General features: G+C 41.6%; 3 protein-coding genes across 12 annotated transcripts; 2 read left to right on the plus strand and 1 right to left on the minus strand.

Annotated features, from left to right (window-relative positions):
* Positions 1–3,146: 3,146 nt before the first annotated feature.
* PCF11 (PCF11 cleavage and polyadenylation factor subunit) lies at positions 3,147–23,707 on the plus strand. Of its 2 annotated transcripts, none has more exons than XM_051779194.1 (16): positions 3,147–3,368; positions 8,072–8,197; positions 10,453–10,641; positions 11,015–11,206; positions 12,368–13,476; positions 13,738–13,927; positions 14,003–14,636; positions 14,724–16,201; positions 17,559–17,646; positions 18,328–18,447; positions 18,979–19,087; positions 20,259–20,442; positions 20,846–21,001; positions 22,077–22,169; positions 22,729–22,764; positions 23,353–23,707. In XM_051779194.1, exons 1-16 carry the CDS (start codon positions 3,180–3,182, stop codon positions 23,560–23,562), a joined length of 5,103 nt encoding a protein of 1,700 aa, XP_051635154.1. In that variant the 5' UTR covers positions 3,147–3,179; the 3' UTR covers positions 23,563–23,707. The 2 variants fall into 2 exon arrangements, with proteins under 2 accessions (XP_051635154.1, XP_051635155.1); XM_051779195.1 differs by having other exon boundaries at positions 18,982–19,087.
* A 3,715-nt stretch (positions 23,708–27,422) lies between these two features.
* Positions 27,423–47,021, plus strand: ANKRD42 (ankyrin repeat domain 42). 6 transcript variants are annotated; one of them, XM_051779259.1, is made up of 13 exons: positions 27,423–27,560; positions 28,602–28,765; positions 30,331–30,438; positions 30,763–30,882; positions 31,485–31,620; positions 34,874–35,074; positions 36,042–36,167; positions 37,734–37,839; positions 38,458–38,633; positions 39,044–39,170; positions 41,821–41,965; positions 44,393–44,535; positions 46,898–47,021. In XM_051779259.1, the coding sequence occupies exons 1-12, from the start codon at positions 27,545–27,547 to the stop codon at positions 44,486–44,488; spliced, it is 1,521 nt and encodes a 506-aa protein (XP_051635219.1). In that variant the 5' UTR covers positions 27,423–27,544; the 3' UTR covers positions 44,489–44,535; positions 46,898–47,021. The 6 variants fall into 6 exon arrangements, with proteins under 6 accessions (XP_051635219.1, XP_051635217.1, XP_051635221.1 ...); XM_051779257.1 differs by lacking the exon at positions 46,898–47,021 and having other exon boundaries at positions 44,393–45,326; XM_051779261.1 differs by lacking the exons at positions 39,044–39,170; positions 44,393–44,535; positions 46,898–47,021 and having other exon boundaries at positions 41,821–41,933.
* On the minus strand, positions 45,452–56,487 carry CCDC90B (coiled-coil domain containing 90B). Of its 4 annotated transcripts, none has more exons than XM_051779283.1 (9): positions 56,345–56,487; positions 54,875–54,994; positions 52,115–52,218; positions 49,994–50,095; positions 49,305–49,346; positions 49,154–49,225; positions 49,018–49,071; positions 47,949–48,063; positions 45,452–46,824 (listed from the first exon to the last, which is right to left on the minus strand). In XM_051779283.1, the coding sequence occupies exons 1-9, from the start codon at positions 56,448–56,450 to the stop codon at positions 46,769–46,771; spliced, it is 771 nt and encodes a 256-aa protein (XP_051635243.1). In that variant the 5' UTR covers positions 56,451–56,487; the 3' UTR covers positions 45,452–46,768. The 4 variants fall into 4 exon arrangements, with proteins under 4 accessions (XP_051635243.1, XP_051635242.1, XP_051635245.1 ...); XM_051779282.1 differs by having other exon boundaries at positions 52,055–52,218; XM_051779285.1 differs by lacking the exons at positions 54,875–54,994; positions 56,345–56,487 and adding an exon at positions 52,316–54,864 and having other exon boundaries at positions 52,055–52,218.
* Between the last annotated feature and the right edge of the window lie 52,249 nt (positions 56,488–108,736).

Consider the following 108,736-nt stretch of genomic DNA (forward strand, 5'->3'; position numbering starts at 1 on the left):
TGAAGTGTGTGAGGCTGATGACAGTGGAGTTGCTTTGAAGGCTTGACGAGAGTATAAAGCTTTGCACCCCTTGGGAGGCCCACTGAGAAACACTGTCTACTTCCTTAAGAGAATCTTGGCTGGAGAACAAAGGACTTCAGCTCATATACAGAGGGGTAATTTACATCTCATTAAACCAATATTTAAAAATCTACACTGTGTTTGTTTCTTTAGTGTCTGTGTTTTCCTTTTCCTAACATGACAAAAAAGATGCATTTTCAATTAGGTTTTTTTTTTTTTATTTTTCCAGAATGAAAAGTAGCAAGAACATTTCTGGGTGCCTAGAGATCCTTTCCTTTTTCTATCCTTGGTTAGCTATAAAGCAGCTTAAAGTAATTTTATGAAAGTTCCCAAGAAAAATAATCTCAAGCATGAACAGAAGTATGAGTATTTTCAACTGCAGATGTTTTGGAATGTAATAAAACCTTGAAAGGTATCTTTCCTTGATATATTTTGTTATATAGTACTATAATTCCATGACTATTCAGCAAAACATCTTTAATTACCAATTGCTGGTGATGCTCAAGTCATGTGGGCTATATGTGGGTCTGGTCTGGAGGCTTTTTAGTGGGCTTTATACCAGCAAAACCCGTAGCTGCATCTATTAAAAAAAAAAAACCAACCCACAAACCAAAACCCAAATATCCAAACTTTATCTGACAGCTATGTCAGAAGCAATGGGACTGCTGTAAGAAGCTGTAAGAAGCAATGGGACACAGCTGTACCAGAAGCATTTCTAAGTGATGCTTTCAGCAAAGCTCTTCTTTTGCTAGGAGGTGGTTTCACATGTACGAGGCATGCTTACGCAGGCATAGATAAACTCACACTCTGCACACATTGCTGGTACAACACAAGTCCTGTAATAATAAACAACTTTTCATTAGAGTGCCCAAGGATAGACTCAATGGGCATTTCTGTACAACTCCTAATGAGTTGTTTCAAAAATTGCTTAGAGCACAGAGCATTCCCACAACTCATCAGCATGGAGACCTCACGGGCAACTTCTTGCTAACAACCTGTAGACCTTGCTGAGGTACCACTGGCTTCACATGAAGACTAGTAAAGACAAACTAATAATACACTAAAACACTAGATCTGCTCAGGGACACTGGGTGTACTCAGCCTCAGGAAGACTGTGTTCTGGAGGGTAGCAAACTGTTTTGCATCACATCAGTCCTTTCCTGATCGGTAAACAGCAAATCTGATTTTGAGGGTGGCCTTGGACCACATGACATCTTCATCAAGGCAGTTTTGCTTATATTGTTGGGTTTGCTCCTGTAATTAGTACAAACGAGCATTCTAACTTACAAACACAGTGGTTTGAGGAGGAGAAACAATTCCCCGCCCCCACGTTTTTCCCCTAGGAGCAGAACAGTATGTACTGTTTTTGCTAAATAAACTGGATGTACATAATTAATATTATTAATGGACAGGGGGTCTTCAAATAGCTGCTAATATTTATGCTGAGAAGAGGCCTTGCAGTTCCAGCTTTGGTCAGCCAGACACAGAAACTTCAGTTTTATTTTCTTATCTTGTGGTGACACACTGTAAAGGTGGTGTGTTCAAAGTACAGTGTTTCAAGGCTTACAGGAACAAACATGAATATGCAATTCAACAGGCAAATAAAAGCTGTTTTTGCATTTCATGTCCCCGCCTTCCCTGTTTCTCAGAAAGGGGATACAAACATGAAGACAGAAACTAAAATATATTTGCAGCTGGATAAAATTACAAACAGCAGCTTTTACCAGAAGCTGGTCAGGTTTTCGGTTTTGCTATCTTTCCACTACATTTGCAGAATATATATGAATATCCACATATATATGTAATTTACACTTTAACATAATCTCATCATGTGTTTTTTCAGTGTATTTTAATGAAGCATTCACCCACTGCCTGCTTTCAAATGCTGACAATTCCCCACAGTCACTAAGGAATATGCAACGGGGGGAGGAAGGAATGGCTATACCTGAAAACGCTTTGCAAGCAAGTTCACTTAAAAGAGATACCTTTGGGCAAATCTCATGACTAAGGAAGGGCAAGTTTTGTTACTTTTCTCTCTAGTTCTCCCCTATTAGTAGCTCACTCCTGTGGCTCCTGGCTCTGTTTAGACCTTGAAACACTGGTGCGAGGGGGGACTACTTAAAAGGTGGAAGACAGAAAGGGCATCAGAAAAACAGGGAGGGCCGGGACGCTTGCTGAGGCGGACGCATTACAGAAACAGAATAGTTCGGGTTGGAAAAGACCTCCGGAGATCATCTAGTCCAACACCTCTGCCAAGGCAGGGTCACCTAGAGCAGGTGACACAGAAAGTGTCCAGGTGGGTTTGGAATGTCTCCAGAGAGGGAGACTCCACGACCTCCATGGGCAGCCCAATGCTCTACCACCCTCAACGTGAAAAAGTTCCTCCTCATGTTGAGGTGAAACTCTCTGTGTTTTAGTTCACAGCCACTACTCCTAGTCCTGTCACTTCCCATCCAATAAACAAAACCTTGTCCCTGGAAGCGGCCGCTTGGGCGAGGAGAGCTTTACGGAGGCTGAGCCATCGGCGGGCGGGGCCGTGCCGGCCAGGGAGGCGGGACTGCGCCGGGAGCACCAAGCAGCTCTGAGGGCGGCACAGGAAGGCGGGAGGAAGAGGCAGGGCGGGACGGGAGCGGCGGGGCCGAGACGCGCCGCCAATGGCGAGTCGGGACGCGAGTGCGAGAGCGGGACCAGAGCGCAGGAGCCCGTCAGTGGGGAGGAAGGGCGGTGCCAGCCAATCGGAGACCGCTGTGCTGACGGGCGAGCCAATGGCGAGCCGCGCAGGCGGGGCGCTAGCCAATCAGGGCGCGACCGGCGAACAAAAGGGGCCCTCCAAGGCCCTGGCCCCTCTCCCGAGCACAATTTCACATGACGCAACGGCTGCGGGAAGCGGTTCGCGAGCCGTGCCCGCCGCCGCCATTTTGTGAGCGCCGAGACTGAGCCGGCGGCGGCCGGAGGAGCGGCGGCACCAGCAGCGCAGCCAGCGGGAGTCGCGGCGCGGAAGATGCGGTAGAGGAGCCCAGCGGCGGCAGCGGCGGGGGGGCGGCATCGGCATCGCTCGGCGGCGGGGAATCGCGGGGAGGGGGCTGTCGGTCGGTGGGTCGGGTCCTGGTCCGAGCAGCATGTCGGCCCCGGAGAGCAGCGCTGGCAGCAGCGAGGCCCGGGAGGACGCGTGCCGCGACTACCAGTCGTCGCTGGAGGACCTGACGTTCAACAGCAAGCCGCACATCAACATGCTGACCATCCTGGCCGAGGAGAACGTGCCCTTCGCCAAGGACATCGTCTCCCTGATCGAGGCGCAAATCGCCAAGGTTTTTATATTCCACCGACTACTACTCCTACCTATACTGCTGGGGGGACCGGCCGGGGCAGCGGGATAGGGCGGCCTAGGGGAGGTCAGCGGCAGAGGGGGGCGAGGAGGACAGGGGGACACAGCGGAGCCAGGGGTGGGCAAGAGGGCCCGAGGGCCGGGAAATGGAGCGAGAGAGAAAGGGAGAAGCTCGGTCGGAGGCCGGGCGGAGTGAGGAGGCCGGCGACGGGGTGGGTATGGCTGGGCTGGGGCGGCGCGGGGGGCTCAGAAGGTAGTGCCGGGGAGGGTCCTGGTAGTGAGGGGGCGAGTAGGGAGAGGATTTGGACAGAGCTGGAGGGTGTCGGGGGCTCCGATGGGTCCAGGAGGCAGGGGTCGCCGTGGGGGGAGCAGGCGGAAGAAGGAAGCCTCTCCCAGATGGGATCAGGGTGTACGGGGCGAGGCGGCCGGGAGCGGGGAGGGCTCCTTATTCCATGGCTAAACTTAAGGCTGCTGCTTCTACTGCCCCATTGCATAGGGAGCAGGGGACTCGAGGGAGGGGAGCAGCCCCCACACCACCCTTTGGGATTAGGGAGGGGTTTGGGACTCATCCTAGGAGAAGCTGCGAGATGAGGGGAGTGTGGCTCGCGGTGCGAGCCCCGTGTAAATAGCAGGCACAACATGGCGGCCCAGCAGTGACTGGGCAGCTGCACCTCCGCGCCCTTGGAGCTGGGCTTTCCCCCTATATGGAGTCAGGATTCGGGGTCCGAATCTGGTGTCTAAACCCTTGGATTTAGGCGATTTGGACAGTAGGTGAATGTTGCAATCATTAGAGAGGGCCTGAGTCGGGAGGTCTCGTGGAGGGTTGGGTTTTTCTTGGGGGGGTAGTTTAAAGGGAAATAATATTAAGTTTATAGAACGCAAATTGTCCGTTTCTGAAGGGCTAAATATAGTGACCTTTAAGTATCAGTTAAGGCCATTTACCCAGTGCGGTCCCTGTGAGAGATTAATTGGGGGGTGGGGGGCATCCTTATCGTATAGAAAAGTTTGTGGGCCATCTTCTCCGGATAGAGAAGTGGTGGTGGGGTTGTTTTGCTCTGACTGATTAGAGACAATTCTGAGGGCTTGGGATAGTCTCTTTGGCTTTCAGATGGTATGTGCCCCGAGTAACGTTAGTGTTGTGTGCATATTTAATATATTTTGGCTAGAGAAGTTTATTGGTTGAGGATGGGGAAGAAGAAATTGTCCCTGACTGTAGAAACTGCAGCAGCCTGTAGGATCCTAACATGGCGTCTGAAAGGCACATGATATAAAAAGGGAAAGAGGAGGCTCCCTCTGAGCCCAGCCCAGGCAGTTGCTGACATCAGTCAGCCACTACACATGGATAGGGGTTTACAGCACCTTTCTAATGAGCATTTTGTAAGAAAAGGGTTCTTCTTTCAATCCCCCATGGTGCCAGTCACCCCTCCCTCGTTGTTTCCCTTGCTCCCTCTGATCTCAGGTGTTAAAAGGCTTTTTTCCTTTGGCTTTAAATCGTGGTTTATAATGGTGAGAATTGTACTACCTAATGATGGGGGAGGGAAGGATCTCCTAAGTTACTTAATCTATCTTTCTATCAACGCAGGATGTCTTTTTAGTATGCCACAGACCTCTTCCAGTCTAGTTTTAAATGCTGCCAGTGGCTGAGTTTTGCCATTCCTTGGGGAGGTGACCTCATAATCTAATAGCTCTCACCATTATATCTCCTAAAGGGCAGTGGATGTGTATAAAATGATTTGTGGTGAATAACAATGCTGTCATTTTTTTTTTTTTATTTCTGGGTGATTTAGAACCTGCCCTGAAGTGTGGGGGTTTTTTAAAAAGATGTCTTAAAACCTGTATCAATGGTTAGTTTTGCCTAGTTACTGTTTGTGACTGTAGCTTATTCAAGGCAAGTTTTTAGTTGTTTCTGGGAAAGTGATCTCCTTTACTAAGCCACTTTTTAAAAAGTGTTGCCTGGAGACAGTTTGTTTAGTGTAAAACTTGAGTGGTCTGCTTTACAATTAAATAAATGGTTCTGAAATGTGTGACTGGTATTATAAAATTTGTAAATAAAAAGTGTGAAATATGCATTTGTCTTTTTATTTACCACTGTATAGTGCAGAATTTGTTTCCAAGACCCATTTTGTATACAAAGTTGTTTTTTTTTTTTTTTTTAAACAAATTTTTGCACAAGCTTGTGACTCGGGGTTCAATTGCCAGATATTATTTTAAACTTGAAATCTTTTAGGAAACTAATAAAAAAGAGCCACACATTTCCAACAATAGCTTTCCTACGTTATTTGAAGGGACAGTGGGAGTTTTATAATGAAGTCTTTAATATTATGCTGATGAGCTCAGAGTTAGTGTTCTTCTGTGTTCTGGTGATTATGCGGCACCTCCCTGCCTTTTGATTAGTGTCCTGTGGGATCTGTCTTGTTAGAGGGTATTGCATAGACCTCCTGAAAACAAAATGCTTTCCAGTCTGGGATTCCCTTTTGTAGCTGTTGAAATACATGCTAGATACCTTGACATAATAACCATTTCCAGAAGAGAAGACTTAAATATTCCAACCATATTTAAGTCACAGTTCTTATGATGTTGACGCCTGAATAGCTTACATTTGGAGCAGGGGACACTGCTAAGCTTTTAAATCTGCGCCATAGTTTGAAGTAGGCTTCCTTAGTAGATTATGGTGCTTCTGTGTATAATTGCTTTTAACTGTCTGAAGTAGGATGAAAGGGGCAGTTAAACTTTTTTATAGTGCTTTTGCTACTAATGGTTCCCCAGCATCTCAAACTTGGAGCTCAGCTGAGTACTATGAGCTACTCCCATACATGGGTGAAATGGAAGAATATAAAATACCGTGTGAGTAGCCATCAGGCATAGGTACTTCTGAAACAGCTCTTTGTGTCTCTAACATAGCTGACTAAAAGTCAGAAATGGTTCGCTGTCATTTTTTCATAAAGGAAGGCATTTGGAACTGGAGTAGTGTTTTTAATGTGCCATTGTGCAGACTACTTCAAAGAAGAAACCAGTATTCCACAGACATTTTAAATAGCTCCAGACCCACAGTCTTTGATTTCTGAGACTAGAGCAATGCCTTTTTTCTAACACTTGCATATTAGGTTGTTTACAGATCAGTATTATGTCATAATGTAAGATTGGCTTTCAATGTGCTGCACTTAGTTTTACCTAACTTTGCTGATTTTTCTGTTGTTATATGTATGAAAGGCACCACCTGCCTCTTTCTACCTTTTTTTCAATCTGCTCAAAGGTAGTGCACCCCCTCTGTCCCCCAATTAACAAGGAGTTCTGCCCTCTTCAATAATAAGTTTCAGGTTATGGTAAATAATACACCTCTAAGAGTGAGGAAACACTGTGATTTGCCCACGTAAAATCTTGTTGAGTGGGTACCCTTCTGTGAACCACGCAAAAGGGAAGGAATTAAATCTAAAATAGTGCTCTTCTACACAATTGTCTGGATAATGGGGCTGCGGAGTAAGGTGTTGTTAATTAACCTAGTAGCCTATCCTGTTTAAAATGAGCAGTATGTGAAGCTGTTCTGGTTTTATCCTTACTGGATGGTGAATGGGACTTAGAGAATTACAAGTGGATGCTCTTCTAAGGGGATCATGGTGAACACACACAGCTTGTGTTGTCCATGTTGTCCTCTTCAGCAAGCCTGCGTACTTACTGATGTTTTCTGGAACTTTGCTGTGCCTTCTGCATTGTGAAAGCCACTGGTAGGCATTAAAATCACTTTATTGGTCCAGTAGAGCTTTCTGTACATTAGAAGTGGCTGTAGCAGTCCAGGGTCACCACACTTCTATTGCACAAACTTGCTTTGAGTTTTGAAAAAGGATTTAAAAAAAACCCAACCAAACCCCAGCAACAAAAAGTGAGCCTCCTCTTGTAACAAAGACGTGTCCAGAGTTTGAAGACTCCCGTCTGTGGAAATGGTGATTGCAGTTCCAGACCTAGTCTGTGCACTTACCTGGTCGACTACATGATCGAGTTTTTCCTGGATTTTGAACTCTATTCTGAGTGCATCTTTGCATGCATTCTGGAAATCTGAACCGTCACCACCTGCAAGTGCCGAGAGAGAATGGGACTCCTTGCTCTGTCCATTTGGATTACAGTGAAATAGTTGCAACCTATTCTGCGTGTAGCTTAAGAAAAGGCTGTGATGCTCTACGTATACTCTACAGCTACAAAAGTTCACTAATTTGGGCTATTTGCCGGAAGTCTAATTTGTGTTCTTTGAAATCCAGAAAAACACATCCAGGAGGTTTTAATTAAAAACAATTTTTTAGAAGTTCCTTGAAGTGCATACGGTGGTTTCCTGCTTAGTTACTTTCTCAAGTGGAAGGTTACACTCGGTACAGTAGTGGCAATACTGTCTTGGGGGCTGCTTTTTTCCTCTATTTTTTTTCCTTTTTCCAAGGCTTTGTCATGCAAACAAAATAACCTAAGGTGTTCCTTTTTTTTTTTTTTTGTAATTGACCCACTGCATTATACTTTGAACTGAGTGTCCCTTTTTCAGATTAAATTTTTGTATAAACAAAAAATCCCACCAAATCCCTTGGTGTTTATAGTGGCAACCAGAAAGAGAGGTGTGTATTTCTGGGATTGGTAATCCCTTTATTTGAAAAGGTTAAAATATGTTTTTGTTGTACTAAACTTCTCAGTTTCTTCTTATTACTCCAGGCTCCTGCGTCAGAGAAGCTCCCCGTTATGTACCTTATGGATTCCATTGTCAAGAATGTGGGAAGAGAGTATCTCACTGCATTTACTAAAAACCTAGTTGCAACATTTATTTGTGTATTTGAAAAGGTATATACATTTTCAGAAAAGTACTGTATTCTAAGCAAAGCTTGTTCCTGGTAAAATAAATACATGCTTTCAGGTTTGGGTTTTCTTGGGTGGTAAACTAAATTTGATTGGTTTTTATAAATCTCAGTACTGTATACTATGAATGCTTCTTTTTGCTGTCAAGCATGTAAATTACACGTTAGCTGAAAGATGCAAAGTATTACTTAATTTGGTTTATAAACATCTGTAATTTTCCTATCCAGGCAAGATTTTACTAGCAGTATTTTGGTTATCAATTGCTTACCTGGATGGACTTTTTGTAATGTATAGACCAATTAATTATGAATTGTTGGTTTATTTTTAAGATAGTTAATAGTCTTTATGCCAGGAATAGACTGAGAATCAGTTTGTTGTGGATTTCTCAAAGCTTCTCTCTCCTATAGTTAGATTTGTCTGATTTACATAATTCACATTGTGCAGGATGAGTGCTTAAACTGAAGTAGTACTGACACCTGGTTCTTATTCGTCTGAAAAAAATGCTGGGAGTGTGGGGGGGAAAGGGTCTTAGAATGCATGACTATATTATATTATATTATAAATAGGTGTTTTAATTTCATTCAACACTGAAAGCTGCTGCCATATCTTTTAATTTTGGCTCTTAATCTCTAAACCCAGTGAAGTAATTGTGCGTATTCCTCTGTGAGAAACTCAAATCAAAGTCCAAATTTTGAAAGGCTGGACTTGAATGGGTTTAAGCTGGATCAGAAAATAAGGGCTGACTTCTGTGGTTTCTTGTATGTTATAAGAAAGTGGCATCTCATACGAGTGAGATGAATGGAGCTTTTGCATATTTATCGTTACATATCAGCAAGGATCTGAGATCCCAGTATGCTTTATATATGATTTTCAGATATAAAGTGCATGATAAAGTAAGGAATAGATTGTTGCCATTACTGTAGAAGACATATAAACTCCTTTGTTTAGAGTAGATAGGTAGATTTACTTGTTTTTTCAGTTAAATTGTAAATGCTCTTATCCTGAGTTGCGTTTAATGTTGCAGCTGAGTGACGCCCTGGATCATAACTAATCTTCAGAGTTTTATATGTTAACACTCTATTAAGCTAACTAGAGCTATTTAATGTGTACTAAATGAATGTGTAAAGTGGCAGTCATTTCTAATAGCTTAGTTGTTCGTTTTAAAAGGTGTGAGTAGAATTCCAGCACAGATATTTTTAGAAATTTCGTTTTATCAGTAAATGGTCACTAAGGTATCTTTAGACGCTTGACGAGGTCAGAAACTTTGTGCTCAGTCATTTCTGCACCTTTTTGCAGTGAACTTCGTACTCTTATTGATAATTGTATACAGGCATGCTTCAATTGCTAAGTATTAATTATTTTTATTGAAGTTCCTGCTCTTCCCCAGAAGAATCTCCAAACTTTCCAGACTATTCTACGTCTTGCTGTAACATCTTAAGAATAAAACTTCAGCAAAAATCACTTACATAGGCAATACTTAAATGATTGAATTGGGATTTTGACATTTGTCCTCTAATGTTTTTCATTTATTGTTTATTGAACTACTCAAGTTATGAGATTACCTAAATTTTGCTTTACTGTAAATTTGTCAATTAGCTGTCATGAGATGATCCAAACCTAGTTGTTTGTGAAGAGATAAAATGGGCCTCTGGTCCTACAAGTATGCTTCGTCTGTGACTCACAGATGGGTCTAATTTTGCAGTCGAACAGAAATAATAATTAACTTCATTTGAGCTAATACCCCTTTTATTGCATTTATTAAAAAAAATCCTTCAGTGACTAAACTGCTGAGTAAAACACCTTTTCTCTTCAGAGTTTGTTTTTTCTTGATTTGTTTGTCATTGTCATACTCCATTCAGCACAAACACTTGAATAATGTAATGTCTCAAAAGGCTATTGCCTTTCAATATTTTTGTTACTGTATTTTTTTTCCACAGAAATTGGGCCAGTAAAATGAGAATTTTGCTAATGGAAAAGAAAATTCTCAGAGAATGGTAATACAATAAAACCTTCAAATGGCCTTGAAACAACAATTCCACATTTGAGCGTCTGTTACTGATCCCATTGGTAGAGATGTATGATCTGCACTGATTATAAATTCTGTGTAGCAAGTTCAATATGTTAAAATGGCAAACTGCTGATAGAAATAGGAAATTAATGAAATCTTAAGTTCTACAGAAAAGTTAAAGAAATTGTTCTATATTAACTTAACAAGCCATAGAATTGTTTTATTGTTTTAGGTGGATGAAAATACTAGGAAAAGTTTATTTAAATTACGCTCCACATGGGATGATATTTTTCCTTTGAAGAAACTATATGCACTTGATGTCAGAGTCAACTCATTAGATCCTGCCTGGCCAATTAAACCTCTGCCCCCAAATGTGAATACTTCTAGCATCCATGTGAATCCTAAGTTTTTAAATAAATCGGTAAGTTTTTCTGCCTGCTGTAAGAACAGATGGTAATACATGTGGTTTTCATTGTTTGTATACTGCTTTTTGACAGTTTAGTATATTAAGAATTAAGTGTCTGGCCTTTGTAGACAGGTAAGAGAAATTTATGAATTCAGAATATTTGAAGGGTTTATTTTTTGTATTTCAAAATTGTATTCTAGGTTTTGGAACATTGATGAATTTATGTTAAGTGATGTACACCTGTCACAGCAGGCAAATTGTTGTGGGGCAAAAAACCGCGAATTATAACTGCTATACAAACTAAGTCCCAGATCATAACACTGAAAGAAGATGGGTTTAGTTGATTCCATCAGGGTTTTAAATGTAACTTTTTAAATTCTGTTTTTAGCCAGAGGAATCTACTGCACCTACCTCTGCTGTCACTTCTGGTGCCTCTACTCCTCCAGCTGTTCCTGAAATACAAAAGAATTTGACACAGGAGCAACTGATCAGGCAGCAATTGCTTGCAAAGCAAAAGCAGTTGTTAGAACTTCAGCAAAAAAAACTAGAGCTGGAGCTGGAACAGACTAAAGCACAGTTGGTGAGTAGGATAGTTGAAACTTTCATAGTTGGGTCTCAGTTTCTTTTGGACAGTACTTGGCTGTACTGTTAAGTACAGCATATTGTTTTTTCCTCATATTAGGCAAGTGTGGCTGTTTTGGGACTACTAAGAGCAGTGCAGGGGAATCTGGGGTTCCTGAACTGTTTTTGTTTCCTAAAACCCTTAAAAATTACAGGTAAAAAAAAAAGTGAAATTCCTCGTTTTGTTTTTAACTTCTCTTCAAAATGATGACTGTGGTCCTCATCTTCCACCTCTTCTTGTGTCTCACAGCAAGCCTGGCTTTCTCAAATATATTTATTCTTAAAGAACAAGAGAGCCTGTTGTAAATAAAGTCAGTTTCCTCACTATCTCAGGTTGGTTTGATGCTGCTGTATAGAGACAGTGGTTAAAGCTGTATTGTTTTACATTCTTAGTTGAAAGTCTTGCTATGTTGACAGTTGACAATACCAAAATAAAGCATGTTTGAAGTGTAGAAGTCTGAAAATAGGGATACTTGGCAGCTGAGTTGCCTAGAGCATGTGGTTTATATAGAAGAGCCAATGCTGTAATTAGAATGTGTGCCTAAGTTACATATTTTGCAATATTGATTTTGTAGTACTGATCTTGCATTATATTTGAATTTGATCTTTTGTAATGATACTGCATTATTTTAATGCTTTAATGCTTTCTCTTTGGCGCGATATCTTCACTCATGACCGGTGACAGGACTCAAGGAAATGGCATGAAGCTAACTTAGGGGAGTTTTAAGTTAGATATCGGGAACAGGTTTTTTTCACCAAAGGGTGCCTGAGCACTGGAACAGGCTCCACAGGGAAGTGGTCACAGCACCAAGCCTGTCTGAGTTTGAGAAGCGTTTGGACAACACTGAGGCACGTGGTGTGATTCTTGGGGTTTCCTTTGCAGGACCAGGAGCTGGATCCTGATGAGACCCTTTCAACTCGGCATATTCTATGACTGTGATTTAATGTAGAATAATAATGATCCATTAATTAGCAGTTAATGGGTCATTTTCAGTTAAATGGCTGGATCTCATAACTTTCAAGACTTTGCTATTGCAGTTTTGTATTTGAGGCAGAATATGAGCACCTCTGGGTAGGAGTTGTGGCATGCATATTAATGATGTATTTTTTCCAATTTCAGGCTGTATCTCTTAGTGTTCAGCAGGGATCATCTACTATAGCTTCAGTTCCAGCACCTTCCAAGCAACATATGTCTCCCACACCTCATATGACAGTTAAACCGCCTCATCAGACTGCTGTGCAATCTGAAAAAAACAAACCATCCCCAAGTCCTCCACTTCATGATATTAAAATAGTAAACAGGGATCCTCGACTTAATAGGATGGGTCAGCATTCTTCACATACTAAAGATCAATCTCATAGGAAAGAATTTTCACCGAATGTGACCAGCCAGTCTGATACCAAGGCAAACAAAACAACACAGGGTGAAAAACAGAACTCTACAAAGTCAGAAAAATCAAGAGCAAGTGAAAAAACACAGAAGAAAGAACTTGACCAGTCTAAAGCAAAATCTAAGTCACCATCCCCTTTGAAAAATAAGCTACCTGATACTAAAGACAGTAAAAGCCAGGAATGTGAAAGCAGTAAAGTGTCTGACATTAGTAAGCGGGATCCAAGACTGAAAAGACATCTTCAGGATAAGTCGGAGGGCAAAGAGGAGGAGGTCAAAGAAAAGAGGAGAAGTACAGAGAAAAAGGAAAAAGAGGAGCATAAAATATGTGAACATAGACCAGTGGGGAGCAGAAATAAAGTGATTAATGGTGCAGTTCAGAAACAAGACATAACTACAGAGGAGTCAGAAAAACAGGGTGGAAAACAGGGAAGATCAAGTAGTAGAAAACGGTCACGATCACGCTCCCCTAAGGCACGGTCACCATCTACACATTCTCCAAAAAGAAGAGAGAGGAGATCACCTAAAAGAAGACTTAGGAGTTTATCTCCTACTTCATCAACTCCTAAAATTGGCAAGATACGTCAGATAGGCACTAAGCAGTCTCATGTTGAAGAAGGCGCACAAGCAGCAAGAGATGAAAGAAGTTCTAATAAGAGAAATGTTAAACAAGAGGTGCGAGATCCAAGGAGAGTGAAGAAAGCCCAAGAGGAAAGACCCCAAGAAACAACCACCCAGCATTCTACAAAAGCTTCTCCAGATCCAAAGGAGAATGCAGAAAACTGGCAAGGATCCAAATCAGGCAAGAGGTGGAAATCTGGTTGGGAAGAAAATAAAAAGTAAGTTACTGTCTTTTAAACAACTTCTGTGTGAAGTCGGTGGAAATTCTCCCGTTGGCTTCAGTATAGTTGGCTTTGGGAGGCAGTGTTCAGATTGTTAAAATTGATAAGTTTAACTTGTTTCTGCTGGTGAAATCTGGAAATGATGCATACTTAGATTCTGAGGCCATAGTGATGTTTTGCCATGATCAGTTCTAGTAGGAATGTAACAGTTATGTTCTGAATAAAGACATAATCTGTATTTTGCATTCTTTTTTTCAGCTCACAGCAGAATGATGAACACCAAGCACTTGGTAAATCCCCTCACCAAAGACACAGGGAAAACTGGCCTGCTGCTAAAGGAATTTTATCACCCCGAGCACCAAAGCAGCAGCACCGTTTAAGTGTGGATGCCAATTTACAGATTCCGAAAGAATTGACATCTGCAAGCAAGAGAGAGTTACTTAAGAAGGTGCGTAGAAGTATCCCAAATATGGTTTTCTTTTCTTCTCTTTTTGGAAGTCTAAACTTTAACTTTATGTTATAGGCCAATGACAGCTTAACATCTGGTGAAATAACACAAGATGAGTTCCTCGTGGTAGCTCATCAGATTCGACAGCTGTTCCAATATCAGGAAGGAAAGCACAGATGTAATGTTTGGGATAGCCCTACAGAGGAAAAATGTGGTTTGAAAAAGAAACCTCTTCTATCAGATGCAGAATTAACATACTATGAACATAAAGCTAAACTAAAAAGGACACAAGTTCAGCATTCACTGTCAAGGCTTGATCTGTTGGATCCTGAAGATATTTTGGATTATCATGTACCTGATGCATTGCTTTCTGGAATAGAATGTGAGCAAGCAAAAGCCAAGCGTGGAGTACAGTTTGACAGAAAAGAACCATTTGCAGAACGATCAAGGAGACACTCTCCTGTAAGTGGCACTACGAGGCCTTTTGCTGATAACCTGTCACCACTTGAGAGTCGACGAAGACTTGAAGAACAGCGTGCTACTAAAGGAGCAAGAGGTTCCGATCCTTATGACAGCTGGGCAGAATCAGATGAATTTAGAGATGCTCTCAGGCAACAGGGGAAAGGCACAACAGAGTTCCAGAAAATTGATGGGGATGCACTCTGCAGGTTTGATAATCGTGAAGAAAGACAGCTTCTTGGGCAAGCTGGTATGTGATTTTGCTTTATTTTGTATTTGTTAAGTAATTGGCAACATTTTAGTGCGTGGCTATCTGACTTGTTCTGGGTTATTTTAGGTGTTCGAGAGGAACCAAGATCACCATTCAGTGAACGTTTCAAAAGAGCTAGGTATGAAGATCCAGAGAAAGCACCATTTCCAGACAGTCCAGGATCTAGATTTGGAGGTATTGAAGCAAAGCAAAGGATAAGTGCACTAATGGAAGACAGACCTCTGTTTGATGGCTCACCTAGACCAGCTGCTGCAAGGGTTGGAGTAGATGGACAAGGAAGTCCTTTTGTTGATGGTCCTGCTGCTGGTTCAGGTTCCAGAATTGATGGGCCACCTGGACAGGCTGCTATGAGATTTGAGGGGCCTTTGGTGGGGGCAGGTGCATCTCAGTTTGATGGACCACTGGCAGGAGCAGGAGGAGCTGGAGCCCTAAGATTTGATGGGCCACCGGGGCAGCTGGCAGGGGCCCTGAGGTTTGAAGGACCCCCAGGACAGGTTGGTGGAGGAGGTCCACTGAGGTTTGAGGGACCTCTTGGGCCTTTGCGGTTCGAGGGGCCTGCAGGGCAGCCTGTAGGTGGTCCTAGATTTGAAGGATCTGGAGTTGGTCTGAGGTTTGAGGGTCCCCGTGGTCAGCCTTCGGGTGGTCTCAGGTTTGAGGGACCTCATGGTCAACCTATGGGGCCTCGGGGTCAGCCAGGGGGTGCTCTCAGGTTTGAGGGACCCCATGGTCAGCCCTTGGGGCCTCATGGTCAACCAGGGGGTGGCCTCAGGTTTGATGGGCCACATTTGCAGCCATTGGGGCCCCATGGACAACCTGGAGGTGGCCTCAGATTTGAGGGTCCACATGGTCAGCCTATGGGGCCACATGGACCATCAGGTGGTGGGCTCAGATTTGAGGGGCCACATGGGCCATCAGGTGGTGGGCTGAGATTGGAAGGACCACATGGTCAGCCAGGTCTAGGTCCTAGGTTGATCGATGGACCGGTGCACCAGGGAGCTGGTGGACTTCGATTTGATGGTCCTCTGGGTCGGGCCGGTCCGAGATTTGATGGCTGTCATGCAGCTGGATTTGATGGTCAGCCTGGACAGCTGTCTCTACTACAAAGATTTGATGGAATTCATGGACAACCTGGTCCAAGATTGGGACCTGGTCAACAGGCACAAGCAAGATTTGAAACAGCCATACCTCAAAGATTTGATGGACCTCACCAGCCAGCCTCTAGATTTGACTTGCCCCTTGGCCTTCAAGGTGCACGTTTTGAAAATGTAGCCAACCATCCTGCCTCAAGACTAGAAATGTCACCATATGGACAAGGTGGTCCATTTGTTGAACATCCTGGCCAGGGCTACAATGGACCAACTCATGGAATGCAGTTCCAGAGACCTGATATATTTGATGGCTCACCTGGACCAAATTTCAATGGGCCAGCTGGCCCAGGAGCACAGAACTTCCCACTGAGAGCAGCTGGACATTACTTCGATGAAAAAGGTCTTCAAGGTCCTCAATATGGAAATTTCAATAATATGCCAATGGGAAGTAATCAGGTAAGAACTGATTGCATTAAATAGTTTGCTTGCAGAAGTACTTTTGTGTAGACAATTAGCAGTTTTTCTTCCTCTAAAAATTGGTTATTTTTCTGAAGAGCTGGCAGACTGGAAGCCATTATCAAGGTAAAAAAGTCATTAGATAATTTAAGAAGGACATGCATTGCTATGTTTTAAGAATATTTTTTTAAGAACTAAACAAAATAATGGATGTTTGCAATCACTTTGTAGTTCAGAATATGACAGTGAAATTATCATATTTCATTTTGACATGAAAACAAAACCAGGTAATTGGAGGCCTTTGGTGTTTTCATTAGACTTCAATAAAAGTGAATTCTATATAAAGCATGAAAGATAATGTTAGTGAATATACATGATTAATTTTTCTAAGAGGTGTGAAATCAGAATGGACCAAAATAATTCTGTTGTCTTTTTGCAGCTGTTAGTACTGTTGACAAGCCAGTTTATTAAATAAATACCTGTAATTTGGGAGAATTGAGAGAGATAAAGCCATTGTTGAACATTTTTGTTCAACTTCATTGTTGTCTTTTAAAATTATCTCAGTACCAGCTTGCTTCATCAGTTCAGTTGTCTTTGCTGTTGCCTGTTGGAAGTGCTCTCTTCAGGAGGGGAAAATGATACTTTACATTGGTGAACAGGATGTAATTTCTTTCAGTAGTGTAGAGATTTTAAAGAGGATTTTTTCATTTGGGGGATAAAAATTAAAGATGAAGAGTTAATTGATTGTACAAAAGCAGGTAATGTCCTGCAGAACTCTTAATGGGGTAAAATTCTAAACAGTTCATAAGTGGAGAAAACAGACAATTAGGGAAAAAAAACCCGAACGTTTTTATTACAAGTGTGTTATGAAAACTTTTTCTATCTAAAGTGTACTGTAGCTCATTTGCTGAAAAATCTTGCTTTCAAGATGTGTGTTTTTAGTGGATGCTGGTTCAGTTCTTAGATGAGAATTAATCATGGCATGTTATTAGACATATACTGGTTCCTTGAATTTCTTTGAGTTTTGGTGAAATGGAGCAGTTTAAAAGGAAATGCCATTTTTGAAAATGTGATCGAAGGCTCAGTAAGTAGAAGAAAAGGTGTGGGGGGGGTGGGGTTGCAATGTTAGGCAAAATGAGGAGAGGTTCTGAAATTTTCCTAGTGGAAAATGAAAATGTGGGAAATATTATGTAGTAGTTTGTGGACCTTTCAATACCAAACTGACACAGTTCACTCCTGAAGGAGTTTAATATATGTAAAATTATTGAGAAACATGTAGAAGCTAATAATAAAATGTAAAAAGTAAGGTTATAATTGCATTATTGTACAAAGAATACTTACATGTTTACTTTCACAGGTTTCTCTCATGTCTGCTCAACCAGGACCTTATGGCCAAGGTCAGCAGTATTTGCCAAATCCTGGAAGTTTTGTCCAGAATCCTGCAGGTGTGTAACTATAATTCCTTATATTTCTTTTGGATTGTTCTGTTTGGTGGTGTCCTGCTGTGCTAGGTCTGTGCGGGCTAAGAAAAACCTCCTCTTGGTGGCTGTAGGTGTGATTTCTGTAGCACCTTCATCTCTTAAGGGACTTCTCTCAAACATTGAAGGCTTTTGTTAGTTTTCATTAACCATGTGGTTTTGCTATATAGTTCTGCTGGAAACCCCCCCCCACATTTTTGGTCTATTTTTCTGGAAGGCACCAGTCTGTGTAGGTCTGGCTGCATTTGCCAGGGTGTGCAAACATTACCAGTGTATGTGTGGTTAGTAATGAAAAGCTTCTAAAACGTCATAAATGGTTAAACTAGGTGATGAAGTAGATTAATTTTGGTGAAATATTTAAGCATAAAATGAGGACAATATTGCATTTTAATAAACACTGGCCAGTAGATATCTGTGTATGGATAACCAGCTTAGACAGCACTTCAGAACAGATTAAAAAGGAAGCTGTTGCAAGGGAAAAAATTAACCAAATGCTACACATAAAGCAAAGGGAGTTGATAAACAATTTAAAAAAAATGGAAGAAATTATGGCAACAGGAGAATTGTGTTGTGAAATACTCTGATGAAAGTGAAGTCAATTTCTGATGCTAACCTTTTGCCTCCTTGAACGTTGGTGTTTTTCCCCAGGAGCCCTTCCACATTCATATCCCGATAACCATCTGGGACAGGTCGATGTCAATGAATTGTTTGCTAAACTGCTGAAAACAGGGATCCTCAAATTATCAAAAACTGATTCCACTTCAGCACGTATGTAGATTCATTATGTTCTAACTATTCAGTTTATCCAGCTCAAGTGTAAATATGAGTATACAAAATTATATTGTGAACTCCTGTGGGTTTTTTTAAGCTGAACTTTATTTTTGGGAAGGAATTTAATACATGTGATGGAGTAAATATGTAGTATCTTGTTTAATTTGTACACTTCAGCTATATAGACCAGTCAGTTTTGTCTTTGGTGCTGTGCCTTAGTAACTTGTTCTTGATTATAATCAGGTTCTTTTCAGCTTCTGAAATATTTCTGTGTCTCTGAAGACTGAATTTCAGTGCCAAAGACTGAGGTGAAATACTGTTTTCCTAAATTGAAACTCTGACTTGGTTTCTTCTATGCTTTTTTAAAATAATGTTAGAAGATGACTGACTTAGCTGTTGCACACCTGTGCTTTAACATAGTCAGATTGTATTTATTAGTATTTGAATAAAAATAACTTTCTGGAGCACATAATTTTTTTCTAATGATGTACAGAAGTTTTGATAAAATAATATCTTTATGCTTTCCAGAAGCGAATGAAACATCAGCCCAGCCAACTGCTGAAGAAGAAGATGATGATCAGAATGAAGATCAAAACGTTCCAGACCTCACTAACTTCATAGTTGAAGAACTTAGACAGTACGTATAGTAGAATCAGTTAACAGTAAGAATAACAACATGGCAGTATCTAGATAGTTAATCCAAGACAGTTGAAAGCTTTTAAAAGATTATCTGTTACTTTGTGATTAAGCGGACCTTCATTGTTTGATGTCAGCCTCGTAAAATTTTAAAAAAGGAAGAAGAGGGAAAATTAACATGGGAAAACTTACCTTTACATAAAGGTGCATGTTGTTACTTCAGGTTATATGTATTGAAGCCCGTATCTTGGACTGCATCTAAAGATGTGTAACAAGGAGGTCAGGGAGGGGATTCTAATCTTCTGCTCTACTCTGGTGAGAGCCCACATGGAGTGCTGCATCCAACTCTGGGGTCCCTGGATAAGGACATGGACCTATTGTGAGCAAGCCCAGAGGAAGGCCACCAAGATGATAAGAGGGCTGGAGCACCTTTGCTATGAAGACAGGCTGAGAGAGTTGGGGTTGTTCAGCCTGGAGAAAAGAAGGCTCTGGGAAGACCTTATTGCAGCCTTTAGTACCTAAAGGGGGCTACAAGAAAAGCTGGAGAGGGACTTTTCAAAAGGGTGTGTAGTGATAGGACAAGGGGAATGGCCTTAAGCTGAAGGAGAACAGATTTACAGTAGATATTAGGAAGAAATTCTTTACTGAGAAGGTGGTGAGATCGTGGAATAGATTGCCCGGAGAAGCAGTGGTTGCTTCATCCCTGGAAGTACTTAAGGCTATGTTGGTTGGGGCCCTGAGCAGTCTGGTCTAGTGGAAGGTGTACATGCCCATGGCAGGGGGAGCTTGGAGTTAGATGATCTTTTAGATCCCTTCCAACCCAAACCATTCTATGATTCTAATTTTACCACTTTTGTGGTAGCTTGTAAAGCCGAACCAAATGCAGGCATTACTATTTCTGCACCATTAGCTTAGAAAAGCTAGTAGGCATGAAACACAACATTAACGTGTTTCTCTTGAATCGTTAATAAGAGCCCATTTTTCGTTTTTTGAATGTTTAAGTTGATGGTGCTATGAAATTCAGGAAGAATGTAGTCATATTGTGTACTTTAACCTTGCAGTAGATTCGTGCTTTCTCCTTACTGTTGTAGACGAAGCAACTTACTGAGAAACTTCTTACTTTTCTCTTTTTAAAGAAATGTTAAGACCCTTTTTTATCTTTTTTTTTGTAGGCGTTATGATAGTGTTATAAATCGACTGTACACTGGAATTCAGTGTTACTCATGTGGAATGAGATTCACTACGTCACAGACAGATGTTTATGCAGATCATTTGGATTGGCATTATCGCCAGAATAGGACAGAAAAAGATGTTAGCAGGAAAATTACACACAGGAGATGGTACTACAGTTTAACAGTAAGTAATGCAGTATTCCTGTTGATAAATTACAGGCTGCAATGTTTTACTTTGTATGTGGTGTAGGGTTGCAGCTGAAATTTACGTCATCGCAGGAGTTGGCCTGTGGTAAACAATCATGTCTTAGATACTTCAAGTAGTCCGCAAATGCCTGTCAGAATACAAAAGGCAGTTTTATGATGAACAATGAACAGTTTGAAGCTGTTTAGCGCACTGTTTTCATTCCACTGAGAACGGAATGGAATTCAAAGGGGAGTGGATTTTTTGGAAAAAGCTTTTTTAAAGTGTAGCATTGTCAGAAAGGGTGCACTGTGCTAATGCCGCATTTCAGTTTTAACGAAATAAGATTGATTAAATATGATACTTCGAGGTGTCTGAGTGTGAATGAAAACTTTTTCCTTAGGACTGGATTGAATTTGAAGAAATTGCAGATCTAGAGGAGCGTGCTAAAAGCCAGTTCTTTGAAAAAGCTCATGAAGAGGTTGTGTTGAAGACACAAGAAGCTGCAAAAGAGAAGGAGTTTCAGAGTGTCCCTGCTGGACCAGCTGGAGCGGTCGAGGTAAGTTTCAGCTTGCCTTTATCAGTTCTGATACCAAGAGTCATCTGGTTCTTCAGAGGGATGTACTGCATTCTTCTTACTGTATATAGACTGAAATCTTGTTCTTGGGCTTTTGTGCAGCCACTCCATAGGTCATGTATTTGTGTATGTAATGGTTGCTTCCGTGGGCAGATAGTATTATAAATCACCTGTAGTTAAAAATAAATCTACACCCATTGGCATTCTGTGGTTTTGGCAAAACTGAAACAGGTAAAGCGTGTTAATTTGCTGAATGTTTCCATGGTAAGAATAAGTAGAGCAAGTGATTTTTCCTTTGATGGTCCTTCATCATTCAAATAATTACTGGATTTACTGGGGTCTTGATACTTTTACGCAGAAGTTCCTTCTTCGGTAGAAGATGGGCATTAGGAGAAAGAAATACCACAATAATAAAGTAACCAGTGGAGCTTTTTGGCTCTATTTTGGTAGATGAATTGGTGTACTAATCAAATACAAATACTGTTAAAATTGTGATTCAGTTTTACATGCTGAGTCTCTAAGAAACTAGCTTTCAAGCCATGAAGGCCTTTGTTTTAATTTTAAAAGGTACGTTTTGTGCTTTGTTCTCCAAGTTGATTATTTTTCAAGAAGTACTAAAAATGTTAGTACTTCATCTAAAAGTTCTGCCTTTTTTGACCTGAGTTGCAGATTAAGGGGAAGAGAGAAGATAATGCTGTAAATAAAATGAATTAAATCTCTGTAGTGTATTGTCTTACATGACAATAACACAGCATTAGATTGTTACAAAGTGCTTTGCAGACTTCTGGCTAAAAGGGCAAAGCTTACCTTTCTCAAGTGACAAGAGTATTCAGGGCCAGATGGTGATCGTTCCTCTGTCTGCAAAACATACTCAATTTTTAATTAAGGTTTTCTTAAGTGATCTTTAAAGTGTGGAGGAAAGATTATGTTCTAATCTTAATGTATTTATCTTAATTAAAAAGGAGCCTTATTTGACTCTTACTAGGTTCTTGAAGTTCACATGTTGGGTAAATTGCAATAACTTCATTTTATCTCTGCTACTCCAATAATTTTTCAGAGCTGTGAAATTTGCCAAGAACAATTTGAACAGTATTGGGATGAGGAAGAGGAAGAGTGGCACCTGAAGAATGCTATCAGAGTAGATGAAAAGGTAATCTGATCTTATTTACATATGATACTAATTTATAGTAAAAAAATCCAAAGAAATATAGGTTAAAAAGAAAGGCGGGTCAAGTGCTCTTTTTCTTCTGAAGGATTGCCATCATAGTTTTCCTGGCTTTGAAGTACATAAATATCTCAGCCTTCAGAAGTGCCTGAAGTCCTGGTATGGGCTCACTAGTCCTGGTATTGTTAGTATGGGCTCACTAGCCTTCCCTTATCCTGCAGAGCTAAAGGAAAAATGGATGTCTTTATGTATGGTTATAGGTATTGGTTCAGTTATTTCTGTATGCAGCTGTACACAAATAATTCCCAATACTCACCAGGCTTCTTTAATTCACAGCACTTACCAGGCACTATGATAACTTTTCCTAAATAAACATCACAAAATCTTTTCCCAGGTATATTTAACATCATACTTGGCCTGCTCAGACCGTAGTTTTTCTAGATGAATTGTGTATTAATGTGTAATTGACAGTGTTCTATTCATTACCACTGGTATTGCTATAATTTATTTTTATGTATTTAAAGATATAACAATTTTTTTTCAGATTTACCATCCATCTTGTTACGAAGATTATCAAAATGTAAGTGAATCCTTCTTCATACTTTCTGAAGCATTTTGCTTTCAGTTTGTTTGCTTGATCTCTGACTTTGCAGGGAGCACAGGTGTTCAGTGTACTGCCCATTTCTCTTGCCTAAGACTTGGAGGCCTTGGGTGTGGCAAGTTTATAATACAGAATTAGCTAAGATGCATTTTTGCTTGTGAGGTACCATGACAGCTTGTGTGCCACAAAGCAAAGCCATGATTTGATGGATTTATTGTTGAGTAACGTGTAATCTTAGGAATTTGTAAAAATCAAGTAGCTGGGTGTTGGTGTGTGTGATGTTTTTAATGCTTTGGGAATTACAGTTGCCCTGAGGGCACATAGAAGGGAACAGTTCATGGTAACGTGTTAAGCATTTCATCACTGCTTGGTGGTAACTTTTCAAAGGAATTGGAAAAAAAACAATGCTATTCAAAATATAAATTTGGTTTTTTAGGAACTCAGTAAGGCAGAAGTTTGGCTTTTGAGTGCCTGTCCATCAACATGTTTGCATTTTGAAAAAGGGCAAAAGGGATGAAAAGCTAAAAATTGTCATTTTAATGTGCTGACACTACTTTAACTTTGCAGACATCGTCATTCGATTGCACACCATCTCCCAGCAAGACTCCTTCAGAAAATCCACTAAATATAATGTTGAACATTGTTAAACAAGAAACAGAAGAGTCCTGTGACTCACCTAAAATCAAAGAAGAACCTGATGACACCCCACCTGTCTGTGCAGAAGAGAGCACACCCACATCTACAGATATAAAAACAGAACCTGAGGAATCTGTTTAAATAAACTGAGGTATGATTTTTTTTTTAACAGAAGAGCTGCTGTATTAATTCTGGAAGACAAATACTTTTTATATGAATAAAAATGTCCAACTGAGGCAGGGCCTCAGGTACTGTTTGGTTAATAAATACATTTTTGTATTTGAAATTTCTTACTGCCTGCACAGTTTCAGGTGTCATTGTGTGAAAGTTCTGTAGATGCGTGAAAATTTAATGGTATATGTAAAAATGTAAAATTTTCATTTGTTGAAATGTAAATTATAAATAAAAGATATTTTTGCTATATATGGAGTGTGATGTTTATGCACACCATCAAATGAAGAGTGTGTTTCTGTACTTTTTTCAGTTTAAAATTAATTAAAATGAATTTTTGCTTAATATTCAAAAAAACGAAAGCAAGTCTCTTCCTTCAGTTATCTGATTAGGTGGGTTATCAAGGGAAGGAGTTTCTCAGACAGACAAGCCTGGATTTCTTGTCTTTTTAAACTTATTTGAACAAACTTACATATCCAGATGTTTAAAAAAACAATTACAACGTCATCAAAATAATAACAATAATAATTTAAAAAAGTCACAAAAAGACAGTTCTGGGTAGAAAGGGACAATTTAATAAACCAACTGGAGTGCTTGATTGTGGTGAACACAAGTGCCAACAAAAAAAATTAACAAACCAGGATGCCTGGTAGTTAAGACATTTTTAATGATTTTTTTTCCATTAGTCAAACACATAAATTTAAGAAAGCTGAACACTTTTCTTTACGTTACAGGGGGGAATGAATGTAAGAATGCTCATTTGAAACATGGTTAACGTTTTCTTTTTTGTTGCTTATTATGACTGGACTTAGATGGTAAACCAGATATCCTGAGATGTTAATATTTCTTAAATGTTATAAATAAAATTAAGCATAGATTTGAGTGTGAGTCTCTTTCTTTCAATAATGGGTCCATTGGCTGGTACATTTGTGGGATTGGAAATAATCGTAGTTGTGTGTTTTAGGACAGTATGTATTTGTTCCATTCACTCTGCTATGTATAGTGCATATTTTTAAAGCTGCTGGGAGCAAGGCAGAAGTACTAAAAGTAAGAGAGCAGTGTCACAATTCCTAGTGTGTTACTCTTGCAGTAGGGTTACTTTGGAGTCAGAAATAACCAGCAGTGCAGGTGATGTTATTGGCTGCAAAAACTTCTTCCCGTGTTCACACCCAGGCTTCAAGCAGTTTTTAAGATGTAAATAATACTTTGACTCTTGAATTAAGGTTGTAGTTGTAGTGAGTGTGCCCTGTTCTAGATACCAGCCTTAAAGGTGCTATGCAATTAGAGATAGTCCAGAGGAACAAAAGTACATGATAGATCAGGGTTATGTCCGTCCTTAGGGTGGTGTGTCTGGCTGCTGGCTGTGCTGTGGGGAAGTTACTCAGCGTTGGAAGTTCTTCCTGGAGCAGGGTTGTAGCCTGGCCCACTGGCCAAAACGATGCTTTATGTCCTAGAATACTGTAAACTTCTCAATCACACCAATTGAAGTTTGGAGGAGACTGAGCAAAGACGTGATGTCTTTAACTGTGTACAAGGCTGTTAGAAAAAGGGAAAAATTATTCTGTCTACTAGAGAGTAAACAAAAAGAGACCTATACGTTGCAGCAAGAGGCTTTATGACAACTCTAATGACGAGGATAATTAGGCTCGAAATGTACCTCCCTTGGTCCATGTAGTTATCACTGCACACCTGTAAATCTGACTGGGCTCATATTGCCTCCAAGCAGAACTCTGGAAATGCAGGGTCCTTTCTGTCTCATCAAAGGAACCCAGCTTCCTTCTGGGCACCTTCTGTCACTGTTGGGAAAAAAGTAAAGGGGATTAAAGATACAACTTGACTGGAGACTGATCGTGCAGCGGGGAGAGCACGGGTTAAATACGTCGTGGTCAATGTATCACTGGGAGGTTCAGAGATGAGAACTGGTACTTGTTACCCTTCTCCCTGGGGAATGCCATGAAGGCACTAGCCCAGGGCTGCCTAGAGGTGCAAAAAGCCACCATTCTGCGGCTACAGCCATGCACAGCCAGCTGCAGTGCAGCTCGCACGGCGGGACCCGTCCTGCTCCCTGTCCGCGGCACCGCGGCCCGGCACCCGCCCCTCTCCCGCCCCGCCCGCCATTTTCCTCCCGCGGGAAGGAAAGGGAAGGGCGAGCCAGGGGGAAGCTCACGCGGTGCCCATAGCAACGGGGAGGAGGAGGAGGGACTGTGCTGCGAGGGGCCGCTGTGCCCCCGCTCCGGCTGGTGAGACTGCTCCGCCCGCGCCTCCTCCTTCCCCTTTCGCTTGCCCGGGGGCGAGGGGCGGCCCCCGAGTGGCTCGGGGTGGGACGGGCTCGTCCGCGCCGCGCTCCCTCCGCTCGGGTTCCCCGGCGCTCCCCGGTCTGTGGCACAGGGCTCCGCCGAGACACACACCCCCTATGCCGAGGATGCTCCGATATCCACCAGACGCGCGGGGAAAGGCGGGGAGCGGCGCTGGCCGGCTGGGCTCGCCCGCCCTGCCCCCGGGCGACTGGGCTGGGCTGGGCCGGGCCGGGCCGGGCCGGGCTGGGCTGGCGGCTCCCGCGGCCCTGGAGCTGCTGCCAAAGGCGAGCTGTGCGGGATTGTCTTTGTGTGTTACGGGAGCGTCGCAACACCTAACAGTGCCTCTTTCCCCTGTTCTGTGCCCTGTTCTTCTTCCCTTAATCTCTTTAATTGAATTTTGGGTAGGTACTGATCTCAAAATCCTTAGTTAATTTTTTCCACAAAGTTTTCTCCTAGGACGTCCAGTGTTTGATACCTTTCATACCTTCTTTTTTTTTTTTTTTTTTTTTTTTTTTTTAATAGAAATTGTACTAAAATTGTGGGGCCTGCCCTTCACTTTGAAAATCTGTATTTTTTTACAGAACTGATGTTAACAGCTGTTTATTGAACTTCAGACCCAGGGCTGCTGCCTTTGTCTTGTGTCAAGCAGCCATGCAGCCATCCCCCCTGGGCATCTGTCTCCATGCAGCTGCAGGTCTCCAGAGGGGGAGGGGAGACAGTATTTCTTCTGCTAGTGGGCCTTGTTGTTTGCTTTCTTCTGGACAAAAAACAAAAAAGGGAAAAAAAAAAAGATCTTGAAGTTGCTGCACTGTAACATTGTGTTAAACACAGTAGTACTTTGCCAAGTAGTGCAATCGGCCAGATCTGCCTGTGATTTAAAGTTGTATAATTGGGCTGCAATCTCTAACCCTCACTTGTTATAATGAGAAATTTCTCCCTTATGGGAAAATTATATCCTGGTGATACTGTTTCTTAAAAAAAACCCAAACCCACCAAACAACAAAAAAACCCAAACCAAACAACTCAAACTACAAAACATTCTTAAATATTATTCAGAAACATGAACTAGATGACCTCCCAAAGCCCCTTCCAGCCTAACCTATTCTGTGTTTCTGGGCTGCTGTTCTTTGTTCAAACAGTATTTTGCAGGATGGAGTCACAGTTTCTAAGCGAAGCAGTGATGCAGCCTGGGGAGCAGGGGAGGTGGAAGTGGAGTTACACGCACCCACAAGATTGATGGTGTGTTATAGCACACACAGGGTGTGTTCCTGTCAGCCTGGAGTACTGAAACAGCTTCAGCCATTCTTTCCTCTCTGTTACAAACCCAAATCTGCCTGAGCACTACTATCACACTACAGAGCACGTGAAAATAGGCACTGGTAAACTGCACAGGCTGCTTTTAGTGCTTTTTTACATATATTACAAACATGTTCATGCAATATCACATTTATATTATTTAATATTTTTTACCTCAAATTGTGTAACAGTCTACTTCTACCATTTCTTCTCCACAGGTGGAGAAGCTGAGACACTTAATAACTTAAGACCTACAGTTTTATGCTTGCTTGACTTGCAAAACAGTAGCCCACCTCTTCAGGACTTCTAACAGCGTGAAACCTAATCAAACAGTGTTAGTACATTTTGGTACTGGAATAATGACTGCTGTAGAAGGTGAATACTAATTGGTTTACCTTCCTTTCATGCCTGGTTGTCTGAAGCTAGTCCCCTCAGCCATTAGATCCACTTACATCTCATATTTCTATTTACAAGTTTTGTCAAGATATCAAGATGTTGCCAGGGGATTTGGATATGTAACTCCCATTGTTTCCAGTCATGTAGTTAATCAGTGGAAAAGCCTGAAGGGAGGACATAGGTTATTTGATTCCATGGCCTGGTGACAGAATATGTTTTTTTACCCTACTGCTTCTACATTTAGAGTTTCATTCTGTGCCATTGAGGTCACTGAAAATGTTATTGACTTTGGTGGGAACAAAATATCAGACTGCTGAAAAGTGAGCTGTGACAGAACAATGCTGTAATTCTATCAAGAGAGCAACACAGGATGACTAACATATTGTACAAAGAACTGCCTTTAATTTTGACATCAGTTTATCCTGAAGATGATCTGTGTAGCTCAGTCAAGAGCAGTTACATGGTATGCTCACTTGGTGAAGGCTCTGGTGCCCTCCAGTGTGATATGCCATGCTGTGCTAAGTCCTTAGGCAGCTGGCAGCAGCATGTGGAGCACCTGGGAAGTGATGGCTGAGAGCTTGTTTGCCTAAGTGAGAAGCCTTCCTGGTGTTATATTTGTAAATGTGATTAATGAAAGAGTTTGTGATGGCCACCCACAGTTTAAGAAGAGAGACAGTTTTGGGGTGAACCTGCTCTGGCACTTGCTAACATGGTGTATCTCCACTTCCTGCTCTTCCTGTGCTTCTTGTCATCTTTCTGCTGGGTTTTACTCCTGGGCCCTTTACTGGGGCTGAAGGGCCATGCGTGTCTCAGGTTTTGGCATATTGTTTTGTTCCTGATGAACAGCAGTGATTTAGGAGTTCCACTGATATGAATCTCAATCATATGTTACTCTGGACATTTTAGCTGGTTTTGTGAAGCTATCACACGGATGTTTCTTTGATTCATCACTTGTTATGTATCTCTTATATGTTGCTGATTTAAGCAACTGACTAATGCCCTTTTATTGTTCCTCACTAGTTGTCCAGAAGAAGCAAAATTATACTAGTGTGCATGAAGCAGTGAAAGCTGGTGATGTAGAACAGCTTGCATTGATGATTAAAAGTGGAGCTGGTGTTAATGAGGTGGATGTAGTCCACAAATTCACACCCTTGCACTGTGCTGCCCACTCCGGAAGTCTGGAGGTAAAACATTACATTGGTGTTTAGTCACAGCCAGGTTTTTGTCAGTTCATATTTCCTTCTTTGGGAGAGGCTGGACACAACATTGCTATCTTGAGTCAAACTGAATCAATAATCTCTGGCTGCTTTTCTCATTAAATATATTCACCTAGAGCAGAAGTACAGCATTTTAGATTTTCTTTTCTTTCTTTTTTTTTTTCTTCTGAAGCCCCAGACATTTCACCTAATCAACTTTCTCAGATTTTACTAAATCGTTGATTTTCTTACTCATCAAAATGTGCCTTATGGCCTCCCTTCCAGACTCATGACCTCCTTTTGTCCCTGTTGTGTTTTCCTCTTCTCTTGAGAGACCTGGAAAATCCTACAGAATGTGTAAAATGTTCTGAAGGTGATTGAAACAGATAAAAAGTGACATGAAAACATGTTCATTCTGTTTACCGATGTCCCATGCCTCGTTCTCTATAGAAGTAGTCTTAATACATTTTATTTTAATAAATTAAAATGTTGAATAATGATGAAGAAATCAGCAGGTGCTTGCATGAATGTTTTGAACTTCCAGAAAGGTTGAACTACTGTATTCAACACAACATTGCTTTTCTTCTTGTAGCCTTCTTGTTCAGTCTTCATAGCAATCTAACCTTGAAGCAACAAGGCCATTCATGTCCTGAAGAAAAGCATGTAAAGTTCTTGCTAAACTCAAGAAGTAATAAGTGCAGTGCTACTTCTACCATGTAGAGAAACTGTGAAGAAAATGATAATCATCATTTTGTCAGCCCCAAAACTGGATTGCTTATCCACCCTTTTCTGCCTCTGTAAATTCTGTCATTTTTCATTTGACTCTTCTACTTTGCAATTGATATATTAGACTTTTTTCAATTATCTGTCTTCTATTTGTTTCTAAGCTCCTTGGTAGAAATAGTGGAGGAACCAGAGCTGAAGTATGACCTGAAACAAGATAATAAATTATAATAATATATAATAAAAAGTTTTAACTGTCCCTCTAGCTGTCTCTGGATAGTCCATAAAGCTTTCCATTGCAAGCAATAGTATCTGCTGGAAGAAGGGAATAAAACAAAACTAGGCCATGGAAGAGTGAGAAGAGAGATGGGATTACATAGACCTAAGGAGCCTAATAAATTAAATGAGGTTTTGAATTTAGTTCATGGTATTTTGCCTACGAGCAATTTTAGCTGGAATTCATGTGAGGATGTTTGCATTGTTTTTTCCAATGCTTTTACCTCACGCCATGTGAATATTCTCACAGATTACATTTTAAATCTGAAAGAGTAAAATTAAGAAGCCATACTGTAAAATCAATGCTAGGGTCTGATTTAGTAGGTTATTTGCACATTTTGTACCCTTGGGTGAAACCTGGAAAGTATAACTTACCTGTAAGTTTCTAATGCCCAAATATCTGGCTAAGGCATGCTCTGGGATCTCATTTCCATAGTGAAGTATTCCAGTACTGTTTTGAAATGTCACATCGACAGATAAATTCTAGTTAAAATGTGCCTCAGATACATGGTATGAACAGCTTAATAAAAGCTGCTTTGGTTTTGGTTGAGCAGTGCCTTCACTGGTTGCTCTGGCATGGAGCTGACACGACTCATGTGACTGTCAGAGGGTGGACAGCGGCTCACCTTGCGGCCATCCGAGGGCAGGATGCCTGCATGCAGGTATGTGTAAATATTCACTCTCAAGCAAAAGTATGTAGGGCAGACCTTAATTTTGGACAAAGTCATTATGCAGATCAGTTGAAGAAGCTCCTAAGGGAGCTATGAGTAGCTAGCTCATCTTGGTGTCTTGGCATCTGGGATGAAGTCACTCATTTTAAAACCACTGCACTCATTTGCACTGTCTGTAGAAACAGATTATTTTGTGCAGTGCCAGGACCTTGAGGTCAACCCAGAGTTATCCTGCTGATCATCGTAACCTGTTCATCTAGGCAGTGTTTGCTTTTTCAGCTTGTGAAGTGAACTTCTGCTTTGCATTTCTTTTAGGCTTTATTAATGAATGGAGCAAACACAGAAGCTCAGGATGACCGTGGGTGCACGCCGGCACACTTGGCTGCAGCCCACGGGCAGTCCTACACCTTGCAGACCATACTGAGAAGTGGAGCGGTGAGACACTTCTACCTGCAGTGCCCTAGTGCAGAGACAGGCTGGTAGCTTTTCCCAAACAAAACTGCCCCTAGCTTAAACTGAGATTTAAGACTGTACATTAATTACTGTTGGTGAATTTATTTATTTTTAGGGTAAATTTCTATTTTTTAAATTGTAATATACATTTAGGAAAATGATTCAAAAATCTAGAGAGAATCAATAATGTAAGTAAATCACATTCCACTGAGGATGTCATTAAATATAGATCAGGTGCTGGGGTGGTGGTCATTTTTTGCAGTTGTACAAATCTTCTATAGTAAAGGAGACATAAACTTAAAAAAAAAAAAGAAAAAAAATCCAGTTGCATATTTACAGAGTAATGACCACTACAGGTCATTATGATACTAAAATGTGTCTAAAAATGCACCCTTTATAAGTGTGTTAAGTAAAAGTGTGAAAAGTCTTGGAATGGGAACTGCATATATGGTATGAACTTTGAAAAATATTATTTGATTTGATTTAAATAATATAACACAATGAATAGCTGATTACTATGTATAAAATTTCTCTTGTGTCTAAGATTCAGAAGTGAATGAATTAACCTGCTGCTTTCATTTTAGAATGTAAATGTTTCAGACAGGAATGACTGGAAACCTGTTCATTATGCTGCTTTTCATGGTCGTTTGGGGTGCTTGCAGCTTCTTGTTCGATGGGGAGCATGTATCGATGATGTGGATAACAATGGAAACCTTCCAGGTATATCAGGATAAATCATAGGTTTTTAAGCCTTTGGTTTGCAGCTGTTGTGTTTTGTGATAATTGAGCAAATTTCAAGTAATGCACAGCAGCAACATTTGCTATTTGATTCCATGCAGTTAGCATAGATAGTCCATTTTTCTCATGATGGGAGGATTTATTAAATCCAAAGTATAGTTCTGTTGTTAACAGTATCCCATTCACCTCTTGCTGCTGCTGGTAAGGATCAGAGCTCATTGGTGCTGGAGTAGGGAGCAGGATGAGCCTGATTGAGAGCACTGCGTGGTGCAGCGTCTCCTATGTGTGTGATGGAGCAGGTGTGCCAGTGGAGGTCACAGGAGATGGGTGGGTGCAGCAGGAGGCAATTTCAGCTGCTAAGTGCTAGTTTTTGAATTTGTGCCAGGCTTTAACGCCTGTGCCGCTGTGATCAGGTTGTGTGTTCGTTCATCTTGATTTGTGGAATACTGATCTTTCTGTATTGTCTGTAGCATGTTCTCTTTTCATAATCATGAGCATATTCATTTTGGCACAAAAAAGTGGGCAGTGTTTATTCCTTGCTCTTCATAGTTTCTCCAGTGTCCCTCTGCCTACCATGCCACTGCCTCAATATCCTCTGTAAGCTGAATGGTATTGTTCCTGTCTTAGGTTCTCATTGCATCCTTTCCCTTTTAGCATTTTCCTTCTTATGGTTTGTCATATTATTTGTTGCAAAGACCATATTTTTTTTCCTCTATAACTTGTACGGAGTTCTCGTTTTAAATCCCTTCTTAAAATCCTTTACCCTCTATTAAGAGCTACTTACCTAGGAAATGGAGAGCTATGTTCTGTTTTGCAAACCTAGGTCTCCTTAGAAGATATGAGGCTCCTGCATCTCAGCAGGAGATCTGGTGCATTAGCAGGAAGGGGTCATGATGTTAGGCACCCTGGTGGCAGTGTAGAAGGCAGCTTTATTTGCATTTGGGAACACTTCTCCCATAACAGACTTCTGTGGAGATATAGCAGATGCCAGCCCAGTTCTACTTCAATGCTCTGTATATACTGGTTAGTAGAGAATGGGTTATGTTGTATTTTGACATCCTACAGAAGCTTGATCTTCCAGCCTTTGTTCTGTTTCATTTGATCATATTGTCATCCAAAGGAAAGAAAAAGCTTTGGAACATGGCTCCTAAAAGATTAGTAGAACTGATACACTGTACAGACCAGCTTTGCCTCAGCTTGTGTAACAGCGAAGTGAACTTAGATTATCTTTGCACGCTTCAGCTTCAAGATTAGCTGAACAGTGCTATAATTTTTCCTAAGAGAATACTGAAAGAAATTTTCTGAGGTTGCAGTGCTGGACATCTAAAACTTAAAAACTGGCTGCACTTTTTGCATGTGTGTGTTACAGCAGAGGGTCTTATTGCCTTTGCTAATTTGCATGCTAATTTTTTGGAAGAAAAAAAATCTTGTGGTTCATTCAATGTACAGAATGGGCTGTGATTATTAATTCAACATTTCGTTTTCTCTCTGTATTAATTTTTGGGCCACATCCATATTTCTTTTATTGCTCACTAGTCAAACATATTATAAATGTTTTTCGCACTCTTTTTTCACTTGTGGCTTTGAGAAGGGTGAGTAGCGTTAGCCTGACTTAATGAAAGGCAAGATAAAACACAGAGAAGTTGTGATACCAACACCAACTAACCACTGCCTATTTGTGATGCCTGAGACAAGGTTTTTCAAAGTTCTTGGCACTAAGCTGCATGTTTTGATGTTACTGTGTTAACATCACAGTACCCTTTGACTTTAGTCTCAACTGCAGGTGCTCAGTATGACTGAGGATGGGATGGCACAGTTACATGTTGGGTACTGGCTACTAAGACACACGCAGGTTAAGCCACCTATGAAAAGTTCCTTTATGTGTATTCCACAGCATTCCACTAAAAGTGTGCAAAAAGACTTGAACAGAGCACAACTCTTTAATCTATTTTCCCCTTGCCATCTCTGCAGAAAACATTGAAATTTTTGACTGCTTTCTGCACAGGACAAACATCTGATAAAAAAGTTTAATTCCAAGAGGTGAAGTTTTATCCTGGAGATTTTAGGTATCTGAAAATGGATTCATAAGGGTTGAGTCAGTTTTTCAGTAGCTGACTATTAATCAGTACTTACCTTTAGCATGGTACCTCTTCTTTTCCCTTCTCCCTGAGTAACTCACTCACTGAATAAAATTCAGACAGTGGGAAAAATGGCTCTAATTTCAATAAAGCTCAGATTTTGAGCAATCATCTGTATCAAAGTATTGTCATCTTGCTATAAAACCAATATCCATCACCTTTTAGAGCAATTACGCTCTGGGAAGCTGTGAATGGTTTGCTATAGAGAATTGTGTGTGCCCCAAATGAAGTGACATGGTTTTTCTAGATCCTGGGTACATTGTTTATTGACTATGAAGATAGTGGGATTCTTACCTGGAGACAAACTAATCCTTTGGCCTCTAGAACATTAGCCAGCTTTTACAGAGCATTGCCATGGAGAACACATAATAAGCATTATTTGGCAAGTTCTTCCCATTAATGGGACTAGAGAATAATTACTCATCTCAAAATAATCAGCTTGTGTTTGGTACATCTTGCTTTCTTATAGGCCCAGCACTCTAGTAGTAATAAATAACTAAACCTCTTCATAGCCTGAAGGTCAGGTGAGGAATGTACCTTTGAATACTTTACCCAGCAAAGTGCTTGTCAGTGTCCTCCTTTTGTAGTTGGGGTGACTGAGGGTGTGATGCAACTTGTTTGTGGTGGCACAGTAGAGGTGGGCCTAAAGCAGAAATGGCCTTAACACCTCATCAAGGACACTGCTTGCTGTTGCTCCATTATGGGTATCTCAGGACAGCGAGGTCAGACAGCTGCTGAAGACTGAGATTTGTGTTCATGGGGAAGATGAGACCCCAGCAGTGTGCACTCTCTTAACTAGTGCCCAGTGGTCTGTTGGGAGTGTTGTTTTGTTTCCTAGAGTCAGCTCTGCCAGGGAATCTCCTTTGCAGATCCTATCCTTGACACCTTTCTTCTACCTCCTTTGCATAGAGCTCATCTCTGTCCTGGATAGGAGCTGAACATGCCCAATTGAACCAAGGCTGCTCTGACTTGTTGTGCAGTGCTGGATGGCTCAAGCCCTGGTGGATGATCCAGATCTAACCAGTGGTGAGAGCACTGCTTTCTCCATGGACAGCAGGGCTCTGCTCTAATACACTTTGTTTCACCTTGTGCTGTAGCCCACCTGGCAGCAGTGGAAGGACACTTGCATTGCTTTAAGTTCTTGGTTGGGAAAATGGCCAGTGTCACACACACGCTGAAAGCCAGGAATGACCAAGGAGAGACTCCAAGGGACTTGGCTGAACAGTTCTTTAAAGATAATATTCTGCAATATATTGATGGTATGGAAAAAGAGGGGGAGCATCCAGAGGCACAGGAAGGTGAGTATGGATCAAGATACAGTTAAAATAGGCATTATAAATAATTCCGTAGAAATGCTTGATTCTGAAAACTTGTGTGAGCAGACGTATAACATTTTAATTATCAGTATAAGGAAGAACTTCTTTTTAATGCTTACTACATTTACTGGTAGCTAAAGGCTGGGATATGCAGTATGATTTTATAGATGTCTTAGGTTTATCCGTGATCACGCTGTGTTGCACTATGAATACCAAGTTGCCCACGTTCTTTTTAGACTCCAGCAAAGATCCAGAAAAACTGTATAATTTTCATTAGTTTGCAGATCTGTCTGCACAAAATCTCTTACTTGCATTGAATAGCAACTTAGCCTGAAAATGTCCCACTGAAATGAAGGTTATTTGCTAACTAGCAATACTATGGTAGTCAGAACAGCCAAAGGATGCAAATGTGGCAAGGTCTGTAAGGAGAACCCTCAGCAGAACATGGATATGACAACTGTACCTTCACCTCTCTACTTCTGGGAATTTACTGTCCTTATCTGCTAGTCTTTTTTCATTATGCATAAAAGTATATTGTCTGTAGTCCCTGTCTATAAAAGATAACTAGAAAAATCAAATTGTCTGTATGAGTATGAGAAATAAAATAGTTTATATATTTGGAATTCAAAACAGGCAAATTACTCCATTTACCACCAGTAGTACAATCTCAATCGTAAAACAAAGCTATACTTGTTACTTCAGGTCTATGAAATTAATTTCTTAACTGTGTGAGGTGCCTGTAGTCATAACCAAGACATGTTTAATCAAGTCTGTGGTGAATACTGCTAGTTACACAGCTGCATTTTGCCAATTAAGGTGCACTAGCCTCCTTAAATACAAAGCATCCATACATAAGTTGCTATGAGAGAGGCCAGCTGTGAGAGACAAATACCGACACTTTAGTAGAATTACTGGCATCTGTTTGGAAACATGTGCATTTCATTTTCAGTTTTAGCTTTCCCAGCTCATGACGCTGCTTTCAAAGGGGACTTGTTAGTGCTTAGAAGATTAGTGAGAAGTGGAGTAATCAATATCAATGAGCGGGATGATAAGGGATACACTCTCATGCACAAAGGTCAGTAATTACGATCTGTGTTTCAGCTTGTTACTGTTTGTTGCTGACGTGTTTACTTTGTTTTTCAAGTGGCTGCTCATCAGATAAACTTCATGAAAAACAGCATCTCATTTGTGAGAGCTCAGAAGTGCAACCCCAAAAAAGATATCTGGTGATGTATTTGTGTGTAGGTGTCACTTTAAAGACAAAATCACCAAGCTGAAGTCAAGAAAAAAGACTTTCTAATAGAGAGGTATCAACATCTAAGAGGAAAACTAAATATTGGGATTCTTTGTTTAGCCTTTTTTTTTTTTTTTAATCAGGCAAAATGTGGGTTTTAGAAACGTCTGTCTGATCAGGTATAAGAATGGTCTGTGTTGTGGCCTGGGCCTTTATTTACTGAACATAGCAGTACTGGGGGGATGTTTTGTAAAAATCACAACAAAATGAGGATGTTTTATAAAAATCACAACAAAGTCATTTGGTAGGGTGCTGCAAAGGAAGGTAAATTTCAGGTATCTAACACCTTGACATGTAGTGGAGTGCTAGCACTACAGAAAAAATAATCCTCTTGTATTTGGGGTTTCATAGTAATGTCTGAAAGAGAAAAATGGGAGAGGAAAGAAAAAGGGAGGCATTTTTGTAATATGCTTTTACCTCTATTTCCCACATTTGTTTTTGACTAGATACAAAGATAGAATTTTAAAAAACATAATTGAAGTTCTCATTAAAAAAAGATATGTAGTGATTTTAAAATGTTTTCTGCATTTTTTCCTACTTTCTTTTCTTGGAATGGTGCTAACCTACAATTGTTTCATCCCCAGACTTTACATCCTGATATTGTAATTTCATTTCCCTATCTCAGTAAGAAAACAAATATAACAAATATCCAAAAGGGAGTGCTATCAAGAAATAAATTTACTCTTCCTTGAGAAAAATAGTGTACAGTTTCAACTAGACTTGCCAAATATCATCTTCCATATGTAAGACATCGTTCCTGGCACCACCTGGTATGAGCAGTGGCCATGCCAGATCATATGACTGGGCTTGTGTGAGGCTGCTGCTGAGAAGTGTTGTCTTGAGTGTCTGCCCTAAGAAATGATGCACCTACAGCTCCAGCACAAAGCCCTGCTTCTCTCCTCCATGAGACAGCTTTGCACACCACAGGTTGGGGCAACCAGCTGTGTCTGGTACATGGGAGCCTAAAGCCAGGGAGAGGTGACAGCACTTGGCTGCCTAACTAGGACACACAGGCCTTACTGCAAGAGAGTGTGAGGCAGCGGTGATTTGTGTGTCTCATGCTCAACACATGGAACGGGGCAAGTTTAATTTAACTTGTGTCCAGGAAGAGCTGCCAGTACATTTCTGGAACTAGAAAGAGTCACCAAGCCACGCTTCCCCGAAACTGTGTGTACCCGTGTGATTTGAGCATCTTGACACATAGGCTTCTCTTGAAATAGTATCTCCCCTGTGGTGTCTTAGAGAACCCAACCTCTGGCATGTCAAAGAATGACAAGAGGAGGACGTTTTAGGTTTGAAACCCTACAGTTGTATATAACTTACTTGTGTGCACCTTCCTTCCTTTAGCTGCTGAACAGGGGCATATCCATTGCTTACAGTGGTTGATTGAAATGGGAGCTGACTGTGACATTACAAATGATGCTGGAGAGACTCCAAAGGATGTAGCCAAGAGGTAGCAGTACATATCCTGTAGCTCTGACATTTATTTACTTACTATTTGTATATCAATATCATGTCAGCTTTGTTGGAATTAATCCTGATTTTCAGTGATGGAGAAAGAACAGATCAGGCCCATGAATTCCAGCTCTGAGTGCTAAGCAAAGCTGTATTGTAGCTATGAAAGGTTTTACTTTTTCCTTATTTTATTTTAATTTTCTTTTCAGCAAGGTCAGACAAAAAAAGGAAAACCAGCTGATCTGAAAAAGGAGAGTTGTGAGCCAGTCTGGTCACAGTTTGCCGTACAAAGTAATTGAGAAGTAGTGGAGGCCAGCTGATTTTTGCATTAATAAAAATAATGCAGTTTCTGATGAGATTCAATTAAGAAATCTTGCAAAGGAAAAAGATACCTCTGATGTAGGAGTCATTGCCATAAGATTCCATTGAGGCAGAGCTCACACTATAAGAATATTACAAAAAGCAGATAGATAGCTGCTCATAGTGTGTGTACCAGTGCTTCCTTTAATCCTGAAACCCCTCTGATAAATGGGAACATGGACAGAGAGTTTCTATCACACGTGTTTTTCCGGATGATGGGCGTATTTCAGTGTTGGTTTAACTGTTCTCTGTGCAGATGTGCCCATCTGGCAGCTGTGGAACTTCTGATACCAAGAACTGGAGACAGTAACTCTAGTGATGAAGAACTAGATGCAAACAACATAAAGTTTTTTGAAAGACATGGTGTGGAAGGGAGTACAGATAGCAAAGAAGATTTAACCCTGGATAAAGCAGAGAAAAGGAATGCACGGAGTAAGCACTGTATTCCCATCATTCCTTGTTTGAAAAAGTTGATATAAAGACATTATAGTCATAGTTGCACAGTTCCTGCTAACTGCTGGGACCTTTCTGTTGTAAGATGTGATAGTTGACAGGATATCTGTACCACTGAGCATTCAAACAAATTGTGGAAAATTAGAAAGCGTAGCGGGGGGCAATCAGAACATAATTGTTACACCATTTTAATCCATGTTGGTGAACCTGTATTGGATTGCTACTTGTTTTTGAGATCTCTTTGCAGTGTGGGTGTCAGCTGTAGCTCAGTATTTGCTGAGCAGTGTGATTTCTGCTCTGTATTTGTGAGACTGTTTTCCAGACTATTGGATTCCATCATGACTGCCTTGTCCATGCATTTTACCTACCTGGAGAACTCTGTCTTACAGTAAGGGCCTATCACAAGATTCAAGAACTTCAGCAACTTCTAGAAATTGCCTACAGCAACTACAGACAGCTGGGAGGGATAACTGAAGAGGAGAGGAAGATGAAGAGAGAAGAAAGGAAAGCTGAGAAGTAAGGACATTTTGCCCTCCTAATGTTTAACTTCGTGGAGCCCATTTTAAAGCCTTTTTTAAGGCTGACATACACTCAAATTTGCTTTGCCCAGTCTGTCTTTTCCAGTTGCCAACTTTAACCAGGTCAAAAAGAAATTTGCTGCAGCAATTTGTCTGACCGTTTCTAAACTTCTACCACCAGCTCAACAGAAGTGCTTGATAGGTCTACACTTCTTGGGCAAGATCATCTATTTGGCTTTCAGGTTTTCCTGCAGTGTATGTGCAGTAGGTCTGATAAGTCCTGGCTGTTTTGTTTCCACTGAGGATGCCAAAGATGTATATGCACTTTAATAAACCTGAAAAAAGGCATTAGTCTTAGCATGGCTTGCATGGAAGTGCATATACAGCAGGGATTATTCAGTGACCTGCTACATTTCTGTGTCAAGGGTAATATATTTCTATGCTCAGGAAAGCATTAGCTTGTATCTAGACCACAGAAAAAACTCCAAACTATAAGCAAACCTGCCCTTGCCCATGAAGAACTATTCATAATGTCTGTCTAATTCTCAGTGTCTCCTTTAAATCAAAGGGTTCTGTTAGACTGGTCAGGTGATTTGATGGACAGACTGTCTACATTTCAAAGAAAAGTCCTTCTGTCTATCAAAGATTTAGAGCCTAAAGAATAATGCAGCATCCAAAGACAGGCCTGTCTTCACCTCTACCTGTCAAAGATTTGGCTACCCACAGATCTCAGTCTCTGTAGATAACCACCTCCGTAATGTGTTTGGACCACCCCAAATCACCGTCTTTATTTGGTTACTGAGAGGAGACTTGTCCAGAGGGCTTGTATGCCGTCACGAAGGCAGCAGACTTACCAGTCTGTGTAGATCTGGAGCATGTAATAGGTGTCACAAATTGCCATTAAGTAGTTTGTTTTACAGACATATCTGAGCCAAGAAACTGAGGACAGGATTTCTTTTGGTTCCAGGTCACCCTTTGACTCAGCCTAGGCTGAAAGTCCGTCTTTGTTAACTTGATATGTCTGCTATAGCTAACAGATACCTGCATCTGAGTTAGTGACCTTGAACTCCTTTTTAGACTTCTTGGAGAGATGTAGGCACTTTCAGGGCATAATTAGACACGTATTTCAAGTGTGATTCATCACTTCTAGGAGTGTCTCTCCTGGCTTGAAAGGAGGAGGGTGACTAGCTGAGGTGTTGATACCTATGTTGGAGAAATCTGTTTTAATGATGGAAAAGTCACTGTTGGCTAAAGGCATACATTAGTGTTCATTTTGGATAGAACAGTGCCTATTAGAGGGCTCTGATGAGGCTCTATAAGGGTCATTGCTTTCTGTGGCATGGATGGCTAAACTAGAAAAGCTTTGAGGCTCTGAAGAGTCTTTCTCACCTGTGGAGGCTGGAAAGCATACCTAGCCCCAAACCATCCTTTTCAAATGGAAATAGTGCTTCTCAGCATACCTACCTACCCTTCTCAGGGTACCTATCTGTGGGTAAACACCAAGATGCTTGTAACATAGGCCAGAAAACCTATTACTTAAAAATATTTAATGACAACACCATTTTGCTTGATTAAAAGCAGGAGTTGCTACTTGGGAAGGCCACTGTAACAGATTTTGAAGATTTCTGCTCTAGTCCATGTTTTCTGGCTGTAAGAGGCCTTGTGTGAACCACTGCACAGTGCTTTAACCAGGCTGCATTGCATGGAAAAAATTGCCACCACGTGTGTACCACAGAGTTTTGGAGCTGTGCCTCTTTAATTTGAAGTGTGCAAGAAGTTGGCTGTCCCCTGAACACTGAGCACAGGCCACTCTTGCAGTGTCTTTAAGGCTGGTTTGAGCCCATGAGTCAGGAATTCTTCTCTCCAGGAAATGCCTTAGCTCTTGATGACAGCTTTTTTGCCATGCTGTTTCAATCCACAGGACAGATGTCTCCCTTTTCCTTTTACCAATCTTCCATCTTTGTAGTTGTGCTGATTCATCCTGATTTAGAAAAGAGCCGGCTCAATTCCAGATGACTCAGTTGCTGAGGTCAACTGCTGTTAGAATATGTGTGAATCATGTCTCAGCTAAACAGTTTGCGGAATCTCAAGCAATTAGGAGCTGTTGTGGATGTGACCAGTGAGATCTTGTGCAATTGTGTGTAAACCAGTGCATCAGTTTCCCTTGAGTAAGGGTCAGGGGCAGCTTTTTCGTTTACATCTGGTGCTGCTACATCCTTCCTACTGGTTGGCTTAGGCACGAATGAGGAATACTCAAATAACAGCTTGCATGACCCTTCCAGAATCCCAGCCTTATGCTTTTTCTCTGTTTCATAATAACTTAGCTGCTCCTTGGGCACTTCTTCCTCTCCCACAGCTGGAGATGGACCCGGTCACAGGCTGCAGGAGCCCCAGGCTCGGTGTGTGGGCAGACGTCTCCATCTCGTGGTCAAATTGCGCTGAGCACAGCTGGCAGCGGAGAGGGAAAAGCTGCTGTTTATACAGTTGTTACAAAGGGTCTGGAGCCAGGAGCACAGCTGGTGTGAAGAGTACTGCACTGCTTTTTTCGTGACCAACCTGCTCCCTGGCAAAGGCACAGTACCACGTGGAGCGGCCAGGGCAGGTTTGGATGTAGTTCATGCTCTGCTTGTCTCCTTTGCTTTTGACAGGGCTGTGAGGGAGCTGGAGGCCCAGCTGGAGTATGAGCGAGTCAGGCGGGAGAAGCTGGAGAGCCAGCTGGATGACTACCGTGCTGAGATAAACCACCTTAGGGAGAGCCTGGAGAAAACCTGCATCCCCCCTGCTGTCCCCATGGTGAGTGCCACACTCCCCCAGTGCGTGGGACAGAAGCTACTGCCTGTAGCTTGTGCATGTTGTTCCTTCTAAGATTCCCAGGCATAGTGCTAGGAAATACTAGAGAAAAATGTGCTAGCAGCTTTTAGCTTAGGACATGGAAGTGAGCAGGAGCCTTTGTCTGTTCTAACAGTATCTCTGCTGTGAGAGGATATCAGTTTCTCTTTGCACCCTGGCAGAGAAGCACCAATAATATTCTGCATAATAGTAAAAGGAGTGTACTGATCCCTGAGTACTTCCACATGCATATACAGTGACTGGCAGTTCCTCTTGGCTGGTACCTGGTACCTGAGACTGGCCTGCTGCCTCAGGAGAGGTGTCATCACCTAAAGGGTGAGCCTGTGAGTTGAGAGATCATAACCATGGGTCCCCAAAGGGGGACAAAGAAAATAACAGTCTCACTTCAAAGATGATCTATGTCACAGAGTCTGGAATCAGCCAGGCATCCTGAGTGAGAGTCCAGGATCTCATAGAAAGTTTGTGCAGAGAATTCAGTCTGTTTAGGAAAGGAAAAGTACATGTGGCACGGGAAGTTCTCAGACAGAGAGGGTCCATTTTGAATTGAATATTAAGGCCTTTTTATATCATAGAGGCGTAAGAGGGAAGAGGACACCACCACTGTAAGCCACCAATAGATGCTGATGTTTCCATTTCTAATTTTTTACTTTTCACCTACATAGCTTGTATAGCCAGTAGATGATGAGTTTTCTATTATTTCAGACCATTTTTTATTTCTCAGAGTATTTTCCACCTTTTCAGTCAATTGCTCCTACATTCTCTTGTTTTTGCACTTATTGGTGGTATCTTGGTATGGCTCTGAATTCTAGGTACCGCAGCTGCACTTCAAAGAGGCCAGCTGCACTTTTCAAGGATGCTTCTGGTTCTCAGCCTCACAATTCCCTAGCTGGCAGATATTTTCTTTGTCAGCATTTTTCAGCTGGTGTTTTTTTTCCTGGTAATTTTCCCCTTCTAACCAGGTCAGCTTTTTGGCTGCTCACATTAGGTGTCAACCTGCTGTGTCAGCTCCCACCCCCTGGCTGGCAGGTTTTGTAGCAATTGCAGCTTATACTTTAGGATATTTCTTTTGCTTCAAAACTCCTTCAAAACAGGTTTGCTTTTCTCTCTTTTACACCAGACTGGGAAGTGAGTTGATGGAGGACTGTAGTACAGGACTTTATTGATGTGTGCAGTGGCTGATTGCAGAGAGTGTTCTTGTATGCCATCTGCTATCATCCCAATTATCCAGCCCTCTCACAGCAAAGAATATACACACAGATATGAATTATTAGTTGGCTTAGCAGGCAAAGACAGAAAAACTGTAGCTTTTCAAAAAATGAAATCTTGAGGATAGATCAGAAGCTAGTTTTTGGGGACAGGTGAGCTGGCATTTCAGACCTTTTGCTGCCCAATATAACTCTCGAAAATTGATTTGACAATCAAAATCCTGTTTGTCAGGTTTTTGTCATCCAGTCAAGTTGTCAGCCTTGGATGAAGCACCTATATTCCTTACCCTATGGGTGTGGGGACTGGTGTGCAGTAACACTGTTGGTTCTTAGGAAAAGATGCCAGTGGAAAAGGCACGTGGCAGGGCTGTTCTTGGAGCTCCGCTTAACTTCCCTGGCCATTGCACTGCCTTGTCTATGTAACTGTTTGTATGGCTCTGTTATATCCAGGATAAAAGTCAGGCAACGACTCGTCACTGGCAACATGGGCAACTCAGATTTAAGTCCTTTGTCTGACTAGAGGAGTCAAGAATACCCATCCTGGAGGAATGTTCTAAGCAGCCCAACATCTGCTCTTGTGAGATGGAGCCATATTCATTCCCCTGTGGGCAGCTGTGCAGTGTAACCACTGTATTTCAATATTCACTGGTCCAGAGGGAGTGAGTCATAGAAAATAGCTTTTTAAGCAGATTATTAGGGTTCATGAAAAAGCACAGGAATTTTCATCCCAAGAATTTTAGTCCTTCTGTTGTCATCATCTGACCCCAGGCTAATAACAGCTTGCTTTAAGACATGATTCATTATACTTCCCTGGCAGGTTTAAAAATATAGAACAACTATGGCACAGAGTGCCCCATTCCTAGGGTGGAAGAGTGGCTGTAGTTGTTTTTATCCACAACAGTCTGAAAAAGTCTAGCTGAGCTTTGGATTTACTGGCTGGGACTGGAGACAACTACCAAGGCAGGTTTATTTTCAAGAACTGCTCTGAGTGACTGCTACAGCCAAGGGGCCTTCCACTTACACTGCTGTGCTGCCATCCCATGCCCTGGGACTATGCTCTGCCCCCAGCTTCAGTTTGAACACAGTGTTCTGTCGTTACTCACAGCCATAGATTTTAAATCCTTCCAGTGATTGCTCTTTAATGGCTGAATATCCTTTGTTTCAGGAAGCTGAGACAATTGCCAAGTCTTGCAAAGACAAAAAGAAAATAAAGAAGCAGCCAGCCTGCAGCCCAGGAGGAGTGTTTGTGAGGCTACGCTGAGGAACGCTGAGGAACGACCCTCCAAGGAGGGGCAGGAGACTGCAAAGGTAGAAAGGCAATATTCCACACAATGCAAAGTTTGCATGGCCCAGCTGCACAGATGAGTTGTGGTTCTCTGCCTTTCACTGAACTATGGTTTTAGTTCTCTAGTTCTCTGGTGCAGCAGCAGCAAATGTAGTTTAGCAACAGCTTTGCAATTGACATTTCAACAGTTAACAGCAGCAATGTCATAGGCCCTCATAATTCGGAGAGAAGTACCTCTGTCTCCTGGTCTGTTCTGTACTGTGACCTTAGAAAGGAAAAAGTGCACATCACCTCCTAGGATATTCAGATGGGACCTTCAGTGTGAAGCAGAATACAGTCTCCGGGAGAATTACCTCTCAGCTGCAGACAGGTGCCAGGCACCTTGATTTTCATCTTCAAGTCATTCCTAAAGAAGCCAGGAAGTGACTCCTTTGTGAGGTGCCAGATGAACTGCAGCAGCAGGCCTCTAGCTCAGGGCTGAAGAGTTTACTAGGTTATGGGGCACGTTGTGGTTAGAAATGGCAACCCTGACCTCTCCTCCATATCTAGAAAACATTTAATTACTACACCTATAAAATTTTTTCTCTCATCTGTGTGCTGTTGTGAAGTTATTTTCCCTTTGGAAGCCTCATTTTGAGATTATTTTTTTTAGTGCTCAAGTCCTGATATGTCCTCTCCTTAAGTACCAAAGAAAACAATCTCTGAGAATTTCAGAGGTACTGGAAAATAAAAATCAGTGTTTTTCTGTGCACACTGAAGGAGAGGCACACTGACTAACAGCATAAGCTTTGTATCAGAGCTAAAGAGTAGAAATTCAGTCTCAAGAGCTCACTTCAGGGTGTGTGAGATGATGACGGTGAGAAGCTGCAATAGATGAGCTCTTTCCTACCTCACCACTGGTGCTAAATGTTAATGTAGGAACACTCAGATAGTCAGACGGCAAATATAAGAAATTAATTTTATTTTCTTGAATGAAGATAATAAATAATTTAATGCATAGAATATAAGAATTAGCAGAATACCAGCAAGTTCAACTGTAAACAGAATAAAACCTCAATAAAAAAAATTGCCACTACTCACTACTACATAGTCCTTAGCCCATAAAGGGCCTATTCTTATTTCGAAGTTAATCCAGAAGGACTTTAAAAATTATTATTTTACTACAAGAATCAAACCAAGCATATGCATTTGTACTTGAGATGTGACTGCTTCAGTTTTGAAGGCATCCACCTGCTATGTTGCATCTCTGCAACAAAAGTTTCCAAGTCCTTGCAGAAGGCAGATGGGTTAGGAAAGTCAGTGTGTCAGGATTACAGAACAATCCTGAGGAGTGTGGAGATGGGAGGAGGATCACCACCACCACTACCACCACCACCACACCGGCACCACTGAGATGCTGAGTATTTCCATGTTAGTGTGCCCAGAAAATATGTCTGGGTTCATTAGAAATACTCTGCACTACCTGAAAGGGGGAAATTAAGAGTATTTATCTGCCCCAGGGCTGTACATGGTTGCTCAGAGTAGTGGCATTTCCCCTTGGAAAGACAAAGACAGAGAAGTTCCCCCATTCTGACTTCTGGGGTTACGGACATTGCAAGAGATACTAAAGAAAATAAATCTATGGAGACATTTTAGTTGTACATAAGATTTTAACTTTATGTAAACTAGTTTTCAAGAAAAAGGAGTTCTTTAATAAAGGCCTTGGAGTGCATTTTTATGTATGTAGATAAAAACCCCAAAGGGCCAGGCTTCAATCCATCAGAAAAGTGAGGAACGAACTGAAGACAAAAATCCAGAACCTATGTTTAAGATTAATATACTTGGATCAGAGTAGATGTATTGTAATCTGGTATTAGTATCCCCACACTGGGAACACTATTTTAAGAATTGTATTCGCATTTCAAGGTCCTATAAAATATTTAATATTTCCATTTTAAGAGGAGCTGAGAGTGAGAAAGTTGGAAAACCAAATTTAATTATAAAAAATATCAGGAAACACTTAGTGGTATAGAATAAGAAATACTTTGAAATTAATACATTACTGAACAAGAGACAACAAAATTACTATTTGGCTACTTCCCCCCAATTATTTTGATCTTTAGTGTTACATATTCAGAAAACATTTTTCTTATACAGTAAGAATATCAAATCAAAAAGGTACCAAGGTTATCCACAGTGCAAACATGATCATCAAACTACTGTTGGCCTGGGTGGCCTTTTCTCTGTCTGTATTAGATGCAGTTATTCCATTGAGATCTACTTCCAGAACCTGTAAAATCCCAGTGCTATTGCCAGGCAAGTGAACACTGAAGCTGTTAAAAAAAACAAACCCAAAGAAAGGAAATAATTAGCTGAATGCTGAAGTGTATCACTTTATACATACAGGAAATTAGCTGCAAACAGATGGAAGAAAATGGTAACAACACTAGAGCAGAGCCTCTTAAACTCCATGAATTGCTGCAGGTGTGACAGAGCAATTTGAGAAGACAGTGGCTTGCCTTAGATGTCATACCCTGCACAGCAGCACTGTGGTGGTGAGATGGGGGCCGAATTCAGCAGCCTAAGGAAGCATGTTTTCAGGGACACATCCGAACAGCTACACTGGATACTCAGTGCACCACAGGCTACAGGAACTTTTACTACTGGAAGCTGTATTACAGGAGATGCTGTACCAGGTCTTGCATTAGATGTGGTTATAATGATTTGCCACTGAACCAATCGACAATGAACTGACGATACAGGTATCTGACACAACACCAGGATATCCCGGCAGCACCCCTGACAAGCTGTCTTTTGGATTTGTTATGCTGCTGTTTCAATTAGTGTTAGAATAAAGCTAATTACATTTCCCTTTGAATTTATTCTTGCTTCCAAATATACTGCATTACTCTCTTTTTATCCAGCTCCAACACAATAAAAACTTCACTGGTTTTATGTATATATTGAGAAGACAATCTCAAATCAGACTGAGATTTGTTCTGCTTGGCAGGGGAAAGTATGAGCTGTATGTCTGTGGAGACTGAATGGGAAGCAGAACTGGTCACTCTCAGACCAGTCCCGAATGACAGCAAACTTTCAGGGTAACCCAAATGACCTCAGGAGAACTTCTGTAGCAACTCTGCCATGTCAGTGGCTGCTGCAGCAAGCAGAGGTACTGTCAGATGGATAAGGTATTTAAGCTTTTTTTTTTATTTTTTTTTTTAGATCATGTCCGTATTCCTCCTAATCCCAGTTCTGGGCACAATCCTAGTCCTAGTGTGGCATGCTCCCACCTCTTCTGTGTTCTGTGTCACACTTTATCCAGCTGGGGGGAAATCTCCCCCTGCAATCCCAGCTGTCTGCTCCTACTACTGACTTCTTTCAGCATATACTCCTGAATAAAATGTTTTACATCCAAGATACAGTGCCGGCACTCACCTCCTTGCCTATCACGTACCTGCCAGATAACGTATCGTATCAAGTTTATTCGATTCCATGAGTGTTTTTAAGGAAGCTATTTCAGTGTCAATTTTATTACTGATTTCTGAGATAACGCTATTGGTACTTGAATCCTGAAACATTAAAAGATAGCATATAATGACAATGGTGTTTAACCCTTTCAGCTTTGCAAAGCTGCACTAAAATACTATGCTACTAGAAACAAGAAATTAATTTCCAGCCTATCACTGAAGTAAAACATTACTAACTACTAAGAGACCTTAGAAGACTCAGAAAACCATTTAATACAATCCAGGAAGAATACTGAAGTGACAGAAAGCAAGAAAACTGATGATCGCAGAATCACAGAATGATTTGGGTTGGAAGGGGCCTTAAAGACCATCTAGTTCCAACTCCCCTGCCATGGGCAGGGACACTTTCCACTGGACCAAGGTTGCTCAGAGCCCCATCCAGCCTGGCCTTGAATGCCTCCAGGGATGGGGAGTCCACAACCTCTCTGGGCAACCTCTGCCAGTGCCTCACCACCCTCATGATACAGACTTTTGTCTGATATGCCAGTGCATCCTAAAGGAGACATTCTGCAGCACACAGAACATTATTCCTACATTTCTGAAAAACAAAGGTTTAAGCATTCACAAGCCATATCCCAAAAAGGAAGGAGATGCTGAAGATGGGACAAGTCCCTCTTCAGCCTCTTAGACTTTGGTGCCATCTAGCAGCTTTTGAGGACTTCCAGCCCTTGAAATGCTTGGCTGCAGGCACCTGGACCATCCCTCTTGTACAGCTCATCAGTTAACACTGGGAAGGGCAGCATGACAGCACACATCCCACTTGTAACAGCCAGCAACAAGGGACTTGGGAAGCAAGGGAAAAGGCTTGCATGCCTCCCTCTGCTGACTGGTGTTCATTTCTAAGGTAAAAAACATCTGCAACAGCTGTGAGTGATACAGTCCAGCCTCTTCTTTAACCACATCCAAAAATCTATTAACTTCCACGAAAGTTTGTACATAAAATGCAATGTGTAACTGTATCCTGCTGACTATAAATCAGCTTTACTCAGTACTTACTTTTTTATGAAACTCTGTAGTTGCTTCCATCAGTTTCCTCTCCTGATCTGTAAACTGTGGATGAAAGGTAAATTATAACTGTAGTAACAGAAACATGACACAGAACTGATAAGGGCATCTTCACAGACCAGCTTACCATATCTGTCACCCTGCTCCTCTCCAGGTTTATGTCTAGCTTGCTGTCAGCTCGGATTTTACCAGTTTCATTCTTTAAAAAAAATAAAGATTATGAAAATAACTATTTACTTTCCCTAATAGGGGCATGCAGGTACTTGCTATTTACTTACCATTAGCTGCTGTTTAACTTGATCTAATTCAATTTTCATTTTCTAAGTGCAGAGGAGAGAAAAAAAGAAAGATTTTACAAATTCAGAAAGCTGCTAACCAAATTAATCAGTCGTGTAAGTGTTACCACTGCATGCATGCAATTATTCTTCCCTAATTTTTCTCCCAATGGGGCAATTTTTTCTTGATTAAATATCCTCAATAAGGCGTTCAATTGTACAGCCACATATCATCTGCTGGCAATTTTGCTCAAAATAAAGAGATTATTTTCTAAAAATGATGATCTTGTTATTCAGAGACTAAAGACAGCAGAAAAATACCAACATGCCATCAAGTAAAAGCAAAATGTATCTCAATTACCAGCTTAATTAAATTGTTGCAAAGAAACGGCTGACTCCTCTCCCTGCAGTATATGTTTCATGGCCACAAACTACCAGAATTACCTTTAAATAAAATTACAGAAGATGATTGTAAGATCTGTCGAATTTTTTCTTTACAGAAAACCTGAGCAAGTCTTATGTGAAATATATTTTTATGTGATCTCAGAAGTTGTAATCTATAAACTTTTCAACTCTGATGGAAGTACCTAGAATTATTTTTACATTCATACTTTGTTCCACAAAAATGTACAACATGTAAGCCCCAATGTATATTGGAATTAAACTGCTGAATGAAAAATATATATTAGTACCTCATTCTCGGCTCTCAAGTTTGCAAATTCACTTTTCTCCAGGATGACCATATCTTTTCGAATGGAGTCCAAATGTGCCATTATCTGCTGTAAAGTTATTTCCTTTGGAACAATAAAATATGCCACTGATTATGTTGCACACTTTCTGGCAAGTAAAGGAAAGATTTTTAGGTCTGAAATTATGAAATTAGTTACTCCAAAGCACAAAAGTGGGGAGTCTCTCCAACAAGGAAGCGACAGAAACAGAATTTTATAGTTGCAATTTGTTTGGAAGACTCAAGAGGTTTACATTTTGTTCTCTTTCTGTTGCTTTAATGCACCAACTTTGAATTTAAGAAAAAAGGCCCGAAGTATTAGTCCAAGTAGTTATGAAATGAAATATACCTGAAACTACAAGTTAGTTCTTCAGTCTCTTCCATTTTCAGTGAATGTTCAGTAGCCTCAGAAATATTAATTTTTGGTTTTAATGCTGTTCCTAAGAAGCACTTCAACTGCTTGCCCACAAACTGATCAAAAGCCCAGGTCTTACTGATACAAGTATCACACCATCCTCTCAGCAGTGAAGTCAGACACAGGTAAAAACACTGCTAAAAAAGCACTGAAAAAAGTCTTTGTGAGGTTTGACCTAACAAGTTCAGAAATCAACTGCTATTTATAAACTATAGAGGAAAAAAACCTCCAGAAAATAAAGGAAGAAATGCAGTACTTTAGAATCTTGAAAGCAATAATACTCCTTCAGTCACCATAAGGAAGTTACCCTATTATTTATGGAAATGTCATAATGACAATGACATATCACTGTGGGATTCGTCTTTTAAAGCTGAGAGCCAGCAAAATAAAAAGCTCTCACTCAGACTACAAGCCAACAGTATTTCTCATAGTTTACATAGAACTAAATTCATTAAAATATGCCCTGACCAAACTTCCACTGAAGTCTGACTACTTCATTGAACACAATGAAATTGTTCCAACTCCTGGGAAAACTTCAGCAGCATGGTTGACCACAGCCACTGGAGTGTGGTTTGGTTTTGACCTGTGGCAGCTCTGCCTCCCTGACCTAGGCATAGTTTATGTGAAAGTACAGGGCCAGGACTGTCCCACCAGATGGGGTGGACAGAGCCACCTTGATTTAGGAGGCAGAGGTTTTAGCCACCTGGATGTAGTCTGTGCTGTGTCACGTGCCCTTGGGGACAGCGGGTGGGCTCTGCATGACTCAGCTGTTGGTATAAACCTGTGCTGGCCTGTTTTGTTTGTGCTGGCCAGGTCAGCACCTTGGTCTGCATTCCAGCAAAGCACTGGGGTGTTTCCTTCACTGAGGTATTCAAGTCCATGTCTGTGGACATACCTGGAGGCAGCAGGTCAGTTAAGTAGCATGGCTGGCTTTCCTGCTGACAGTAGAGGTGGTGAAGTTTTGCTTTAGCAAACTGACAAAATAAAAAGAACTTAGTTTTTCTTGTAGGGTAGACATCTGTGTGGGATAACAAAGCTCTGATGCACAGTGATGGCGTTAATAATTACTCAGGAAGGCTGTGCAAGCTGAAATCATGTGCCATTCTTCTTCAATTACTTAATGCAATTAGGCATTCACTGCTATTTTATTTAAACTGCTGAGCCTTTCTTCCAACAGATTTTTATCTTACTGGCATTTATTTCTAATAAAAGTTGTTTAAATTTTTTTCTTCCTCTAAATCTCAGAAGACAAGAATTTCTCTTTATTTTTTTTTCCTTCAAAATGGAAACCTTTCTTTTTGGAAATCCTATTATATGAAAAGAAAGTCAGTAACCCAGATATAATTTGCATGGAATTGTGTCAGGCAGAAACACTGATTTTAACAGTGTAGTCAGTGTTGAGACTGAATACTTCAAGATGGGATGAGGCTCCTCGGTGTAAATGCAACTGAAGTTTTCCCAGGAATTGTAAAACCAACATTGTGTTCAACGAAGCAGCCAGACTTCAGCAGAAGCTAGGTCAGGGCATTTAACTATCATTTAAAATCCCAAGTGAAAATTAGGAAAACCTGGCACAGTGAGGTCTTTATAGTACTAACAAGAGCTGCTCACTTGTGCTTTAAAGATGCAAGTATGAGCCATTACAGCTCCACACCACAGCTTGGTTTTCACCTGCTGAGCCTGCGTGACCATGTCCTTATAGACGGTGTCCAAGCTGACGTTTGACAGGGTTATTAGTGCCGACACGATGGTCTCCGCCTGCTCCTTCCCAAAGCCTAGAGGACAACAGAAGTGTGACAAGTTAAGGTGCTATCAAAAATCTGGATGAAGAGCAAGAGCTACACGACAACCTGGGACACTCAAATGCCATACCTAACTACAGTGGCACATGGGAATTCACACAGTTCCTGAAAACTGACAGCCAGGAGCCGGTCCCTGTGACTTTTAACTAGAAAAAACACAGACTGCAAAAATCTGAAGCACGTTAACTTTTAATACACTAAAAGTCTATAGATGCAGCTGACAGAAAGATCAAATTTCTGTTCAAGGTTTAACTGTTCATGCATTGTAAAAATAATTCAGCAAAACTTTACTTCATAATGAACTGCCACAGATTCTGTTAAAGCCAAATTTACCTTGAGCTACAAAGCATGCATCCTACAGAGTAATAACAGGTAATTCTGCATGTATTGGAATTGTTCTGCACAGATATGAAGACAAGCAAAACTGATTTTAAAACTGCTGCATCCATCGCTTGTACAATGAACTCAAACCGGGACTTTTGCTTTCTGATGATAAAAATTACACTTTGTCCATAGCTTGGTGCAATTTTGAAGTACTGTATGATGTGAACAGTAAAAAAAGAATAAACAAAAAAATCGCTCTCATCTGGTCAAGTGCTGAGAGCTTTTGCCCTGAAGATTTATTTCCAGCAATCTCACTGATGTGTTTCAACTGGCCCATTTTAAAAAATGGGTTCAATTAACATTTTGTTGAAAAAGACTTTCAAGGCAAATTATTTAGAGAACTATACCACTGCTCCCTTCTAAAACACTGGTACTGTCAAGCTGCACCATTGGTTTACATGACTAAAGAAGCTATGCATGCTTTATGACAGCTTCCTTCCACTAAGAGGTGTGATAGTATTGCTTCAGTTCCTCTGAATCTTCAGGGTTAATTAGGCTTTTGCCAATTCCTTATTTCACTCTTCCTCTATAGCAGGAACTGTTCGTGTTGCATGGATGTTTAGAAAACGTGGAAAAATTCCTATAAGCAAGAGAATGGAGCCTGAAAACTGTCTGCAGTAACCTTGGGAAAAACTAAAATGCTTTCTCACTTTTGTGGTGTGTACAGGCTTCACCTATAGAGCTCTGCCACTGTGGTACTAAAATATTTGTAAAGTTATGGAACAAATTAAACTGAGTAACAACCAGCACCAGATAGACCTCACCCCACAAGTCCCAAAGGAACATGATGAAGAAGTAGCTGAAACAGTCCTGGGAGGAGGATATTTCCTAGCCTACCTTGGTTACCCATGGACTGGGAAATAACAATGCCAGTTTTTAAAAGTAGTTCTAGGGAGATGTAGGGAACTGCAGGCTGTCAAGTCTGACAGGCATGAAAAAAATAAACATCGTTAGCGGACTATTATTAGTCTTTTAACTATTAACGCATATTATTATTAGACCCAAATAATGGAAAAAAATCCCAACCTCCAATTGTATGAAGTTCCAACCTCCAATTGTATTAAGTTGCTACTGTCACTTAGGATTTTAAAAGATGGTTGCTAGTCTGATGAAGACACCAGCTCAAGGCTTAGTAAGGACCAATAAAGCAAACCAAACTCTTAGGAATTACTAAGAAAAGGAACAGAGAATAAAACAGATGCAACTTTATATCACTGTTCAAATCTACAGGACATTCAATTGTCAAGTAATGCCAGCAGCTCTGTTCCCTCCCCTGTGAAATGAAATGTGATAGAAGTCAAAATTATTAATGTTAAGGACATTGAGAATGATCAAAAATATGGAAAAGCTATTGCTCAAGGAAAAATGCAATAAGCTAGGATTCTTCTGTTTGAAAAAGAACGATGGGGGAATATGACAGAAGTTTGCATAATCATGAGTGACATGGAAGATCAAATGTTCACTTCCTCTTCCCACAAAAGAGCTGAGTGGGCAGCAAATTCACCTCACAGAAGCCAGATTCTGCATAAACAAAAGGAGTGGATGCCTGAAATTCCATGAGAAAGAATGTTTTGGGTACTAATCAGTTTACAGTGGCTCAGGGACTGAATAAGCTTGTGAGAAGATTTCCAGCGAAGGTTACTAAAACTCACACCTGACCCAAATTCCAGGGTGACAGCAACTGGAGGCTTAGAAAGTAAAAGGGGATGTGTCACAGATATCTACCCTGTTTTAACACTTCTCTGCAGGCACTGGCTCACAGCTGCTGTCAGGAGAAAGAACCCAGGGCTAGATGGACCTTTCACCTAACTTCAGCCAGTCACACTCACCACATGAAAGCGCAGGCATTAAGAATGTTATCACAGCACTATGCTGCTGAGAATATTTCTAGTTAGAAAAAACCCCTTAAATTACTATTAGCAGGCACATAGCAGGAACTTCTATTAAAGCTTCCTTTTTGCTCTAAAACAGTCTTTAACTGTTATTTACTTTACATTTGTTAACTGAATTATGTTCCTCAGCTGGAAGACACCATATAAACTTGCCTAATGAGGCAAATGTAATGAGGTGAATGTAATGTATCAGATCCTCAGGTGAGATGCCTCTCCTTCACCAGCTTCCTAGACAGGCTGCCAAATATTTTATACCACTGAGTACCAGTACTCTGGGGAAACTGATAGCACTCAAAGTTACAGTATTTAAAACTAAAAGTTTTCCTTTGAATTACTAATGAGATATCACTTACCATGGCTTTCCAGATCCTGCACTAAAGCATGGGTATCAAAAGTTACCTTCCTCTGCTCCAGGGGAGTGATATCAACTCTTCTGACATCATATGACTTCCTAATGAACGTGGCAGCAAAACCTGGAAGTAACAAAACATGCCTAAAACTTAACTTGATTGGTTTATCATGCAATACACTAATTTTAACTTATTTCATCATGGAAAAGCTGCATGGATGTTGCAACAAAAGGCTGGGTTACAGCACACACCAGAAACCATCAGTCCCTTTTCCACAGGAAATCTATACCAACTAGGACTCGTATATCAATGATAAGTGTGTCTGTGTAACTGTGCAATGGACAAGCATCCTGAGACAACAGAAATGAACCCACCACAGCCAATTGTTTTACAATATTTGGGAAACATCCCTTAAATAATTTTCTTATTTTTAAAACATTCAGTAAGTTAATGCAATTAGGCATTCATTGCTATTTTATTTAAACTGCTGAGCCTTAATTTCAACAGATTTTTATTTTATCATGGAATGGCTTGGGTTGGAAGGGGCCTTAAAGACCATCTAATTCCAACCCCCTGCCATGGGCAGAGACACCTTCCACTAGACCAGGTCGCTCAGAGCCCCATCCAACCTGGCCTTGAACACTTCCAGGGATGGGGCATCCACAAGTTTCTCTGGGCAACCTGTGCCAGTGTCTCACCACCCTCACAGCAAAGAATTTCTTCCTAATATCCAATCTAAATCTCTCATTTTCAAAGAATTCCTCAATCGCTTTCTTTTTACATTTTCTTCTATCACTATCCTTTCCAGCGAGGATGTGAAGATAAAGCTACAGATTTTTTTATTTTTTAGAAATCTCTGCAGGTGTAACTTTCAGAATGGGTCTATTGGTTCATCAGGAAAGTAACTAGGCAACAAAGCTATATGATCCCTGCACCCAATATCTTACAAATGGATATTAAAGATCCTCTCTATTTATTATGTGAGTGCCTTCCCAGAAAATGTTTCACCACTTCTATTTCTATTTCAAGCATATCTTTCTCTGCACCTTATCTTTGTGGGGTTTGAATATTACAGATTGTATTCTAATAGATTCTTTGTTCTCTAAGCAGCCCTTTTACTTCTAAATCCATGCTTATTCGAACCTTACACACTGCTCGCTGCCTGCCTTGAACAAAACTTTGTTCTGAACCTTATCTACTGAAAAGCTTTATACCACTTAAACAACAGGGAAGTTACATTGTGCCACTACCAGATAAATCAAGTCATGCGCTACCTTACGTGCGCTCTAAAGAACTGGCTCTAACTAAACCAGCCACAGCACCCGAATTAATGTCTGTATTTAGAGTTAAGATGCACTGAATACTACAAATAATGAAAAACAATTCCAAGCATTCTTTTTCACAGAGCGCGGGGGCTGCCCCCGTACGTGGGGGCTGCCAGCGGGCCGAGCACGGCGCTGCGGCGCCTCTCACCTCTGCGAGGAGCTGGGGGCAGCCGTGCTGGGATCGGGATCGGGACGGGGACGTGGAGCAGGCCGGCCAAGGCGCGGATCGCGGCACCATTCCCGCCACCCCTCATGGCGCCCCCACCCACCGCTTCCGCCGCCACTTCCGGCCAGGCCGCGGGGCATGCTGGGCACTGTAGTCCACAGCCGCGCGGCAGCGCCCCCACGCGGGCGGGAGGAGCGGCCGCGCCGTGTCCGCCCTCAGGTGGCGTCACCGCGCGGGCGTGTTGGGTGCGCGGGGAGGTGACCTTAAAGATCATCTGGTTCCACCTCCTTTTGCCATGGGAAGGGACACCTTCCAATAGACCAAGTTGCTGAAAGCCCCATCCAACCTGGCCTTGAGCAATTCCAGGGATGGGGCATGCACAGCTTCTCTGGGCAACCTGTGTCAGTGCCTTACCACACTCACAATGAAGAATTTCTTCCTAATATCTCATCTAAACCTACCTTCTTTCAGTTTAGAACCATTGCCTTTTGTATTGTCACTATATGCTGGTATAAAATGTCCTTCTCCTTCCTTTTTATAGGCGACCTTAAGGTGCTGTAGGGCTGCAGTGAGGTTCCCCCTACCCCTTCTCCAGGTGGAATGCCCCCAACTCTCCCAGTTTGTCTCCATAGCAGAGATGCTCCAGTCCTCTCACCATCTTTGTGGCCTCCTCTTGACTTGCTCCAGCAGGTCCATGTGTTTCCTATGCCAAGGCCCCCAAAGCTGGATGCAGCACTCCAGGTGAGAGCAGCGTAGAGGGGCAGAATCCCCTCCCTTGACCTGCTGCCCATGCTGCTTTTGTTGCAGCCCAGTTGGCTGCCTGGGCTGAGTGCATGTTGCTGGGTCATGTCCAGCTTTTTATCCATGAGAACCCCCAAGTCCTTCACCATACGGCTGCTCTCGTTGAGTTCCTCTCCCAGTCTGTATTCGTACCTGGGATTGTTCCCAACCAGGTGCAGCACCTTGTACTTGGACTCGTTGAACTTCATGAAGATCTCGTGGGCCCATGAGTCAGCAGCTGCTGTGTTGCCAAGATACAGATACTAGAAAAAAACCCCAATGATAGCAACCAAAAGGTGTCACTAAGGGAGAAGAGCAGCAGATCTGCACCCTCTCTACAGGGACATATTGTTCAACACCAACAGTGGCACACGCAGGCTCAGGATGGCAATTGCTTCTTGAGCAGCCCACAGTCCTTTCCCTCCACAAAGGCTTCTCTGGCAGGACAGAGAGGTTGAGTGCCCCAGGGTGCTGATTTTCTACTTCAGACAGACAACAAAATGGCAAACTGGGTGTTTGGAAGCTGCAATTTCTGTCAGCCGGAACCAACCGCTGAGCTCGGTCCATTTTAGTAATACAGAGAGCTGATCTGGAGTTCAGAATGACTGCCCCAGCTTGCCGTAGGAGGGCAGCAGCCTACAGCCAGACGGGCGGAGGATAGGACTGTCTGTTTTGATCAGCTCACCCTTCCTCTCTGTTTTATTTATTGTCATTTGTACAAACACGGTGGAGGATAGCTATTGCTATGCCCTCAGCCGGCCATCCTGCAGCTTTAGCATGCACACAAGTCACACATGTCTATATTGTCAGTCCAGGTGTCTGGATGAGGGCTGCAGCAGGGATTATTTCATGTAGTCATACTCTGCAAAGATGCTGTATGGTAGAAGACCTCCTCTCAAGCAGGTGAAAACAGGGACAGCAAGTGGATGTAGATCCCTGTAGGAATAGATATACTTCTGGAAGAATATATAACGGAAAGTTAGAACTCATTTGCTAGGAAACCTTTCTTCTGAGGTAGTGGCTCCTTCTCAAAGGCAGTTTCAATGCTTTCCTCCCACCTCTGTATAGCAAGAGAAGTTTTCAGCCTTGCTCTCTGGTATGCAGAGAGATAACATATTTGCAGATGTGTACAAGGCCTTCTTGGGCCAGAGAGAGTGGGGAAGGAGAGAGAGAAGATACAAAAAGCCTTAGAGGAGGAGGGGTATTGCCTTTTGCCCCTGAAGGTCCGATGAGCTGCACTGTAAAAAAGTGGTCCTTGCATCTAAAATAAACCTTTTTTTTTAATCCTTCCACTGCCTTGGCATTCTTGGGAAGAATACCTGCGTATGTTTTACCTTACAATCTCCAATTTTTGACAGTGTTGAAACCCATGAGGTGGTTGGAAAGAGGGAAAATAATGAGACAATATGACTGATTTTTCAACCTTCTGTCCCTGTTTTTCATGCAGAACATATTATTGACTTTCTGGCATCCTTCATGGGAGGTCCCTGCTGACTTCAGGATACAGACCAAAATTTTAGTATTGTCGATGGTGATGGAGCTATCCAGTCATTGGAATATGGGGCTGGAAAGGGCTGTGTATCTTAGAGTCCACTCCTTCTGCAAACAATGAGCACACATACCTCCTGTTTTCTCCCTGTTTTCTTTGAGATCTTTCCCAGCCGAGGGCTGATTTTCCCACTGAATCACTAGCAAGTTCCTTTCTTGACTGTAAGTGAGCCAAAGATAATCAAAGCTAGGTATCCTCTGAACTACATTTAAAAATGTAATCTGCTGCTGGATTTTCAGGGATGTTGAGTACTGAATTCCCTTTCTGTCTGGTGTCTTGTTTCTGCATGTTTCTGAGGCTCCCACCCTAGAAGAGGCCAGGGCTATGGCAACCTCTATACTGGCCATGTTAGTGAGCACAGGACCCTGAATTCAGCCCGTGCAAACCTTTTCTGGGGTCTGTGACCTGTGTCAAACACAGTACAGACAGCTATAGCAAAGCAAGATACTATTTAATCTCTACAAACAGAACAGAGTATAGGAGAAGAAGAAGTTTAAAATGGTAGAAGTGTCCAGGTGGTTGTTTACATGCCTTAAGTTGTGCCCCTGTCAAAGCTGGGGCTAATGGACAGAGGCCTCATATAGTTTTATTTCCATGGATGTCAGGCAGAATCCAGCCCTTGTCAGCCCATTCTCTGCTGTCAGCATTTTATCAGTCCCTGGTGGTCAGATACTGGTCACACAGCTTTTGTTGAATTCTGGAGGCATCACATTCTCTGCTAAAACATAGTTCCAGTATTGTGTTTTCATAGACAGTGCCTCTGGCACTCTTTCTGGTCATTTCAGTAGCTTTGTAACAGTCCAACTACTAAATGTGCCAGCATGGAAAGGGTTAGTCAAGGAGACAGGGAGCTTTGGTAGCCGTGATTGGTGATGCTTGTGTCCATGAGTCCTTCAGGACTCCACTCCAGTCCTGAAACTGGAAAAAGGAAACATCATGCCACCACCAAGTCTTGCAGCACCACTGAGCCTTGGGTGAATGAGGCCAGATGGGAACTTTGAAGAAGATTGCCTTCATCCATTGTAAAATCTCTGCTGGGACCTGACCTGTGGAATTTGCCATGATACAAAGAGGCCACATCTCTTGAGTTCAGCACAAGTCCTTCATCCTTTTCCAGCTCATCCTCTGCCTGGTTGGGACCATCCATCTGCCGTCCCTGCCCCAATGTACACCTGCACACACCTGATCTCAGCCCTATTCTCCTACACCTCATGGAATAAGAGGGGAGTGTTGCATGGGAAGCAGAAGTGGCTCTGATCCTTCCCTCACCACATTGCTGAAACAAAGCCAAAATGCAAGATACGGCTTGGGAGGCAAAGGTGAGCAAGGCCCAACAGCCTGGAGTGGGACAGAAGACAGCTGATGTCTAGAAGAAAGTTGCTATTAATCATAGGATTGTTCTCTAATAATTTCAGCACTGGTTGGGATTGTATATATTTAGGAACATGAGACCTCCACAGTGTCTCTTCTCCTATTGCTACTCAGGGTAATGTGTCATGCTCTGACTCTTCTGTGTTACGAAGCTGGGCTATACCACTGCTGGCTGCTCAGTGGGCTGTTGTACTTCAGCACTATGCTAGCAAACATCTGTCAGGATTTCACTCTCATTTGCCAAAGGTACCTTGCAGGCAGTGGGTTGTTACCAGCAGGTCTCCATAGTTGCTTAAGGTCTTTATGGAAAACCCTGAGGAAAAGGGTTGGTGCATTCTACTCAGTTTTAAACAGACTGGAGTTTAGGAGCTTAACCGTGCTCCAGAAATATATTGAGACAAAGAGCGGGGAGCCGGCGAACAATTCCAGTGCAGATCAACAACAATAATAAAATAGATTCTATATTCCTTAGACAAAGGGATTCACTGAGCCATGCATTCTGGAAACCTTTCTTCCTTCTGAGGTACCCATCATAGTTTGCTTTCCAGCTAGATAAGTACATTTGGAGCAAATTAGATTACCTTTCAAATAAACATGCAAGGTGGGGCACAGGAGCCTGGGGTAGGATAGGTCAGTGCTCTGCATGATTAATTTGTTTACATCAGACCCAGATAAATCTTACAAAATTAAATTTAGATGGAATATGGGCTGTGGACACACTGACTTTGAAGCTGTGGTTGACATTATATTGATTTTCATCCTTGTCAGAGTCTTGAATAACATTGAGACCCCAGTGGGAAGGAAAAATAGAAGACTGAAATAAAATGTGTGATGTATTTGATTAAGACTTGTCTGAGTCAATGAGGTGGCTGCAGTCAATGGAACCATGCTGTCTTGTATTAGCAGAAGCTATTACTTGTTCTTTGTAATCCTGTAGTACTGAGAAGCCGAAATCCTCTATCAACATCTCATGCTTGTGAAATCTCAATCTGTAGATTCTGTGTGCAGATGAAGGAAATAAAATTCTAGCGTGGAAATTAGTTAGGGAAAGAAGGCTTCGGTGCTGAGTTGCCTGATGCTCCTCTTGTCCATCTTTCTGAATTACTCTGTCTGCCCTTCATTGAACTGCCATTTACCACCTGTGCCATAGCTCCTGTGGTCAGATTCGTCCCTTGATCTTGAGTCCGTCTATGTGTTGCAACTTTCCCTAGATGTCCTGATAGACTCACCAAGCTACAGATAACTCACCCTGACATTCCCAGTCTAGATCACTCCAGAAATCCAGATAAGTTCTGCTCCCTTGGAATCTGATGATGTTAGGGTGTATTGTGCATCAATGTCCACCAAAGCCTTCTACTTCTGTGGATTGCATGTGCCAGGCTGTCAAATTCAAACTGTCCAGTAAACCTGGTTGCCCATTTTCTCTACCTGGCCAGAGACAGAGACCCTCTATTCCTGGTTGGAGTATTCACTATCTGAGTCTTGTGGGCTCAGAGCAGAAGTTCCTCCACCAAGACCAAGAGAAGTGTTCTCAGCTCTTCTGCATTTTCTTCCACTGTCTTGGTGGCAACTGGAGTGTCAGCCTTCTTGGTTGTGTGGTTTGTAGCAATGGTCTTGCTTCCAGTTCGTGTATATGGGCTTCTAGATTTGAGCTGGGCACATTGTCCTGCTTCTTCATGTCCTGCTCCTGGTTGTGCAGTAGGAACCACAAGCTGGCATGATATGCCCTGGCTCCCCCTTTCCCTCTGGCAGGATGAAGCTGACTCTGTGGGATGTCCTTGACAACCAAGATATAGACTCATGGTCAGGGGGAGGAGGGGAGGTTCTCTTTGAACCCCTGGAGCCACTGGAACAGTCACTCCACGTTTTGTGGTTTTGTGGTTCAGAGTCCAGCCAGTGCATCAGCCCCATGGTGTTGGCATATGACACTGGTGAGTTATGTACCACCTTCTGCACATGTACTGGGTGCAGTCCCACCACCTCTACTTCCCTCAAGCATTGCATACCTTTTTCAGTGGTTGTCCACTTGCCCAGTTAGTGTACCAGGTCATCCTTGAGGGAGTAACTTGCTTTCATTGTCAAGAGGAACCATGTCCAAAGGCTATACTTCCCTTTGTCAAGCCCAGTGTCAATACCTAGGAATCCCAGCTGCCTGGCTTGGTTGCTAAATCCTGAAAGAAGACCCCAGTATCCCAAAATTGAAGCAACCAGACTGCAATCTGCTGACCTGGCTTGTGACCATAATTTTTCCACAGATCTTGCATCTCCTTTAGAACTTTGGGGTTTAGGGCCTGAGTGATTTCCTTCTCCTTGGCAACTTTGCCACTTTCTCATCCTACCTCCTCTAATGGTGTTGGGCAGAGGCTCAGTAGGTACAGAAAAAGACCCAAAACATTACCAGAAGTCATGAATCTCATTGGGTTAGGCAAGGTGCCTTCCTTCGAGTGGTGTGACAGTTGAACAGGCTTATATCCCTGTCCAAGTGTAAAGTAGCAGGCTACTGAAGGTGATAACTGCTCTAGGTCCTTGCCCAAATCCTCCCACAAACCCTGCCACCACTGAATGACCACTTTGGTGCATATTTCTTTGTCACCTCACCAACAAGTTGTTTACTCTTATGCCAGGACCAAGCCAGGTTCCACACACCCAACAAGCCAACAGTGTAGAGAACTTGATCAAACAGCAGGCACGTGTCCATCCCAGAGGAGCAGAGGGAGGTGTAATCTCTAACACTTCCTGCAAGGTACTCACACAGCACAAGCAGACCATCAATGCCAGGGCTGTACGCCAGCCCTGGCACATGGCCACTGCTCTTTTATCAAAAAGTGTTCAGGTACAGTGGAGTAAAGTGATAAGCACCACAGCAAACAGCAGAAGCAGCTCCAGACTCTAACATACTGTAAAGCATGCAAGCTCCATGACTAACACAGGACCCTGCAGTTAACAACTCTAACTCCTTATAGCCTGTTTAAATCAACACATGCTCTGCTTGAAAAAGACTGCTGTGGGTTGACCCCGGCTAACAGTCAGACACCTACCCAGTTGCTCACTCACTCCCCTCTCCTGTGGGATGGGGAGAAAACAGAAAGAAGGTGATGAGACTTGTGGTGGTTTAATTGGGAGAGCAAAAGCTGCATGTGCAGGCAAAGTGAAAAAAAAGGAATTTATCACTACTTCCCATTGATGGGCAGATGTTTTGCCTCTTCTTGGCAAGGACAATCTCAGCTTTCATTGGGAAGACAAATACCATAACCACAAACGTAGCATCATAGAATGACTTGTGTTGGAAGAGACCTTAAAGGTCATCTAGTTCCAACCACCCTGCTATGTGCAGGAACACCTTCCAGTAGACCAGGTTGCTCAGAGCCCCATCCAACCTGGCCTTGTACACCTCTAGGGACGAGGCATCCTCAGCTTCTCTGTGCAACCTGTTCCAGTGCTTCACGGTGAAGATTGTCTTCTTAACATGACCCCTTCTTACTCCTTTTCCTGAGCTTTTATTGCTGAGCATTATGCCATATAATAGGGAATATCCCTCTTTTCAGCTGGAGTCAACTGTCCTGGCTGCGTCCCCTTTTAGCCCCTTGCCAATCCCCAGAACAACTTGCTGGGTAGGGTGGGCAGAGGAGGAGAGAGAGAAAAACAGAGAGTCTTGATGCAGTGTAAGCTCTGTTCAGCAACAGTCAAAACATTGATGTATTACCAACATTGTTTCAGCCACAGCTCCAAAGCAGAAGGTCCATATGGACTGTTAGAAAGAAAGGTAACTCCATCCCAGCCAGATCCAGTATACCTGTCTAGCGAAGATCCTGAAGGAGTCAGATGTACCAGAGAAGCTGGCACACCTTCATAAACAAGTTCATAAAAGTCACTGTGATCTTATTTACAAGTTATTACGGAAATGGGTCTCCTGAAGTTGCTCAGAAATTCTGATGGAGTCCAGAATACTTTTCCTTGGATAACACAGTGTGGTTTTAGTGTTTTGAGACCACATAGACATCGATGCATTTCCACATAGGCACGAACAGCACCCACTTAACTCCAGTGTTCTGTGTCATGGGAACAACTTGCAGGCCATTGTTTTCACAGATCTTCTTGCTTGAATAGGTTATACCAGGACTAAGAGCTTTTCACAAAGTGGGCAAGTGTTTACAAGCCTGGAAACAGAGCAAATATATTTCTTTGCAAGTTTATATAAATCCATCTGGGACCTTAAAAAATTTAACAGACGAGCTTCAAAAAGGTACTCTGCTTACTTCAAGACAAGTGGAGACATCTCCACTTAGAGCTCCCTCACACGCAGAGTACAGTCATCCTGGACTGGCAAAGTTGTGTCAAGGGAGACATGTCACTGTAGCAGCTGCTCATTTTTAGATGCTCATTTCATCCATCTGCCCTGCAACCCATCGTGCTGTTAACTACATTTGCCTGTAAGGACATTTGTCTTCTCAGCGATGCTGTAATGGTTAGACACGCTACAGCCAACTGCTAAATGCCACAGACCTTCAGAAATGACTGCAGCGAGTCATATGGGCCGTTGCATAATGGAGTTAGATGAGGTCATTTTTCTCCCCTGTTCCAGGTACAGCAGTTTACGCTGAGGAGCTCTGTCATCTTACACGACTATTAATTAAACATGAAATGTCTAAACTGACAAAATAAGAGAGCCCACGCCTGACCTTCAGTCCCCAGAAACCACTTTTGCTCAGTAGATAACTGAATTATGGAGTTGCTGACTTTATGATGCAAACATACACACATTTAGGTAAATTTGGTTCCCATTAGCACGGCTATAAATTAGGAGTAGGTTTACTGCAAAACTATCTGACTCATTTGGTGGCAGTCTTAAAAGTGCTTTATGCTAGTTGAAATTCAGTTGAAACCAAATCTCTACTGATGTCATTCAAGTTCTGATCATTTTCCCCAAAAGGAAATCTGTCCCCTGTTTTGTTACCATACATGAATAAAAAGCCTTTTGTTCCTGGCCACGAGCACACAAACCGTGTGAACAAAGGCTTTCTGCATTAGTGACCTCCAGGTTGGTTTGCTGCAGGGATTGTAAATGGGGATGAATAAGCAAATACTGCAGACTTGGGTTTTATTCTACTAAAGGAGCAGAAGTTCATCGTTCCAGCAATCAATCCAATTTAAGGCTATAATGCTCCTTTTCCACAGTTTTATTGACTTTAGGTAACAGATATGCAGAAAATGGCATTAATTTCCCTGACGGGGTTGTTATGCTGTTTCTCACATTAAGGGCAATAGGTTTGTCTCAACAAGGGATAAGATTTATGGGCCCTAAAAATAAGTCTTTTTAATAACCAGGTTTTGGCTATTTCAGCTTCCCTCTCCGGGCCCAATGAGAGTTTGAGTATTAGAAACTCAAATGTACGGTCATCTGCCCTTTCTGGTTTGCAATCTCAACTCCTTCTAAAATGAAAAAAACCCAGATTTTGGAGTTGTGGAAGAGCTTGAAGCTATGAAGTACCTGGTAACTGCTGCCTCATTCCTATCAACGCCATCTATGTATGTCCTAGGACACGAGGAATACATCTAACCATGAAAAGACAAGACTCCCAGTCACCAGTTCAAGGTCAAACCTGAATCAGAGTTTCAGACTCTCTTAAGATATCTGTTTCCTTCCTCAGAAATTAAATTCTTCTCCATATCTATGGGTAACATGCAAATCTGGACTCTCTCTTACCCTACAGAAAATTCTAATTAAAAACTTACAGAAGATGTTCAAGGTGTTTATCATTGGAGGTGTTTGAGGTGAGGCTGGATGGGGTTTGAGCAACCTGGTCTAGTGAAAAGTCTCCCTGTCCATGGTGGGGGAGGTGGATTAGGTGATCTTTAAAGGTTCCTTCCAACCCACACCATTTTATGATTCAGTGATAAACCTCCTAGATTTGATGTGGCAAGAGAATTACTTCTGAATAAACATTTGGTAGATCATCAGTTCCAGCCTGCATCCATGAGAGGGAATATGATGCTCAAGATCAAAAAAGCAAAAAGATCGTATAAGGGGATTGCAAGAGAAATCCGATTTGTGATGGGCTTGAGGTGGAGTTCAAACTCCTTTGTAGTAAAATAAGAACTTTGGGCATGGCTCTATACAATAGATGAGGTCTATTGTCAGGTGTAGAGGGCAAATGCTGTCTGCTTGTACCCTTTACAGAGAGAACAACTGAGGAAACAAGGGCATGACACTGCTCAGAGGCCTGTAGTTGCTCTGCAGCAAAGGTAAGTGTAGCACAGAGCCTTTCTGGGTCCAGTGCCAGGGTCTAGTCAATTCATGGTATAATATCTTTTTCCTTACTACAGCTTAATCATTTGGGCTGAATTTTTCCAATCTGTTCATGGCCTGAATTTGAAAACTTAAGGCAGCATGACTGGGGTCTTTCTGAGCAGGCAGCTCTGGTACTCCTGCACAGTGAAGCAACATAGGAATTTTGGAAGGGCATGTATTTGGATCAAACCCTTTTCTTTCTCCTTTATCTGTATATTGTATAGTGAAGAGTTTAGAAGATGCTACAAGTTCATCACAGTTCTGCCAGTGGAGGGGTTAACCCACACTTCTGTGAACCATGTAGGTACAGACTTAAGCACTGAATGAACAGAAGTCTTTAGGAAAATATCATGTGATCATGTCACCTGGAGCTGAGTCATAACATGCACAGCATGAGTATCCTTAAATCTGGCATTATGATACTTGAGTATGCTTGGTTTTGCAGTTTTAATAGTATATGTGTAATATATATTTATGCATGTATATATCTATACACACTATATATATATATTTAAGCTTTGCTATTGAAAAGAAGCCAACTGTGTTTCAACAGCAATGGAAAATTACACAGAACAGTGAAATAAAGCTGCAGAAAGGATTGTTTTGATCTGAGATATTTTTTCTGTTCTGGTTCCCCTTTTCTTTTCCTCCTTTGCCTTAATCAAAACTATTAACCCAAGATCATACCTCAGAGCTAAAACAAGCCCTGGGAATTTCTGAAATATTCAGATGGAGTGCAAAGAAGCAATTTTGCTCTATTTTGTTATGACTGTAGATTTTCTGTGCCAGGTCTAGTCTCTCCTGTAGGCTCAGGAAAATTACTTCAACAGTCCTAACTGATGAACACCAATTAACAGGCATTGGTAAACTAGCATTAGTGTGCTATCCTCTCCATGAATGAGATGAATCACCCTGTAGAACAGACCTCACCTAGAAATTGTGCTGCTCTGGGACTTTTAATAAAATTATTTGAGTTTCCACATTTTAAAGTAACTCTTCATCTCAGTGCTGATGTGTGGACATGGCTAGCAGCAACAATCCTGGTTGTAATAGGATTAAATTAAAAAGTAATAGGATTAAGTTAAGGAGTGGAAAAAGAAACTTCTATAATAAATTTCCTGATGATGAGACTCAAATAACCTGACAAGTAAAGCTTATCACCTGACATTGAATCACTTAGGAAATACACAGTAGAGAAATTTGATATGGGAAGGAATTAAATCTAATGGTGCTTTTCCATCTCAGTTTTAATGATTCCTGTCTACTTTGCAGACGCATTTAATTTAGCAGGAAGAAAACAATTAAAAAGAAGAAAAAAATTTTTCAACTTTACTCTTATAAATCACCCCTCTGGAGAAAAGGTTGGCTTCTTCTGCCACTGACTCTGAACAGAATGATCATGAATTGAAAGAGAGGTTGGAGAAAACACAGTCCGAATATTCGTTTGCAAAGATAAGAGGAAGAGCTCCTAGACTTCCAAGGATTTCAGGCTGCTATTCAATACACCTGCTTTCAACTAAGGCAAGTCCTTTTTATTTATTTCAAATGCCTTTGAAACACCTTTTGTTATTTGCATATTGATTCCTTGAAAACCAGAAAAGGTACATGCACGTGTGTATGATTCAGCTGAAAAAAAATATTTTAAATGGCTGTTATGTTCCTGATACAGAGATAGCATTTTGTTAGCATTTGCATTACAGAAATTCTTGTAGCCAGGCAAAATACTTACAGAGGAAAAGGTTAATCTGGGTCTAGGATTGTGAATACTAAGTCAGAATTGTACCCAGCTGGCCGTACATGGGATATTTCCTTCCTGTCTGTCAGCTTTATCCATAGAGGAGCTAAAGACCAGGCTTACAGACAGTAGGCACAGATAGAGAAGCTGAACACTTCCTTTTGTCCTCGGAAACACCTGGAGTGCAAGATAAAGCACAGGGTACGTCCTCACTTATGCACCATCCTGTCTGCTTTGCCTACAGGTAGGTCATCAGCCTGTGTCATACATAATGCCTGGGACACTTATGGGCACCTAAACGATGAGGAAGGATATGCATGGGCTTTCACTAACAAGTAGACTAGTCTAAACCTTTTTATATTTTTTTTTCTCAAAATATGCTCTAAACTGATACTTGAGAGAGAATTTCATATTGAAATAGTTTGGATTCAAGGAGAGCATAGGTTCAGGCAATCAGTTAGACACAGATAATATGCTTATGTGGCTTGAACTGAAATCTCTTAAAATCTGTACCGGTATCTTAACCAGGGATCCTATTTCCCTTTTGGGTTGGTGGAGTTTTATGCACCAGAGCCAAGACTCACATTTTTTGATGGCAGATATGTAAGTAGAACTTACTACAGCTTTTACTAGCTTTAAAGCCATGATTTTTTTCCTTCCTTAAAATTGGGTTGGTGGTGTGAAGAAGCACAGAGTTAAAACAGTTATAGCTTCCTTCTTCTCTACTTTCCCTTTTTGGGGGCAATTAAAATGCCTCTCCTTTTGTAGGCTGAAATTATCACCTCCCTTCTTCAGGAAACCTTTGACACACTGGGGACACTAGGACAAGCATGTGGACATTATTGTTTCTGGGAATGCATTTATGAGGCTGGACATGATGGCCACTGCCTCGTCCTTGGGCAGATCAGCCAAACAGGTGGGTCAACTGTGAGTCATCAGCAGCAAGGAGGCAACTTAGGGGGAGAGTGAACAATTCAAAAGGATGTGGTGAACTTCCTACTGCTGTTATAGAGTCAAACATTTCTTCATCCACTCCTGTGTTAGGCATAGATAATAGGTTTGCATAGTAGATGTAACATGGGCAAATTGGTTAAAAACTTCCATTTCCCCATGAATCTGTCAGAAAGCACTTTCCAATGTGTTTCCTAGTCAAGGAGTTCCTGGTACCTTCTGGTGTCTTAGACTGATACATCAGCAGAGACCTCTCTGCTTGACAAACAGACCTAATGTTATTTCAATTTATATCAGCTGAAAACCAATTATGAGTGTTCTGGCTTTGCAGATATGAAGGCCATGTAGGTAACTAGCTAGAATTGAGCGACTCTGCAGGGAGAACTGTAAGTGTTGCATCATAAAACAATTTCCTAAGTCACTGATAGCAAGTAAGTTTGAACAGCTTCTTTATGCTGCAAAGCAAATCAAGGAAGGTAACATGGCAAGGCAGTGGAGCGAGAGAAAAATCAATTTTCATTTAACTCTGGTGGGAGTTAACTGGAGTGTGAAAATTTGGTGGTCAATTCCTGCTATTGAAGGAAACCATTCTTGTTATCCTGAGGGGCAGAATTATGGAAACAGCTGATTTTTTGTATTCATGACCTGAGTGAAAATCACTAAAATTAATTTATTTGGATTTGATCCAAAGCAAAAAGACAAACAACAACCTAACAGTAAAACCAAATGGATTTCTTATCAATTGGAACAGTTCAATATTTTTTTTAACAGCTGAGAAAATACATTTAGGGAAAACTTTTTTCTGTAACAAATATAATCTAATGTTCCATTAAAAAAAAAAGAAAAAGGAAATGGAAACAGGGCTTGACAATTCTAGTAGCTGAGAGTATCTGACTTTGTAATTTATGACAAACTGTCTCACCAAAACATTTCATGCCACTCTGCTCGAGGAAGTCTGGTAGTGGAGCTACAAGCTGCAAAGGGACAGGTTTCTGTATGTCAGAGCAGGCACTGTTAAACATTCCTTCCACCCCACAAGAGAAAAAGGAAAATGTCCATGCAAATGGAAGCTGCAGTACAAATGAGACAGAGGCCTGTAAAAGATGAATGAGCACTGGCAGTGTGATGCTTTCCTTGTAACGTGGGTAGTTCATGCAGTAATACTTGCAGGGAGGACTGAAAAGAAAGTTTGTCCCAGGGTTGTCAGGTATTGCCTTCATGTTTAAAGCAAGTTGATGTGAATGGAGGGGCTCTCCTGGGTGTGGAGAGCTATGGCTTGTGCTGTGCTGCACGTACAGCATATGTTGTGCTGCATGAGCCCCTAACATGATCCAGCTGACTGTACCAGAGTAGTCTGCAGGCAGCCCCCAGTTGGTATTGGTGATTGCACCACTTGTGTGCCTTTTCTTTATCAAAAATTGCAGCAAGAACTTTTCATGTAGATATCCTTCCTGTTTGACAGTAGAAATGAGGAACTAAATTGTTTCCTGGTGAGTAAAGACTGTAATAGTTCAAATGATCAAAATGGGAGAAGCTCTTTCATGGATGGGATCTGCACAGCTGTGTGTGGATCCTGGGGCTGTTTGATGCTACATCACTTGGGATTCCCAGCATCTCAAAGGGTGTAAGGTTAGCTGTATTATTCCCTCTTTCTTTATAGTCTTAGCTCTAATATATGACATCTTAAATGATGCCTTACAGAGTCTCAGTGCCCCATCATTTGAAAAGGATGTTCAGGTTCTTGAATGTGTCCAGTGGAGGGCAACAAAGCTGTGACACTCAGAGGAGGCTCCAGGAGAGGCTTTCACAAGTTGAGTGCTGTAATGAGAGTGGTGAGACACTGGGACAGGTTGCTTAGAGAAGCTGTGCATGCTACATCCCTGGAAGTGTTCAAGGCCAGACTGGACAGGCCTTTGAGCAACCTGATCTAGTGAAAGGTGTTCCTGCCCATGGCAGGGGGGGTTCTACTAGATGACCTTTAACCATTCTATGATCTGGTGTAATGAGTGGTCTGTTTGGTGACTATGCTGCCATTCATCTCACAGGTCTCATGAGAAGGCTGCTCATTGGGCTGTCCATGACACTGTATGTAACATTTGCAAGAAACTTCTCCTGGGTACTATCTATTCCCTGCCAGAAGCCAATTAGGCTTCTTGGATCTTCCTCAAAAGCCTGTGTATGTTAGGAAAAAGATCACAGACTGGGTAAATAATTTCTTTGGTCAAATATGGTAGTTCCTTGTCTATATGGCAGTTCCAGTATTCCTTGTCTATGTCTATAGTATGTGATTTATCACAGGGTAAGGGAGGCTGGAAGAAATCTCAGGAGGTCTCTAGCTGAGCTTCATGCTCACAGCATGGTCAGCTATGAGATTAGACCAGGTGGCTCTGGGTTTATCCACTTGGATCTTGAAGACCTTGAAGATTAGACACTGTCCAGTCTCTCTGGGTCACCTGTCCCAGTACTTGACTGTACTCATGAGAAAAAGTTTTCCTTATACCCATTGTGAACTTTTTTTCCTTGAATTTACATCCATTGTGTATCATCCTCCTGCCACACACCATAGTGAAGAGCCCTATCTCCTTCATGAACTCCCATTAAACATTTGGGGCTGCTGTTAGGTCTCCTGAAGTCTTTCTTTTTCCAGGTAGAACAAGTCCAGCTCCCCCATCCTACCATCGCAGATCAGGTGCTCCAACCCCAACCATCTTGGTGGCCCTCCCCAAATTTGCTCCAATTTGTCAATGTCTTTCCTGTATTCCCTTTATCACCCCAAAACTGAATACAGTACCAACATGTGGTCCAATGAGTGCTGAGAAGAGTGGGATAATAACCTCCCTGGATCTCATGGATCTGCTTCTGTCCAAATAGCCCAGGAGGTTTTTGGTCTCTTTTGTCAGGACACATAGCTGGCCAATGCCCGGCTTGGTGCCTGCCAGGACCACCAGGAGCCTTCTGCAGAACTGCTCCCCAGCCTGCCAGTTCTCTGCCTGTGTTGTTGATAACGGCTCTTCCTTCCAATGGGCAGGACTTGGTCCTTGTTGAATTTCAGGAGGTTCCGGTTCCCTTTCTCCTGCTTGTCTGTGTTCCTCTAAACAGCAGCCCTGCTTCATTTTGACTTTCTCCCCAGTGTGGTGAAAAGAGAAGGCGGATGAAGAAATAGCGATGTTTCTATTTCTGCCTCTCCCTTTTGTTCTTTCAGCGGCAAAGAGGTTTCTTTTTGGTCAAAACCAAGATACATTTACTAAAAAAGTATAATTCGGGAAAAAACTGATCAGTAAGCTCCACCTGAGCAAGTAGATAAGCAAAAATAAATCTATGGTTAAACAATCATCCCTGGACAGGAAAAAAAGGATGCAAAATTTAAAAAAGCTTTCATTGAATGTAAACCAAAGTTAGCCTTCGCTAAAAAATATTCAACTTGTGAAATCCTTTTTTGAAAAAACATATCAAAATATCATAGGCATTTGGACCTAAGCCTTTTTCCTCTGGTCAGAATGAGAGCAAAGCTCTGTAACACCCAGGAGCTGAGATCAGTGTTCCTGGCTCACTTTGATACACAATTACATCGAACCAGTAAACCAAATAAAGGCAAGGAGTTATGACTTCAAAAACCATAAGTCTGGCTAATTTTAGCAGCCCTGCACGAGCATCCAGTTGCTCTCTTGTGAAGATATGCTGGTGCCTACTAATCATCTCATTCCTGGGATGTCTGAACTTGGGTACTCCAAACTGGCTATGAAATTGGTGCTGTCCAGAATGAACAGAACTCAGCAGCAGTTAGTCACACAGTTGAGAAAATTAGTGCCATAAAATGGGAAAGACTGGCATTTTGCAGTAGGGAACATGTGTTGCATCTTTTTTTCTGATGCCATCATTTTGTGACAAATGAGTGCTGACTTGGTAAGAATCAGTAATAATCATTCATAAAGAGTTCCAATGCAGGTGTTACTGGGTATGAGAGAAGAAAATGCCATGTTCTTTGAAGAGAAGATCTACTTCTTTCTATTGAACACAAAGCCTTACCAAAGGACAGCTATTCCCTATTCCCATGAGCCTAGATTTCTCAGATTTACTTTTGTCAAGATACATAACCACACAAAAATTTTTAGAATTCAAAAGGGTCAGGTACTTTGTATCTGAAAATTTGACTGCTTAGAAGACTTGAATTTTATTTCTGAATAGATCTGGACACAGCAAACCACTCCTTTTCCTGTGGAATAATCTGCTCAGAAGACTTGAGCAAAGGACTGGTATGTCTGGCTCTGAGTTGCAGACGTTGGTTATGCATCAGAAAGGATAGCAAGGCCATCCTCACATCCCAGCATAACAGCCTGACTTCTGCTGCAAGACTGTGCTCCCTGTGTCCCAGGGAGCTCCCTCCTTGTTTAGCTTCTCTGGAGGTAATGGATGCTGTGTTTTATAGGCATTTTCGGCCTTCAGTAAATTAATGGAGTGCAAATCTGTTCCATAATTGTAGGATTACAGAAGTGAAATTTATACAATTTCAATGGTGTGCTGTCAGAATGAAGGCGAAGATTGGGTCTGCAGGCTCCCTCTGCCTCGAGCCTGTGGAGACAATGTGACAACACACACATTGTACTTTCTGCTTATTGAATATAGGTGCAGCTTGTGGCCATCCCCACTGCTAGATAATGCAGAATGAAGCACAGCTTTAGCCTAAGTACTGATTGCATCAAGGGCTTACAAGGAGCAACTCTTAAGATGAGTTGATTTCCTCATTAGTTCACCCAGCAGTTTTCAGCAGGAGCAGCTCAGCAGCCTTTGTAACCATTGACAGGAAGACTTCTTCCTGCTTGCAGGGAAGAATGTAAAATAATGTGTTATTATTCAGTATAAAAGTTAGTTCCCCCTCTCCCCTCCCCATTATGAAGCCTTAGGAATGCTGATTAAATGCAGAAAAAGAAGAGAAGGATATATTCAGTGCAGTGTCTACTTATAGATGTCGCCAATACAGTTTGTGTTGGGAATTTCAGTACAAGAGTAACTGTGGCTCATCTACCAGCCATAACTTTTAACTGTGGTTGTAACTATCCCCTTGCAAATGTGCATATTGCTCATAAGCTGGAAGCATCTATGCTAAATACCATTAAATTGATGAGCTGATATATGCACACAAGAGGTTAAAATTATACTTGCTGCATAATTGAAATACCTATACATATACAAAGTTAGACATAATGACCTTTCTTAGCACAGCTGAAGGGTTAATGAGGATGTAGGAGGTCTGCATTCAGGTTGGCTAAAGGGACTCAAAAAACGTACCTTGTAAGAGAATGATTTCCACAGCCCAATCTGGGCAGGTGTTTTGGGGTCTCTCACCCAACACAGAAACACGAGGCTGCTATATAAAATGTGATATGCTGACACTGTCTTTCTTTCCTCCTGTGTTTTAAGCTATTACACCTGTACCTTGTGAGTAGGCTTTTGGGATGTTAGGCATGCTGTGAGAGCATGTGCTGATCTGACAAGACCTCTCAGGGTTCTGTGCACTCCTTCGCCTAATTTTTGTGTCTGGGTTGAGTATAAATGGATGCCAAAGCACTGAGGGGGGAATATGCAGAGTTCTGTGCACCTGGGGAACTTCACAATCCAAACAGACCTGATAAGCTGGATCTCTCCAATACAGTCATAACAAGAGCTTTCCTGTTGGGAATTGTAAGCTGATTTTCAGAAAGGCAGCATTAATTCTGGTTGTAAACTGTTTCTCACTTTAGCTTTACAGTGGGGATAGTCATTGTGCAATATTGCTTGCTACAGGAACATTGACATTTGCATTTATGAAATTCAACTGGAGTATCTCTTCACTTGGAAGACGTCTAAATGCCCCTTGTCATGGCTCAGGAACATAACTCTGAAGAGTGATCGAGGAGCAACAGCAAGTTTATTGTCCAATAGTTGATGGGAAAAGGCATGTATTAGTCTGCTCTGAACATTTTAGATATGTCAGGAGCAATCTTGAGAAGGATCCAATTGCCCTGTGCTCTAGATGCCTCTTGAAGACTATGTGTTACACAAAGGGTACTCCTTGAGGTGGCTCTGGTGACAAGGAACTCCCACATCTAGCTCCTGGGGATTGCCTCGTAGTACAACACGCAGTGAAAAAATATGAGGGTTGTTTTGACACATGCTTACTTGGACTGGAGGTCCAGGATCCAGGGAATTATGGTCTTTAGAGTCACTTATAAATTATGGGAGTCTGGTATGATGGGTAGGAATGGACACTCCAAAACCATTCTTCAGACTAAAATACCTCCTCACTGCTGAGCACAGCCCATAAATCACCAGCTATCCATGTCCTGAAGAGGTCCACTATCTTTTTAGTGGAAAAGCTGTTAAAGAGATTCTCCACACCAGTGGCCAGACCATAGCTGGAGACCTTCTAACTATCACAAATATGTTGTCTCCTATGTGTTTGCTTCCTGGGATGAAGTCCAAAGTGATTTCTCTTAAATGAGTTGATCAAGAAACCGCATGAGAACATCTTTTTGACATCAAGGGCTAAGTGGCCATGGTCAAAAGCAAGCCCAGAGCTGTGCTGACACGTGTAGATGATGTCATTACACTGCTCATAGCCTACATTGTCTTTACCCATGCAGAATACCTGAAGATAAACAGAATTGTCCTGACTCTGGGATCACACTGAGCCCACACAGCCTGAATAACTCTGCCAGGGTAGCCAGGTTGTCTGCATATCACAAAGGTGCTTACACAACATTGTTTGCCTGAGGTGAAAGATAAAATAACTCCCACATTTGGAGTAAGGGCACCGTCTCAATTTTGCAGCACGTGCAATGAAAGAAAGATCTTGTTGCTTCCATTTAAGGTTTTTGCTGACTCAAGCGGTCCTTTGCACCTGCAAAGGTTAAAAGAGTAGTACTGGCTTCCAGATCTAATAGAAAAGGCAAGGTGAAATGTTTTCCAGAATTACAGGGTAAGTCAGTGCAGATATCTAATTTTCATTGAGAATGAGACCCTAGTAGTTTACAACTTCACCTGTGGAAACTGTCTCCTTAAATGTTAGCTGAATGCATTTTTCAGGCATTCACACTATGTTTTAGCTAAAATGTAAAATTGTTATTTGGACAGCAGTTTGTACAATAATTAAATTTGCAATTATTCATTTTAGTGCAGTTGTGGATAGACAAACCCTAACCCACACCCTTGCTGACTCAACTGATCTGCCCACATCTATTGACATATTTTTAATTGGTAAAGCAGGTTCTGAAGTTTAATTCTGTTAATTTCTATGGAAAATTCACACAGTACAGGAGAATGCATTGCAATCTATTTTAGCTTTTGTATCGCAAAATCGTTGTTACTAGTGGATGATTTGCAAGTCAATAAAAACCAACCGACTTCCCAATCCTCTGCTCAATATGCTGTCAGTTAGGAATAAGACCAAATTGATTTTATCTGCAAATTGGACAGATTTGATGTGGAGTCATTGATCAAGTACAGAGACTCCAAGACTTGGGTTTTTTAAGAGAGGCATTGCATTTCAAATTTAATAATGGCTTTTTAAACATGCAGTCATAATTGCATTGCAAATGTACAAGCAACTATAACTTTACCTGGATATTTCTCCTCTGAACTCTTGGTAAATAAAAGAGGGAAGAAGAGATTTTAACAAATGCCCAGCACATGTTCTGTGTTACCCCCTGGACAGCATGCAACACACAGCTGCTTATTTTCTATGACTAAAGCATTTTTGTTCAGAAATGACCATGTCTTTGCTGCAAGCACGTCATCTAGAAATCTGGCTTTCAGGTTACTGCTGGGTGAAAACTTCTGTTTTATTCTGTCAGCTGGTAGCTTAAGAGGCTGAGCTTAGTGAAAAACAACAGTACTTATTTGTACTCTGAACTCCAGGGGACACTTGCCATCAAGGCTTTCATTGCTAGCAGCACAAAAGGAGTTGCTTTAATGGGCTTTAAAATCACATTAGAATGCAGTAAAAATCAAAGTTCTTGCAGAGCATACTTAGCAAGATCTGCACCCTGGATAGACCCATGGTTAAGAAATTGCAAAATGGGTTTCAGGTAAAAAATACTTTATCCTAGAGTTCCTCACTAATTATTTTCATTTTCCAGCTACTCATCCCTGCCACTATAACAGTGCTGAGCAAGGAATTAAAATGGAACTTTAAAATGGACTTTACTGGTTTTAAGTACTGGTTGCTAACAATTTTCTCAGAGTTTTTTCCATATTTAAAATAAATAGATGAGTAATTCCAGAGTGATAGTTGGTCTCTAATTAGTTGGCAAAGAGCTCATTGTGCCTCCTGGGTTCAATGGTGGATGAGAGTTTAAACAGATGTGTATGGCATGTGGTTGACTTATTCTTTCATTGGATGTATTTAATAGGATAATTGTCTTCCAATATAAAAAATTGCATTTAATTTAAAGATTATAGCAGAGTCCTCTGAATCTTAGCTACGATAGGAAACATCCATGTCAGTGGGGATGTGTCATCTGTGATCAAATTTGACTGTCCTACAAATAAATAGTCCCCTGACTTCCTATTTTCTGTCACCTTCAGTTCAGATGGGCTGAGACATCTTGGTCAGGCTTAAAATCAGCTTTTTGAGACACGCAGCTCTAGTATTACTGAAGGGAAAAGGCCAATGAAAGACAAAGTCCCCCAGAGAGGGTGTCAGGTCTCTGCCATTCCTGGCTATTGTTCAGTAGGAAGAAATCAAGAGTGGAGGTTGCTGGCAGTGGGACTTGACCTTGCACATGGCCACTGTGGGCACTGAGGTGAAACTACAGGAGAAACTTCATTTCAAAAGTTGTACTTTGAGATTCCTGAGTTGATCTGTGTTGCTGCAGTGAGCGTGTGAAGGTGAATAGTGTATGGGCAGAAATGCCTCCCATGAGAATGCATGGTTTGTGGCCTCTATTTTTGGAATAGTCAAAAACCATTGAGGAAGAAGCTCCTCCAAGCTACTCCTCGAGCTGTTCTTTTACATCCTTTTGTTCTCTGAGAAACCAGCTGAGGAGAGGCTTGCGGACACCTCCAGAATGGAAGAAATGAAGGTTTTTTGCTTTTTAAATAATAAAGAAGGAAAGATAATACAACATTTCAATTCTCCTTAAGAGACCAGGACATGCCTCCTGTCTAAGCAACTTTGCTGATGCCAGGTTGATGACATTGCATGTGGAGTAGAGGCACTTGTTTTCCCTTGGACTCTATGTAGCCTTCTTGCCTCCATTTCTCCCACAGCCTTCACCCATCTCTCACACATACACTTGTCCATACACAGAGCAAATCAGTCAACACTGTCTGACTTGTAGGCTTGCCAATTTATTAAAAATAAGGGTTATCCCATCACCAAAGCCTGGGACAACATGCAAAACACAAATTTTATTTTGAGAGTCTTGGATTACGTATGGTTTACCTGAGCTTTGTACTGTAGAGCAGACTCAGAATGACCAGCAGCAGAAACTCGTATCAGGCATCTCATGAAATAGAACAGTTGTCTCTTGTCCAGGGTCTGTGGTGATTCATGCTTTCAGGTACCTGATGGGAGAACAAAGCAATGGCAAGTGAGAATGAAGGCCCAAGTGGAAAGTCTGGGGCTGCAGAGCCATGACATGCATTCTGTCTGCTTTCCCAGCACTCTTGCAGACAACATCATGTATCTGTCATTTCTCCTCCTCCTAATTCCCATTAGCGCATTGTACCAGCCACAGTGCACCTGATGTCATGAATGCTGGTAGCCAACCTGTGCTTCACTGTACTTCACAGTATGCTGATTTTGGCACAGCCCAGTGAATGCCAGACCTTGCAATTGGCTTTGTTGAACCTCATGAGGTCCCCATGGGTCCATGTCTTGAGCTTGTTCAGGTCCCTCTGGATGGCATACCATCCCTCAGGTGTGTCAGCCTCATCTCTCAGCTTGGTGTTGTCTGCAGATTTGCTGAGGGTGCAATTCATCCCACTGCCTATGTCACTGATGAAGGCACTGAATAGCATTGGACCCAACAGAGACCTTCAAGGGACACCACTCATCACTGATGCCCATTGGGACTCTGAGCCATTTACCTCTACACTCTGGATGCAGCCATCCACCCAATTCCTCATCCACCAAACAGTCCTACTATCAAATCTGTGTCTCTCCAATTTAGAGTGGGAGGATGTTGTGGGGAACAGTGTCAAAGTCCTTACAGGAGTCCAGATCGATAACGCCCGTAGCTCTCCCCTTGTCCACTGATGTAGTCTCTCCATCAGTCTAAATATGTAGACTCATAGAAAACAGGGTTTTTAAGAACCCAGCTCAGTGTTACTGAGTATAGTAGAAACTCTGTCTTTCCATTTCTTATGATCTAAATACCTTAAAAAGCCATTAACTAATTGAGTTGCCACTATGTGTGTCAGGGATGAATTCAATTCTTTGCCCTGAGGTAAGTTTTCCTCCTGTTGTTTACGTGACGGAAAACATTCAGCTCAACATGACATCAGCTCTTGTTCCTCAATGACTGCACTAAGATTTATGACAGTATTTCCAGCAGCATGTTTCTTCTGCTATTAAAAAAGAGACAGAGAAGACTAGCATGTCAAAGACATGCTGTCATCTAGCACAAGGCAACAAACTTTACGTAAAGCAGCATATCACTTTTGTCTTCCATTTGCTGCTGACGTGTTCCGTAATGTGGCAGCAACTGTGACAGGACGAGGGAAGGTTCCTGACCTGTAACCTCCAGTCGGTGCTGGCAAATGCAGCAAAGATGCTGACATGCAGTTTCTTCAGGCAAAAAGTTATGCTCTAGAAGACCTTACTTTGAGGGTTTGGCTGCACAGACAAAGGACTTCCACATAGCTGGCGTACTGCCAGGTCTCCTTCTTCTCACTTGAGTGAGGGAGCTTCATTTACTTTGACAGTGATACCTGCTTAGCTAATGTATCTCCCTCGTGCTTTTCCTTGTGCTGCCCCACAATGGTTTGCTGATGTTCTTCATCTTACCCTCTGTGCCAGATAGCTGCTAGTTAAATGACTTCATGCATAGTTTTTTCCCCGTTGTAACTGAAATGAAATGTAAAACCCCAGTTCCAGATAGGACACGAGATCACTGCAGTAGAGAACTGAACCAAAATGTGACTGTAAATAAGGAAAAAGTATTTAAATTTGGTGTTACAGGAGTCAGAATATAAGGATGGAGTGAGAGAGTTCAATGCAAACTCAACTCTAGCAGTGGAGTTCATAATTAAGTGAAGTCAAATAATGAAGCAGCCAACTTTATGGTTTGAAGACCATCAAGTCAAGGATATGACAAAGGAGAGCAGGAAGGAGGTGTGTGAAGACAGGAAATAGAGATCAGAGGGGGAATTCAGAGATAGACTTCACATCTTGCTGAAATACAATCAGTGCTCAAGTTGGAAGAGTGCTGGTTATCATGACTTGGTGGGGCTAACAAATGATCACAATTTTTTTCTCCCTATCTTTAAGAAAGCACAAGATCTCAGCAATGAGCTGAGGCACTCATAGGTGTGAAGGAAGAATGCGATCTTTTCAATCTAAACCACTCCTTCCACTAGATAGGTTTCCTCTTCAGCTCCTATTATGGCTTCATATTCGAGGAATAATTTGAGGCACTCTTAATCAGCACCTTGCACAGGGTAGAATTTTGGAATTCACCATTGACTGCAGGGGATCAAAGGTATCCAAACATATTTATTTTTTACTTCTTTTAGTTCTTTTACTTGTTAGCATTTACTTAAATCAAAGTCATCTGTTATTTCCACACACATGTTGAAAGAAATCCGTATTGAAATGCTTTGTCATCAAGCATCTTTCAATTTACTCTGTTTTCTGTGAAAAAGAAACACATCACATTTCAATATTAGACATGTTATGACAATTACTCTTTCTTCCATGTTACCTGTGACAGCTCTTCAGAAAAGCATCAATCAATAGATGTTTTCCAACTTCAAAGGCAGTGTTTGACCTATGACATCGCAGACCTACTCATAAATCAAGATATATTCAAGAGACAAGGTAGCATTTAGATACTGTGACTGCCTTGTTAAGCACACTTGTTCAATAAATAATGCAAGTAAATAGCATCATGCTGGGAGCTTCCAAAAAGCCAAAACTATAAATTACTAGTAACCTTTGGCAAAGCTTAATTTATGCATTTCCATTCATGCAACAGTCCTGTCTGACTGGATCTGTTTACAAGTGATCTCAGACTAATTTATTCTTTAATTCCACTGATGCATGAAGTAATAATCTCTACTTTAGCTAGTGAATGTAGAGGGTGAATCAGCTCCATGTTATTCTCAATCTTCTCTCCCACCCTTGGGTTAATTATGTACTAGAGGGAGATGAAGGTTGGGATTGGGACTGAAGAGAAGTATTTAATTCCTACTTCAGGTAGTTATAGACTGATATATTCCTTGAAATGCAAATTTACACCACTTTTTTCTCATGAAGTGTCTTAAAAAAAAAGCTGTAGGTGAAGAAAAGAAATAAGCTCTCATGGAACTTAGTACCACTGTATTTTGTGTGGAAAATCAATAGTTAGAACATTTAGAAAAGAAAAATTAATGGAAGTTTAAGACCTATGCCAAGAAAAGCAGTTGGAGATCTTGGTCTCTACCTCTAGATTATACATGGGATAAGGGAGATCCAGATGACAGTAAAAACAATACCTATGTCTAAGAACCTTCCATGTAGGTCACACAGGACTTTTCCTGTATGACTCTTCCAATTAGCACCATTTCATTCCATTTTAATCCTTAGGTTAATAGAGTAGTATATGTTCTTTTACCCTAAATCTCATCTGAATAAAACATAGGTATGTGTTTAAGGTAAGGAAGCACCATTCCTATCAAGAGGTGAACGTTGTTAGCAAGAGTGAGTCTGCTCTGGGTGTGTGGAGCTGCCATTCTTTGGGTTTGCTGGATGCTCTTCAACAACAGTGCAAGGACCAGGCTGTAGGTTGCTGGTCCTGTGCCAAATGTGGGCACAGTTTTCCCTTGTCATTTCTCATCTATAGGTCTTAGCTGTGGGGTAGGGAGAAGAGATGGAACACTGGGATCATTCTGAACATGCCACACTGTGCCATATATTCGAACAGGGGAAGCCTATAGAAAATTTCTAAGAATTGTAAGATTTTGTCCTCTGCTGGTAATACAATTGCATTCAACTACCTTTGATCTAATTCTTTAAGTCATTGAGGGAGTGATAATTTATAACTAATATTTTTTAAAAACCCATGAAAAAAACACCTAAAATAGAAATTATATCTACAATGTCCCTTTTTTAGTGTCAGAGTGTAAGAAGGACTTGATCAGTTCCTCATTTTCTAGTCCAGTAGAAACACAAGATATTAAACCTTATGTTGTCACTGATGCAGGACTTTTTTCCTACATCAACTATCTTCAGATTAATGTAAGAGGTGGTTGAACTCAATGTTTGAGGCTACTCAGTTTTGTATGTTGATCAGCAAAATCCTGAGGGAGTATTTTCATATACATGAGAAGCATCTGAAACTACATGCCCATCACTGACTCTTAGCCACTGAATTGCATTTCTGAACTGTTTTATTATTTGTAATTCTTTTGTCTTGACTGTTCTTGACCCTGGAATGGAACTGAGGAGGATGCAGCAAACCTCCCTTGCATCTCATATTAGGATCTTGCCAGCCATATTTTATAGGTGAGAGGCAGCAGATATGGATGCCTGGAGAAGTTGAATGGTGGGTTGGTGGAACAGACTGTCTAAAACTTCTTGTTTTTGAGAGATGTTGAGAGAAATGTTTTGACTGATATTTCCTGGTGAAGGACAACTTAGACTGATCCCCATGCTAATGAGTTACTCAGAGCTTGGATTCAAACAATTTTGGTACCATTACTTCTCCACATTCGCTTTTCAAAAATACTTTTAAAAGGTGAGCCTCATCTGACCGAATGAAGACGCTTACACATATGATCCCATCATCTCATCTACTTTAGTAATCAATGGGAGAGTAATGGGCACTTCAGCTCATTCCAAAATAGATACTTTGAGATTGAAAATATTGATGAAAATATGCCAGATGTAGCACAACTTACAAATGAATATTTCTCCCTGTAGAGTAGAAAGAGAGCCAGTGGGGAGTATTTCAGATACAGATATTGATACTAAGGATATTTAAAGTATCAATATCCCAGTATCAATATCAAGATCCCAGGACCTGTCCTGGCAACGTTCAGCAAGACCTTTGGAATTGAGATTTACTGCTAGGTTTCTTTTAATATTTTTATTTCATGCTCTGAAATTGTGATCATGAACTTTCATAAAGGGAGGCAAGAGAGTTTAAAACACTTTGAGCACAAAAGTTGCATAATGCTACTACACTAATGGCTACAATGGCTTATAATTAACCTCTACACCTTGTAGTTCCTATATCTACTGTATTCCTAATATCTACTGTGTTCATTGTAGTGCTTGCAAGAGAGGATAAATAGTGTCTATAGACATATTTCTTCACCTTCTTCTCTGTGATTCAGCAGTATTCGCAAAACAACCTGAGACATTGCAGATGACATTCTCCTCATAATTTACTTGATGCTGGTATACATTAAGGGTTAGAAGAATGGAATTGAAAGAATTATGCTAATACAAAATGGCATGTCCAAGATCAGAATTTGTCTCTTTTTATTTCTTCTGAACTGATAGGCCAGTAGTTAGGCAAGTTCTTTTGCAGTAATACTAGTGGGAATAGTATTGAGGATTGGTTAAATTACTCAGTAGATTTCTTATCAGCATCCTCATTCTTGGATCTACTGAAGATAATGTTAATCAATATACTTTCCTTCACTTACTGTAATAATCCTTTTACACTAAAAAATTCTTCTTACTCAGAAATGCCAGCAGATAGTAATGTCCATGAGTGAGCTACGTATTTGAAAACTGAAAGAACAGCTTCACAACACAACAAAGCAGACATAGGACTTTGAATAAAATCCAAATTTTCCTTCCAAGCTAATCTTTTGTTTATTATCTGGATCAGTGACTGCTTGGACGTCTTTTGCAGACATCCAAACTGAAAAACAGAAGAATGATTCAAACATCAGAGGACGTACAATACAACAGCAAATACTGATACAATAATTGTTGTTCTGCTCCTTGGTTAATTGAAAAAAAACTTGTTACTATTTATTCCCCCAAGACTAATATCTAGCTTACAGGCAAGACCTATTAGTGGCAGTTTTAAAAATTAATTGACCATATCACAGTATTGAGAAAAAGCTACATTCAAAAGAGTTCCATGAAATCTCTCATTGTATTTCTCTGCAAAATCAACAAGGGCAAGTCACCAAAGGACTCTTAAGCCCTTTTCACAAGTCATTTTCATCCAGAATAGAAATACATAGGAACACAATACCATTTAATGCTGTGACATGTTGTTCATACAAATTCTTACAATGCAAACAGCTACAGCATTTTATGATCATAAAAGTACTAATCAGACCAGGAACCAAAATGTTGGGTAATCTGAAGATCCATAGAAAAACAGTCCCTCCTGTTTGTAATCTTCAGCAGCCAGGCCTGACCTGGTCATGCCTTCCTTTGTAGAGGAAGAACTCCTGATTGGCTGGGGTAGATATTGCTTCTTCCATCACCTTTCTTAAGCACCTGTTTCATTCATGGCTAGAAGGACCTCTTGAGTCCTGTGATCTGAAGGCTGAGTCAGTGAAGCTCAACCCTTCTGTGTGTGCTGAGCTTTCTGCATTTCAGTGCAGCATCAGACTGCAAGGGCTTTAGGGGAAGCATTATGCAAACCAGTAAATTCCCTATTCTGGCAATGACATGAATACAAGTGCTAACCTAGCATTGCCCCTGGTCTCTAGAGCCTAAGCATTGTGCTCTTTCATAGACAAATGGGGATTCTCCTGGAACTCAGAGAACAATGAAAATGGGAAGACATGCAGAATCATAACAAATAAAGCTCGAAGGATCAAAACAGGAAAGCAGTTAAAGACATCTTGGAAGGTTCTTCTTGTTGGTTGTTCTGCTCTCTCAAATGTGCAATGAATAGAAGACACCCTGTTAGTTCTGGATTTGTGCAAGCAAATACACTTGGGAGATTTTCAAAGACACTTGATGATTTGAGTCCCTCCACAACTAAAGGTTACATGTTTGTATTTGTGTATATTTTCTGACTCAGAAAATTTTTTGTGCTGATTTTTCATGATTAAGATTGATTTCCATTCAGTAAATTCCTCAAAGGGTACCAGCTCCTTCTGAGGTGGAAATAATACTAACAATATGAGAGTTACAACTGGATTATTGATAGTTCAAGAAATATAAATTGTTATATTAAAAAGAAGTTAGCCATTTGGTTGGTTTCAGCTCTGTTAATGTTTATCTAATCTAAGCCATAATTGCAATCCCCTAAGAAACTCAATACCATAGAAAGCAAAACAAAATGGTTTCAGATCTGTCTTGTATATTACACCGATCCAGTTCAAAAGCAGTTATTCTATTATTAATTTGAATGCTCTCCGAGTCCTTGTGAAATATCCCTTCTGATATAACCTAGTCTTTGTCTACAGAAAGGAAAGAAAAGATTGCTTTTCTAATTAAAGTGGCCTGGTCAGAACAGAGTCAATAGCAAAAGTCGAATTAATGGCAAGTGAGGCAACACTGGATTAAGGCCCTTTGAGAGACCGATTGATTAAGCAGAAATTCAGGTCATGTTGCACTCTCACTCTTACCAGCCTGTTTTATAATTTTTAAGTAGTCATTGTCATTCTTTTGCTGATCAGATAACACATTTAAAGAAAAAATCGAATTCTGTTTGATATCCAGTGAATGGAGGGAAATTGTCTATGCATTAAAGCAGAACTCATCCTGTTTTGAAGTCTCCAGGTGCCCTTTTGCTGTCCTTGTTCTGCTTCAGCTTTTCTATCTTTACTATGGGCATAATATTTAGTCACCTTTCAGGAGTGTTGTACTTTTCAGCCAGGTGGCCCACAAGATGTGCTGGTGCCTGGGACTATTCCACCCCAGGGACAGGACTTTGTGTTAAACTTCATGAGGTTTCTGTTGCCCCATTTCCCCAGCCTGTGAAGGTCCCTCTATGAATGGCAGTGCAACTGCTGGTGTTGTCATCAGCTCCTCCCACTTTACCATCTGCAAACTTGCTCAGGGTACAGCCTGCCCCAACACTGATGAAGATGTTAAACAGCATTATCCCCAGTGTCAAGCCCTGAGGTACACCAGTAGTGACTGGTCTGCAGCTGGACATTGTGCTGTTTGTCAGAACCCTCTGAGCTCAGTTCAACCAGTTTTCAGTCCACCTCACCCATTTATCTAGCCTGGGCTTCATCAGTTTTTGTATGAAGATGTTATGAGAGGCAGTGTTGAAAGTCTAACTAAAGTCAAGATTAAACTGTCAATTCCTTCACTCCCTCTACCAAGCTGATTGTTTCATTGTATAAGGCTGTTGGATTTTTCAAGAAATTTGTCAACTATGATTTCTTCTTCCCAAATTCAGGCTGACTACTCCCAATTGCATTCTTTTCATTCATATGTATGTTTGTAAGTGGTTTCCAGGAATGTGATATATTTCTTACTATCCCACCACAGTACATGCGTGATAAATATGAAGTTTTCCTCTATAAATATTTGTGTATGCATATAAACATGTGTACACACATAAGGATGAATCAGCTCACACAAATCTGCAATGCCATAGGTGGTAAAAAATATTAGATTGTCATGGAAAGAGTTTTAAAGCAGAAATTTGTAAGGGAAAATTTCTGATGCACATGCAGGGCTATAAGGTGCTATATATAGGTAATTTCCTGTTAAAATTTACATTCATTCTATCTTTTGTTGTGTTAGATCAACTGAAGGAGGAGGTTGAGAGTCATCTTCTAAAAACAGTTTCCAGTTCTCTGGAGAGGCCTGTGGCTGAAAATTACCCTGCTCACATATTTTGACACTGAAGTATTTGTGCTTAAAGGAAAGAATAATAGCTGCAAGGTCTGTCTTTCTTCCTGTCCTCAGCACAAGAAAGGATTCCTTCAGCAGTGTATTCTTTCCCCTTGTCTGATCAATGAACTCCCCTATCTATTATCTGTGGCCTTTACCCATTAATCTCCTATCTAGTAAATCAGTTTGATTTTGACATTCTTTGTCTTTTGAACAAATCCTCCAGGGTGGAATCAGAGCTTTGCTTTCTAATTCTGGAAATGAGTCAAATGGAAAGGTTCCTCTAAGTTGTATGACAATTTTGGGACTGTCTGCACAGAACTTCTTTATTCTTTTGGACATAAGAGATCTTTTTCCATGTCTGTGGCATACTGCATAGCTCCACTTGATGCACACGGCTGTTTGTTGCTCTCATACCTTCTATGTTGGGCTGAAACTCCAAGGAATTGAAGTTTGATAATCTTCTCTCTACCAAGACTGAAATTTGACAAACACTTTGGAGTTAATAAGGTGCAGCTTATCTCTTGGTGGATTAAAAATTGAAATTCAGTAGGGTCCCACTGTTCAATGGGATGGTAGCATTACATATGGGTGTGGCACACACAGTACAGTGTACAATAGTATTGCTGCAAAGCATGGAAAGAGCCTTTGATCTCTCAGATTTTATTGCTGCTGCAGATTTCTGAGCTGCCATGGAAGCTGCAAGAGCTCCTTCCTTCAGCCTTATGTCTGCATTGTGCTGGCAATTATTTGTGCAGCCACAAAACTTCAGTGGTGGATGTTCAGCTCACTGGCTGGGTTTCCCAAGCTGCCTGTACTTGGTGTATTGCCACAAATGAAGGAGTGTCTCAGAGACATGACTGAGAAGTCAAGGTCAGACTGTGCTTAGACCTGCAATGGCACCAAGGATGAAAATGACCTGGGATTGTCTCGCAAAAGCATTCAGAGGAGAAACAAATGTCTCATTCTGCATAGCATGTGGGGTTTTTAAATCTCACCAGGATGCAGCTTGAATGGATGCAACTCCCAAAATAGGAAAAAGAGTCCCAAATCAAACCAACCTACTTAGTGCAAGGCTGCACTTTAGAAAAATCAATTGGTTCCAGAAATTCACTGAGTCAGAAGAAATAGTGACCCTGTGAACAAGGCATGAAAGTCAAACACATCAAGTCATGGTCTCTTTATACACTAGCAGACAAGTTATAGCCTCAACTTCCACCTGTGAAGAGTAACCATCCTGTGTCACAGTTTTTGGGATCTGAGTTTTGTGCTGGGACACCTCTGCAGATCATGGCATGATTAACACTTAAAGGAACTCATCAGGCAAGTGGTACATGGCTAAAAAAATCCACAAATAGATGGAGTCACTCCTCATTGAAATTGTATTTACAAAAGTGGCTTTCTGGTTTGAAGTGAGTGGCATGAAGCTGGTCTCCCCCTCCTTTGGTGCTAACCCAGCTGCGGCAGCTGGAGAGCAGCAGCACTCCCTCCCTGTCGGAGGGAAGTAGCACTGGCCCTGCTTCCAGACATTGTCCAAGAGTGGAATCCACCTGTTTCCAACATGGGATGTGATCAGTAAATGTAGCACTGTTTTGGATAGCACTTGTAACCAACATCACCCGTCCAGGTGGGAAGCTTCCCTGTCCCAAGTGCTGCTGTATGGCTGGATCCCACATGTTGTAGTGGTGTAGTGAACTGGAACATGTTGAAGCCACATGCAGAAGCCTTAGTTCTTGTTGGTCTACTGTGATCTCCTCATTGACTGTTCTGACCTTGCCCAAGGCAAGATGGCCTGGGAAAGGTTTTTTGGAACACTCCCTGGGGGACTTCTTGTCTCCTGACTGTTTCTAATATTTCTCAGCTCTGTGTGCCTGCGTGCAACTGGAGAAAAAAATGGTGTCTCTGCAAATTAATTCTCTCCTATATTTATTCTTCTAGAATAATATATTTATAGTTACCTGAGCTGCTGCTGTCACTGCAGGCTAGTGTGAAGTCAATCACTCACTGCCACCTTTCATCATGCTGTTTTATCAGTGAATTGCTTCAAATGCACTTATCTTGCAAATTGCACAGCAAGAATTTACTCTTCCTTAAGGGTCATTTTAAAAATAGTTTTCAAGAAGGCTTTTTCTCATCCAAATTGCTTCTATTCTTTTTCAAATAAAGGAATATTGCTATAGTGGATGAGCACGCATGAAAATCCTGAATTTAGACATGCTTGTATTTCAGGCTGTTTCAAGTCTGGATCCAAACTAGTTGGCTGGAGCTTCTTTTCCACTTTCCTTCACTTCCCTTAAGATTCATATATTTTCCTGAGTCTTATTTATTGGCAGTGAGCAGAAGAAAAATGTACTCACATGCAAGGGAGGGAAACTTTTAGTGAGTAATTCATGTTGGGAATAATCCAATTGTAAGAATTCTTTACAAAAATAGTGGATTCTGAGCTACCTTTTTGCACGGCCAGTGACTAACTTTGAAGAAATGGAGAAATCCATGTAAATCATAAATCTGTTGTGTTCTGTGACTGATGCTGAATGACAGATGTCATTTATTTAAGCACAAATTAGGTTAGTCCTCTTCTTACCTTTTGCTTACCCTGTCTCAGAAAGACCAATTTTGGTGTTTCTGGCTGAGGTGATTGACCTCCAAACATTCACACACCCTCCATTCCTGAAATCTTTGTGGCACAGGGTTGCTAGGATGGAGCTTTTCTACCTACAGCAGCCGCACGGTCTGTTGAAGCAGTGTCCTTCAGAGAGGAACTGTTCTTTGGGTGCCTTTTAGGCTTGTGATATGAAATTCAGTGGTTAAAGCAAAAAAGGAGTTTCTGTGTTTTGTCATTTGATCACAGCTACGCTTGCCTTCTGCCAAATTGTCAAAGCTTAGTGACGGCAGAAGGATCCTGCTAGTCTTGCTGCCAGTTCCCCTAACAGCAGTTCTAGATAAATCCTTCTATGTTTGCTCCCAAACGGACCTGAAGCAGAACCCTGGATCTGAACATCTCCAAAAGCAATAAAAGAGGAGTGTTAGTGCAAATCAGAATTGAGTTCTGCTTAATTTTGAGTTGAAACTAGTGTCAAAACATAGACTGAGCCATCAGGGGACTTTGGGACATCCAAATGCCAGAGCCAAGTCTGAGTCTGCACAGTGTGCCTGGGCTGTCACAAGGCACTAGGTGACTGACTTGCCAAGATTTTATTCATCTGATAATCTGGAGAAAATATGTATTCTCAGATCACTGTGAGTGTGAAATAAATTCCATTAGCACAAACCAGCTTTTATGTAAGAAAATGATCTTAGAGGGGTTGAAACAAGCACTTTAAACTTAGTATTTTTTAAGGGTCTGAGAGCCATCCATCAGCCTATGGCTGATTCATGAGCAACAGCTCATTAGGCATCAGTGTCTTGATTGCTTTTGCTTAGCAATGGCAATTGCTTTTAGCTTCATTATTATTACCATTATTATTACCATTATTATTATTACTACTGTTAATTGCAGTTTGGTGGCTCTCTGAAAAGGCTCAATCCAGAGAGTTAGAAAGGCATTACCTGGGAGCTGAAACCTAAGGAATGGTACTGCTGATCTGCCACATCATGGAAATACAGTGTCACAGGTCACAGCTCAAAGACACAGCGTCGACAAGGCTGATGAAGGCTGTTCTGTCCATAGCATGTCTATAGTCTATAGCAGTGCTGCCACTACTTGGGAAGCAACTGTGATTTGCAGGGGCAGCGGTGCAAAGCCTTTAGTCTTGGTGTCCTGGAGTAGAGGGAATATGGGCAGATTTGCTCTTGTTGAACTTCCAGATAGCAGAGCAGAGCTGTGCAACCATTGTTTCCAGCACATCTCATTGCAACTGAGGAAATCACCTTGGATGAGAGGCACTTTTCTATGCCCGTGCGGGTATCATGTATTCAGCTGCTTTTTTATAGAAAAGGACTGTACACAAAGAGGCTCAGCAGCACAGAAAAATGGCTACTGAAAGCCACATATCAAAAGGCACCACAGCTGACTATCCAGCAATGTCTTCTATAGCTAAGCTCAGGGATGTATTTTGATAGTACTAGCCTCACACACTGTAATTACTTTCTTCTGGAAGAAAAATTCCTAAGTTTATCACCAAAATCCACTATTGGAAAACATGAAAATAATTACTCAAAACTCTGATTTCCATCTAATCTTTTCATCCTGAGAGACACTAGTACCCTAACTGGGTAAGATTTTTTTCTTCTATTTTTATTTTATTATGTATTTTAACTTTCAATTCCATTTAAATTATTTCTATTTTTATCTTCCAACCTATTTTTAGTTTTATAACTTAATATAAATGTAAGTATTGTGGCTGATAGCATATGAAAGTCATGATGAGTTGTTTCTCCTGGGATTTTTAGCTTTAACTAATTTTGCTTTGTGCCACTAACAGCCCATTCCTCAGATATGCTCCACAAATGTCATCAGACATTCCCTTCTTCCAGTTTATGACACTTTCGAGATAAATTTACCTGCTGAAGTCTGAGTCATCATTTCAACTACATCGTGTTGTGTACACACTGTCTTCTCCCTAACCCAGCCATCCCAGTCTTCTCAGCTCTTCCTGCATGCCATTAAATATTTTCATTGCTTGTCTCTAATTGCTCTACTTTCTGCTGCATTCTCTGAGATAGCAGAACTTGACAAGAACAGAGTGTTTCAGGTGGGGGTGTGCATCAGGTTATATAAAGGAACTTATATATTTTTTCCCTTTTATTTTTTTTTCTCAGAGGAATATTTGTTTGCTTTTTTGTGGTTTTTTGTTTTCTTTTTTGTTTGTTTTGATTTTTTTCTGTTTTTGGGTTTTGACTACCTCGAGGCACTAGGCAAAGCAACTGCAGTAATTATGTACTTTCAAGTGAAACTGGAAACCTGGCTAAGTAATGATCCAGCAGTACTCATTTGCTTCTGAAGGCCCTAGCCATTGTTAGCACTGAGAACTTTGCCTGTTCTCAGCACTCCCTGCCTGTCCATTCAGCAGGATGTGAAAGACTTGGGGGTGTTGGTGGATGAGAAGCTCAACTCAATGTGCGCTCACAGCCCAGAAAGCCAACTGTGTCCTGGGCTGCATCAAAAGCACTGTCGAGGGAGGTGATTCTGCCCCTCTACTCTGCTCTCATAAGATCCCATCTGGAGCACTGCATTCAGGTCTGGGACCCTCAGCACAAGAGAGAGGTGGACCTGTGGGATGAGTCCAGAGGAGGGCCGTAATGATGATCAGAGGGCTGGAGAATCTCTACTGTGAAGACAGGCTGAGAGAGTTGAGGCTGTTCAGCCTGGAGAAAAAAAGGCTCTAGGGAGACCTTAAAGCATCTTCCGGTACCCGAATGGGCTACCGGAGAGCTGGAGAGGGACTTTTCACAAGGGCGTGTAGTGATAGGACAAGGGGTAATGGCTTTAAACCAAAAGAGTTTAAAGGCATTAGATTGGATATTAGGAAGAAATTCTTTAATATGAAAGTGGTGAGCCAGTTGTACAGGTTGCCCAGAGAAGTTGTGGATGCCCATCCCTGGCAGTGTTCAAGGCCAGGTTGGATAGGGCCCTGAGCAGCCTGGCCTAGAGGAAGATGTTCCTTCCCCTGGCAGGGACTTGGAAACTAGATGAACTTTAAGGTCCCTTCTAACCCAAACCATTCTGTGATTGTATGATTCTTTGCTCCTCATCCTGCCAGTTCCTGTCCTCAAGCCTGTCCCCCACATCTGGTGGGAGTCCTTGTGCTTTCCCCTTTCTGCTGTATGAGCAGTTTGCTGACAGGCACCACTCTTGGCTGGATTGAAGAGCCTCATTTCATCCCATCACAGTGCCACACCTACAAACCATATGGTCTTGTCTTACAGAAGATGAAGGTGACCCATAATCACCTGACAGCACCTCCCAGGTTCTCACCTCATGGCCATTCCCATGACATTCATCTCCAGTTTCTTGCAATTATTCTATTAGATTCTCCTTTTTTTTTTTTTTGTAATGAGACTATAACATCAAGTCATATTATCCTTTCATACAGAAGAAGAAGATTCAGACTGTTTCAAAAGCAAACAATTTATAGCAGTAGGCAGGTGCTCACAGCATCTAATTTACAATTTGTTAACACCAGTAGAGTTTTACTGGGAGGTTATTTCACCTTCCACAGCCACTGCCTCTCTGACAATAATTATTAAAAAAAAGCTTGGTTAGAACAGTATAGTTTTCTTGCCAGAACAGAGAGGCTTTATATTTGAGGTTAATAAAATGTAACGTTTCATTACAGAGATCACAGCTTGTGTCTAATGCTGTAACGCTCTTTGCTTAGAAACATTTTCCTCTGGGGTGGAAAATGGCTAGGTGAAAGCATTAACACAGAAACACTACTTTAGAGCTGTCCATGTCTATATTTACTTTCATGCAGAGCCAAAAAGGGGACTCCTAGACTTAGCAAGCTGAAAAGCTTGAAGGATTACAATAAGCTAATACAGTTGGACAAAAAATGCCAGAAAAATCTGTCTGTTTTTCAAAAAGTGGCAAAAGTAAGTTTTTTTGACTCTTAAAAATCTCTTTTTAGTACAGAGAGATTCTGATTTCAGTTTAGGGGAAGATGCTTTGTGGCATCTACTCTGCTGTGAGCTTTAAGCCATTAATTGAAGGAGTCAGTTTGCTGTCTGAGTCCTTACCCAAAAGACAAGGTGCTCCTTGACTGCAGCTAGATGAACATAGAAAATACAGACACACATGGATCTTCTGCCCTATTTGGAGAGTGAGACTGATAGCAGTAAAATAGGTTTTTCTCCCAGTTAAGAAGGAAAATAAGGGTGAATGTGGGAAATGGAGGCAAGTGCAAGCAGGTAAGAGATGAAGATTGGAGATGGATCTGGAAGAGACAGCCATCCCTTTTTGAGATTATTTACTGCTTTCAAAATCTGTCAGGCAGCTTCATTTAGAAAACAAATATAATGGAAGTAACCAAGATAGAGGAAGAAAATAATTTTTGGCACGAGATGTCTAAAAATCTCCACCAAGTAACACCTTGGTGGTGAAGACATCCATGAGAGAGCAGCAGCCAAGAAGTCAGCAGTAGCAACAGGAAATCCATTTTGAAGTGCTGAAATTCAGTACATTATAATTTCATAGTTTCAGCAACTCATATTTTAGCAGCTAATGTTCTCCCTAGTAACCATATACAAGAACGATGTCATATTTTGAGAGAAAAAAAATCAGAATGCACTCTTTGCTGTTCCAGTTTATGCAAGGGATCATAACATCTCTCCTACACACATGGTAAATAAGATAATTCTTTATGATCTTGCTTGACAAAATCACCTCTTTTTGGTAAGACCCTATTACCTGCCCAGAGGGCTTTGGAGAAGATCCTTGCACACAGTGGGGACCTGCTGTGGTGCTCAGGGACATGGTGAAAGGAGGGGAATCCAGCGAAGAAAGTGAGACAGCCCACAGGGAGATTGCTTGTGTTTCGATCTGATAATATCTTTTTCATCTCATTCTCCAAGGTGCACCATAAACAGAGTAATATCATCCCAGTTGTATTGATGGAGAAACTGAGGCACTCAAAGAAGGCTGGAATCAGCTCTTGGTTCAGGGGCTTAAGCACATCTCCCTAGGGGACTGGGGACCTAACCACCTATTATCAGCAATGCAGATGTGGGATGTGGTTCGTCTACTTCAATGTGAGCACTCAATGCCACTGGAGTTTCTTGGAGTCTGCTCTCTGGCTTTGCTCTGCCACTGCAAGAGGTCTCGTGCCTCTGGTCTTTCACCATTTATAGCAAGCCCCATAAGGATACTCTACGTAACTCAGTGCATGTGAAACTGATAATTAGTGCTTATGTACTGGCAAAAGAACCAGTTGGACTGGTTGTCTGACTGTGGAGCTGGCGGGACTAATCGCAAGGACACAGAGCAGAACTGGATGAAAAAGGCAGGCTGCAACCTGCTGCCAAACTTATGTCAGGAGGATGAAGGGCAGATGATAGGAAGAGGACTAGGAACGGCCTCCATGAGATTTCAACAAGGGATTTTTAACAGAAGTTTTGAGAACCTGCTGAGATTTTTAATGGCCATTGTGATGAATCTGATTGGTCAATAAACAGTCTCTAACACAGACTGACCCACACAGTTCCAGGTCTGCTCTCAGTAGCTCTGTCTCTCAGGCCAAGTGTGGCTGGGTTTGGAAGGCAAGTAATAACTTAAATCCCATTTGTGCTCCCTTGTGATCTTTTATGAATCAGGCTCACTGTATCTCAATATTTACACTTCATATGGATTCAGATTAGAAGTAGAAAGTAATTTCCTCTGCTTTTAGTGACAGATTATTTCTGCAAATCCCAGCTTTGCAAACCTCACTTATTCAGGGTTTCTGCATGCCCCTTGAAAACCATGTAGCTAAAAATGTCTCTCTTCCACAACATTGGTGTAATGCCCTTACTACCTCATGAAAGGTTCCTAATGTAGGGAAGGAAGGAAAGAAGAAGTGGGTGTGGGCTCTGTGGAGTCACTGATGGAGAAAAGCTTTTCACTGTTATTGTACCAACCCTCCAGCTCCTCTCTCTGTCTTACCATGAAGCATTACATATGAATGAAGGCACCTCAGCATTTCTCACCTAAACTGAAAAATCTTTGAATTGGGCACTATATTTACACTTTGGATCAGAATATAACTCTGTACAATCATACCACTGGAGACCCAAGGTCAGATCTTGCCCAATTTCCTATTTGAAGGTAGCAATACTACTTTCTCTTCTCATAAAGCTGCGGAAGCTGGCTAAGGACATACATTCAGGTGGATCCCTTTGTCATGCCTGTTATCTCCAGGTACAGTCAAAGGGCTGGATTAATGCTGAATACATTGAAAAGTGCAATACAACCTGTCAGACAGACCCAACCACATGACTGCCACGCTGGGCACAAAAGTGTATGTGAGCAATTGACAGGACAATCTTGTTTCTGCACGGGAGTTTTGGTGCTTGTGGGGCTTAGAGTGATGGGGACCCTGTGGTACTCAGGTGTGATAATCCTCAGGTCAATGTAGATCTCCAGCAGACATCTGAGTGCCCAGGAAAGAACTGGTTGTGACATGAGCTGTTGTGATCTCTCATAGCTCAGAGCAGTGGAAGGTCACAGATATTGTAATACAGAGTTCAGGACTCCAACCTTTTTTGATGTACAGGCTGATGCTGCGCTAAGACCCAAGGTAGGAACTATCACTGTATTTGGCTCATACCGATTTCTGAGCGACTTTTTTCCTTTTTTTTCACATTTTATTTTGCCAGCAACTCATTTTAATGTGTCATGTTAAATATTTCCTAATCAGGCTGACCAGGTTTTTCTTTCTTATACTCTTGCATTTTGGCAATGAGGTAAGGCTATAATTTTTGCTTTGCCATTGGTCTCTGTGCCCACATCTTCGCTGTCCTCAGTTGTGTTCAAGAACTGAGCTCTATAAGGGCATTTTGGAATAACCTCCCCTAGCCAGTAAGTAAGAGCTCAGATTGTGGGATGGGTGACAGGGAGCGGGAGCCATCTCAGAGGGATAGCTCATGGAAGGAGCTACAGGCAAGGCTGGATACCTTAGTTATGCATTCCACAGATGGTAAAAGTCATCTTTGTTCCCTGCGGTTTGAAGCTGGTGGAGTGATGGCACATTCATCCCTGTCCAGTCCCACGAAGGAATTGCTATTTGGAAGATATTTGCATTGATAAACACCATTGCTGGAGCTTGTGGCCGGTGTAGGGTGCCCCTGAGCACAGGGTTTGTGCAGCACATGCTCGTGAAACCATCAGCCTTGTGAAACTATCTGAAAGACCAGCAACTCAAAGACAGACTCACTCACCCTCCACTACTGTTTCTCAGTAGAACCTCAGATTAGTTCCAAGAGAAGTGCCTAGGAAAGTCAAGTCTGGTCCTCCTTGTCCTCTGCCCTGGAGTGGGTAGGGTAATAAGGCTGTATTCATACTTGCAAGCTGGGGCAGGAGGAGCCTGGGTGCCAGAGAAGTGGCTTATGGCTGAGCACAAGAGATATAGGTGGCCTAGTGATTTGTCCCTGCGGGCTCTCAGTGCCAGGAGACCCTCCCTGATGGGGTCTCCCGTGGTGGCCCAACTGGAGTGCGTGCAGAAAACGGGCACAGATGGACTCAAGAGCCAAGTGGTGAAAATGGCCAGCAAATTTGATCTTGAAGTCATTGCCATAGGGGTGGCATTGGTGCAACTTCAGATGCAGACTCCATGTGTCTCCAGACACTGAGTGTACCATGTGAGGCATTCCTGAGTGTTGGATTATAGAAATAATATTTCTTCATGCTGTTTTGGTTTTTTTTTTGCCTTTGGGAAAAAAAAAATCCCTCTGTTAGATTGCAGAAATGAGTGTATGCAAATAGATATGATCCACTGTGAAAACTTAGGAAGAACTGGTAACAGGAGAGCTTTGCCTTTTATTTTAGGTGGAGTGGTTGAATAGTTCCAGGGCTGGTCATCATTGGTGTGGGACTACCAAGGAAAACACCGGGTTAGGTGGGTGAGAGTGGGGCTTGGAACAGTAAGTCCTGCACAGCACCAGGATGATGTCATCTTTAAAATGTGGCTTAAAACTGTTGTCCCACCTGCCAGCAGTTATTGACTGATCTTTTTTATGAAGTGATGGATTTTGGGAGCGCACTGCTGTGCCCATGTTCCTGTCAATGTCGTAGAATTTCTTCTTTCTGGTAGAAAAATTGCTCTCCTCTTTTGGATGATACAGGAGGGGGTTGGCTCCACTGCCCAAAACCCTACGCAAGCTCTGAGCTCCAGTAAAAGAGTGGGCAGCGGGGGCGGTAGAAGCAAAGGCTTATTTTTGTGGAGTGCCACTCTATGTAGTGTATTTCAGACAGATAAGGTCTGTTGCTCTGCCAAACGCAAACTTAAATGTACAGCCCCCACCTCACAAAACGGTATTTGTATTTTTTTTTCTTTAAAATTACCATAGTCTCCATCTGGTAGCATCTTGCAGGACTGATCTGTATTTGTGAGAATATCACAATCAGGACACAGAATAAAAACACTTCTTGCACCTCCTGTTTTGGGTTTTGTTTTTTGTTTGTGCAGTAGAAATAAATGAATTCATGCCATCTGCCCCCCCTTCCAAATGAAACACATCTGTGTTAGACAAAAACAGAGAGATGCATGGGGCTGGTGAGGTTTCCAGCACAGACAGAGCAGTGTCAGCATGCTGCATCCCTGCACATCCTAGGGAGAGCAGCCTGGGTGCTCTGTACTTCCAAAGATCTGCCAAATGATGAATGTGGGAGCCAAATTGTGGGCACGAAGTTTGGAAAAACCTTGCAGGAATTTTGGCACTCATCTCCTAGCCTTGCCTGGATATAAACAACAGTTTCTGTCAGAAGTCTGCCTACAGATTCCCCTCTTCATTTTCTCTCCTGACTGCACCTCCAGATGAGATCTTTAGTGCTTCACAGTATTACAGGTTGTTTTTATGCCAGCAAGAGGTCTACGTAACATACTGTGCATATATAAATAAAATATATGACTTTGGAAGGTTGTAACATTAGGTGGGTCATACCTCCTTTCTTGTATACACTTTTCTTCCTAAAAATCAAGTGTGATTTTCTTCGAGGAGGTCTCCAATCCTAGCAAAAAGAATGGACACCAGATTGCTGAATGTCTGTACCACCAAATCTCTTTTCAAGGCTTCCCGAAAGACCAGCACTACAATTGTTTTCTGAGTTTTGTATAAGAAAGAAGGAGAGCAAATGCCCCTTGCGTGCAGTTTAAAATCTGGCACTGGAGCATTTCCTCTCATCTTCATATCTGTCTTTCCTGCTCCCTGATGCACTCAGGGTATTTCTTCTGCTGCGATGATTTTCACATGACCTCTTTTGGCAGCCGCAGGAGAAGCTCTCTCAGCTCAGATTGTGTTGGCAATTAGGCCCCTAGAGACCACTGCATCTGACTTTAATGAAGCCCATTGGTCAGAATGGGGGGAAGCTGTTTGCCAAGAATGGGTTTGTGCAAGTAGTTCTAAGTTACATTTAAGCTGTCAGTGCCCAAGAGCATTTCTTTGCTTCAAGATCCTGGTGTGGTCTCCAGACTAAAAGTCAGGCTAGGACCCAGGTATGTCATATCCCCTTACTTTGGAAGAACATCTTTGTGGCTGGAGAAAGCAGGAGATGATCTAGTTGGTTCTCAGTTTTAGGGGGGATGAGATATGTGGGTGTTGTGGCCCCATGGTTTTGTCTGAGACTTTGTAACATCTTGAGGGCTAAGACAGGTACATTATAGGAACTGGGAGAGAACTATATGGTGAAAGAAGCAGAACGGTTCATGGATTAGTGGCTGGTGAGCTTTGCGCAAGATCCAGTTCATGTAAGGTCAGAGCTTAGGGCTGGTCTCCAGCTCACTTTCTTGTAGACAAGTTGGGAGAAAATTGTTCTCTGCTTCCCGGGTGCATTTGGAGATGCCCAGAGACCGCAGAAATAGTGCTATGTGAGATAGGTCAATGTGTTTTTGGGTAACTTAGTGCAGAAGGAAATAAAGATAAGCATTATCTTTCCTTTGTTCATCTTAGAGTCCTTTAGAGGCTCTGAAGACTGACTTATACAAGAAACATCCATAAATCTAATAAAGGTATGTTTTTTATAGGAATGAACTCATTGAACAGAAGAACAGAAGCACACATTGATTTCAGTCAAATCCATACTCAAATTAAAAAGACATAACCCACTGCTTAGCAGAAAAATAAGAACACTAAATTGTTTTTAAATGGCATTAATGTAAACCATTGCACTTCTCATGGGGGAAATAAACATAAAGATCAGGATTTTCCAATGAGTAGATCTCTAAGAAAGCCATTTTTGGGGTGGCAGCAAGATATAGTGTCTCTGACAATGGGTTACTAATTGACCTCTTCTCAAAGAAAACCACACCTGGAAAAATCTTCAGAACTGCTCTGGTTCTATCACCAACAAATAAGTAGGCATAGGTGATGGCCAGATAGATACACAAACACATATCTCTAAATCACTGTCATGTTTTGTGCCTTTGTGGACCATTTAGCTTTAACAAACCACTTCCTCATAAAGGTAAATGATTCAAGTGGATAGACACTCAAGAGGAAATGTTTGTGTTAAAGCCGAAGAGACGTTCATATTTTTAACAAGGAGCTATTTGATTTCTCAGTCCTTTACTTTTTTTATATAATCCCTTTGCTATTAACAGAATTATTTGTGCATGACCTGTGCATAATCCAGAGTTTGAGAAACTACTTATCCACCCTGTGAAAATTGAAGTCATAACTTGTAAGAATTCTTGCAGCTAGAAAATGGACATGAAGAAAACAAAATCTATTTAAAGGCAAAACATTTGGATCCAACCTGTCTATCCTGCCAGATGTCTTGGTCTTTATTCAAAAAACATGAAGATGTGGTGCTTAGAAACATGGTGGACTTGCCAGTGCTGGGTTAGTGGTTGGACTCAATGATCCTAGTGGTCTTTTCAAACATCAACTATTCTATGATTCTATGACTCTATTCAACAGTTATTGTCACATTTATTTTATGTCGGGGGGAAGAGGCTTACAATTTCAAGAGAGTTCATCAGCTGTGGGCAGTTTCTGGGCTTGGTCTAGAATAGGGACCAAGATTTAGAGACGCCTGGGGAGATTAAGAGATGGAAAAATGGCTGAGGGGTATAGGATCTCAGAAAGAAAGACGTTGGGCTGAGTATCGTCATCAAAGTCTTTTGTTTATTTCCATTTTCATTTTCCTTTCTCAGATCCCACAGTCCCATCTGGTGAAATTCACCTGCTTATTCTTCTTTTCCAAAGCAGTTTTTCCTAGGGATAAAAAAACCTACTCCAAGTGAAACTGTGGCTTTGCTTTGATTATTTATCAGCTCCTAATGATGTATCCCCTCTATTGTAGGGACTGCAGGACCATTGCAGCTAGTCAGGAGTGTTCATGTAATCACAGAATATCTTGAATTGGAAAGAACCCACAAGGATCAGCAAAGTCCAGCTCCTGGCCCTGTATAGGACAACCCCAAGAATCACACCATGTGCTTGAGAGCATTGAACTTCTTGAACTCTGTCAGGCTTGGTGCTGTGACAATTTCCCTGGGGAGCCTCTTCAGACAGCCTTTCTCATATATTTTCCAGATTAGTCCTTCCAGTTATCCTGAAATGGAAAAGAGACAGATGACTCCAGGGATAATGGCAATCATCTGTAAGCAGCACCCAGTTCTGACCCATAGGTTTTCACCTTCAGAATCCAGGACCTTTGCAGAGATACACCCTGTAAATGTGTTTTCTCTAGATGGACAAGACAGTGTACTTCTCCATGCTGGTGGTTTGCAACTAACTCTGTTGTAGTCTGCATTCTGTGCCCATCAAATATCAGTCCAAACATATACAGAACCTAGTGTCCCCTATTGCAAAGGTGTGAGGACAGAGGAAGGAAAGAGGGTCCATGCAGAGGCAAAGTCAGGCCACTGAAGGGGCTGTCACTCTCTGCCTGAGCACTTTTAGAAGAGGAAAAGCCTGCCCCTGAGCAAAGTATGGCAGTGGGGAAAGCCTCGTGGATACCGACTGTTGGAGTTTGGATGCAAACAGCTGAAGTTTTGCAGGTAGAAGATGGCCAAGCTTCTTCCTTAGGAGGGAATTAAGTAGCAGAGGTGTGGAGGATAGACAAGAGGATTTGGAGGTGATTCCAAGCCACTAATTCAGCAGATAAACAGAAGAAGCAATGGTGGGGAGAGAAGCAATGAGCCAGTGGTGAGGATAATGTCATTGCCAGGGCTGAGGGAAGAGATGGTAATAGAAGGCTTATCAAATTAGAGTATTTACTCTTGCAAGTCTGGGCAACTGAATGTATTTGGTGCAGAAAATCTGCCTGTCACTCAAGAACTGTGTTTAGGACACTTAATAAAGGTGAGACTGACTGAGAGTTTTCTGATTTCCATACTGCTTATAATTCAGGTGAGCATCAGGGATTTCAGAAAGATTGTGTCTTTGCCCTTGCCTGTCCATATGGTATGTGCATATGCAAAAATACACATTCCCTAGAGAATTCACAAATCAGATAAAAGAGAAGAAAAACTGTTGTGCATTTGTTTGGTTTTTTCTTTTTTCCTTCGCAGAGCTAATTACCATGTTATCCAAGTGCCTATTTGTTAGGCCGGCATATATCATCGCTTTTGTAACAGCCTTGTGTGGGAATTCTTGTCTAATTTATTGAGACTCTCATAAAGAGAGTAACACCAGGTGTGCAGGAGTGGGCTGGCAGGCAGGTGCTGTGCTCCAGTAGTCCCTGATGTCCTCTGGAGCATCTCAGCCCAGGGTAGGGCTGCAGAGAGAGAGCTGTAAGTGTGGATGAGTGGATAAGGTGGGTGAGGGGTGTGTGTCTTCACACATGTCCTGCCCTGGAGTGGGGGGGGCAGAGAAATGCTGCCTGCTGTGTCCTCCCACTTGGACTGTGGCACTTCGTGGCCCAAGGGTTCTGGGGAAATGTGGCGTGATGGGACCAGTGTAGTGCCCGTCTCCTGCACAAAGCTCTGTGGGCCTATGCATGGTGACGAGCAACATGCTAAGAGTGGAAAGGGAGGAAAGGATGTGATAGGGAGATGGGGAATGGTCCCTGTGAATGCACAGCACAAACCTTTAGTCCCATTTGAATGAAACATGAGGCTGGCTAGTGGCAATCATAGCTAGAAATAGCATTCTTTATCCACTACACTAATTTTCCTTTGTTGATTTGATGCCTTACTTTAGCCAGCCTCTTTCTCTTGGGTAGCTATGGCTTATTTTCCTTCCTGTATCTTTATTTGTTTGCCTCTTGTAACCTCTCTGTCAGAGGAATTGACAGAAGTGCCTTGTGCTGCTCAGGCTTGATCTACTTTTAAATGATTTTCTGAAATCTGGGAGAAAAATTGTGCTATGTTCAGAGGCATATACAAAGTGTCTAGGTGTCAAGGGATTTAAAGATTTGAAAATATATGGGTTACCTCAAAGGTTATACTTTGAATATTAAAAGCAGGAAACCTGCCAGACCACTTTGCATAACATGCTATATAATCTGTGAAGGAGTTCCAAGGTGCCTGTTACCATGGCACCTCTTGGAAAAGCTAAGCAATATTAGCAGAAAAACAGCAGTAGTGGGTTAAAGGAAGAATTGCAGCTCTGGGCTCAGGCACACAATCGCTGTACCTCAGCTGAATGGCTACTGAATTGCACATGGCTGAGATTATTTTCTTACTCCATCACAAATGCATGTTAAAACCTTCATTTTAAAGCTCTTGCACTGAGATTTTAATCTGAACTTGCCTCATAACTAAAGCCCAGCCCAGTTGTGCTGCTTGACTGAGGTGACACCGATCCATCAAACCTTGGTGACTTGGCTGTGTTTCTGCAGTTGATCTGAATTCATTTTGGAGCTCCCTTTGTGGTCTGGGTCACTCCTGAGAGCTGGGATTAAGCTGCCTGACTGTAAGTGTCTGCTTCTGACCTGACCTCCTTGCATTTCTTAAGAATGGAGAGAAATCAGCTCTTCTGGATACAGTATATCTCATTCTAAAGTAAATCTCTAAAATAGGCCAACTGAAACATATCCTAAACCCCAATTTTCCTCCACTGGTTAAAAAGGAAGTCTTGAATCATTAGCTTTGTTAGTGTAGACAACTATATTACAGACATTTCCATGGCTCAGTTTAACAGATGGAGGCTTTTAGTGTAAATTGAGATACTCTAGGGACCTGAGACAACTGCATGGGCTTGACAGCAGTGACATGAGGTCGAGAGTCCTTGAGGACATGCTGTTCAAGAGTGGCAGCTGGAGGCTAGGTTGCAGAGGGCATCTCAAATGGCACAAAGTGCTGATAGTGGAGACTGAATAGGGCCCTTTGGGTGAGGTACAGCTCCAGCCTAAGGCACTTCTGTGTATTCAGGCAAGTGCATGGGAACTTGAGAACCCAGGGCAAATCATTACTATCCAGTAATGATCCCATTACTGGGATTCCCAAGAAGGAAATGGACCTATTGGAGTGTATCCAGAGGAAGGTCACAAAGATGATGAAAGGGCTGGAGCAACTCTCCTATGAGGACAGGCTGAGAAGAGATGGGGTTATTTATCCTGGAAAAGAGAAGGCTCCAAGGCAAACTTAGAGTAGCCTTCCAGTACCTAACGGGGGCTACAAGAGAGATGGAGAGAGACTTTTGACAAGAGCATATAGTCATAGGGTAATGGCTTCAAACTGGAAGAGAGTAGAGTAGATATTAGAAAGAAATTCTTCACTGTGAGAGTGATGAGGCCCTGAAACAGGTTTCCCAGAGAAGCTGTGGGTGCTCCATCCCTAGAAGTGTTCAAGGCCTGGTTCAAAGAGATTTTGAGCAACCTGGTCCAGTGGAAGTTGTTCCTGCCCATTGCAAGGAGGGTGGAACTAGATGAACCTTAAGGTCCCTTCCAAGCCAAACAATCCTATGATTCTATGATAAAAGCTCAGCACATCTGCTCATACATAGGTATACAGTACCATTTGAGATGTCCCACTGGTTCCCACCTGGTCTCCAACTGCCTTCCAAAAATGTGTAAATGCTGGATCATATCATTCAGGCACCCCAGGTGTGTCAAGTAACAAACGACATCCTGATGAACTGAACCCTGGCCCTAGTTAACACAGTCAGTGGATCCTAGAAATGAGTCATCTCACCTCAAAGCAGATATTTGGTATTTGGTGAACTGAATCACTCTTCAGGGGCCATTGACTGTATGGAATCACTGTTCATTGATTGTCAGGGAATTAAAAGATCTCAGTTCAGTTGTCCACCCATAAATATCTGTGGTCTCTGAGGGGCTCTAAGTTATCTGAGACATCCGCATGGGGTTGGATAATATGACGCAGAGATTATGGAACAGCTGTGCCCTTCTGAATCAGCAGCTAAATAGCTAGCAGTAAGGTGCCATAAGGTGTCTCAAATGACTCTAGACACCTATCTTGAGTAACTGCAAAAGTGTAGCCACCTAAGTGGAAATGACTGAGTGTCTAATTAAATCCTTCTCTTAAAGGCATATGTAACAATTCTCACTCCTCTTTCCTTAGTTCTACTGTGCTTCCTTTATATGGTGCTCAGCCTAATGGAGAACTTGTTCCTCACTGAGGCCTGTCAGCCTCATCATATCAATGATGACAAGAGAAAAATAATACCATAGTGGAGGCAGTCTGCTTTGATGGATATCCTCTAAATTCTATGCCATACTTCTCAGTGAGGAGGACTTTCCAGTAGGGCCTAAGCTTTTTGTGGATCATCAGCTATCACTAAGAAAGATTCAATGAACTTCAAATTTCAATGCAGTTACATTCAGAGATGTGTAGCATTTTTATGAGGGGGCCCAAACCCAGCTGTCAGCAAAAAGGAGTCTAATCAGCTTGAGCTATAAACCTTGGGCAATAAGGGCTGACAAGAATCCTGTGATCTGAAGAGCTGAAGTCTTCTCACAAGACCTGTTAAAGATTCAACCTTATGGATTTAGCCTGGTTCCTGCAGCAGAAATAAGAAAGGACTCTTGAGATGATTGTATCAAACCATGTCTAAACCCCTTAATCCTTCCCCCCCACATAATCCTGGTTGAGGGAAATATTAACCTATTGGGTAAACTGCAGTACAACTTGTGTAATTCCCTAATTAACATGGCTTGTCCTCCTCATTAACATGCCCAACATTCAAGGCCTTTAAATTTTGTTTTTGCATTCAATAAAGGATTCCAGTTTTCTACCCCATATCTGGGATTGCTTAGTTATTGACAGTCCACTTTTTTATTTGAGCAGTAAAGGAGCATGGATTAATTTAGCACAGGAACTTTCAGACACCCAGTTGCTTGTACAGCTCTCACTATTTTGGTGAGACAATACATCAAATATCTGCTTGGATGGGGGTAGAGCTCGGATGGGGGTAGAGCTCATTGTCTGTGCAATTATCTCCTGTAACCATTTGTGGTTATTGCCCAGTCTTGATTCGTTGCCAAACTGCCAACTTTCTTCTCTCAGACTCATTCAATTTTATTTCATCACCTTCCAAAGAAAAGGCTTCAATCATGGTTTGGAAACTGAAGAAGGAGGCAGCTGCCTCAGTCTCCCCTCTGCCACATTAGCTTCGTAACATTCTGCTCACCCATAGCATCTCATTCCATGGTGCACTAATTTTTGGTAAAAAATCTACACCTGCCTATAATATACATTTACCTGCAACAGCTCGCTGTAGTGAAATAGTTTGTTAATGATTTGTCTTTGAATATTTGTAGCAATTTGACTTGATTTTTTTGTTTTGGTCCCTTAGAAAATCCCAATTTTTTTTAAAGTTTTAGTCAATTGACTTGATTATAAATTGGAAATGCAAATAATTTGATATTTTTTATTTGAAAATTTTTAATTGATTAATTAAAATTAATTGAAATTTTTAAAATATCTGATTATTTAACATTTGCTTTCACCAGTTTTCAACAGATGGAGACTTTTCAGGGGAGAAAAGGTGGTTGTAGAGAGTTTTGATTCTGCTAGATCCATGTCCTGGGATGTGCCATCATGCTCCAGCATGAGCTGAGGCATTGTTGAATTATGTATGCTCTGATCCAGCCCACAGGGTAAATCAGCTGCACTGTGTCTTTTCACACAATCACAAAATATGCTGGGTTGGAAGAAACCCACAAAGATCATCAAGTCCAACTCCTGGCCCTGCACAGAACCCTCCTCAATGGTCACACCATGTGCCTGAGAGCATTGTCCAAATGCTTCTTGAACTCTGACAGACTTGGTGCTGTGACCACTTCTCTGGGGAGCCTGTTCCAGTGCACAACCACCCTCTGGGTGAAGAACCTCTTTCTAATATGTAATCTAAATCTCCCCCGATTTTAAGAGATACTGCAGCAGCTCAGGCAGTCAAAGATTTCAAAACATGTTCAACATTAGTGGTCCCAGTGAGAAAAGAAAATCTCAACAAAAACTGAGATTACACAGAAACTGATTTTTTCTTAATCAAAAATATTTTGATGGAAATTCTCTTCTGCTCTCTTGAGAAGAATAGTTACCATGAGGCTTGAAACTGCAAACGATGTTAATGTACCAATGATGTGATTCAAGTCCAGTGTGGATTTCCTTGTATATTGTCTGATTCTTCATGATGATGTATCCAGATGGGCCAGGGTTGGTGACAGAACTGGAATGTTACTTTGTGCTGGGAGCACCATACCACACCAAACCATACAGTATTTTTACATTTCTAAAGGCATAGAATTTTTGTGACATTTTGTGGCTTTCTATTAATGAGGAGTCCTAAATTTTGCACTAAGTAGTTGATTTAAATGTCATTTTTTTTTTCCTGACTGTTTTAGCTCCTGCCTCACCTGCCCCAACCTCTTTAGGCAATCCAGGTTCAGCTCAGTCTTGTACAGCCCAGATTGCTCAGAGGCAAAAGCATGATGATAGTGTGTGTGGAAATCTTTGTGTTCCCAGAGGAGGTTAAGGACAGATTTCAACTCTAACTCTGCAGCACAAGTTGCTGAGACACCGCATTTTAGATTTTGATCAAATTGGATGTAAGTGCATTTTAGGACACAATAAAACAGAGGGCTTATAAATCATTATATATCAGTGGGGAATATCTGTTGGATATGTGGGACATCCAGAGGAATGGTTGTTAAACATAGAAATGGTTGTTAAACATTGGAGTGGGCTGCCCAGGGAGATGGTGGAGTCACCATCCATGGAGGTGTTCAAGAAAAAATTGGACACGGTCTTTAATGCCATGGTCTAGTTGACAAGTTGGTGATCAGTCAAAGGTTGGACTCTGTGATCTAAGAGGTGTTTTCCAGTCTAAACGATTCTATGATCTGATGGCACACATGCTCACAACATGTGTAATCAGGAAAGAAGCACTGAATGAAAAACTATTTTTATGCAGAATGGAAAGACACTGCAATATACAATGATTTCCCATGAATTGTGTAATTGGCAGTTTGTAAGCAAAATAAAAGGTGTGCTATTTTGTTAACAAGTGTAGGAATTAAATTTAACTTTTATAATACAGCAACCTACTGCAAATGTCATGGTAGACTGTTTCACTAGTAGACAAAGGAAACTTCCTTTGCTGCCAGTTGGATTTTTTGCTTCTGAAATGACATAGTGACTGCAGTGTTTTGCCGTGTGCTGCCAGCAAGCATCTCTGCAAGCTTGGTTTACAAGAGGTAAGTTGAATTTTTGCAATATCAGGGCAAAATAAGGACCTCTCCCTTAGGAGTAGACACCGGGGCAGTCTTTCCTTGTCAGGCTGTCTTGTTTTCTTAATTTTTCTTACCTATCGGAAGAAAAACATTCTTTCACTGCTTAACAGCAGTATATACTGATGAATGGGGCTATATGTTTGGTATCATTTACTAATTTACCAAACCTAGCAGTAGAGGATGCTTCGAAGTACTGGAAAATTTCCTTAATGTGTTAGCTGTGCTGTGATGAGTGGGAAGAATCTTTTTCCTGCTTCCAGGACAAATAGCCTGAAGGAAGAGATTTGACTGTCCTTATCTTTCCACATGTTAAACATTACTGGTCAGAAAGTTCTCCCACCCTTTCAAAAATCTGTTTGTGGAAGTGAGCATAAGATATAGCTGGAATATTTCCCAGAATTGATTCCTGACCATTTTGAATTGAATCTTTTCTTTGTCAGAAGCTGATAAGCAGCAGAGTTTTCTAGGTTATCAA

This window comes from Manacus candei, unplaced genomic scaffold (genome assembly GCF_025592945.1).
Source record: "Manacus candei isolate 608988 ecotype Guabito, Panama unplaced genomic scaffold, ASM2559294v1 h1tg000014l, whole genome shotgun sequence".
Taxonomy (NCBI): Eukaryota; Metazoa; Chordata; class Aves; order Passeriformes; family Pipridae; genus Manacus; species Manacus candei.

What these genes read in the sequence shown, in the direction of transcription:
- PCF11 (XM_051779194.1), top strand. Translation starts at nt 3,180, where the DNA reads ATGTCGGCCCCGGAGAGCAGCGCTGGCAGCAGCGAGGCCCGGGAGGAC. An exon ending in AGAGAGAGTTACTTAAGAAG is followed by an intron (nt 13,928 to 14,002) that starts GTGCGTAGAAGT and finishes TTTATGTTATAG; the next exon opens with GCCAATGACAGCTTAACATC. An exon ending in ATAGTTGAAGAACTTAGACA is followed by an intron (nt 19,088 to 20,258) that starts GTACGTATAGTA and finishes TTTTTTTTGTAG; the next exon opens with GCGTTATGATAGTGTTATAA.
- ANKRD42 (XM_051779259.1), top strand. An exon ending in ATACACTCTCATGCACAAAG is followed by an intron (nt 36,168 to 37,733) that starts GTCAGTAATTAC and finishes TCCTTCCTTTAG; the next exon opens with CTGCTGAACAGGGGCATATC. An exon ending in CCAAAGGATGTAGCCAAGAG is followed by an intron (nt 37,840 to 38,457) that starts GTAGCAGTACAT and finishes TTCTCTGTGCAG; the next exon opens with ATGTGCCCATCTGGCAGCTG.
- CCDC90B (XM_051779282.1), bottom strand. Translation starts at nt 56,450, where the DNA reads ATGAGGGGTGGCGGGAATGGTGCCGCGATCCGCGCCTTGGCCGGCCTG. An exon ending in GCCCCCAGCTCCTCGCAGAG is followed by an intron (nt 54,995 to 56,344) that starts GTGAGAGGCGCC and finishes TGTTACTTCCAG; the next exon opens with GTTTTGCTGCCACGTTCATT. An exon ending in GGAGCAGGGTGACAGATATG is followed by an intron (nt 49,072 to 49,153) that starts GTAAGCTGGTCT and finishes TTTCATCCACAG; the next exon opens with TTTACAGATCAGGAGAGGAA.